Source organism: Candoia aspera, chromosome 11 (genome assembly GCF_035149785.1).
Source record: "Candoia aspera isolate rCanAsp1 chromosome 11, rCanAsp1.hap2, whole genome shotgun sequence".
In the NCBI taxonomy this organism is placed as follows: domain Eukaryota; kingdom Metazoa; phylum Chordata; class Lepidosauria; order Squamata; family Boidae; genus Candoia; species Candoia aspera.
In genome coordinates, this window is record NC_086163.1 from 1192296 (window position 1) to 1320036 (window position 127741).

Sequence of the window (127741 nt, forward strand, 5' to 3'; positions counted from 1 at the left end):
TGGAGACAGACTCATTCGTGGCAGCCAGATGCCCCTAGCAACCTCTTGGGACACCTTTGGGATGCCAAACCCTCCTTGCAGCAATTAGAATCATAGAATTAGAAAGGGTCTCAGAAGTCATCTGCTCCAGTTTCCTGCTCAGGGCAGGATCTGCTGAAACGTTTTAGAGAGATGGTTATCCAGCCTGTGTTTGCAAACTTCCAATGAAGAGCAATGTGAGGCATTCTGTTCTACAGGTAGTCCTCGCTTAAGGCCCACTTAAATAGTTCAGCAACTATTTGAAGTTATGATGGCACTGAACAAGGGGACTTACAACGGGTCCTTGTAGTTGTGGCTGTCACAGCATCCCTGCAGTCACATGATTATGATTTGGGCGCTCGGCAACTGGCTCACAGTTATGACACAGCGTCCTGTGGTCACGGGATCACCATTTGCGACCTTCACTGCTGCCTTCCAACAGGCAAAGTCAATGGGAAGCTGGCAGGAGATCGCAAACGGCAATCATGTGACTGTGGGATGCTGCAACGGTGCAGGATTCGCCTAACAAGGGCAACTGGGACCTCTGCAGCTGCCATCGTAAGTGGGTGTGGTCAGGAGACATCACGCCTTATGACCACGTTGCTTAGGAACAGAGTTCCTGGTCCCATCAGTAAGCGAGGACTACCCTGGCAGCCCTTGCCATCAGGAAATGTCTCCTAATTCCTCACATCTCTTTCACTGTGGCTTCAATTCATGGGGAGGGCCTTAGGAGGGCCGGTGGGGGCTGCAGGTGGGAGGGGAGGTGCTTCAGGTGGTCACACACTGCAAATTGTGGGTGGGTGGGGGGCGGGATCTCGTACTCCATAGTGGGCTCCTTGGGAGAAAAAGTGGCAGGAACTGGGGTGACTGGCGAGCTCACTGGGGTGACTGGCGAGCTTCCCTGCCGGCTTCCCCATTGATTTTGCTTGTGGGAAGCCGGCAGGGAAGGTCGCAAATGGAGATTGTGTGGCTCGGCTTACTGTGATGTGGTAGTTGTGAGCTGGGCACCTGAGTGCCTGGATTGCGATCATGTGACCACGGGGACAGCTGTAACATTGAGGACTGGCCATTTTTTCAGCACCACCATAACCTTGAACAGTCTCTGAATGAATGAATGTAAGTCGAGGACTACCCTGTATTGCGGTTTTTTGAAAAATACTGTCACATCCCTCCTCCGCTTTCTCTTCTAAAACCTATCAATGAGGAATAAAGTGGAACATTTGCTTCCTGTGATTTGGAAACTCCACTCCACTTGACACATCCTAAAACTGCATTTGCCTGCATGTGGAGGCCACTTTGCTTCACTAACTCATACACAGTTTGTTGGCAACTACTATTCCAATATATTTTTCAAAGTATGATTGACAAACGAATTGTGATCATGGGCCTGCAGGGATGCTGTGACAGCCACAATTACAAGGACCTGCAGTTGCTATTACTGCCCCTGTCCTATATCTATGCATTTAATTTTTGTTTCTTATTCCTAGATGAAGAACTCTGCCTTTATCTCTGTTAAATGTCAGTCTGTTACTTTCAGTCCATTTCCCTAATCTAGCAAACTCACCTTGTTTTTGTTTTAATTTCTGTCTTCAAGCTATTCCACCCAATTTTGTGGAATTGAAGAAGTGTTCCCTTCACTACTTCAGCAACAGCCTTAGGCCCAGGCTGAACTGGTGATGCCCCCTCCAGTAGCTTTCTCCTTCGATAAGCATGCTCTGAGTGCTGTTCTCAAGCCGACAACGTGTCCACTCAATTCTGATTCATCCAGCTTGGGGTATCCACATACCATGAGGAGCTTCGTCAGATGCTTTGCTGTGTTACAGCTGCAGCTTTTCCACAATCTGTTTAGGACGTGACCCAGCCAAACAATGAGATAAGGTTAATCTGGCCAGACTCTTTCTTGACAAACCCACACTGACTTCTGTTGAGGATGACATTGTGCCCACTGTTGGCATTTTTTTCTGCTCTTGGCTACCATGGTAATCAAGTACTTCCTTAAGCGTTGGCCGAGTGAAGAGGTCGAATTTAATTGTCCTCAGTTTAGGTGTTAATAGTTGCATTGCCTGAGGGGAAGGCAGCTTGCAGGACTTTTGTTTAGTTTTTAGCCTTTAGGGTTAGGGTTAGGTAAGCAGCCTCTCTTCCTGCTCTCTGAGCGTGTGTGAATGCACAAACCTGTAAATATGTTTTTGTGCTTTCTGTAAATAAATTTATTTTTATAGAAATGCCTGGTGTGTGATTTTTCTGATCTCTCTGGGCCAAAGGCTTTCCAGCACTCTGCAAGACCCACAGACTGATCTGGACTCTTCTTCAGCTGCTTTATAGTTCTTGGTATCCTCTTTCCCCACTTTTTAAATATTCAGATATATCTCTGCTTCAGTCAACTGCCACTTCTCCCATTTCCCAGAATTTTTCAAAGTTGAAATGTTTTGAACAGGACGGTCAGCTTGTTTTTTCAATATCCTGGTTTGCAGTTGATTTTGCTCCGGAGGTTTAAGCCAATTCATCGTAAACAGCTATTCCCTGCCCACATTTCCATCACATTCCAGCTTCAGTCCTGCCCCTCGCAGTTTCTTGGTGGAGCTTGCACATTTTTGATGAAGACTGAACCCAAATTGGAATGGGATGCTTCTGCCCTTACTTTGTTTCTGTTAACATTTAGCCGTCCCCACGGAGCAGCTGGCCCAGCAGGCGGATTCTCCGCCTTGGGTTTTCCCTATCCAAAGAAGCCCCTTTTCCCTCCTGAACTCAGCTCATTCTGAGCTTTCACTTTCCAGATACCAGCTCCCTCAGCTGCAGCTCCACCTTCTCGGGGACCCTGCTGGCCTCTGTCCGTGGCTCACATGTGTCCTTTCCTAGTTTTCTGATTTTCACTACAGGGAAAAATCTACATGGTGGGAGCCAGCCAGCCGAGGCCAGCCAGGACCTTGGCAACGCCTGGTGGAGCTGCCCCTGGCCCTACTGGGGGGGTGGGGGCAGGGCCTGCAGCCCAGTGCACAAGCCCTTCACCTGCCCTGCTCCTCTTGGTTGGGGACCGTTTCTTTCTACCCGAGAGCTTCTCTTTGGCCCGAGAAGGGCCCTGATGCCATAGACGCCTAAACAGAACGTATTCAACGGCTTTTAAAGCCACAGTCCTGTCCTGCAAACTCAGTTGGAGGTAAAGGTGAGGTGTCCCCCTTCTTGGCTGATAGATTGGGAACCTCCGTGTGTCTTACTGTATGAAAAATGGGTCTGGAAAGGCAAATGTCCTGCACTCCTCCCTGCGTGGAATTAACTTTCAGGAGGAGGAAGTATGGCCTTGCACTTCCAGACATTTGGATTGGTGGCACCTGGGGATGTACAGGCTGCCCTTCCTGATTCTGATACTCCAGGCAGTGGAGCACATCCCTTACCTGCTGAACCATTCAGTCCAGAAGGGTTTGGCAAGGGGCACCCATTTTGGGAGGGGAGGGTAGTTGGCATTAGTAGAAGGTGGTGGGGACTGTTTCCCTATCCTGCAGAGAATGGGCCACATTTGCTTTCTTCTCTGGTGACAACAAGAACGATGCAAATGCAGGCTGACTGCCCTCTTGGAAGAGGAGGCAGCGGTGGCGGCTAGAGGAAAAACTGTCCACTCCCCCAGCTTATCAGGGAAGATGGGGCATTCTTGGACTGGCACAGGAAGTGCTTGTAGAGACATGTCCGCAGCAAGAAGCTTTGCAGAAAAGAGCCAGATGGAGAGAGAGAGGGAGGACTGTGAACACAAAGGCCAGGACCTGTCAAGGTGATCTCGTACTCTGGAGTTTCAGAACAGATTCCAGGGATGCGCAGCTGATGACACTTTTGGCCTTCCAGACCGGGGGCACAAGTCTTGGGAACTGTGGAAGAGGACTGCGTGGCTCTGCAGATGGAAGGATTCCTGCCTCTTCCCTGAAGAGGAGGAAGCAGCGAATGGGGTGGTTGGAGAGTCCCTGTTGGGTGTTGCCGGAACAACTTAACAAGAGAAGATTGCCCCCTTCCAGGAGTACACAGTCCAGATGTGGCAGAAAGACTCCTAAGTTCCTTCAACTCTCTGAAAAATTCTTCTCTCCACTGATCCATTTGGGAAGATGCTACCAGGAACTATTTGTTTGTTTGTTTGTTTGTTTGTCAAATTTTATTACTGCCCATCTCCCCCCAGAGGAGGGACTCTGGGTGGTTTACAGAAACAAAGTTTAAAAGTCAATCTAAATATAAATACAATAATAAATAGACAATAAAAATATAAAATACAATAAAATACAATAAAATCCAGATGGCTAAAACTTGTGTTTCAGTCCGTGAGTATAAATATTGTCCTAGGGTGAGAGCCATCCCCACAAATGGCTGTTCCCCATCCTGCTCCAGGCATGATGGCAAAACCAGATTTTTAGTTTTTTTCGAAAGTCCAGGACCAAGGGGGCTTGACATGCTCCCAGATCAAACGTTCCCAGAACATTTGATTGGACTCACATGCATGGTTCAGTTAACACGTGTATCACTCTTGTGAGTCGAAGGCACGGGCGGGGGAACATGGTTGGAGTGTGAAATCATCTTGTTTGGACTATCTTACAATGCCAAGGTCATTTGCGAGGAGCCGTTGAAGACAGCTGCAGATTCTTACAGTAACTGGCATGAGAGGGAGGGGTGCATACCTGAGATGCGGAGTGGGGGGGATTTGAATTCACTGAAGATGTTTAATGGGGGGAAAGTGCAGGATTTTTCTTTCACAACTTTTTCTTTGTACTGAATGCTACACATTAGAGAATTCTAAGTAAATACTGTACTTATGAGTCAGATTTAATGGGAAGTTGAGTATTCCAGTCATCACACTGGGGGGAGAATGTTCCAGAGGGCGGGAGCTACTGCAGAGAAGGCCTGCTTCCTGGACCCCATCAGATGGAATTCCTTTATGGATGGGGTCCGTAACATGCCCTCTCTGCATGACCAGGTGGGATGTGATGTGGATGAGACGGTCCCTCAGGTAACATGGCCCCATGCCATGAAGGGCTTTAAAGGTAATAACCAACACCTTGAACTGGACCCAGAAGCAAACTGGGACCCAGTGCAGCTCGAGTAGCAAAGGTGTTACATGTGCCAGCCTTGGGGCACTTAAAATTGCCCACGCAGCTGCATTCTGGACCAGTTGTAGCTTCCAGATATTCTTCAAGGGTAGCCTCATGTAGAGAACATTACAGTAGTCTATATGGGAGATGACCAGGGCATGAGTGATCATTCGAAGGGCCTCTCGATCATAGAAAACTATGAAAAAACTATGAAACACTGGGCAGGAGGGTTGATTTGCTGGTGTACGAGGGGTATTTTCTTCACCCCTTCCTCTTAAAGGACACGTGTGATGACTGGAATGCTCAGCTTCCCATTTAATTACGATTCATAAGCTTTTGCTTAGAAATCTATTTTAATAGTGTGAAGCATTCAGTACAGAGAAAAAGTTGCGAATGAAAATTCCCGCATGTTTCTACAATTAAAAATATCAGTAAAGTCATATTCCCCACCACTGCCCCCTCCTTCTCGTGCCAGCAGATGGTTCTCCGTGGATGACCTTGGTGCTGAAAGATAGTCCAACCAAGATGACTCCCACTCCAGCCATTCTCCCCCTCCCTGCTGGTCGACTTGCAGGTTGACATGTGTTGCGCCAAAATGGATGCGAGTACAATAAGATGTCCTGGGAACATTTGATCAGAGAGTATGACAGGCTTGGCCCAGGAACAGGAAAAGGAAATTGGAATTGTACAACTGACTGTGCAGGTGGTGCCAGTGGGAACAGTCCGGATTCTCCGATAAAGGGATGCATTTCTCAGCCTCCTCAGTCGGAATTATTTCAAAACTGCTGGAGGTTATTCTTCATCACTTGTTACCATCGTTCTGCATGTTCCCTTGGAGCATTACCACTTCCCCCTCATTTTGTTTCTTGCTTGCTGAGTTTCCTATTTGATAGATTTTGCACTGGAGGAAATGGGCCAAGGAAGGTCACGCAACGACACACACACACACTTTCCCCTCGCTGTGTCACTACGCCTGTTTCCTTCGCATTTTGTCCATTGAAGTAATGACTACCTAGCAAAGGGAATTGGGAGGGAACTCAGAATATTGAAATAACTCTTGGAGTTGTATTTTAACTTGCTAGCTTTGATGTCTAAGTTTGGGTTTATCCAATCATTTCAGGGCACACTTTGAACGGAGGCCTGCCACTCTTCTGTGGGGACTACTGCCTCAACTACCACACCAGGCATGGGGTAGGGTTAGGAGACTCTAGGCAAGGCTGAGGACTCGCAGCAGGTGGCAGATCTTTGGGTGCCCTTCTGCCCTAAAAGCTGGTTGATCACCTAACCCTAAGCTCAGCCCTGCAGGTCTGCCACAGATTTCAAATTCCTCTCTGACCAAGGCACTCATTGTCAGCTTTCATGGAATGATGGACTCCCATGTAGAGTGCATGGCAGTAATTGTTAATGGTTTCCCTACCAACAGATTAAGGTGCTATTGTCTCTAATCATTTTGGCCGGGTGCAGAGGTTGAATTCAACTGCCCCTTTTCGAATGTTAATTATTGCACCTGCGGGGAGGAACCTGCCCGGACTTGTTTCAGTTCCTTTTTCTCTTCTGTACAGACATGTAGCAAGCCAGGTAGCTCTCAATGAGAGCTAAGTCCTTTAAATATGTTTTGCTTTTGTTTTGCTTTCTGTAAATAAATTATTTTTATAGAAATGCCTGGTGTGTGACTTTTCTGATCTCTCCTGGGCCAAAGGCTTTCCCAGCAATCTGCCAACAGTAATCCATTCAGAAGGTGACTAAGGAAGGATTGGCCATGAGCAGTACCATCACATCTAGGAAGGGGGCAACTGGCACACAAAACCAAGTTGTGCAAAAGCCCTCCTGGCCATAGTTGCCAGCTACTCTTTGAGCAGGAGTTGTGAGTCCAGAAGGATCCCCAAATTGCACACCAGATCAGCCTTGCCTAGAATTTCCAGTCCAGTCTAGTCCAGCCTCCAGAGTCAAGTCTAGCCCAGTGGTTCCAGTTTGATCTCGCCTAGCCTCCACGTGTCAGCCCAGTCCTGTCGGTGTGCCAGTTCGCAGACTCTTGCCTCCAGTTCCTGTCCTGCCACGCACCCTAGCTTCATCAAGTCCTGCTGCCTTGCCTGTTTCTCCATTATTGCCTGAGTGGTCTTGATTAATCAGTCTTGCCTTATTCATCACAGGATTTTATTGTTGTTAATAGTTACTTTTAATAAATGTTTGTTATAGTAAACCTGCCTGGCTGTCTCATAGTCTGAACAGGACATAAAGCTGGGTATCATCAGCATACTGATGATACCTCACCCAGTGGCTTTCTGTAGATCTTAAATAGGAATGAAGAAGAGAGTATCAAGCCCAGAGGGACTCCACAGAGAAGAGGCCATGGGGAAGACTGGAGAGGGGACAAAAGCGATCCAATGGTCCTATGATCCAAAACCCAGCAATTGCTTCTTGAGGAGGGGGTAAACCACTCCCTCATTCAAGGATGAATTTACCACCACCAGAATCCAGCCACATGTTGTCTCCCAGGAAGCCTTGGCTAACCAGAAGACAGATGGGTCCAAAACATAAGTGGTCGAGCCAACAGTTCTAAGACCCCTGTCCACTTCATCAGTTCCAACAGCATCAAACTTGTCTCAGGTAACTAGGCCAGACTGAGTTGGACTCCATGGACTCAGTTACCTCAAGGCTGGAGTAAAGCCTGGAGTGAACCTGAGCAACTTTGTCCAACAGATGCCTAGAATATTCCTCAAAGATATATTGCTGAAATAGATGGAAGTGTTCCAATTACAGAAAATATTTGGTCTAACGTAACTCCAGGTGTTATGTTCCTCCTCCAGGAAGAATGTGTGTCTTATTATTTCTTAAGGAATACCTGAACATAACAGAGTGCAACCTGAGCACTTACACTAGAAGTTAGTGATCAGGAAGAAGGATAACTAACTCAAAAGAGTATCAATCATTTTCTGAAGTATGTCACACTTTCTGTATGTAAATCATGAGCAGTTTTAACAGAGAAACAGAACAGGTTCTTGGCATCAGAGTTAGGAAACAGACGTCCAATTCTGACCAGTGCAGAAGGCCACCAGAGTCAAGGAATGTGAAGGGAGAGATTGGTCTCACAGAGAGGTGAGTCTGGCAGACACGAGGCTTCTCACACATACTCTAGGAAAGGTGGTGAAGAGGCAGCCAAACAGATGCACTCCGGTGGGGAATACCTGGAATATTTCAGGAGAAGGCGCACAGTGACAGGCGGCTGGAATGGAAAAATGGAAAGCTCAGGAGGAATAAAGGAAACAGGAGTGGGAAGGGCTCCAAATTAAGGTTCAGCAACCTGATAAAGTCCCTCCTAACTTTATCTCCCATGTTCATGGGGAAGACCTCTATACTTTCTAAATAATTAAACATATTTAGCCATAGGCCATTACATGTATTAACATTAAAAATACAATTTAAAAATAAAATACAAGAGGTCATAATTCAACATCAGCTCCATACGTTCTGCCATTTCTACATGAGCCAGACAAATCTTTTGTGCAATGAGTGCTAAGGAAGCTCTACTTTGTGACATGACCTCATTAAAATCAGATAAACGAAACTGTATTTTTTTCTTCATCTAAACTGAGCTGAGGATTGTTCATTTTTTATCGATGTGTTTCTCATGGATTGATAAATAGGAAGGGTAGAATAAAGATGATGTGGAAGATCCTCAATCTGACAATAACCACAAGGGCAGAGTTTTTATTCAACAAGGATTCACTGATATCTACCCTCAGTCACCGCTGTGGGCATCGTCTGCAATCTTCATTGTAAACTCTTGATGAGCTTTATAGGAGGTTATGAACAGCTAAAGATTTAGCACTTTGGAGGTCCAGTTTCAACCTGCCATGCCAAGACAAGGACTTTTTTGTCATTATAAGTTTCTTATCCTTCCAAATTATAAATCAAGTTCCAAAGAAATAGCTGGTCTTGAGAAGCTATACTTATCCAACCATTCATATAAGACAGATTTCCAGCACTCTGTTAGATTAACAAATCCAAGCATTGACTGACCAAGAATATGGGCTCTTTTAGAGATACATTTGTAAAAGCGGAGGAGGACCTTTGTCAACATGAGCCTTACTTGAAAATTAGCCCAGTTCTGCTTCCAGTGGGAGCGGCGGACTGAACGGCTATATCCGTTAGTTCAGCTGGTGGAGCTGACAACGCAGTAATTTTTTTCGGGCTCAGGCAGGTTTTCCTGAAGCCCAGAAACGTTCTCCGGATCAAGGAGACTACCTGGAATCACCCCATCTGTCCTCTGGATGGCTGCTTGCAGCCAGAAGATTGTAAACAGCATTTGTGCTCAACTGGTAAGAGCAGCCGGGAGGGCAGGACATCACCATTTCCAAGCCGCGCTGTAGCCTTAAAGGGACACGAAGACTGGCCACCCCATTTCTAAATCACCCAATTTATATTTCTTTTAAGTATGTGTACCCCAAGAGAGGCTTTCCACAGAGAGGAGAAGCTGGTTCTCTTGGTGCTTAACGTTATTTTTGGGATTACTTTTTATTTATTTTTTTTAATTTTTGGATTTTGTTTTCCTTCCAAAGGAAATTTCAAAGAATGAATAATTATCTTCCTGTTATTATTTTTGTATTAAATTTGAAGATATTAGCATTTTCCTACACGTTGAATCAGCTGAACCTTCACTTTTCTGGTTTCACTTTCCCTTGAGAACAGTCTGCTATCTCACTCTCACTTTACGTAAACACACTTTGGAGCTCTTCCATATTTTCGACTTTCGCTGGTTAAGCTCCTAGGGGGCGCCACAATCTACTGCATGAGACATGGAGGATTTCAAACAGATCCTTTCTGACCTTCACCAGGACCTCAGACAAGTATCTTCTGACTTTTATCAAAACTTTATGCAAGATATCCAGGATGCTGCGGAAAATATGAGAGCTAAAATATGCCATCGGGCTGGGGATGTGGTGGATGAAATTGAGGAATCTAAGAGCGATAGAAAGGTTTCTTTTAAGACTGAGATTGGGATTTCTGTCAAGATGTTGGATGAAGACTGGATAACGGAGCTGGAGAAATCTAGGGGAGAGAGTGATCTGCAAGCCGTAAGTAGGGCTGATCTCCTGGTGGAATGCCATGAAAAGAACCTGGAGTTTTGGAGGGGGGCAGCTGGTCTGTTTGATTTTCTTAAGAAGAAAGCTCTGTGCATATCTTGGGAACATGTAACTGCTCTGGTTTATTTTGAAGTGGGATAAGGGTTGAAGAATATTTTTTGGTTTGCTTTAAGGATTTGACTGATGTTATTTGCCTTTAAAGATTTGGATTTACTGTTTTGAATTGGCTTTGCTTTCTGTGTTTATTAAGATTTTGGGTTTAAGATTGGGATTATTAAAATTGTTATACCATTAAGTATAACAGCTGACAACTTATGTGCCTTTCAATTTTTTATTATAATAGACAAAAATGTATAGAATAGGTAGGAAGGGAATAATTAAATATGTTTTATCTTTTGGAGGGGAGAAAGATGTTTAGGAGGTTTATAAAATTTTTTCTTTATTTTAATATAAGGGGGAGGAGTAACTGTACTTAGTGATTTTTATTATGTATTAAAGGGGAATTATTGGCTTAATGTAGAGTAAGAGATTGATTATGGAAATTTTTGTATATCTTGGCTGTTAAAAGTCGGAAGCCACATCTTTTTGTAAATTTGAAAATTTTTTATCTTGTGTTTCCGCACGTTTTTAGTTTTTTTTTCTTTCTTTGTAGTTTTTTGTTTTTTGTAGTTTTTATTCTTCTCTTGAAACCTAATAAAATTTACTATAAAAAAAAAGATCAGCCCAATTCTGCTTGTACTGTAGATGACCAGAGAGACTGAAGGTGGTGGCGCAGCACAGAGGCTTGCCCTCTGCTATAGGGTTAGAAATCTTTTAACGGAGCAACAGAGCCAAGTTAGTGAACTGGGGGCCTACTGATTGATTTTAAAAGCGTTATATTAGTAATATAAGCACCCTGCACTCACTCTCTCAGTCACTTAAATCATACGTGCCAAAAGACCATTCTCTGCAATGAACCTTGATGGAGTGAAAGGTGATGGGCTTCAACTTATTTTCCCTCCAGTTCTCCTTTACAGGCAAGGCTGGGTTCCCTCAGCTTGATTGCTAGACCACTTCAGCATCATAGATCATGGCAGTCATCCATCTGATCAAAAAGTTCATTTCTGTGACCCTTCCATGACTTTAGAGATTACAAGAATCTTATCAGAGAAATGCCTAAAAAGTCCCTTCATATCTTACCTCAAAATATCTTGTGTCTTGATATAGCTTTACGCACGCATTCCTTTCAAGTTCCATCTCCAGTGCAACTTATTAACCCTTTATTGTCTGGCTATTAACTCATTCTATAAAAAACTGCTCTGTATCAAGGCCAGTAATTGTTTTATAAATACTGGATAATTTGCCCCTGATAGATAGAGGGTTTAAGAAGAGGAATTTGTAAGAGTTGCCTTCTACAAAGAGTATGCAGAAATTGTAACAATAACACCAGAGAAGCAGGTAAGTTTTTTAAACAGAGAGTCTATAAACGATTTAAAATAATCCCTGATTTTTTTCCCCTAAAGGCTTAAAACTCTGCCAGCCAACAGGGAAATTTTGTATTGAATTTGCCTCATAACTCAATCAGTTATTAAGGAGAAGACTAGTAGGGGCTTCTTCAGCGAAGGATCGTTACCTTGTCGTGGTGCTGGAGCTTGAGCACCTCAATGATGCCATGAGCTAAACCGTGAAGGGCCACCCAAGACGGGAAGGTCATGACAGAGAGGTCAGACTAAATGCGATCCCTGGGGAAGGTCATGGCAACCCACCCCAGTATTCTTGCCGTGAAAACTCAATGGATCAGTACAACCAGAGATATGTCGGTATACCATCGGAAGATGAGACCCCCAGGTCGGAAGATGGTCAAAATGCTACTGGGGAGGAACGGAGGATGAGTTCAGCTAGCCCCAGACGTGATGATGCAGCTAGCTCAAAGCCGAAAGGACGGCTAGTGGCCGACGGTGCTGGTGGTGAACGGCAAATCCGATGTTCTAAGGATCAACACATCAACATTGGAACCTGGAATGTAAGATCTATGAGCCAGGGCAAATTGGATGTGGTTATTGGTGAGATGTCAAGATTAAAGATAGACATTTTGGGTGTCAGTGAACTGAAATGGACTGGAATGGGCCACTTCACATCAGATGACCACCAGATCTACTACTGTGGACAAGAGGACCACAGAAGAAATGGAGTAGCCTTCATAATTAATAGTAAAGTGGCGAAAGCAGTGCTTGGATACAATCCAAAAAATGATAGAATGATCTCAATTCGAATTCAGGGCAAGCCATCTAACCTCACAGTGATCCAAATATACGCCCCAACCAAAGATGCTGAAGAAGCTGAAGTAGAGCAGTTCTATGAGGATCTGCAGCACCTACTGGAGAACACGCCTAAAAGAGATGTTATTTTCATCACAGGAGACTGGAATGCTAAGGTGGGCAGTCAAATGACACCTGGAATTACAGGTAAGCATGGCCTGGGAGAACAAAACGAAGCAGGACATAGGCTGATAGAATTTTGCCAAGACAACTCACTCTGCATAACAAACACTCTCTTCCAACAACCTAAGAGACGGCTTTATGCATGGACTTCACCAGGTGGACAACACCGAAATCAGATTGACTACATCCTTTGCAGCCAAAGGTGGCGGACATCTATACAGTCGGTAAAAACAAGACCTGGAGCTGACTGTAGTTCAGATCACAAACTTCTTATTGCACAATTTAGGATCAGACTCAAGAGATTAGGGAAGACCCACAGATCAGCTAGATATGAGCTCACTAATATTCCTAAGGAATATGCAGTGGAGGTGAAGAATAGATTTAAGGGACTGGACTTAGTAGATAGGGTCCCGGAAGAACAATGGACAGAAGTTTGCAACGTTGTTCAGGGGGCGGCAACAAAATACATCCCAGAGAAAGAGAAAACCAAGAAGGCAAAATGGCTGTCTGCTGAGACACTAGAAGTAGCCCAAGAAAGAAGGAAAGCAAAAGGCAACAGTGACAGGGGGAGATATGCCCAATTAAATGCAAAATTCCAGAGGCTAGCCAGAAGAGATAAGGAATTATTTTTAAACAAGCAATGCGCGGAAGTGGAAGAAGACAATAGAATAGGAAGGACAAGAGACCTCTTCCAGAAAATTAGAAACATCAGAGGTAAATTCCAGGCAAAAATGGGCATGATCAAAAACAAAGATGGCAAGGACCTAACAGAAGAAGAAGAGATCAAGAAAAGGTGGCAAGAATATACGGAAGACCTGTATAGGAAGGATAACAATATCGGGGATAGCTTTGATGGTGTGGTCAGTGAGCTAGAGCCAGACATCCTGAAGAGTGAGGTTGAATGGGCCTTGAGAAGCATTGCTAATAACAAGGCAGCAGGAGACGACGGCATCCCAGCTGAACTGTTCAAAATCTTGCAAGATGATGCTGTCAAGGTAATGCATGCTGTATGCCAGCAAATTTGGAAAACACAAGAATGGCCACCAGAGTGGAAAAACTCAACTTATATCCCCATAGCAAAAAAGGGAAACACTAAAGAATGTTCAAACTATCGAACAGTGGCACTCATTTCACATGCCAGTAAGGTAATGCTCAAGATCCTGCAAGGTAGACTTCAGCAATTCATGGAGCGAGAATTGCCAGATGTACAAGCTGGGTTTAGAAAAGGCAGAGGAACTAGGGACCAAATTGCCAATATCCGCTGGATAATGGAAAAAGCCAGGGAGTTTCAGAAAATCATCTATTTCTGTTTTATTGACTATTCTAAAGCCTTTGACTGTGTGGACCATAACAAATTGTGGCACGTTCTTAGTGGCATGGGGATACCAAGTCATCTTGTCTGCCTCCTGAGGAATCTGTATAACAACCAAGTAGCAATAGTAAGAACAGACCACGGAACAACGGACTGGTTTATGATTGGGAAAGGAGTACGGCAGGGCTGTATACTCTCACCCTACCTATTCAACTTGTACGTAGAACACATCATGCGACAAGCTGGCCTTGAGGAATCCAAGGCTGGAGTTAAAATCACTGGAAGAAACATTAACAATCTCAGATATGCAGATGATACAACTTTGATGGCTGAAAGTGAAGAGGAACTGAGGAGCCTTATGATGAAGGTGAAAGAAGAAAGTGCAAAAGCTGGCTTGCAGCTAAACCTCAAAAAAACCAAGATTATGGCAACCAGCTTGATCGATAACTGGCAAATAGAGGGAGAAAACGTAGAGGCAGTGAAAGACTTTGTATTCCTAGGTGCAAAGATTACTGCAGATGCTGACTGCAGTCAGGAAATCAGAAGACGCTTAATCCTTGAGAGAAGAGCAATGACAAATCTCGATAAAACAGTTAAGAGCAGAGACATCACACTGACAACAAAGGTCCGCATAGTTAAAGCAATGGTGTTCCCCGTAGTAACATATGGCTGTGAGAGCTGGACCATAAGGAAGGCTGAGAGAAGGAAGATCGATGCTTTTGAACTGTGGTGTTGGAGGAAAATTCTGAGAGTGCCTTGGACTGCAGGAAGATCAAACCAGTCCATCCTCCAGGAAATAAAGCCAGACTGCTAACTTGAGGGAACAATATTAAAGGCAAAACTGAAATACTTTGGCCGCATAATGAGAAGACAGGACACCCTGGACAAGATGCTGATGCTGGGGAGAGTGGAGGGCAAAAGGAAGAGGGGCCGACCAAGGGCAAGGTGGATGGATGATATTCTAGAGGTGACGGACTCGTCCCTGGGGGAGCTGGGGGTGTTGACGACCGACAGGAAGCTCTGGCGTGGGCTGGTCCATGAAGTCACAAAGAGTCAGAAGTGACTAAATGAATAAACAACAACATCTGACTTGGAGGAATGGGCAGATACTGTCAGGGAGAGGCGGTCCCACAAATAACCTGGCCCCATGCCATGTAGGGCTTTAAAGAGGATAACCAGCCCCTGGAATTGCATCTGGAAAGAAACTGGGAGCTGGTGCAACTCGTGCAACAGTAGTGCAATTTGGGCAAACCAGGGAGGGCACCCAACACAATGTGTGCCACTGCATTATTGAGCAGTTGTAACTTCTAGGCAGTCTTCAAGGGCAGCACCATGTGTTGCAGTAGTCCAACTGGGAGTGACCAAGGCATGAATGACCATAAGCAATGCCTCCCAGTCCAGGAATGGGTTCAGTTGGCACACAAGATTAATTTGTGAAAAGGCACCCCCTAGCTATGGCTGCCACTTGCTCGTTAAGCCAGAGCTGTGGGTCCAGGAGGACCCCCAGATTGTCCACCAGCTCTGCCTGGGAAATGCTACTCCAGTGACAGTAAGAGATAACACACCACCAGACCCTGGGGGGCCAAAACCCCAAATCCACTCTGTCTTGCTAGGATCAAATCAGGGCTGGTTCCTCCCCATCCAGACCCACACAGCCTATAGGCCCTGAGTCAGCACCAAAACAGCATCACCTGCCTGGCCAGGGGTGGAGATATATAACATCTGAGGGACTGCTAAAAAGGTTGAACTGCAGAGCGCTCAAGACAGAGTTCTATGGCACCTACAGCTTCCCTCCAAACTGAAGTAAAGCCATTAATGAGCCCTCTTTAAGTGCAGTCATTCAGCCAATTGAGTTCATCTAACAGTAGTATAATGGACCTCATATTTCACCATTTTATGAAGGAGAATACTTTGAGGTCATGGACTTTGCTGAGATTCAGGTGCACTTGGTCCATGGGTGCAGTTGTTCAACCAGTTGCAAATCAACCACATCATACTACTGTTCAGCCTAGGTTTATTGGCATGGATGTTTTGTGAGACTTGGTTTACAGAATTGAAGATATGCTACATCCACAGCCTTCCCTTGATCTACCAAACAAGTCACCCTGTCATGAAAAGAGAAAAGAACAACTTCAGGGTCCTGGTAATGGAAGCTTTCTTCTCTAAGTGCTCCCGGACAGGCTTCCTGGCAGTATCTTGCCCAGTATAGACATTAAGCCAATTGGCTTGTTGTTCCCTCTCCTTTCCGAATATTGGGGTTCAGTTCTCCTCCCCTCTGCAGACAACTCACCAGTACTCCTGGACTTTTCAAAGAGTACAATCAGCAGTTCTGAGAGTCTTCTGCCAGATCCTTCGGTGCCCCAAGATACGGCTTTTCTGGCTCGGAAGACATGAATTCATGTGAGGCAGCCAGATGGGCTCTTATTCTACTTTCACCAGTCTGGTGGTACCTCCTTTTCCTCAGTCATTTTGGGGAGGGCTCTGTTGCTCATCGCTGCTCCCCACACCTTCCTGCAAAGCAGGCCACCCACTCCCCTGACCTTTCCTTCACTCCCCATTCTTCTTAAATGGGGCATTCCTCACCACTGTCACCTGATGCTGAGCTGTGGTTTCCCTCTTCCTGACTCAGCCCCTCAGGAGGCTGGAGCTGCAATCTGGCCTCCTCTCCTTCGGCATGCCCATTCCCATTCCCATTTTCCTCACAAAGATGATTTGTGCTGGCACTTTTAGCATTTTGCTTTCAAGCCCCCCATCCTGGCTGGTTCCCCTTTAAGACTTCAAGCCATAGCCGGCTTCCCACATTTCCCCCACATTCATTCAGACCAAGGTCTGGGTCGCCCTCCTCTCGGCTGACCTCCAAGACGTCCCGCTGCTCTGGGGAAGGCTGTTCCCCTGCCTGGCAACCTTGACACCCTCTGGGGAGCCTGGGGCTGTTTCCCCTCAAAGATCTTTCTGCAGTCTTGACAGTCTTCCTATAAAGTTTATTTCCTTGTCTATACAACTGGCACTTGTACCATGTTACATTTTACTGTTTTCTTTTATTGCTAATAAAAAAATTAGTAATTTTGTTTCCTGTTGCTATTATATACAGAAAGATTGCCATCTGGCTCAGGGCGGCAGGGGAGGCGAAAGGTTAGCTCCTCCCAAGTGATAATTGCAGGCAAGGCGGTGTGCATTGTGGCGTAAGGAATGGCAGTGCCACTCTTCACACATGACACACCAGTCTGGGTCAAAGAGCAGGCGAGTGCCTTGTGGGAACACCAGGTGGGGCCCAGTTACCTTGTCCGCGAGTGCAAGGAGAGCGAATGTAGCCCCACGCAGGCCCCATCCCGTGTGGGGGTGAAATGGCCCCACCCCGCCAGCTCTGCTGCAGGAACTCCCCACCAGCCAGCGGACCCAACTCTGTGGGAGAGGGCTGGAGAGCGGCTGGAGGGAAGCGGGCCTTTCCTTTACCGAATGCACGGTGGCTGCCCATCCCTGAAGCACTGGTGGGCTGCAGCGGCCAAGCCACGCCTGGGGCTGCTGCCCCGCTCACGGCAGAGAGACGTTCTGTCCTCACACGCTCTGGAGGAGGAATCCACACCTTCTTCCTTGCAACGGCCCTTCAGCTCTTTGAAGCTGCCCTCTTCTTTGGGCCAGATTCCTCTAAGGGCCCTTCTTAGGCTTTGGCCTCCAAGTTGTCCACCTCCCTTGGCTGCTCTGCTCTGCACTTGTTCCAGTTCCTCAGCATTCTCCTCCTATTGTGGCCACCAAAACTGGACATGAGATACAGCACAACGACTGTTTCCTGTGATCTTGACACGATAACTCTCTTGATCCAGCCCAAAACTGCATTGGCTCTTTCAGCTGCTACAACATACTGCTGCTCATGCTCAACCTGGTCTGCCAGGACACCCTGATCTTTCTCACAAGTACTACTGCCAAGCCAGGTACCACCTGGCTTGTACCCATGCATCCAGGTTTTCCTACCAAAGTGCAGAATCTTAAAATTCTCACCACTGAACTGCATATTGTTGGGTAGGGCCTAATATTCAAGCCTATCAACCTTGTCTTCTGAGGCGTCACCAATTTCCTATTCCCACCCCCTCCCCAGCTTTGTGTTGTCTGCAAATTTGCTGAGCATCCTTTTTATCTCATCTTTTATAAAAATGTGTAAGAGCACTGGACCCAGAACAGAGCCCCAAAGTATGCCACTGCATACAGGTAGTCCTCACTTAACAACCATTCATTTAGTGATGGTTCAGACTTATGACGGTGCTGGAAAAATGACTTACCAGTCCTCACACTTACAACTGTCGCAGTGTCCCCACAGTCACATGATCAGGATTTGGGTGCTTGGCAATGGGTTCACATTTATGACCATTGCAGCATCTTGTGGTCATGTGATCATCATTTTCAACCTTCCTGGCTGGCTCCTGGCAAGCAAAATCAATGGGGAACCACATGATTTGCTTAACCATCACTTGGTTCGCTTAATGCCTGCAGTAATTCACTTAATGACTGCCGCAAGGCAGGTCATAAAATTGGGTCAGATTTGCTTAATGACCAATTCACTTAGCAACCAAAATGGTCGTTAACCAAGGACTACCTGTACTTCCTTCCATGCGACATAGACCCATAAGGACCGCCCATTGCCTATGGTTGTTCAGCCCAACCATGAATCCATCTGGTAGTGGGACCATCCATCCCACATTGTTCCAGTTGATCAAGAAAGAGGCTGTGGTCTGATTTATCAGATGCCCTTATTAAAACCTAAATACACTACACCCACAGCATTCCCTTGGACCACTAATCTAGTCACATTGTCAAAGAAAGCAATAAAAATTGTTTTGAACAAATCTGATAATGACATCTGATGTGATCAGATGACAGCTGCCAGTTCCTTTAACACCCTGGGGCATCATCTATCTGGTCCTGGTGACTTGATTCAGGGTGCTCTCTCATCGCTCCCTTGACTGTCTTGACTTGCATGTCTCTTCTGCACCCACCCTGCCCCCCAAGCTCATGCTAGTCCCACCTTTTCAGATTCAAACTATTTTCTGATAGTCTGCTTTCGCTATATGCCCCTCTTCCCATTTTTTAAAACTTGTTCTTTCTCTTTCTCAGTTTCTCAGTGAATTCTTTATGCAGTCGTGCCTATTTCATCTGCTGTCTCCCATTTTTTCTGTTTGGTTTTGTTTGGGTCTTAATTATCTTATTTTTTCAGAATTTCCAACCCTCCTGAACTGTTTGTCCCTTCAAAATTTCCATCCATGAAATCCTTCCTACTGTTTTTCCTTTATTTGTTGAAATTGTCTCTCTTGAAATCTGGAACACCAATCTGACTACCTCCAGTTCTCACTGCTTGCAATATGTTGAATTCCAAAATCGCCTGGTCACTCTTTTGTTCCTACAACCTCCACTTCCTCAGCCGTACTTCCCTGTTAGTGAACATTGAGTCCAAGGTAGCCAATCCCCTCGTTTGCTCCCCCACCGTTTGGGTGTTGAGCTTGTCCACCTGTTGGCTCTTTCGCTTGCTGCAGAGTCTGATTCCCGGTTGATGCCGGGGTGGGTTTTCTGGACACCTTGACCATCCAGTTGCCAAGGATCCATCTGTATCATGGTTGAGTGACCTGCAGTACACCCCTGCAGCTGTTTGCCCTAAAAACGTTGCCCACTTCTGAGCTGCCGTTTGATGGGCTGATCAGAACAGGAGACAAGGAGGCTGTGTTTCTGGATTACTGCTCTAGTGCGGAAGGGTGTACACAATCACAAAGTAACCAGAAGGGCTGGGCTAAATTACACGTAGCTAACCATGTTGCTTAAGTGCTGCTCCTGAGTCTCCCTGTGTGAATCCAGCCACAAAAAGCCCAACATCTGAATATCGGCATTTTTCTGCCCCATCCTGATTGACACCATCAAGCTTTTGCATGGATGAGGCTGTTGACCCAGACCTTCTCCCGCTCTAGAGCAGATTGTCTACATAGGACTGTGCTGTGAAACAGCTGTGCAAGAGCTACTTCACTTTGGCCACTTTGTTTTCTTCATCAACCCAAACACCAATATTTGGGATCATTACTGGATAATTGCTATGTTATTCTTCACGATCATATCCAGGATGGCATAAGTTGTTTTTCCTTTTCTTCTTTCTCCTTGCTGAGCAAAGAGACCTTTCTTTTCTTCAGTCTCCACCGTGATTCTTTCTCTTCTCTCTTTTGGCCTGGAAGAATCCTCCCCCCCCCCCTCCATTTTGCCTGAAGAGGTCTTGCTGGCTGCTCACTTGCTGCCTGTCCCACTCCTTGCCAGCAGACAGAACTCCCTAGTGGGGCAACCCGACTCTGTCCTCCTCCTTGGCTGCTGCTGCCTTCCCTCCCGCAGGCACCCCCAGCGCCCTGGCCCAGCTTCCCTGACAGAGCCTCGCTGCCCTGCTGCCCTGACTTGACAGAAGCAGCCCCTGCCATGGGGGGCAAGAGCAGGCAGGGCTCCTGCAGGGCAGTGCCACTTGGCAGGAGAGGCTCACAGTGCTGCCACCCAGCTCCTGCTGTGGCTTGGGGGGGGGGAGTCCCATGGGGTTGGGCCAAGGAGAGCCATGGGGCCACAGCTGTCACCAAGCATTTCCTGTCCTGATTACCAGGAAACACACTGAGGCGAGGACTTGGTCTCTAATATTTATTAGTAGTACTTAACAAGAATCCTAACAAACTGAGAAAGCGTGGGAAAACCCAGCCATATAAACCCCAAAGGTTAAGGCGGTCCCGATCTGTGTCTCTTTGAATGGCTGAACAGTTCCTCAGTGCTACGCATGCGCTTGACAGTCTGGGTGAGAGCCCCCTGCTCGCCATCCTTACTCATGACATCTCCTCTTTCCTGGAGCACATCCTGCGGCCTGGCTTGCGCCTCCGTGCAGAGCTCAGGGCCCGCAAAGAATTGTTGCAGGCTGCAGAAAGTGACGGGGAGGGCTGTGTGCAGCTGACGAGCCATGAGTCTCGTCTCCGAGGCTGACCTTCCTGGGAAGCGTGTGGCAATCAAGTGGGTGGGAAAACAGCCGTAGCAAGGGTGTGGAACGTAGACAGCCTGTTTTAGGTCCTAATTCCATGGCCACGAGTGCGGCAGAGCCATTTTTCTCTCCGACCCTATAACATCTCAGCAACCTGTCCAGAGCTTCCCTGGGCAAAGCAATAACTCACTCTAGGAGCAAAAACACACATGCTTGTGATTCAGAGACAGGGCTCTGATAAGTTGCTTTTATTGCAGATGTAAATCAGCTGCTGATAAAGATCAGCTACTGCAGAATATGCTAATCTCACCCTATTTGTGTGTCAGCTCCAGCGTTTCTGCCTGTGCATTTTTCCTGCTCTTATGGGGTAACCAGTTCTTTGGTGGTCCACATTTTGGGTGCTGAGGGCCCTGCACAGTCTTGACTGTGGTGCGGATGGCTTCAGCCTTCCCCATTAGTGGTGGACCTTCTTTGGGTAGTCAGGAGCTGACTTCACCTGGACCCACCAAATGGCCACGAGGCAGTTTGGGTGAACTCTGTGAGATAAAACCATTTGTTTGTTCTGACTTGAGTTCTAGACCGAGTCACACTGGTCCACATTTCAGCCTTGGTTTCACTTCCGTGGTTAGCAGCACCTGATAATCTTCGGAGAAGCACTGTGGCGGAGTCTTGCACTTCCTAAGCTGTCAACATGGTCAGGGTGAGGGAGGCTCGGGGTTTCTAGGGCTTTTCTGAGACGGTGTTGCTCCATGGGCCTCACGGTGAGGTCCTTGTGGAAGAGCCCCGTTATGTGGATTGGGCTGAGCTGGTCTCCAACGTCCCACTCTCAGGCAAAACGCTTGAGCACATCGACTCCACTTTCCCTCCAAGATGATACAGAGTTATCTGCCTAGATTTCAGTCTGCTCTAATGCTTAGTTCTGAGATGGAAATGGCTGTATTTGCCGGGGAGAATCATTTTGGTTGGCTACTGGACCGAAGGTTGTATCCTGCTTGTTTCTGCTAGGCCTCTGAGCCACCTCTTAGTGCATAACGAGCCAGGTGCAAGCAGCATGTGACCCCCATGTTACAAGTATCACAGTTACTGGCTTGTTTCAAGGTAAACTTCAAAGTACTGGTTAGGACCTACAAAGCTGAAAAACACTTGGGACCCATGATCAGAGGGACCCCCTTTTCCTGTAAGTGCTAGATTTTCGGGAGAAACCCTGCTCTCTGTCCTATTCAGACTGGATGTGCAACTGGGGAGACTCAAGAGTGGCCCCTTTTGGCTGAAATGCCTTCCAGGCTAACTCCCCATTCCCTTGCCATGTTCCCTTCAGCTGGGAGACTCTCCACACAGGTTGTTTGGTCCTTACAGTTGAGTGTAGGCCAACACGTTTATTTATTGAATGTTGATTCTAGGCATCACTGTGAATTACCTTAGCATACTTTAATGGAAAGAATGGATATAATAAATAACGCGGTGGCGCTGCAGGTTAAACCGCTGAGCTGTCGATCGGAAGGTCGGCGGTTCGAAACCGCGCGGCGGGGTGAGCTCCCGTTGTTCATCCCAGCTCCTGCTCACCTAGCAGTTCGAAAACATGCAAATGTGAGTAGATCAATAGGTACCGCTTCGGCGGGAAGGTAACGGCGTTCTGAGTCGTCATGCTGGCCACATGACCCGGAAGTGTCTATGACAACGCCGGCTCCAAGGCTTAGAAACGGAGATGAGCACCGCCCCCTAGAGTCGGATTCGACTGGACTTTACGTCAAGGGAAACCTTTACCTTTACTAATGTAAAATACAGTGATGACAAGGATCTCCCCTTCTGGCTGTTCTGCATGCCAGTTTGAGAGCTTGCCCCCTCAGTAATTGGAGTCAGTCTTGGCCTCACCTCAAACTATGGGTGAAATTGGGGCACATTTGTCATGGTTTCCTGGCAGAAAATTGTGTGCAGCGCTTGTGCACGATGTTGGTAGCAAGAGGCAGCACATCTTGTAAGCAGCACCGTCTGTCTTAAACTCTCTAGCATGGCCAAGTGGCATTTTAGACCAGAGGGATGACTATCCATCTTTTTTGTCTCTACATTGCTGAAATGCTCGGGAGGGACTGGGCAGCTGCCAAGTGTCCATCAATGACATTTGGGGGGTATTGGGCAGGAACCACAAGGAATGCTATCAAATGACTGTGCGGGGAGGAACACGGAGAAAGCATAGAAGGCGCAAGTGGTTCCCGTCCACTTGACTACCAGGTGGGAACCACATCCAACAATGCTGGAGTTTTGGAGAGGAAGGGGGAAGATGCAAGATCTGGTCGGTGAAGGGGGCGCAGGAGCCAATGGCAGTTTCAAATCTGGTGTCATGCTACTGTCATTGGCTCCTCCTGCAATATTTTAATATTCACCTGTTAATTACTGTCCAAGGATGTTCTCCTTGGGCAAAAAGATCTAAATGGAGAGAATGGAGAGCAGAGGATGGCCCACGGTGTCACCCTTGTGCATTTCCTGGCAGCCCCATTCACAGCAGTGGGGCCAGCTAGGACAGCTTCCCTGGGGGTTCAGCTGCCTGTCTTGTGGGATGCCCTGAGCCCTGGTCTCGGGAAGTGAGATGCTGCCCATTCCCCTTGTGCAGAATGGGCAAACGGCTGCAGCTGCTGGAGGAAACCGGTTTGGCAAAAGCCTCCTTAGGCCTCCTGCTGTTAGGGGCTGCAGGCCTTGGGCCACCCCATTTCTGCACTGGTAGCATCTTCTCTCCAGCAGAGGGGCAGGAAGAGAGCTGGGTCAGCTCTGCCCCTCAGAGGAGACCAGAAATGTTGGGGGCAGGGGGGGCAGGAGCATCCCAAGGCCTGGTCTCCTCTCACACTCCCGGCCAGCCTCTTGGCAGTGCAGCTCATGGGGTGACACCCGGCCTGATCTTTCCTATGGCGGCCCTCTGTTAAGGGCTGGCCCCTGAGCTGGGCCAGGGTGGTGAAGGGCCACGTGGCACACCCTTTGGCTCCTGAGAAAAAGAATCCCAAGACACCTGGTGGGAGCACAGGGCCGTCCTCAGATGGGGCTGGAGGGCTGGCTGGGGAGGTTGGAGTGCTGCAACTGGACAGGGGTTCATGTCAATGACTTGCCTCCAGTGCCGGCTGTGGCTCCCCCATGGGTTAATCCCTGCCCCCCCCCCCACAGAGCAGGAGTTGCTGAAGGGGCCTGCCTCCTTCATAGCCCGGCAAAAAATGCTCCTGCTGCCTATGAGCTCCCTCCTTCCTCCTCCTCAGCTCTATCTTAGAAGCCCAGGAAGCTGTTCTGCGATGTGGGTCCCCCTCTGCAGAAGTCCCCGAGCGCCTCCTTCACAGGCGAAGAGAAAAATGGGCCGAATTCCTGGCTCCCTTTCAAGGTGGCCTCCGGATCTCACTTGATGGCCGCTTTGCCTTTTGGGGCTGGTCTTAACGACTATACAAGGCCATACGAGAATCGGAAAGGCGAAATTGGGAGCCCGCCTGCCTGGCGGCGTCCCCTGGCCCAGCTCTCTTGGGACTCCCAGGCCCGCTCTCCGCCTCTCTGCCCCCCACCCCCCGCTGCTCCCTCGAAGAAGAGGCGGCGGCGGACAAACCGGCCCCGGCCCTGGCCCTCAGGCCCCTCCAGGCTGCGCCTGGGCTTCTTGCGGGTCCTGATGCCCGGGCCTTCCCAGGCGTGGCCGGGAGCGGCAGAGGGACCGCGGGCGCTGCCCGGCCACCCTGAGCCGGGCGGGGGGGGAACAGCGGGCGGAGAGGCCGGTCCGGAGGCCCCTCGGCCGCCCCCGCCCGGGGCAAGGGCCCGGGCCTCTGCCTGCGCCCCCCACCCCAAGGCACCTCGGGCCTCTCCCATTGGCAACAGGGCAGGGCCGGCTCCTCCCCTCTCCACTGCCTCCTTTTTATAACTCGCGTGCCGCTTCCCTCCTCGCAGTGCGGCAAGGGCACGGTGGGGCGCCCCCGGCCCGGCCCCCGCCCCCGCCCGCCGGCTTTGTTCCCCGCTCCTCGGCCCGGCTCCCGGCCTCCCAGGCCCTCCTTCGCCCGGCCCGGCCCGGCCGGCCGGCCTCCCCTCCCGCGCATGGAGCTGGGCTGGGCGTGCAGCCTCGCCGCGGGGCTGCTCTTCCTCGGCGGTCTCGCGGTGAGACTCCTGCGCGCGGACCTGTTGCCGGGCCGGCTCCTGCCGCTGCGGGTGGGGCTGGTGGCCCTCCTGCCGGCGCTCGGCCACGCCGCCCTGCCTCTGCCCCTCAGCGCCGCCCTCACGGGGGCTGCCTGCTGGCTCGTCGCGGCCAGCGCCACCCGACGGAAGAGGATCCCCGCGGCGGGGAAGGCGGTGGTGGTGACAGGTGAGTCCGGCTGGCCTCGAGGCGGCTCCTGGCCACCCTCGGGCGATTCGGCTGCGAGAGCCGACGGGCAGCGCTGCCTTCGCGGGGCCGGAGAGCCCGGCCCGGGCGCCCGCCGGGGCCTCGCCGACGCCAAGCGGCCCGGGAGCCGGCGGGGAGCGGGGCCCTCCTCCGTTGCTAGAGACTCCGTCTGCGGGCCCCAAGCCCCGGTCCCTTCTGCCCACCCTCCCGGCCCGAGGTCGGCCGCACCAGAGCCAGCAACGGGCTCTCCTGCTGCTGCGGAAGGGGCGGCCGGGGATGCTCCACTCGGGATCAGCCGCGCGCCCTGCCCCGAGCAGCTGCGTGCTGGAGCTCCGCGGGGCCAGAGCGTGGCTCCGCCCGCCACCGCTGGCGCGGCCGCTTTGAGAGGGAGCAGCGCGCTGGGAGGCGCCGCTGGTGGCGCGCAAGGCAAAATATGCCCCGGCTCTTGGACCGCTTTCCGAAGAATGGACCGCCCCCGCCGCCAAAACAGGGAGCTGGCCTGCTCGCGGGAGTCCTGCAGAGGGCTTTTCCCTGCCCGCGGGACCGAGTTCGCGGGGCGCCTCTGCTTGGGCAGAGATTCGGTCCGGGGCAACACCGCCTCCGCTCGGGAGGCCCGGCCGCCGCGAGCTCTGCACCGCCTGCCCAGGCGCCGGGGCCGCCCCCCCTCGGCTCCCTCCCCCCGTCCCCGCCGTCGCCGTCTGGCAGATCGGAAGGAGCGGGCGTTCCTGGGCCGCCTCCGGGGGCGCGCGGGGGCCAGGAGGGCAGGGGTCAGCGGCGGCCGCTCCTCCTCAGGGACAGAGCCGCCTCCGGCCGCGGGCTAAAGCTTTGGTGGGAGGCCGCCGGAGCAGAGGAGCAAAGTCCCTGGTCGTGGGGAATGACACCCCCCACCCCCATCCTCACCCTCACCCCCAGATCAGCTCAGGAGCCGGGAAGTTCCGCGGCCCAGCAGGAGCGCGGCCGGTGAAAGCCGGATTCCTCGCGGCTGCCTTTGGAGGAGGCCGACCGGGTGCGGGGAAGGCCAAGAGCGCCCTGGGGCTGGCTGGGAGGAATGCGTGTGCCGCGGGGCGGGGGGCGGGGGAGCAGGGCGGGCGGCCCCTGGCGCCGGCTCGACGAGGCCAGGCAAACGGCCGGCGGGCGAGCGGATAGCTCCGGCCGGAGCTGCCGGCCGAGGGAGGGCCGGAGGAGGCGCCGCCGCCTTGGGGCCCTGGGGCAGGTGCGCGCGGGGAGGGTCGGGGCGGGGAGGAAGACCTGGCAGGCTGATCCCAAGCTGCCTGCTCCGGGGTGAGTCCTACTGAGTTCAAAGGACTTCTTTCCAGGAAAGAGACCATAGCGGACGATTTTAGTGAAAAGGTTTTCACTCTAAGGAGAAGCCACATCCCGGGTCTGTACGGATCTAGTTACAAAATCAGGGAAGAGAAAGGCTGTCTTAATAGCCCCCTTGGCGGAACCACTTAAGGCAGATCTGTCCTCCTGCTGGTCCTGGAAACCCCACCGCGGAGGCTGGCTGTCTCCAAGGGCGAGGACCACACCCCTTGGATGGAAAGGGATCGCTGGGGCATGGTGGGTCTGCCTTGGCGCGGAGCAGCTTTTTCCTCCCTGCCCAGTGACCCAGAAGGGGTGAAACACAAGGGGACCCCAGGGCTACCTCTTCATTGTCCCCTCACAGGAGCCTCTCCTCTTGCAAGCAGGTCTGGAAGAGAAAAGGGTTGTCTTGCTTAATTTGAGAGTATTGCGTCAGCAGTAGGTTGAAGCCTCAAGGAGCATCCAAAGGACATTGCTCTGGTTCTGGGTCCAGTGATTGGTGCTGGGGCTCAGGAGAAGCTGTGCTCAAACCAGGCCATTTCCCAGCTGGGAGAGTTGCTTGAAGGGGGTGATTTGCTCTCTGCTGTTTTCAGCCCCCCAGCTCTCATTTTTCCAGGACAAAAGCGAGGTGAAGCCCTACTTCAACACATCTGTCCGTGCGGTACAGGGACGCGTTAGGGCTGCTACTTATACCCTCTGTTGCACAGCCTGTTCCCTCTGTATAACTACATACTTTCCAAAAATTCAGAAGTGCTGCTGCCAACCATTTTAGTGATTCTGGCGGGTTCTTTGTCTGCAGGAGGATAAGTTTGGAATTGCTTCAGGCCAGCTGGGTTAAAACAGTTTGCTTGGGGCTGTTCCTTCAGCTGTGCTGGGAGTCCACTTTTTGCCACAATACTGGCATACATTTGGTTTTAATTAAGACTAGAAATCTGTATGCCTCGAGTCTGCAGTCATTGGCTAGCCTTTACTTAGATCAAATCCAGATTCCAACTTGATTTGGGCAGGAAATAGACTTGAACCCCTTGGTGAATTAGGAACTGGGTATAACCTTTATTGTTTGCTTTGATCTCTCAGTTCTTTCACTATTAGCATTTCCTGGGCTATCTTGCTGGTTGGGTCAGTGGGACACCATACTGTGGTGGTTCCAGTCCTTCCTAGAAATTCAGTCCCAGAGCTTGGGAACCTGCGTGAACAAGAATAATTCAGATAAGGAAGTGAATCCTGGGGCGGCATGGGGTCCTAGAAGCCACAGAGCTCGACACCCGCTCAGGGCAGGGGCCCAGATGAGGGGGCTGCGGAGCCTCACCTGAACGCCTCAGCAGAGAGAAGCCGGTCACCCCGCTGGGCCGTTTAACTGTGCTTACTGCAAGGAGGGTTTTTCTAGTATTCATGCAGAATCAACCTTCCTGTAACTTAACTCCTCTTCTCTGCCTGGCATTCTGGAGTGAGAGTGAACATGCCCCAACTGTCTTCAAAACTCTCAGATATTTGAACAGGGTTATATCATACTTCCCGCTAGTCATATTTCTCAGGAATAAACACACCCAGCTTCTCTGCGTAAGGCTTTCCATGTCCCGTGATCGTTTTCACTGCCTTTCTCCGAGTCAGTTCCAGTTTCTCAGGATTCTTCTGACACTGCGCTCCACAGCTGGAGACAGGGCTCGCGGTGGGATGTGACCAAAGCCGAACAGGCTGCCAGGATTACTTCCCATGATGTGGAAATCGACTTCTGCTCACGCGGCCCATAATTGTATTTTCTTTCTTTAAAGCCACGTCCCTATGCCTGCTCATGCCCAGTTTGCAATCAGCTACAATTCCAAGCGGTCTTTCACAAATATGACCAAGCCAGGCATCCTGTGGTGGTACCCATGATTTTTCTTTCCTAAGTCAAGAATGTCATTTCTGTCTTCTAAGGTATTAGCTATCCCATCTAATTTTGTACAATCTGCAAATCTGGTAAGCATTCCCTGAACATCTTCACCCAAATCATTAATGAAAATATTGAAAAGTAGAGGACCCAGGACCAATTCTTGTGGCACCTCTCTCCAACTGGAACCAATGAACCACTCTTAATATAATTTTGAAAACCAGTATGTGTCCAAGTATCATTCCATCCAAACCACACTTCACCACAGCCAATGACAGGCTGAAGTCAAATTGTATGATTCCTAGAGGATTCCCAAAGTCTGTTAAGGAAGTCACCTTATCTAAAATGAGGTAAGATTAGTCTGGCAAGATCTGTTCTTGCCAAATCCATGGTTAATCCTGATAATTTCTGTCTTGTTTTCAGGGTACACAAAGATCAGTCTTTTCTTATGATCTGCTCCAGAATGTTTATTGCTATCAAACCACCTACTCTATAATTTGTTTGTTCCTTTTTTTGAGGAGAGGGGCATTTGCTCTCCAGTCTTCTGGCATCGCACCAATTCCCAGGATTGCTCAAAGGGAATAGCTGGGAATGCATGCCCTACATTGCCGTCCATCTGGCCTTGGAGATTTAACCTCATTCAATTGCTTTGTTGCTGGTTAACATTGTGCCTTCTTCACTGGGCAGCTGGTACCTGTTCTTTTTTATTTTGAATATATCAGAAGATGCTCTTTTTATTCTTCTTAGCATTTTTTGCTCTTGTCAAGTGTTTTGCATTGCCCCACTGGCTTCTTCTGCTGTCCTCCATTCCTTCTTCTTGGGGGAATTGTTTGCAACTGTGCTTTAAACTCCTCCTCCTTTCGGAATTCCCACCTGTCCCAGCTTCTTTTCCTGTTAGCTTCTCCTACCATGGGATCCTACTTGTCATTGCTCTATTTATTCACCTTTCTGTTTTGAAGTCCAAGAAACATGTCTGGGTTTTAGTTCCCCTTAAAATGAAAAAACAAAATGTTGTTGGACCTGAGGAAGTGGGCAAGATCCTCCGGACTGTAAATGCCACCACCTGTCAATTAGATCCATGCCCCTCCTGGCTGGTGAAGGCAGCTCGGGAGGTGACGTGTGGGTAGGTCCAGGCGATGGTGAATTCAACCTCAGGGGAGGTAGTGTTTCCGGCGGTCTTTAAGGAGGTGCTGGTGCGCCCCCTCCTCAAGAAACCATCACTGGACCCTACTATACTGGACAACTTTTGTCCAGTCTCCCACCTCCCCTTCATGGGGAAGGTGGTTGAGGAAGTGGTGGCATTGCAGCTCCAGAGGATCCTGGAGGAAGCGGATTATCTGGATCCCTTTCAGTCAGGTTTCAGACCTGGATATGGAACAGAAACAGCATTGGTTGCACTTATGGATGATCTCTGGCAGGAGCAGGATGGAGGGAGTGCATCCATCCTGGCTCTCCTTGACCTCTCAGTGGCCTTTGATACCATCAACCATGGTATCCTGTTGGGTCAGCTCAGGAAGTTGGGGGTGGGTGGCGTAGTTTTACACTGGTTCACCTCCTTCCTCCAGGGCCGGTCCCAGTCGGTTGTGATAGGAGAGATCCAGCCCACGGCCCCTCCTCTATGGGGTGCTGCAGGGTTTGGTTCTCTCTCCTCTCCTATTCAACATCTACATGAAACCGCTGGGTGAGATCATCTGTCACCACGGGATGAGGTATCATCAGTATGCTGATGATACCCAATTATACATCTCCATCCCGGATGAGGTAAGTGATGTGGTGACTGCCCTCTCCAGGTGCCTGGGGGCTGTGGGGGCCTGGATGGGGTACAACAGGCTTCAACTGAACCCTGGAAAGACAGAGTGGCTGTGGGTTAGTGGCCCCTCAGCTCCTAGGAATTTGCCATCTTTGGTCCTGGATGGGGTTGCACTGCCCCAGACAGACTTGGTGTGTAACTTGGAGGTCCTCTTGGACTCACGACTCCTGCTCAAAGAGCACATGTCAGTCGTGGCCAGGAGGGCCTTTGCGCAACTTCATGTTGTGCACCACTTGTGCCCCTTCCTGGAGCAAGAGGCCCTTCGAACGGTCACTCATGCCCTGGTCATCTCCCATATAGACTACTGTAATGTGCTCTATATGGGGCTACCCTTGAAGAGTAACTGGAAGCTTCAACTGGTCCAAAACGCAGCCATGCAGGGGATTTTAGGTGCTTCAAGATCAGCACATACAACTCCTTTGCTCTGTGAGCTGCATTGGTTGCCAGTTTGCTTCTGGGTCCAATTCAAGGTGTTGGTTTAAACCTTTAAAGCCCTACATGGCATGGATCCAGGTTACCTGAGGGACCATCTCACCCCCATTACATCAGCCCATCCCACCTGATTGTGCAGAGAGGGCATGCTGAGGACCCGTCGGTAAGAGAATTCCATCTGGTGGGGTCCAGGAGGCGGGCCTTCTCTGCAACAATCCTTGCCCTTTGGAACACCCTTCCCCCAGAAGTGAGGTTCGCCCCCTCCCTCCTGGACTTCAGAAAACAGCTGAAGACCTGGTTTTGCTGCCTTGCCTGGAATAGGGAGGGGAAGAGCCATTCTTGGGGCTGGTTGGTTCCCTAGTTCTGCGGGGACCGGTTTTATTCCATTATGGTTTAAATTAGATCCGCCGTGGCTTGGATTTTATTGCATTTTATACTGACTGATTATTGGTAGTATTTATGATTTTATTGAAATTTTAAATTGTTTTTATTGTGAACTGCCCAGGGTCCCCCATGTGGGGGAGATGGGCGGTGATAAAAATCTGATAAATAAAAGATTAAAAAAAAACCCTGCACATCAGGTGAACCTGTGCAAAGGACAGCTTGGCCACAGCTGCCATCTGCTCTTTGAGCAGTAGTTGCGGGTCCAGAAGAACCACCAAGTTGTGTGCCAATCTTGACTGGGGAGTGCAGCCCCATCCAAGACCAATGATAGTAACGTTCCTGTCTCCGGGGGTCCAAACAGCCACTCAGTCTTGTCAGGATTGAGGCAAAGTCTGCTCCGCCCCATCCAGACCCGAACAGACTCAAGACATCCATCCACAGCTTCACCTGTGCAGCTCAGGACTGAGATGCAGAGCTGGGTACCAGCATACTGGTGATGCTGAATGCTGAACTGGTGGATGACCTTGCTGGTGGTTTCATGTAGAACAGGAGAGGGGAGCGCGTTGAGCCCTGAGGCACTCCACATGTGAGGGGCTGAGGTCATAATGTCTTCCCCCTGTCATCCCCGACCAACCACTGAGGAAGGAGGTGAACCATGGCCTACCACTCCCAACCCCTGCAGTCCGTCCAGGATAGGGCTATTCTGGTTGCTCCAAGGGCCCCGTTTCCCCCTGGCCTGTGCTGGATGAGTAATGTCTGGAGGGCCTGGCCGGCTGATCTCCACAAAGCCTCGCTGCTCCACAGAGCTTGAGGGATCAGCCTCTGCCCTGGTGTGGATTTAAGTTAGTTTGGGCCAAAGAAGGCAAAAAACTGAATAGATGCTCCTGGCAAGTGGGTTTCTATACTAAAAAGAGAAGCCTTGAACAATTATTATTTTTTTTTGGTGAGTGAGGAATTGGACAGAATGGAACCCTTTTTGACCTAGGTCAAAACGAACAATTCAATATTACAAATAAAACTAGATTGCTCACTGGAAGCACTAATGAAGAAGCTAAAGCTTGGATATTCTGAACACATAATGCACAGATAAGAGTCTTTGGGGAAGAACTTGAAGGCAATCAGAACAGAGAGTGACAGAAGACAGGCTGGCTAGGTACCAATGGCACAAGCAGGACTTACAAGGACTCAGAGAAACAGCTACAGACATTCAATCCTGGCAAAATGTTGACCATCCAGCCACAGGGAGTTTGCAGGTGAAGAATAAAGAGCAATGAGCAAAGAGGTGCTTCCATGAAAACTCTTTTCCCTCCCCTCCAAGACTATCAAGGGCACTTTGGCACTGAGAAGGTTCGTATCACATTACTAGCTGAGATTTAGTACTGACTAGAAATTCAGAGTGGTGGTGACTCCACCTCCCTGGGTGGCTCAAGGCCACCTCCCCGTGGGTCAGAGTTATGTGTTCCGACCGAGACCCTTTGCTTTCAGCATTACAGATGAGGATCCCACAATTATTATTTCATTTGGCCTTCTGGGTCTCTGTATGGGGAGAAGGGAATCAGGAATGATTTCGCTCATCCTTAGATGAAGTTATACTAGCACTGAGATCATTCTACTTTAATTTTACCTTTAATGTTCCTTCTGATGTGGAATTCACACTCTTAAATTTAAGTGAAGGCATTAGAGTTATCACGGTCTGGGCCAGGAGTTCCGGAGCCCGGGCTCTGCAGGGGATTTTATGGGGGAGCAGCAGCAGCAGCAGCCACCACAGGCAGCACACCAGGTCCCTCTCATTCAAGGCCATCACAGACAGCAAGCTTGAAATGAGGGCAGAGAAGTCTCGGGGCTTTTTAGGACTTTAGCCATGTAATCAAAAGTAGCACCCTCCAAACTGGTTTTTAAAAAGGTTTACTAAATTTCCAATAGTTGCCTGACTGCTGATTCTCTCTGCAAACGTGATATGTTAGGGTCACATAGAGTAAACTAATGGCAAGTTCTCCTGTCTTGTCTTGTTTCAAAAGGAGATGTATTCTAAATAGTGAATGAGCACATGCAATATGCAACTGCAAAGAGCTATATATCCTAGAGGGAAAAACAGGGATGCCCTATTCTATGGGCTGGAAATAGTTACACATTCAGCCTGCTCCCCAGGGAAGCCTCATGCTGCTTGAGGTTCTGGTGGGGTAGAAGGGAATTCTCAGCACTCAGCAGGAAGGACCTCGGGAGGAAGCAGTGGATTGTTTCAGCACCAAGGAGAGCTGCAGCGTGAGAACTTGTTCCAGCAAAGGTGGATGGCTGATGCAGAGCCTTTTGAGGTCCCTCCCTGGAAGGCTGTTCCAAAGGACCAGTGTAGCTGCTGAAAGGTGGTGCCCACCAAGCCTTACCCCACTTCCAAGATTTGGGTACCTCTAGCAGTTTCTCCCGGCTAGACTGAACTGGTCAGGCTGCTTCCAATGGCATAATGTGGTCCTGCAAATAACTGCAAACCAAGCCATCCGAGGCTTTGTAGTTTAGCACCTGCACTTTAAATTGGACCCTGGAGCTTACGGGTGACCAGCGTGGGCCCACAGGATTCGTGTGAGGTACTCCCACTAGCAAATGCTACACTCTGACCCAACTACAGTTCTCTGAGGGATCTTCAAAGGCAGCCCCAGGAGGAGCACACTGCAGTGGTCTAAGTGGATGGTGATGAGGCCACGATAGCAAGATCTTCCTGCCTCAGAGAGGGCTGCAGCTGGTGCACCAGCCAAAGCTGAGAAAAGGCCCCTTTCTAGCATGAGCTGCGAGTCCAAAAGGACCTCCAAGTTGTGAACTTGCTCCTTCAAGGGTAAGGCCACCCTATCAGGAGATACCACTAAATCCCAGTGGACAAACAGTAGCCCTGTCTTGCTAGGATTCACTTTTACTCTTCTCTCTCCCTCGCAACCTCCAGGTATTGAGACAGGATTTCAGTGGCAGTCTGGCCTGGATTGGTGATGTAGAGCTGGTAGCATCAACGTATTGATGATACTGAACTCCAGACCTTTGGATGAGTGCTCCTTGTGGCTTCATGTAAATGCTAAACAGGAGAGAGGAAAGAACTGGCCCCTGTGCACCCCACAGGAGACTAGCCATTAAGCCAATTTCTCCTGCCCCCTCACTGGAACCTCAACGACCAGTGCTAGACCCATGAAATTGGACATCTTTTGTCCAGTCTCCCAACTTCCCTTTTCAGGGAAGGTTGTTGAAGGGGTGGCCAGCCTGCAGCTCCAGAGGGTCTTGGAGGAAGTCTTTTCAGTCAGGATTCAGGCCTGGTTGCAGCACTGAGATGACACTGATCACACTTGCAGATGACTTCTGGTGAGCCCAGGACAGGAGCAGTGTGTCCATTCTTGTGCTCCTCAATCACAGCAGCTTTTGGTACCATCAACCATGGTATCTTTCTGGATGGGCTCAGAGGCTCAGGAGGGGGAGGCAGTGAGGAGCTCAGTGTGACTATTCAAAACACATTGTGCAGCTGATTCATCTTTCCCTCCACAACAGTTTGGAAAAAAGATGGACAAAGCAGTAAGGAAAACATGGGAAGTTGCAGTTGGGAAACAATGTTTCCCATGCAGAGCCATTGTGCAATGAATGCCTCACTCAAAAACCCTATAGCACACTGGGTTTTTCTGGAAACATGGGCTGGATTCACAGAACACGCTAAATTAAACCCAAGTGAACAAAACACAACTGCTGACTTCACATTCCATGCCATGTCCAAACAAAGAAACCACCTTGTGACATAAGGTATTGGCCAAGACAAAGGCTGTGTTTCCACAATACTGAATCACAAATTACTCAACCCATTTTAGTTGGGTCTAGCACACAAGTGTTAGAAGGATTCATAAATGACAGAATGGCTGCAGAGAGCATTCATAAGTGGCTTCCCATCAAGCTGGAGAGAAGGCTGAGGAATGCCACGAGGCTCAGTTCCAGGCCCTGCTGTTCAACATTTTTACTAATGATCTGGAGGAAGGGGATGATGGTCAAATCTGCAAGTGATACCTACCCAAGAGAAGTGGCCAAGTCTTTAGGAGAGAACGAGAAGGTTCAGACAGATCTGGACAGGTTTGAACAGTGGGCCAAAATGAGCAAGATGAAATTTAGCTGGGAGGAATGCATCTGGGAAAATAATTAAAAGGCACAAAAATAGGAGCGGGGAGATTTGGCTTGGCAATAGGACATGTAAAAAAGATCTGGGTGTCCTAGGAGGTCACAAGTGGGCCATGAATTAATAGTGTGATGCAGCTGCTAGAAAGGCAAAAGCTATTTTTGGATGTATTAACAGGATCACGGAGTTCAGAGCCTGGGAAGCCCCTGTCCATCCCCCCACCCCCCCTGAATCCTGAGTCCAATTCTGGGCACCACGGTGTGACAAGGGTGGGGACAAACCGGTGTGAGAGCCAAAGAGGCCATCAGGGCGGTGAGGGGCCTGGAGACTAAGTCCTGTGAGGAGGAATGAAAGGAATGGATATGTCTGGCTGGTGGAAGAGAAGACTGAGGGGAGGATGATGCAGGCTTCAGGTATCTAAAGATTGCCCTAGAGGGGGAATGGGTTGGATCTCAGTTCTGGAGGGCAAGCCCAAAACCCTCTGGTGTAACGGTTGCCTATTCTAAAACACCATCAGACTCATGAGCAGGAATTCAAAGATATCTGATTGATTAAAGAATAGTATGCAGGATCACAGAGAAAGCTGAGAAAGATAAAAGTGCGCCAAATGCAAACTAAAAACCCTCTGTGCAAACGAGATCCCTCCCTCTCCCTCCGTAGAATCTTCCCAAGCTCACAATCCCAGGTGCTCCTAATGGCTCCTGATGGTCTGTGGGAAAAGTCCTTGAGCCGAGCACATAACCCAGACACATTCCATTGTACTGATTTCACATGCAGAGCTTGGTACAAGGTCTCACAGCAGCTCCCTCCCAAACAGAAACTCATGTCAGCGCCATGGCATGTGAAACGTTACGATGTATAAACTACACTGAATCAGTGAACATGACATCCGGTGGGACTGCAGGCTTGTGCTTTCCAGAGGGTGACTGCTGCCCACCAGCGAATAGTCTGCCTCATGAAAAGGCCTGTCCCCATCACTGGAGGTCTTAAAACAAAGGCTGAGTAGCCATCTGTCCAAAATGCTTTTGCAGATCTGCACCAAGCAGAAGGTTGAGGTCAGGTGACCTCGTGAGGTGAAACCTGAATCTGCAGTATAAGCATTATTTTAAAGCCTATTTTGTTCCAACAAACTAATGAATAGAACAATTAGTGTATACATATACATGTATTAGAAATGTGATGCAATGCTAAAGTTAAAAGAACAAAGGCCTAGAAAATTCTATCCTAAACCAACTCCAGAAAGAAAAATGGCCAAATTACTTTAAAATCTTTTTTTTGTCAGAGAAAGGAAGACAGATCCAACTCAGATGTTGACAAATATGCAGGGTTCTAAAGGATATGCATTTCTAGCAACCTTGAGCAGCCTCTCTAGAGATGCTGACATCTCAGGAGAAGTGCTCTGGAGGTCTAAGGCACACTCAGGGCTGCACACTGGCTGCCCAGTCTTCGAGAAGGATTTGGTGCCACCACTGGGGCCTGGCTAAAGTTCACCCAGCAGCTGAGTGGACGGCCAGAGACGACTCGAGCAGTTTGTTCCCTACAGCCTCTTGCCCTGACCTTCTGAAGGGAGATCAGATTGGTGCAGCAGTTAAAATGCAGAGATCCCACCAGTGAGTTCAGCGATGAGATGCACCCTTGTTCCTCCGAGAAATTTTCCCTCTCCAGGGTCTGTGAAGAGAGCTGGGCACTGACAAAACCTGAAATGGCCTTCTTGATAAGGAGAGAACTAAGAATCCAGGAGAGCCCAAATGTTTCAGGCACGTCTCCCTCTCATTCACCGTAATAAGGGATCATGGAGGCCAGTAGCTCTGTTGCTCCTACCTTTGGAAGACTGGGTTTAGGAAAATCTAGAAGGTAGGCCAGGTCATCTACACAGAGCAGCCTGGAAATGGTCTCCAGCCAGAGTAGGAGCAGGTCCCTTGCTAAAAAGCAAAGACACGCCCACACACTCACACACTCTCCGTTAAGGATTTCCACACAGTTAAGCATGCACATTTATTTACAATATTCATTTGCTTCCCCGTCACTGGCTGTTTGGGGGGCAGATGTAGTAAATATAAATGCCCTGTTATAAATGTAGAATTGCCTTTTCTGCAGTTCCAAGCTTAAGGACTGCCCTTTGTTCGGCCACAGGAGAGAAAACGTTCATTGGGGGCTGGGCCGGGCTGATTTCGTGCCATCAAGGTGGAAATGTGGGACCGAGAGGGAGTGGCAGCCGGTGTGCACACAAGCCTGCAGCACACACCACTTTGTGCAGCTGGCAGTTGGCCTGCCGTTGTTAATGGTTAATGTGGCTGTAAATCTGCTGGGAAGGCAGCTCTACTGCCATACCTATCAGACGGCAAAAGAACATCCCGTTCCTTGCGTTGCCCGAGACTGTTCATTCCCCCTCTTCCTCTCTCACTTGGCTCGAAAAAGAGCAGTCGTCCTCCTTGGGGCCTGGTGGGGGTTGAGGGGGAGGCTTTTTCCTCAGCCAGAGTTCCTTCACTTGTCTGAGGCAGCCTTAGGAGCAACGTCTCTCCTGCCCTGAGTTGTAAGCCAAGAGCAGCTGCTTGGAGGACACGCGAAAGGACAGGCCTCCTTCCGCTCTGCCGATCCCAGGCACGGAGCGCCCTCCCTCTTGGCAGGGGCAGGCTGCAACCTTAGGCTTCCCCCTCCCGCCGACACACCAGGGTTTCCAAAGTGCACCATCGCTCCATTCAGGGTATCCTGAGACACAACCCAGCCATATCTTCTTTTTCCTCTCCCCTGCTCTCTGTTTAAAATGATGCTGGTTGTACTTCAAGCAAGAAAGTGGCATGGATGCAGTTGGGGGTCTGCCTTTCTCTCCATCGTGGCTGGATCCGGAAAGAGGCAACCCTGGAGCTGTGGGCCCCTGGACCGGGTTCTGCCTGGTACCACTAAGACTCCGATGGGCACACCCCACCCTCTTGCTTCACGAATTAACGATTTTCTAGGCCTGCTCAGTACATGGAATCCTAAGACTAATTAATGCCTGTACCTTCCAAGCAAATTAATAGTAGAATAAATATAAGGGCACAAAGTTTTGACAGGGGTTTAATAAATTGAGGGAGATCTCCCCATCCCTGAACTCAGGCTTTGGGCTGGCCTGCCTTTGGGAATGCTTCCTGCACAAGCCCTTCCTATGTTCAATGCCTTTGTGAGGAACCCACAACCTTCTAGTGTTGGGTCTGGATTCATGCAGCCATGCTGGGAAGGCCTGAGATCTGCCGCTGCGCTTCATAAAAGCCACCTTGGCTTTGAACAATTTGAAGCAGGCATGGAAGGCAAAGTCATGAAGGCCCACCAGGTCAGACCAGGTGGTCAATGGCGACTTAAGACAACTCTGGGCTCCAGATGCCAGCCCAGAGCTGGGAGCAGCTGATCCAGGCAAGATGGCAAAGGGCCTCTAAGTCCAGGGGAGGGGGTGGCTTGTTCTGGGTGGGCTACAGGATCATGTTTGCAGCTTGGGGTGTTTCTGGCTCCCTCCTTGCCAGAGGCACAAGGGCTTTGGTACCAGGACACATTTTTGCCAGGTTAGGCCGAGCCGGCAATGGCCCTGCTCGGGCAGAGGTTCCCTCCTTACAGTAGCCAAGGCCTGGCACTTTCTCTTAGGGCTGCTCTTGAAGATCCATCATCTGGAACCTTCAGGGAATGCAAAATCCTGTGATAAGAGTCCAGATGGGCCTTGGGTGATGAGCAGCACACCAGCCGAGCCCTTCGCTGGCTCTCAGTTCGGTTCCGGTCCCGACTGAAGTGGCCCTTTGTGGCTTGGGGCTTCGAGGGATGCCTCTTCCCATCTCTCCCTGCCGCCCCCCCGCTCCAGGCCCCTCCAATCCTGAGGGATGGAAGGGGGTTTTCTCAGAGGGAGCTTCCAACTTTGGATACTCTCCCCACTGAGGTCATCTTTATTATTTCTCCAGCTGCAGGAAAAAATGGTTTTATTCTCTTGAGCTTTCTTGTAATGTGGTAAACTCTGCTGTGATTTTTAACTTTTTAAAACTCTGGTGCTGATTTTACTTCCTGTTATTATTTTAATGCTTGTTTTGCTTATTTTATATTTTTGTCTTTATTTTTATATGTTTTTATTAACCTATTGTTTTTAACTTTAAATGTAAATGTTAGTTGTAGGCCACTTCAAGTCTTCTTTCAATGGGATAATGTTTTAGATGAATGAATAACAAAACAGTTGGTGAGGTCAAGCTGCCGGGCTCACTAGGATGCAACTAACTTGTGAATCCTGAGTGGGTGATTTGGGGGAAGGAGGATCCTGGCTCAGGCGGTCACCAGCTGGCAGAGTTCAATACCCAGAGCAGGTTCACAGAAGCTACTTCTGTGCAATCAACTGCAGGATCAACAGGCACTCTGGGGAGGGTTGTAAGTGGTGGAGCCCAGACGCCTGTTTCTGGCTGGGGGTTGGAGCTGGTGGAGAAAGGGGGGGGGGGAGCAGAACCCAGCAATTGCTGGGGGTGGGGGTGGGTGGGGGTGGCTTATGGCCCCTTCTGCTCTGTGACGTTCTGGTGCACTCAGACTAATGGGGTGCTTAGGCCTTCTGGGGAACCATCCCTGTTGTGTGGCTCGGGGGTGGTTCCCTGCAGTGTGGGCTAGTTCCTGGCCCTGGCTCAGGGTCTCCCTTGTCCTGAGCAGAGAGATGAAAGTTTCCGGTGAGAAGATACCTCCTCACGAGGCATGTTGAGTCAAGGAAAGTTGAGTACAGCAGTGAATGTTGGTGATGAAGGTGCTTGCGTGGACCCTCCCGCCCCCCCTTTCCAGGCAGCTGATTAGTATAGTTAGTTTAACTCTGCAAAGTGGCATCTATTTTGTGCTATGACTGACCCCACTTTGCATTAGCTGACTGGCCAATTGAGCCCTGCCTTTGCTGGCATTCCCACAATGTGGGGACAGGGCCACCAAGGCCCATGGAGCAGCGCCTCATGGAAAGAGCTTCTGCTGTTGGGGCTGCTGTCCAATCAGCACCACCTTGGCAGAGTCCACAGCTCCAGGCTCCCATCCCAGCAGGACTGTGAGGTGGGGCAGCTTTACTGGGTTGGGCGGGAGCGGGGAGCAGTATCTCTCCCACTGCTCTGGTCCAGCTCCTCCATAATGGGTTTGGAATGACCATGGAGGCTCCTGCCACTCTGGTCAACCCCTGACTGAAAGTTGGGTGTTGTCTCCATTTGCAGACACACAACCCAAAGCCATCTCCCTTGCGATGCCAACCTTTCTTTCATGTATTATTGTTTGAAGATAAAATCAAAGCAACCTGGCTCAGCCTTTAGTGGCAACTGATTGGTCTCCCTATGAGTTCCACCATCTTCTTGGTACCTGTTTCTTGGTGTTACATTTTTTTGATGGTGTGATCATTTTGTATTTTTTCTTATTAAACTATTTGGCTTGATCAAAGAAGTAATCTCCCTGAGATGGCAAATGCTTGTGGAAGTTTATGTCACTCCTGGTACTGTGGCCGTTTCGCTCATCTGCGTGACAAAGTGACAGCCTCCTGGCTTTAGAATCAGGCAACCTGGAGCTGGAATTCCAAAATTCCAAAAATTGCAGTACAAAATGTGTCTGCTTAAGGTATTCATTCCTATAATAAGGCAATAAAAAAATAACTGCAAAAAATCCCCTAAAACTGGAAAATCAGGAAGTTATCAAAATAGAGAACCTGGTTACTAATGTAGGAAGTCTCGAGTCATATTCTCACTTCCAAGGTCTGGGTGCTCATTTTAATTTTTCTCCTCCCCCACTTCTTTTGTACTGTCATTTACAGCAAAGTTGTTACTGAGGAAAACTCAACTGCAGACTCCAGAATGTTTTGAAAATTTGGGTGACTTTTGAATACTGCATGTTCTCTCCACTTCATGTTTTTCCTTTGCCACAGTGTCCAATAAGCAGATTTATGGCATTTACAAATACTTTACAAATACGTTCCATTTTAGGGGCATTATATCTCACCCATTATATCTCACCCAATCCCCATCAATCTCAGTGGGGAAGTTAAGCATGTGCTTAATTTTTTCAATTGAAATTAATTCCTAACAAGATTTTGTATGTGACTTTATGTATTCAGTGCATTTAAATTTTGTCTTTATTGGACCTGTGACTATTCTGTATTACGTTTATGATAAAAAAAATTGTGAAAGAACCACAATCAAGCATATAACAAATTCTTGGATGCCTTAAGGGGTAAAGCATAAAAATTCCATGATTAATTAATTCATCCCTCCCTCCCTTCCATGCATTTTGATACAGCCCACCTTTTCCTTTCATTGTTTCTATCTTCATAACAACTATGTGAGGACATTACTATTTCCACATGGCACCCAGAAATGTAAGGTGGGGCACGAATTCTGTTGCCCAGCTCTGCCCACCCCTTTCTTTTGTGACCCCCCAGGATGTGATTCAGGCTTTGGCAAGGCAGCTGCCCAGCGTTTGGATGGGCTGGGGTTCACTGTCTACGCCAGTGTGCTGGACCTGAAGAGCTCTGGGGCAGAAGAGCTTCGGCAGACGTGCTCACCACGGTTGACCCTTGTGGAAATGGACCTTACTAAAGCTGAGGACATTCAGCGAGCCCTGCAGTTCATCAAGGCCCAGACCGTAAGGACAGGTAATCTGAGATCAGAAGCCACCAAGGGGTAGAATTCCCAACAGAGGTACTGTATGAAGAGACTATTCTGTTGCTTTAGGGGCATTTTAGAAAAAGACAGATCCATGCAGATCCAGGCCAGGTCGAGCTGGAAGTAGCCTCATCCAAATCCTTGGCCAGATCCAAAGTAAGACTTGGCAAAACCAAAGCTTTCCAGTCCAGTTGGCTGGCATAGTAAAGACACAGATGCAGACACAGTGCCTTGGCTTGTCAGCAAAATGAGAAGCAGGGCTACGCCTCTGGGTAGTGAGCACAAGGTTTCTTTTCTGGAACAGGACTCCATCAAGTTGCCCTGAGATGCCTTCTGCTGTATCCCAGGATGAAGCTGGCCTTGCTGGTGACGCTGGTCCTTAGCAGGGCAAATGCTGCTGGGACTCTGTGGCCAAGCCCTGCCCCCCCTCCTGCCCAAAACCCTTGCAGCACTCAAGGGGCTGCAAGTCCCACTGGTCTAAATATCAGCCTGACTGGGGTGTGCGTGTACTTATTGCTCTGGCCCATAGGCCCAGCCCTCCCTTGCCTGCTTCTGCCCCAGTGGGAGCTCTGGAGAAAGGAGGGGCCCCGTCCTTCTGCTGTCCCAGCCCCTGCCTTTGGGCCCCTCCCTCCCTTTCTCCACCAATGTGCGCTAAGCTTGCAAAGTCTGCCTTGAGCCCAGGGTTGCACGTGTCTGCCCAACAAGTATCGGCTGTTCCTAGCAGAACAGCTCAAGGCATGTTGTTACCTCACCTCAGTCACATAGATGTTGCCATGTCCACCTATTCAGAAGTAGTTACTCCCAGTACCTAGGAACGCTTCCCTGTTTCCCAAGAGGCTTATCCCTAGGGATCAGCTGCCTGAGGGGATGAAGGTTTTAGTGGCTTCCAAGAGCAGGAAGACCACCATCAGCCCTGAAATGGAGTCCCACTGGTGTCTGGTCACTGGCCCTTGGACTCCAAAGGGAATGCCCACAATGTGCTCTCAGAAGTTCAAGTGTGTCCACTGACCCCAAAACACCTCCCCCAGCTCGACGACCCCATGCTCTTTGTCAGCTCTTTGATCTTGGGATCCTTTCCTGAGCCAAGTCTATTGCTTTCTCCTCCCAGGGCCCCACCAGCGTGTGCTCCTCTGGGGGCCTGTACAGTGCTGGGAATTGAGTCTGAGGTCTTTTGCATGCAGTTTTGTACTGAGTGAGGACAGCTCTTCTGTGCATCAGCCCAGCCCAGCCTGGCCCAGCCCGATCAGGAAATAGTAACCCGGACCCCTGTCAGGGATTAACATTCGTCAAGGGCCAGATTTCATTTTTGGTTTAGTTTTTTCCTTGTCCTCGTGACTAACTTCTTTTGTGCCCTGTCTCAGGAGGAGGGGGACCTTTCTGTGTTTCCCTGTTTTCTGCTTCAACATGTAGGTCTCTGGGGCCTTGTGAACAACGCCGGGTTCAACAGCACCATTGCCGACGCAGAGCTGACTCCGCTGCCCCATTTCCGCACCTGCATGGAGGTGAACTTCTTCGGCACCTTGGGGCTGACCCAAGGGCTGCTGCCCTTGCTCCGCTCGTCTCGGGGTAGGATTGTCACAGTCAGCAGCCCGGCTGGTAAGAGTGCCGAGGGCTTCCTGGTGCTGCCTCGTAAAACTGGGCTTGGTCAGGCAGAGCTCCCGTGGGAGCGGCGGGCCCGGTCCTCGCTTGGGGCTTTCTTTTTCTGGGATGGAGAAAAGGAAGGGCAGTCGGCATGTGGTAGTGGGCACTCAGCCACCTGAAAAACAGTGTCATTCTCTGGTTCTCGTTCTTTAGCAGATCCTCCTGAGGCTTCTATTTGCAACTTTATTTGCTAGGAATGTGTGTCCCCCTCCCACCCCCAGAATACAAGACGTTGCCACGGCAACTAGTTTGTCCAGTGACTCATCAGTAACAGGCGATCTTTGGCCCATTAACTTAACAAATTAACCAACTTCACTTTACCTAGCACATTCTTGAACCCAGCCTCTGTTGTTAGTGAATGGTTTGGTGCATTGTGTGGACCGAGGCAATTGTGTTGAGCAGAGTTAAATTAGCCAAGAATATACACTCCGCACAAATGCAGCTGCAGTTAAAGTTGCTGGCAGCCTTGCCAGATCCATTAAGAGGGTGCCAAGGGTCTGCTCTCAGATAAATGTGACCCATGGAGATCTCTGGGGAGGAGGCATTGCGGCTGCAACGGACATGGGAAGGGGGCTGTGAAGCCTTCTGAGATGGACAACGGAGTGCACAGTGAGGCCTGTTTGTGTTCCCCCAGGCAACATGCCCTACCCCTGCCTAGCTGGCTATGGTGCCTCCAAAGCGGCTCTCAGCCTTTTGATGGACACGTTCCGGTGTGAGCTTGCACCCTGGGGGATCAGAGTGAGCGTTATTTTTCCAGGGTACTTCAGAACAGGTAAGGCTGAAAATACTGTGGGGGATGCTGTGCTACATGTATTTCTCTAACTCACGGGAACACAACATGCCTCCGCTAAGATCTCTGCTACTTTCCTATGAGATTTTTCAAGCTCAGCTACTTCCCAGGAAACTACAATGCATCTCAGGAAATGGACTGAGCCAGCCCAAGGTCTGGCCAAGAGGTCCTCATCAGCAGATGCTGGTCTGCAAGACCCGCCAGATGGTGTGACTCAGCTCTCATTCCAGAAGATGATCAACCAGTCTCTCGCAGGGAAACCTGCCTGTCCTTGCTTTCCTTCTCAAGTGGTGTTCCAGAATGCCTTACAGCAGACTAGTGACTTTAAGTTGTGTGGAACCTGCAGCAGGCTCTGAATATGTCCAAATGACTGTGAGAATGTTGCATACTGCCTACACCACAGCAAAAGTGAGCAGGCAAGCCTTCCTCTGCTTTCACGACTTAAAAATACAAACCAAAATACAAAAATACAAACCTTCTTGGAAGACCAAACTTTACATCAGCAATTGCCCCAGTTTATGGACCACACCAGCCTTCTCCAATTCCTAATGAAAGATTAAGCTCTCCTCCTCTCTCCCTTTCCCTGGTTTACTTTTTTCAGGTGGCACTTGTAACCCTGAGTGTTGGAAGGAAAGGAAGGACCAGCTCCTCGCAGCGTTACCTGCGGACCTTCTTGAAGCCTACGGAGAGGAGTATCTTGAGGAGATCAACAAGCAGTTTGTGGAGTTCATGAAGACGGCTGTGGAGGATCTCAGCTCTGTGGTGGACAGTATCACTGATGCCCTCCTTGCCACCAAGCCACTGCTAAACTACTACCCAGGGAGGGGCCTGTGGCTCATGTACCTCATCCACCACTACCTCCCCCACACAGTCCGGGACCTTTTCCTGAAAGTCTTTTTTATCAATCCAAAGCTACCCAAGGGGTTGTGTCCCAAGGTTGACCACACACCTGAGCAACCGTGAGAGCTGTCTGGGTTCTTTTGCACTCTCACTAGGAAAGCTCTGGAAAATATTTCCATGGGAAGGGTACCCTTTTTATTCTACCAGTATCCCACAACCTAGAAGAGGAATTTGTTTCTAAAGAAACATGCCCGCTCAGTTTTGTCAGTCCCAAGGGACAAATCCTGGGTTGCCTCCCAGAATGACTTTTCTTGGGGGGACACAGGAAGCACATCTGCCCGGTTCCTACTCCGCAAGGCCTTGAACACCTGGGTGTGGATAGAAGCACCGTCCTTTTGAACAAGTAACTTCACCTTGGCTCTCTCCACCTCGCCCAGGTGTGCCACAGGAGGGGGCGGAAGCTGCTGCCGGCTGAAACAAAGGGCTTCCGTGCATCTCCAGTCTACGATATACCTCCAGAAACATTGCCTAAGCCAAACAGCTACCTTTTCTTGCCACTTGCGGGGCAGGGGCTGACCTCCAATACAGTGGCCTTTTGCTTGCTGATGAGCCAAATGTGCCTCTGAGGCTCGGGGCATGGCCAGTTTTCTTCCCTAAAGAGACTTCTTCCCTGCATCTCTCATGACTGTGCAGGGGCAGCATCAGGGCAGCCTCACTGATGTGCCACCAAGAGCCTTAAGGCCGATGGCCTGCCATTTATTTTCAGAAGGAACACAATTGTATTGTTACTTAGAAAGTTAAATAAAAATTATTTCATTATTGGATCACATAGTGTGTTTTAGTGGGAACCATGGAGATTTTGACCAGACTAGAGGAGGAGTCAGCCCTCATCCCAGCCACAGGCAGGACCTATTCCACCTGTAGGCCTCTGCTGCTGGGTTCAGGCCAGCTCATGGCTGCAACCCCACTTAAAAGGTCCTGCAGCCAAGAAGCCGTGGTTGCCGACCCCGCTAGCCTGGCTCTCCAGGACAGGACCAGCCAGCTCCCTTTCAGATGACCCTACATGGACAAGAGGAGGACACCCTGAGGAGGAGGGCGCAATAACTGTATTATTATTATTATTATTATTAAATTTATATCACCGCCCATCTCCCCCGATGTATAATGAACCAAGGAGCTTTCTAGGTGTTTCTCATTGAAAAGCTCATTGGGGCATGCCCTTGCTTGCTCTGGTGATGGACATCTACAGGGATAAGGCAAAGCTGCAACATAGGATGTGACTGTCACTTGCAGCACACTTGTTCAGTTTTTCTTATCTGGTATACTGCTGCTTAGAGCTATATTCCATGACACAGCAGAGCGGTTGGGAAGTTTTCACTTCATCTTTTCTCCAAGTCTAGCAGTTTCAGATGAACTTGCAGGGAAAGGGCTCAGTTTGAGTCAGCTGTGTATTCAATGAATGGTCAAGCCATCTGGCCTCCCTGCTACAAACAGTGGCCCTACACCCATTTGCTGGAGTTCCTCAAAGACGGTTTGCCCAGACCATTAGCAAGTTCCTTCCACAACACACAGTCCAATTCAGCTGGCCCTCATCCTGCCCTTCTCAACTGCCCAGCGGAAGTCATGTCCTCTTGTTGGAGAAGAGAACCAAGATGGGGGCTCAGTGGGACACAAAGAAACACGTGCAGAGGGATAAATGCAGTTCTGATGAAGAAAAATAGTGCAGGACCCATTTTGCCTGAGAAACAAGACAATTACGAGTTGACATTATAATCATCCCCACGTTCAAATATCTGAAGGGTTGGAATGTAAACAAAACAAAGGTATTACCTGCTTCTCCAGAACAGGAATGAAGACCCAGAGGCTGAACTGCAACTGTGAACCTCTTTGCCACTTGGCCCTGTTGGCTGGGATGGATGGGACCTGGAGCCCAAAACCCTCTGGGAGGCCAGAGCTACCCTGGTCCTGCCCCAGAGAATAGGACCAGGGCAAGAGTAAGCATGAGAACAACCTGTTTGCAAGCATCTGCCCTTTCCTTCACGACAGGCGTTCAAGTGGAAGCCACGGGATGATCTTTGTGATCCTCACATTCATCTTTTAGGGGAAAAGCTGTTTGCTATCAATCCAAAACTCCCCAAGAGGTGGTGCCCAATCTCTGTGGTGTGCCAGAAGTATGAGAGAAACCAGAAAATAGGAACAGTAATTCAGTCGTTTATTACCATGGCTTAAGGGAAGATACACAGCACGTCACACACGGGGAGTATCACAATCACTGAGCAAACACAGAGACTTGGGCTGGCCTCTCTTCACCCACGAAAACCATGAAGAGGGTTCCCCCTGCAGTGGGCAGCATTGCACAAGCCCCAGAAGAACTGGCGACGGCACCCAAAGAGGCGGCGGCCACCGTCTTGGGGAGCCAGGCAGAGCAGGCCAAACCCCTCTTCTGGTGAGCGGTGCCCCAGGGATGGATGGGTCATTTTTGCTGCTCGAGAGTAGGAGACCTGCTGGTCACAAACAGCCCTCCCACCCCATGGGGACCAAGAGGCATGACTCCTAGTGCTGCGCCCTGTGAAACACGGGACTCCTGTAGAGGAGCAGCAGCTCTGTGGGCCAATTCAAAGGGAAACTTTTTCAGTTCCTCTGGTGGGAGGACAGGCGCTGGTGAGGCCAAAGGCGGGCGGGGTGAAGACCACCTGCCCAGCTGGGCCCTAAGAGCCATCCCAGACAGACCGTTGGACCATTCTCTGCCTCAGCCCCAAAGCCAGGAGAGGCCGTGGCTCCCATGCCTGAATTCCAGGTGAAGACCCTTCTGGTGGCCTTGGGCCCCTTGGAAAAAGCTGCCACTGACCGTCCTGGCAGGAGGGACGAAAAGAGCAGAGCTGGTGTGCTGGTCAAGGTGAGGACCACCGTCTGGAGGAGGCAGGGTGGAACCCAGCAAGCAAACACAGCACTGAATGTTCTGCTGGGGAACTGAGAGACCATGCAGGAAGGGAGGCAGAGAAGAGAAGAGAAGAGGAGAGGAGAGGAGAGGAGAGGAGAGGAGAGGAGAGGAGAGGAGAGGAGAGGAGAGGAGAGTGGGGGGGGGTGCCATTCTAGTAGCATTTCAGGCAGAAGACTCCTCCTAAGCCCAGACACTCAGCAGCTGTTTCCAGGGTGCCCCGGAAGAGTTACACTGCCCTAGGTTTGAACAGCATCTGTCTTCTAACAAGATGGTGGCGATGGGCAGCAGATGGTAAGAGTGGTCACGGAACTAACGGGTCTCTCAGTGTGCCCATACATGATCCTTGAGGCTGACCAACAGGTGTCCCATGCAGAGGCACCATGATGGCAGAGGATGAGAAGCCTTCTGAAACAGACAGCTAGCTTGTACAGATACAGAACGATTTAGCCCGTTCTACTCAGGCTGACACAACGAGTCCTGTAAGTGCAGTAACAAAGGGGGTGTGTGTGTGGAGACCCTCCGGCCCCAGCTTCCCCCAGGCATGGGATGAAGAAGGTTGGCTGCATCGCCATCCAGAACATCTACAGGCTTTGCCAGACAAAGGGAAATACTTAGAAGATGGGAATGTAGTTGTCGATCTTTGCTCGGTGGCGCTGGGCAATGCACTCTGCGATCCACACAATGTTGCGACATTCTTGCTCCTTCAGTTTCACAAAAGCGTAAAACACACCAAAATGGAACTGGTTCAGGAAAGCCAGCTTGTTCAGCTTCACCTACCGGGAAGAGAGACACCTAAGCAGGCATTCTGCTGTCCTGGGGACAGTCCCTCGTGTCCACAGCAGGAACCTCCTCAAGTGGGCTTGGCAGGGGAGATTCCTGCGGCCTTGGCATGCAGCGCTACCATTCCACAAGACACACGGGAGACGCCACCACGACCCACGAGCTCTGCTGCGGAGCAACGGCCACATCCCCCGAGGAGCCGCAGGGTTTGGTGGGCCCCTCTGGGCTGAGTGGTAGCCTCTGAAGCGTGGCTGTCCATCCGCTGAAGTGAAGCAGGTGGAGGGAGGTGGCGGGTGCTCACGAGGGCACGGCTCACCACTGCACCACTCTGGACCAGGAGAGCGCCCTCCTTCTAGCAGTCTCATATGCTGTGCCCTGTTTTATAGCTACTAACTTAGGATTCTCTTCTTTTTAATTGCAACTTTGTTTACTGTCTAGCAATGGCATAAATATACCGGGGGAGACAAGGCACTGCCTCAACCCACAGGCCTTCCCCCTGTCACCCTTTCCTTACCCAACGCCTTCAACAAGCCTGATCCCATGGATCGCAAAACTCCAGATGACCCTTAAATGACAGCAAAGAGAGGTTTTGGTATCTCTCTGCTGCCATCTTGCACGCGCCTCCGGAGTTTTGCGACCCAGAAAGGCCGGTTCAGTGAAGGGTCCCAAGAGGAGCGGCAGCAGGGAGGGAGGGAGGAGCCCCAGGGGCTGCCCCCCCCCAGTGGCGCTCCTGGCCCGGCCCCTCCGGCTTCCCCAGCGGCTGCCGCCGGCCACTCTCCTCCCGCTCCTCCTGGAGGCAAAGAGTCGGAAGGGTCCCACCCGCCCCCAAAGGGCTGCTCACCTCGTGCTCGAAGAATCGGTCCTCAAGGGTCTTGTCACCAGGGTTGCTACCTGCGCCTTCAAAGAGCAGCTTATACTCCTGCCGGAGAGGAAGAGGAGGGAACGGGCGGAGTCAGAACGCCACACGCCCAGAAGGACCATTCCCCGAGTGGTCCGTGGAAAAGACTGGAATACCACTTGGTTTGTTTAGGCAGCCTGAGAGGCTGGAAAAATATCGGAATAGCAGGAAAAGGCACTGCTTGCTGTGTTAGCGCCATGGAGCTGCCACATTTGTGGACGGGCAGCAGAGCCCCTTCTCCGGGGCACCATGGGAATCCAGTCTGGTGCAGGTGCTCAGGGGCTGGGCTCAAAACCGGGGGACCCTAAGTTCTGATTCTGCCTTAGCCGGCTGGGTGGGTTGGGCCAGCCCCTTCTCTGCCCAACCCACCCCACAGGGCAGCTGAGGGGAAAACAGGAGCTTTACCCACTGCCTTGCGTTAACCAAAACTAAAGGCAGGATAAACATTCACTCATCAGCCCATCAATCCGGTCTCCTTTCCACTGAACCGGTAAGAAATGGCAGCAACGAGAGGTGTATTGGGAGCAGTGCAACTTCCAGAACTCCAGCCCAAACGTCTGGGGGATGCCAGGTTGGGGGACACCTGCGTTGAGAAGCAGAGCCACAGGAAAGGCCCCGTGCGTTAGAGGGAGAGCTCGGAGCTCCAGCTGCAACGGGAGATCGGCGCAGGCAGCACCAGCCACCGGTCGCATTGAGCTGCCTCTGCAAACGGCGAACGGCTGGGCTCTGCGGCCACCCTCACACCGAACAACCACACAACCTGGATGCGGGTTCTCCTCCTCTCTGCCCGCCTCGAAGCCCTTACCGGGTAATAGTTGGCCACGGTTCTGACTTGCTCGTAGTCGTCTGCCCTGGCAAGCTGAGCCAGGCCCTCCGGATGGAGCTTGCCGCAGTGGGGGAAGAGCTTGGCGCGGTCCTCCTTGGACAGCTCGGTGCCAAAGGAGTTGATGGTGATGATGAAGGCTCTCCGGTCGGCTTCAAACTGGAGGAGGAGATGGGCAAGTCAGCAAAGGGAAAGCAGCTCTGCCGACCAGCAGAAGGAGGGTGGGGTGCAGTCAATTAAAAAGCACAGAAGACACTTCAGAGTCTAAAAATAAAAGTCTTGAAAAGCTAGAGGATATAAAAGTATATTTTAAAAAGGAAGTACATATAAAAAACAAGGGTCTGAAAGAATCTTAAAGGAGGGGTAAGAGCACTGGATGGGCGGAGGGGAGCATAAAGGTTAGTACGTGGAAGACCCTGTCTCTCAAACCACAGGGCTCTCTAGTTCAGCCTAGTCCACGGCACGGGTGTGCAGAACCTGGCAACACTGTCAGTTGTAGCAGGGCTGGTATCTGAATGCAGCAGGGAGGCGCAGAACTGCCCTGAGCGCCCTGGGTGCCTATGCCGCAATGGCGAGATGGGGCTGGTATGAATGTCTCGGTGGTGCAGGCACTGGAGAAGCACATGCCCGGCCGTCTCGGTGCGTCTGCTGTCTCTCTGGGGAAGGAATCGTCCTGCATCGGCCTTCGAGTACAGCTGAGGGGGGACCGATGCAGGAGCGCCACTGCAGCAGGACGCCCCCCTGCAAAAGCCCGTCTCAGAAGCAGTAGAGGCTGTCAGCTCTCTTCTATCAGCCTGCACAGATCAGCAATTCTTGCCAGCTTATCAGAAACAGGAAAACTAACTGTGGTGTTGAATTTCACAGACAGACAGAATGCAGTATGAGTTGAAAACTACCTGAAATAACAAGATATTCCACAGCAAAATTGTGTGACTTCTAACTTGGGAAAATCAGATGGAATTTTTAAAAACGTTTCTAGCACACTTTATTTTTTAGCCTGAGGGTAACTGTTCTTATGTGCACCAAGGGAAGGTGGGTGGGAAAAGAAAGAACACACTGATGTCCAGTGCCTCATGCCAAATTAAAAACCTGGAGCATTTCCAGAAACTGCTTGGACTTGAACAGAGGCAGACACCAAAAGGAGCGCAGCTGCCTTTGTACAGGCTTCAAGCAGCTGTGACAACGCGCAGGAAGAGCCACCCGGTCCCAGGCAGAGACGTCCGCAGCACATTCCCCTGGAGGCCACCCCGGCTCCTCCTCTTCTACCAGGTGAGCAGGAAGCTTGGCCCCCGGAAGCGGTCGCTAAGCAGGCTCCTACCTCCAAAATAGGGCACATGGCATCTGCTGTTGTACCGCCCAGGGTCTTGCAGAACTTGTAGAAGGACTCCAGGTAAGCCTGGGGAGAAATCAGCCAATCATGAAGGCCTGGGCACAGCCACGCTAGGCCAGCAAGGGGAACTCATGCAGGACGACCAATACAGCCACGAAGGTTTTGGAGCTGACAGTCTGGGAGTGGCGTTACCCAACAAGAAGGGGAGGTGCACCCGACTTCGCAGAACACTGAGAAGCTTTGGGGCTGGCAAGAACCTTGTAACAAAGTCACCAGGAGGCATTACCTCTATGTACTTGTGAGAACGGACAAAATAAATCAAAACAAATGGTATAATTGGTGGGCAATTTGCAGGCTTTGGACATTCAAATTTAACATTTTGCCTTTTGTCCTCTCCTGAAATTTCTGAAGACAGATACACCTGATTTTTTCTTTCTGGAAGATTAAGCCAGTTCAGGCTGAACCACAAAGCTGCACAAGAATTTTTTCAACTGGCTCCTCTGCCAGACTTGTCCAGCAGCCTCTACATTCAACTCTCTGCCAAGAGAGCCTGGCAAACACCTGTGCGCTACCCACACTCCTTTGTCTGCTTTCAGGTCCAGCAGGAGCCTCAGCTGCCTATGTCCAAAGGCTGAAGTCATGCCCTCTAGCTGGTGGGAATCAGCTGGATTGAGGGAAGGAGGTGCAAGCAACATCCTGTGTTTTGCCAGGAGTGACATGGACCGGGATCACAGAGCTACCGAGCCAGGCCTTGATCTCTGTGCTCGGAGGCCGAGGGATCTGCCTCAAACCAGAACAGCCCAGGCAGAGGGAGCGACGGCAGGCCTCTCCTGGCTGAGCAGCTGCACCCCTGACGTTCCAACCTCCTCCTCTCCCAACCTGCCAGGCTCTCCTCTTCTGTGTACACACAAACACTCTTTCAGCAGCACTGTCAGTTGTTGTATCACGGCAAGGGAAGTTACAATGAAAATCCACGTGTATGTCCGTTCCTAACATTTAGTTCTCACATACAGTAGATACACCAAATTAACCCTGAGCATCCTCATTAACAAGCAAGCCGTTTTCCCTCTGGCTGCTGTACAGAGACAAGATTCTAGAACGTCCCTACAAAAGCAGGACCCCTGTAGAGTCGGTATCTACTGCTTTTTACTCTGCATTTCCTGCGGGGTGAATCACATAGTTTTCTTTTTCTTTTTTAAACTGTAAAAGAGAAAGGAACTGTCAGGAGCAGGGAGGCCGAACCCTGGCCAGCATGGCTCTCTGTCCTCCTTTGAGAAGGACGGCCCTGCTGTGGCCTTTCAGCTCAGCAAACTGGACTTCCGTTGGTCCTGCAGACCCAGCTACGTTTCACAGACGGGAGAAGGGCACAAGAACAGACTGAGGCATTGAACTTACTCCTCTCTAAGCACTAACCTTGTACAAAGTATTTCGTATAATTTCAATGTTCATTTCATCCAGGTCCTGCTCAGATATGCAATCCTGGAAAAAGGCAGCTGAAAGAGAAGAAAAGGGGTGGGCAGTGGAAGGGATACCCATCAGCTGCAGTTTCCCTTCTCAGGCCTGCAAGCACTCTTGACGCAGGAGGAGATCCTTCGGGATTCTTCCCACAAAGACCTGGGCAAATGTACAAGCTTCCGCCTGCAGTGACCAGGCAACAGGATGCCTGCAACTTCTGGTCTGCCTATCTACATGGCAAGGACACCAAGTTTCACACTTCCCTCCCCCCAGCACAAGGCCCCAGTTGATACCTACGCCCCACTGAAGCGCCAACCCCGTGTCTTACCAAGGGGCGTGTCCACCAGGATGGCATTGTATAGCTCAGCTGGTGTCTGGGCAATATTCACGGCCTCCATCTGCTCAAAGCTTCCCAAGGGATGGCATTTGGGTACCAGTTCTGCAATGGAGCGTTGATGGAGTGTCCCAGTAATCAGCAGAATGACGTTATCGATCATGTAGCTGTAGCTGAAAGGAGGCAGTGACAGCAGGGCTGTGACAACAAGCACCCCCCCCCTCTCTTTGCCTGGGTCCACACCAGGCTCAGCGGTGGGTGAAGAAAACAGTGGAGGTCCCCTCTCCATCCCAGGTCCTCATAAACTCACAGAAATGTCTCTGAACAAGGTTCAAGGGATTTCTGAACCACAATATGGCACAAGTGCAGAGTAGACCAGAGACTGGTGCTTTCGCTATTTGGGAAAGTAACTACTTTTAACTTGCCACCTTGCAAGAAATGAACTTAAACTCATGCTCAAAAGCTCATCTTGCAGGGAAGAGCTTGGAGAACTAAGAGTCAGTGTTGCATCGTGGTGAAGGTGTTGGATTGGAACTAGAAGGACCCAGATTCGAGTCCAGCCTCGGCCACTGACATTCAACAGGTGGCGTTGGGTCAGCCGCTCCAGGCCGAGCCACAGCAACCACAGGAGAGAGCGGAGGAGAGAGCACTAGCCGTTGAGTTCTGGGAGGAGAAGCAGGAAATAAATCCAGCAAGCAAAGAACTTCTCTTCACAAGCAAATTAAATCACAGACTTACTATCTTGCAACACACAATATGCAAGAAATTCTATGGAGGTAATTATTCATCTTAACGATAAGGGAATAATTGGATTAGCCTGGACTGGCACAAACATTCTAAATAACCTAACCGTAGAAAACTAACTAAAGGGGGACAGGTTTTGCCCAATGTGGCAGGAAAGAACAAAAGAAATAGATTAAATGCCAGTTGAATTCCCTGATCTAGTAAAGAAGGAACATAAGAGGTTGTTCACAAAATGTCAGAAGGGATTTCGTGTCCTAGCCAAATCTTATGTGAGGCCAATGTTTTGATAATTATAGATTTGTACATGGCCAATAATTTAAAAAGGTAAAGGTTTCCCCTGCACAGTCGCGTCCGACTCTAGGGGGCGGTGCTCATCTCTGTTTCATGGCCGAAGAGCCAGCCATTGTCCGAAGACACTTCCGCGGTCACATGGCCGGCATGACAGGCATGGAACGCTGCTACCTTCCTGCCGAAGCGGTGCCTATTTATCTACTCGCATTTGCGTGCTTTCGAATTGCGAGGCTGGCAAGAGCGGCGACGAGTGCGGGAGCTCACTCCGTCATGCGGCACTCGGGTCTCGAACCGCCGAACTTGCAACCTTCCAATTGACAAACCTGGCATCTTAGTTAAAAACTTTAAAGTCTAATTTCATTTATTTGTTATTTGTATTTGATGACTAAGATTGTAATCTTAAAATCAATTGTTCAAACAGTGAACAAGTTCTGCTTTAGAGCCAACCCCACTGCAATGTTACAGTGTAAGTGTGGTGTTTTTTTTAAGAGAGCCACTAGAGTAAAAAGCCAGATTAGAATCGTGAGGGGCAACATAAAACCCTCAGTCAATCTCTCAAATCCAGAAGACACAAATTGTAGGCAGCGAGCCTGACCAACCAGCAAAAATCAGCACAGAGGCTCAGGGCAGAGACGTCAAAAGATTTACAACTCCAGGATACGCTATGGATGGCTCAGAAGCAAAAGATCAGTTTGCCTGGTGACCTGCGCAGAAGGGAACCAGCCAGCCAGGGCTGGAACAGGTTGGTTTTTGTCAAATGCTCTGTGGAAATAAAGATACTGTATGTCTTAGCACTCTTACAATCCACCAAGGATGTAGCCAATTTTTAAAAAGATGATGGAAGATTAATTCTAGTCAGACTATCGAGTAGTCAGAAAGTCCCGCTGACCTCTAGTCATAGCAGTGCTTTTAAAGCCCTTAAGGATCAACTACTTCATGAACTGTTCTCGAGTATTTCCAGAACGCCAGTGTTAGAATGACTGTCATTCTGCAGGTCCCTTTTCTATCTTTCTGAAAGGAAAGACACGTTGTTTTATTTCTAGTCACGTGGTTCTCCTCCTCTTGATCGGGGTTTCTCAAAGATAAGGAACGGAGTCAATACAATTGGCTTGATCCTTCCTGCCCTGGGATCAATCCACCTCTTCCTGGAGTTCTGAACTCCTTCAAGAACTAAGGCACATTCCTCTCCAGCTAGTGCCTGATGGGATGCAGATCACCTGCTGGGTCAGAAGCACAGCCAAGTAGTTCTGCTATCCCCTCCTTCTCTCTCAGCCTTTGCCATGTTCTCCACGAGCAGCTGCACGCAGTTTGATTCTGAACAGATATCAAGCAGCTGGTTGGTTGTTCTTAGCCCCCTTCACTTAGTTCATATTCTTAGCTTTTGTAACATCTTCTCTATAACCCAGGCAACTCTAGATGGCCTGTCTGTCTGGCCTGTACACGTTCTGGCTGATTTTCAGATCTTCACTGTTCTCTGTGCAGTCACATTGACTTTTGCAGTCTTGCATTTTCCCCCCTTCATTGTAACCATCTGCAACTGTATTATTAATATCACTTTTTTTGGCGCTCCCACTTTTAGCTGGATTTCCAATTAGTCTCTCCTGCCATGGAATCCTACTTATGGCTCTACATAAAATGCACACGAAGCTCAAGATACCAGCAGAGCGGGGTGTGTGTGTGTGTGGTGGAGAGACTGGGTATTGTGTACCTTGGCCTGGGAGGGGGAAGCTGAGAAGGGCAGGCAGAACCATCACAACAGTGACAAGCAAAGGGAAGTGTGGCAGGAATCCGGGAGGCAGGCTGTACTCAGGGACACGGGACCCACTGCTTGAAAGCAGCCTCGCTACCTGGGCCCTAGCTGCTACCCTCAGCCCCTGGCTATCAGGCCCCTGGGAGCTGGCTGTTGTTGACAAAGCTGCCCTCACTGATTACCTCATCATGGATGAGGATGCTGACCTGGCAGGTCTAACCGAAATCCGGTTGGGCCCCGATGGGGGTGTACCTCTCTCAGAATTGTGCCCACCCAGGTTCTGGGTTTTCCATCAGTCCAGACACCTGAGGGGAGTGGGAGTGAGGTAGCTGTTGTCATCCGTGAGTCCTTGAGGCTGTCAGAGACTCCACTCCATAGATAACCAAATGTAAGGTGCTCTGGTTGAAGTTGGGTTCTAAGGAACTACTGAGTTCTGATCCACCATTACTGGAGGACAGCACACCCAGCTGTAAAAGCTGACAGCCAAAGTGCACTGAAAATAAATCAAAGTATGAATTCTGCTATGCTGTAAAGACTTCCATGTGGTAGACCAGCCCCCATCCTGCACTCTTGGCAATAGGAAACGACCAGAGTGCTCCCAAGGAGATTTGCATGCTGCCGGCAGTTGGTGGTAAGGAACCCAAGTCTGTACGGTGCCATTTCAGAGTTGGCAGAGGTATTCCAATGATGGAATTGAAGAGAAATTCTGAGAAATCTATCCTCCAAGTAGATGTTCCCTTTTCCCCCCATTGCCTATATGCTGCATTCAAGGCCCAGGAAATTTCAGAGACTTTAAGCAGTGAACCCATCCCCTACCAGCAATATGACAGACCTGGCCCAGTTTTACCATCTGGCCTGGCATCTGAAAAATTGGCTGCAAGAGAAAAGTCATCTTATTTCCAAGACGCCGAGAGGAAGAGCTTTTTTTCTTCAGGGCTAGAAGCACCATGACAGCAGTGGCTGTGGAGGTCCCAAGAGGAAACCCTCCAGCAGTTGCCAATGGAAACAAGGAGCCGTAAAGCAGACCTTTGCTGTGCCTCTGTGTGCTCTACCGGAGTCACAAAAGTCCTAGCCAGCATGCTCCTAGGGGCAGATGAGGCACCTCCTCCCTGAACAACGAATGGCGGGTAGCCACACTGCAGCGAGCCCTGAAAGACAGTCTCCCGGGAAGGCACCCCCAGGGGACTGTGTCACACCCCTAAGCAAACTGAAGCAGAGAGCAGAGCGCCCATGATGGCGTGAGTCAAAAAGCACCTGCCAGAAATGTTTCTCTTGGGTTTCATGGAGAAGGAATTAGAGAAGCAACATGGAAATTTCTTTCACATATGATTAGAGCTGCAAGACTTGCACAACGATGGAAAGATCCACATATACCTACAGTGGAAGATTGGATTATTAAATTAACGGACTTGACCCAAATGGCAAAGCTGACAGCTTTAACGAGAGAGAATACGGGCTCTGGATTCATCGCTACTTGGCAACCACTTTTAGACTACTTGCATGTGATGGAAAAAAATGAAGCTTTAATTGTGGGTTTTAGTGACTAAATGGTTTGCTTTGAAAGAAATAATACTAATATGGTTTAATTACGGGTAAGAGATTATATCTCAGATTGTATTTAGATCTGTATTGGAGAAGATGGAAACCATCTCTCGTTTCTTTACTTTTATAGTTTTTTCTTTCTTCTTAAGCTCTATCTTCCTACTTTCCTATACAGTATATTTTATATATTGCATTTTAACTATATATGTTGAAATTGAATAAAGTTCATTAAAAAAAATAGCATCTGCCAGAGTGGGTGAGAGTGGACCAATGCTACTTTACTCTGAGAAGCTTTCCAGAAAGCTATAAAACAAACCAGCTGCTTTGAGCGATGTTCATTTTACTACAGATCTTTCAGGGAAAAGCCACCATAAAAATGTTCCACCTTCCATAAAAATGTTCCACCTTCCAAAACATGCAGGACAACCCTTGTTGACAGTGAAAAGCTGGACTGATCAAGCCTGCCCCAGATGCACTCAGTCCCGCCTCCACAGCACAGTGCTGTGGCACACCGTGTATCTGCACGCTCTCGAAGTCCTCATCTGGACAGAACAGCCGAGCTGCCAGGGCAGACTGTTCTGAAGCAAGAGGGCACCGGCCCAAAAGATGCAGGGGCCCAGGAAAGGATCTTGAGTTCTCTGCTGTATTCCAGTCAGTCACGGAAGCAACCAGACCCAGCTTCTGGCCAGGACAGTCAATGTTTCCACGGTCTGCCGGTGCTCAACTCAAGATTTCGTCACATACCTGTATGCTAAGTCCATTCACTAGCTTACATTTTTGGTCTTTAAGTCTCATTGTAAAATCAAGATTCAGTGATCAAAAGCACTGGCTGTCACGTTCGTTTTTCTTCCCTCTCTCACTTGTCTATATAGTTCCATCATCATACCCTTTCTGTTCAGTTCCTCAGTAAATGACTTTTGAATCATCCACTGAGCACGCCAGGAATCCTTAAAATAGACTTTACCATCCTATGCACCTGCCTGCGCCTTCCATGCTTTACAATTCCATCCATCCTTCTGCATTTCAGATCCAAAGTAGCAGACCCACCAGCTGTCTCCTCAGTTTCAGAAGGATGAGGGAAGGACTCTCCTATTCCATCAACAAGGTCAAAAGGGGCCAGCTGATTTTGCCACATGCCTCACCACTGGGGAAACAGCTACCGTACCAGGGCTGTACCTCTTTCCAGGCAAAGCTCCAATGGTACCCAGTAGTAGCAAAGGACTTCATGGATCTCACCACTTCAAGTTACACCATGAAGGGAATTTCCTTGAGCCATGACAGTTCTGAAAAACCTTCAGGAAAGACTTTGTCTATTCCAAGCCCAAATCCCATTTTTAAGGAGCATTTCCATTGTCTGTCAATAGCCTCAAATCATTTCTCCTTAGATATCAGATTTTCAAAGAACTGCTGTACCAGAGGTAGGAAACCAGCATATAGCTCCCTTCTCACACTTTTTTGCCATCCTGGTGCCATGCAGAATCACACTGCTGAATCACAGTAATGTAATATTCCGTTTTTTTAATGTAAACAATAAAATGGGAATGTTCAACTTCTGTTCAGTTAAAACCTATTTTAGAAAAATAAAGTAACCCCTGCCAAAAAGGGGAAAAAGGCTGAAAATTCTTGCTGCATCTCATCTAGCAACTTCACCCTCAGCAGCTGGAAAAAATGTAAAAAACCACCCACCCACCCCTTGGTGGGTGTAGTGTATCTAAGAGATTTGCAGGCTAACTGATGAGCTTTAAGTGAGCGGCGGATAGGCTGGCAGAGGGCTCCTGCATGTCCTGTACACGGGCAGCTCCTCAGTCAGCGGCAAGGTGGGGTTTAGGGGGGGAGAGCATTGGGGGTTTCTCTGATCCTGGCCTGTTGGGGCTGAGAGTCCTCCGAGGCGCAGGGAGGCGAAGAAACCATGCCTACAAGCCAGGCCCTCTGCCTGACCCCACCCCCCAATGCCTGGAACTATTTGATGTAGTTGGCAGTTAAAGCAGAAGGCCCATTAGAGGGTCCCCTTCCTTTTTCGTGCTGCTCTTGCTCAAGACCGACAGGCTTGTTTCTGTTCCTGTTCTGGGCTGCTCTGTTTCTTTGTTTGTCCAGGTTAATGATTGCTCACTTTGGTCCACAAATCTAAGTCTTAGGTAACCTGACACAGCTAACCCCTTTTCTGTTTTTCTTGTACACCTTTCTTCTAATCATTTCTTATTCTTTGTTATTCAAACGTAGGGTCTTGTCCTAGCACTTCATGCCACAAAGCTACTTAGGTCAGGAAGCATTTATTAAAAGCTTGTTCCTGAGGATATCACTGCAAAAAAGGTTACAGCCTCCTTCTATCCCCTTTGCTCCTTGAGACCTGCTTAGGAAGGCAGAGTGGCTGGCTAGAGATTAATACAGGTCGGCTTGCTAAGATTCTTGTGGACTAGTAGCAAGTGACTTATATTTATAATGGCATTAAGATAAACATCTCAATGTCCTGCTTCTCCTCCAAGGCAACTTGTGCTTCGTTACTAAAACTAGACAAAACTAGAGCACATCCAGAGAAGGGTGACCAAGATATGGGGGAATCTATGGGAATGGCTGAAACTCTGAAGGTTTTTAATGGTAAAGATGGAATAGACATATTGGCTAAATATTAAAGGTAACAACCTAAATAGCAGCTCCAGCTTTGTTAACACAAAAACAAGTTCATTTCTCTACACTTCTGCTTTTCACATCCAAGAAGGGAGATGGGTCCTGGTTAAACAACTATGTATGGAGGTAGGTCAGTAACTGCTTGATGCTTCATTCCAACAGTCCTGGGGAAAACAGTTGCCCCCACCTGCCATTTTGGAGTCCAGTATTAACTCAGTTTCCCTCTTCCTCATCAGTTCCCTTTTATTTTTTCTAACATCACACCACATTTGGGGAACTACTGAATTGTCTAATAAAGATGCTGCTGTGGTGTGAATTCCATCACATTAAGGTTGTCTTTGCATAACACACTTCATGTGGTTACTGAGTGTTAAAACTAATGAAGTTCAATGCAGTGCACAAAGGGAGGACTCAAAGAGGTCTTTAAACAGGCATGGCTTAGTGTGCTGTGAGGATATGATGAATGATCTCCTTGACAGTCCCCCGGAGGCTTTCTACCCACCTGCCAGGAATTTGGAAACCCCAATATGAGCACAGCAGTGCCCACCAAGCCCACAAAACACCCACAGATGCTTTTGCGTGAGGTGGCTCTGCCCATGCCGTCCTTCTGCCACACATCCTTTGAGAGGAAAAGGAAGGAGGGCAGACACGTTCCCTTCCAGTTAGCCTCAGGAAAGAAACTGATGTGTGTGTGGGGGGGGGGGGAGGCAGGGAGAACTACGGGTACCTACGAACACAGGTGCCCACACTTTGGGGAGGGGTTAGAGAACCAATCCAGAGGGATGGGTGATTCTGGAGAGGTTGCAGCTCACCATTCAGGGGCATATGGATGTGTTCATATACCCGAGGAGAAACGATCTGCAGATAATGTCCATTTCAGGGATAAATACTTGGGAAAATTATTTTCAAAGCATTTAGTTAGAGACGTGAACATGGGACTTCTCACTGTTGTCATGACAAGGTTGCTAAGAATTCTTCTGGTTTATGATTTTGCACAATACAGAAATGACTCCAAAAGAAAATCTGTCATTTATGAAGATGACTTAGCATATGGTAGTAACTAGATGACCCCACCTGACCTCAGGAACCAAGCAGGGAGAGCCCTGGTCAGTACCTGGGGGACTACATGAAAATTCCAGGCTCTTGGCCAGACAGGCAAGTAAAAAAGTCATCCCGGAAGAAAGCATCTGCCAAGAAAATTGCATGGACGCAGTCATCAGGAGCTGAGCTTCACTTGAAGGAGGTTTTAATTTTTTAACTTATACACCAATGCCCTTCTGTTCATATAATGTTTCTTCCTTCACATCAAGGAAGGATTAGCCGCTGCTCATATGGCAGTTCACCAACAGGCTTAAGCTGGACTGCCACCACCAGGAAATCTTCAGGTTTTACAAGCTAAAATGTGGAAAGTATATTCCTGATTTTTGCAGTGTGTGGAAACAGATGGTAGGAAAGAGAAGGCATCTGTAGTGAGATAAAGATACATTACTGGCGCAGGTCCTTCATTGACTAATATGAAGATAGGCCAATATTCTCTGGTTGCCACAGAAAAGCTAGCCAAACGTGCAGAGTTGTTTCTCTGCACCTGGAGCCAGTGGCCACTGCTCACTCACCAGCTTCAATGAGGGACCCTGAAGTCCAGTGCCCACAGGTCTTCTTAATGTATGCACAGGAACAAAAGAAGCTACCTCCTCAGATCTGGACCATTAGTTCCCCTAGCACAGCAGATTGCCTTGACAGGGCCTCCCCAAGGCCCTTCAGGTGAAGACACCAAAAATGGAACAAGCTCTTCCCTCTGCACAGGAGCGTGTGGACCTGGGGACAGGCTAGACAACGCTTCTCTGGGACTAAGTTCTCTGTGGCTGCTTCAGCCTTCCACACCCAAGCATGGGCAGGACCTTCTGGAGCACGGAGGGGTCACAGAGGCTATCAGGTTGAACCCCTGGCTCAATGCAGGAATCGTATTAAAGTTTTCCCAAGAGATGGTTCTCCAGTCTCTTTGTGCCAATGTTTCTATCACTCTATTGCTCTTACAGTTAGAAGGTTGGAGCTTTTTCCCTACCATGCAACATTACTCTTTGTGGAACAACAGAAAGAGATCATGGCCACTTTTTGTGTGTGTTACACCCTTTGAGTATCTGCAGATTGTCACTGTAGGTGCAAGACAAAGGAGACCTGGCATGGCAGCCGTGCACGTCCTAAGGATCTAGGAGTACCGGTGGAACAGGAGCAAGCCCTGTGGTTCAGCAGCAGCTGGAAGGGCCAGCGCAATCTTGGGCTGCATTAACGGAAGCACTGCACCCAGGAGGTAACAGTGCTCCTGTCCTCGGTGCCAGTTAAGCTGCACCTGGAGTTCTGTGTCCAGCTGTGGGCACGGAGAAGCTGGAGTGGATTGAGGACCACAAGAGGCCTGGAAAGCAAGCCAGTGAGGAAGGACTGAAGGCTCTGGGCACGTTCAGCTTTCAAAGAGGGGAGGCAGAATAAAAGTACACACACTTCTAAAAATCTAAATCATCTAAAAAACATTTTAAAATGTCCATGAGGAAGGGCCAGTGGACTGAAATTAGTTAGTGAATGTTGTTATTACATTGTTTTAGATGTCCAGGTAGTCCTCACTTAGTCACCCTAATTGGGACTGGCAACTCCGCCACTAAGCGAAGTGGTTGCTAACGGAAATCACGTGACCACGACTGTGCTTTCTGGCTGGAAAGAGACAAGACTAGCCAGTTTCTCTTTCGGCTTTTGTTTGCCTCCAAACTGCTCCCGCACCCTTTGGAAGGCTCGAGTGCCTGCTCGCTGCCTTGTACACATCGAAAGCAATGCCATCACGCTCCCGGGCCTGGGAGCCACGGGTGCGCTATGCAAACAGCTTACAATACTCTCTTGAAATCTCTTTCCAATCTCTCCGCTCAGCAAGGGGGCACAGGCAATCTCTCCTTTGCCCGACCCTTCCCCCACCAGCAGAGGAGAGAGACTGGAGAGGGATTTCAAAAGAGTAAGCTGCTTGCTCTTCTACACATAGAAAGCAACGTGACCATGCTGGCAGCAGGAAAGGGTCAGGCAAAGGAGAGACTGCCTACAGAAATCACTTGCCTTTTTTCTCCCCCGCCCCATCACAGACAGGGATTGGAGTGAAAGAGATTTCAAGAGAGTAAGCTGCTTGCTCTTCTACACATCAAGAGCAATGCGATCATGCCAGCAGTGGGAAAAGGTTTACTCTCTTGCAGTCCCTTTCTCACCAATCAAACTGCTCTGCAAGGGGGAAAAAAGAAAAATGCACAGGCCAGACACAGGACAATGCGTATGGACTGTAATGGTACATGTGACTGAGGGACACTGCAAAGGTCATAAATGTGGGCACTGCTTGTAAAGTTATTTTTTCAGCACTACTGTTAACTTCAAGCGGTCACTGAACGAATGGTCAGTAAGCGAGGACTACCTGGAACAGTCTGCCTAGAACAGTGGTGGACTCCTTTTGCAGGATGATCATCTGTCAGGAATAGCTCAGTGGATTCCTGAAGTGACCAGAGAATTAAACCTATAACGTGCCTTCCAACTCATATATTGTTACTTCCCATGAGTCTCCTTTCCTCAAGACTAAACAAGACCAGCATTTTCAATCCACAAGATTTCTAGTCTCATTATCCCAACATCCTTTGGTTCACTTCCCGCTTTGCAGAACATTTACAGTAAGTACCAAGTGCTCTGTCTTGCACAGCTTAAGCCACCTCAGTCTGGAATTGTCACAAAATGGGCTGTGATCTTAGGACACAGGTCATAAACATTGTGTAAGCCATAGTGACTTTGCAAATGTCAGGTGAGAAAGACCCTAGAAGTCTTTTGAATGAGCACCCAAAACTTTCCCTGTAGAGATGAACAGCAAAATGTGCAGTGTTTCAACCAAATCCATCTTGTGGACTTGTGCCAGCCAGATTGCCAGGGTTCTGTTGCCCTGCAGCATCTAGCACTTACGTGATGAAATCCAGGAAGCTGGCCAAAGGCTCGTAAGCATGATTCCGCATGTGACGGAACTCTACAACCATCTTCTCCTTGAGCTTATCATCAATGACAGAGACAGTGAGAGGTGAGGCTTCGTTTGCCAGGAAGTTCCCATAGTCTGTACTTTGGAGATGGAGCTTCAAATCTGAAAAATTAAAAACAAATTTCAGGGAGAAAAACTTTGATGGAGGACAGACCTGGCAATCACTGACAATGAACTATAATGGAGTTTCCCCTGTAGGCTGGAGCTTGGCATTTTCACTTGCCTAATTTATCAAGCATGCCAAGTATCTGCCCAGGGATCTAGAAACACCAGTCCCTTGGGACAAAACAATCTTCCCCTTCTATGACAATACAGGCACATCCTTCAGGCGTCTTTTCCTGAACAGTACAGCAGCAACAGCCACTAAAGAGCTTCTTGAAGGCGTAGCAGCTAGTGAGACTTGAGTGCCCCTGCACACTTCAAATCACCTTTTCCCCTTTGAATCCAGATCATTGCTAAGGCCCACTTGAGAACACAGAAGGAAATATAACCCCCCCACCAAATCAAAGTCTTCCATTTCTAGCCAAAGAAATAAAGTGCAAACCTCTAGAAATATAGAACTGGAAGGGGCCACTGATGCCTTCAACTCACCCCTGCTCCACACAAGATCCAAATTAAGCATCCCCAAGAGATGGCTGACTTGGCTTCTGCTCGAACACACTCAGTAAAGGAGAGCCCATCTCCTTTCTGAGTCATTAGTTGTTCTTGAGCTGCTCTCGCTCTTGGGAAATTCTAGGAATTGTACTCATGACTTCAATTGCCCTTTCCAACTCTACAATTCTATTGGGTCACAATTTGGGGAGAGGGCGTCTCGTGAACAACAAGCAAATCAGGGGTGGGGAAATGACGCTAAGAACTTGGAATCCGCCAAGGTCTTTTTTGTCCAGCTATGTGGCTGTTAAGAAGAAAAGTAGGTAGCATTCCTAGTACACATCTTACTAATTCTCTGTAACAGATGATTTATTTATTTGTCCAATTTATATAGCCACCCACCTCACATACATGACTCTGGGTGGCTCACACAGTTAAAACAAAAAACAATAAACAAATAACAAACAAAACCAAAAACAATTAAAACCATAAAACATAATCCAAGGGGATGCGCAGTCTATACAGTCCACGCATTAATGCAGTCCATACATTACAAACAATGCAACCATGTTGCAGGCTCCATAGCTCCACCAGATCCCCAGGCGTGATTTATTTTAATTTATTTATTTCAAGATTTATAAGGCTGCCTTGTCTTCAGGGCCTTTTGGAAGGCCAGTAGGGTCGGGGCCAATCTAACCTCCAGAGAGTGGGTGCCGTGGCAGAAAAGTCTCCCCTCCTGGGCCCTGTCATACTGTGTCCACAGATGACGCTCCTCTGTAGACGGGCCTGCAACGTGCCCCTCCTGCCAGACCTGATGGGATGGGCAGATGTAACTGGGGAGAGGCAATCCCTTCCCTAACTGTTTATCCATCAATCCTGAAAGGAAAAGTTCTGGCTTCAATTAAATATTAATCTTTAAAAATCCTCTGTATCAAAGTATTTATTTGAATCCAATATTTTTTAGCTTTTTTACACGTCCAGCAAGCATGATAAAAACGTCCCTTCATGTTGCTCATATTCCCAACATCCATTTGAAACGCCTTTATACATTCTAGATAATCTTTTTTGAGGGAGCTGTGGGTGCTTTTCCTCCGGTAATGTAGGGGATGATGCAGTCAAGGAGAGGTCTCTCTTGGCATTCTATGGCATACCCTTGAGAACACGTATGATGGTGGAGCCCCCTACTGGTGGAGCTTGGTACTGACTGCTGCAGAAGGAGGGCAGCCTCCTCCATCTGCAACAACTCCAGCTAGTTGCTGGCCCCTGCGAAAGAGCTCTAGAATCCCCTGCGCTGATTCTAGATGGGGGAATCAAAGTAATTAAAAGGGTGAGTTGGGGTCTAGATTGGCCCCTGCCCTGTCTTCTGACTGAAGCAGCCGTTTGTCCATGGTTTCAACTAAAGCCCTCAGCAAAAAGACTGCCTCCCTTGAAGGTGCTGGGATGCTAACTTGGATTTAGCACCCTCTTCCCAATCTCTGCATGTCCTGAGTTTGCAACCATGGCTTTGGTGTCTGGGCCAGAGTGGGCTGTGGTGGCTGCTCTCTGGGCCAGCTTGTTAACATCTTAGCAGGCTGTTCGTTGGGAATCAATTCCAAAAGTGGCTTGAACCACAGAACTGCAGTTGGAGTAACCAAGGATATGGCCCCCGCTACCTTGATTGCTAAGGCACTGGGTCATGAGCCCTCTTTAAAAGAAAATTGATGTATTTTGATATTATCTCAATCCTTGAAATGATGGTCCCCCAAACCAAGGAGATTCCTGGGGACCTGATCCTTCCAACAGGATATTTAAAGCTTTAGGAATGATCTGCTATGGGGTGTTGAAAGTCTAACTGCAGTGAACTGGCTCTTCTTCGCACTTGGGAGACCCCTTCTGCCATTATGACTTTTCCACAGACACTTTTAATGCTATGATTGAGGCTACAGGCTGCCCCCTTTGATTTCCAAAATAAGGGAAACAGCTGAGAGGGAGGTCCCCTCAGCCCAAGAGACTTGTGGCACCTCTTGGCCAGGGTCAAGCAATGCCTCTGAGACACAGCCTCAAAGCTGAAGCACCTCTTCCTCTTCCCCATCTGAGAGCTTGCAGGAGAGTTTTTCCATGTGACAGTGCCCAGAAAATCCATGCCCAACATCCTACATAGCATCCTACTCTTCCCAGCTGACCATGTGAGCTGGCAGTTTGAGGATGGTTTGAGGATGAAAGCAAAGAGAAGTACCAGCCCTTTGTTTAAGTGCTTATGAGGACCCCGCTGGTAAGCTCTGCAGGGAATGGGCAAAGAGACCTTCCCTTTCTTGGACTTCTTCATGATGTCATCCTCACTGAGGACTACTGGTCTTATCAGGAATAGAAGTGAATGGAGGGTAGCCCCATCAATTGATGGGAAAAGAGAAAAAATGCTGCCGTCCATCTTGCTGCTTCAATCACTCCAACTTGTGGATGCCCCAGTTTCCCAAAGACTGAGGACAACCCCACTGTCCAAAAGGAAGTGACCTCTGCTGCTTCCTGCACAGTGTAGAGGAAAGAGGGAATGGCATTGAGGGACAGGAAGAAGAGCCGCTGCCAAGGCAACAGTCAGATAAGAGAAACCAGAGTCTGGGGCAGGAATGTAACGTATGTAAACATCTGAGACAGGCCCCTCCCTAGTTCACCTGAAGATAAAGCAAGCAGGGAGGAGGTGCATTCAGGCTTGCAAGATCCTGATACCATCACTTTGCAATAAAAGCCGTCTGGTCTATCATACATATACATATACATGTTTTAAGAACAATTAGAACTGCTACAAATAAAATTAGAACAGAGAAAATGAAAAAAAGAGAAAAATAGCAGAAAAAGCTAAAAGTGCAATAAGAAAACAGAAAAAGTAAAAAAAGAACAAAACATAAAGATAAGAAGGTATAAAGAGTACCTTCTGATATTCTCCACAGCAGTTGTAAGTGCAATTATATGTTAACCTCTCTAAAGTTACATGATGACTCTCTTCTTTCTATAATCTATTCTGTCTAATCATCAAAACCATAAATCACAAGTTCATTTTTTTCATTTTTATGCATAAGGGGTTTCCAGTCACCAATAAATGTAGATATTCTCTAAGATAATAACATAATGTAAATTTCAACCCTTTTAACCACATATTTTCCCACTGATCCATCTGCATATTATAACCAAAATTCTTAGCCTACTTTATCATACATCCTTTAATCCGTTCTTCCAGTGTCAAATTTCAACAAAAGTTTTTACATTTTAGCAATTACATGTTCATCACTGCTGCATAACTGTATTTCAAATTCTGTCTTACTTTGCTCCATACCATAAGTCTTTTTATCCATTTTGAATCTTTATAACTGTAAATGGGAAAATCACTGACAGCTACAGTATATCCTTCCTCTATCAGTTGCTCTCTTGATTTAATCTTATATTCCCCTTGATAATTTTCCAGTAATTCCCAGTATGTTAACCATTTGTCTTTGCCTGCTGTTTCTCTTCTATGGAATGCTTCTTGTGCTGAGATCCACAGAGGTGTTTTCTGGCACAACCTGGGTTTATATCATATTCTCAATATGGCACGTCTAATAAAATGATTTTTAAAATCCACATTAATCTTAATGTTATCGTATCCATGCCTCCAAACCTCAAGTTGTGACCGTCTAACTCTCTTGTTTCTCAGCAACATCGATTCTTTCATCCAGAACAAACAACAAGCTGCAAAATACAATTTCAAATCTGGTAAACCCAGTCCTCCTCTTTCCTTTGCATCTTGTAACACTGTATGTATGTATGTATGTATGTATGTATGTATGTATGTATCTATCTATCTATCTATCTATCTATCTATCTATCTATCTATCTATCTATCTATCTCTATTCAGTCATGTCCAATTCTTGGAGACTGCCTGGACAAGTCTCTGCGGGGTTCTTGGAGCAGTTTTTCAGAAGTGGTTTGCCACTGCCTCCTTCCTAGGGCTGTGAGAAAGTGACTGGCCCAGGGTCACCCCGCTGGCTTCGTGCCTAAGGCAGGAGTAGAATTAACGGTCTGCCAGTTCTAGTCTGATGACCTAACCACTACACCAAACTGGATCACTTTATATCTAACTCATGGTATTTTTTCCTTGCCATACAAATTTAGATGTATCTTTCTGTCATTGTTTGAATGATACATCAGTTATCAGAACAGTTTGTCTGAAGCAAAAACATCATTCTAGGCAAACATTCATTTTTATCACAGAAATTTTCCCTAACACTGACAATTTTAATTTCTCCCATCTTAACATGTCCTTCTTAATGCATGTGTCTTCCATGTCTTAACACAGTTATTTTGAAATAACAGACAATTCATATCTGTCATAGTAATACCCAAGTATTTTACTTTCTTCTCAATCTTAAAAACAGTTTCCTCCATCAGTTCTTTTTGGTCTTCTAATTTCATATTTTTTGTTAACATCTTCATCTTCTGATTGTTAATCTTAAAACCTGCTAACATACCAAAGTCCTAGATGTTGTACCAAATGGACCTTGCAGCTCGACCAAAAGATGAAGAAGCTACTGGCAGAGGGCAGCCTACAGAACTGTCAATTGACCAACTTTATTCATGACCTTTTGGATCTCTACAAGATTCCAGTGCAGAAGCTAGAGCCCTTTTTTGCCTTGCGATCTCAATTTCCTGGTCAAGCGGCCTACAATCTAATCAAAGTCATGGTTTGATAAGGATTGTGTTGAAGCTAAGAAAGTTCTTACCTCAGCATATCATCTCTATAAATTTGTGACAGGGGACAATAACACAACGACCCTTGAACTTATTGTCCTTAAAAAACAATATAAGCAATTGGTGGCCTTCAAGAAGGAAGATACAAGAACCCCTTCGGAACGATTTATTCAAGCAGCGAAGGAAAAGAACTCCACTTTTTTCTGGCACCGAATATCCCACCAGGTCTCCAGAGATCCTGTCCCACTGGATTCCTATATGGCCCCTAAAGCCTGGGAATTACAGTTTCAGAGGATGTACGAAGACCCCTCCAATGAGACCTGGATACAAAAGATGGAGGACTTAGACCCAGGTATCTGTGACTGAAATTAAGTCCCTTATTGGTCAGCTGGGGGGGCAGGGGAAGGTCCCTGGAGCTGGTCTTATTCCCCAGAAATAATGAAGAACGATGTAGAGTGGTGGTGTCATGAGTACTGATGGCGAGCAGGAGGGGGCCCCTATCCAGGGGGGAAAACGCATGCGTAGTACTGAGGAATTAAGCAGCCATTCAAAGAGACACAGATCAGACCCGCCTTAACTTTTGGGGTTTATCTGTCTCAGTTTTTCCCACGCTTCTTCAGTTTGTTAGGATTTTCTGTCTTATGTAGCAGTAATAAACACTAGAGACCTACTCCTCGTCTCAGTGTGATTCCTGACTGTTAGGACAGGTGGGCTCCAATCTTGGCATCGTTCTTTACCTACATTGACACAACCAGATGTGTCCCTGAGGATTGGGGGCTGGCAATTATCGTTCCAGTCTTCAAGAAGGGAAAGAGAGATGATCCTGCTAACTACAGGCCAATTAGCCTGCCCAACAATCAGCAAACTTTATGCCAGTCACCTCCATGATAAACTTAAGGACTAGTTGGATCAGGAAAATCTGACAGGCCAGTTTCAGAGAAGGTAGAGGCACCATTGACCAATGCTTGGTCCTACAACCCTTGACTGAAAAACATTTAAACAATAATGCAGCATCACTATATGCTGCCTTCACAGATCTCAGGGCACCCTTTGACTCTATATCCAGGAGCAAACTATGGGAGAAGCTGGAAGTCTCACCAATCGGCTGTAAGCTTCTCTGCTTAATTTGAGCCGTGTATGCTAAGACAATTCTTAAGGTGAGGTACAATACGCAAGGGTTTCTCACAAGGCCAGTTGAAACTCAAAAGGAGGTAAAACAGGGATACATGTTGCCCCCTCGCTTTTAAATTTTTACATCAATGGTACGGTGAGACCCCTAAATGATCTGAATTTCCATCCTCCCAAACGAAGGGATCGCAGCATTGCTCTGATGCTTTATGCAGACAATGCTGTAGTTCTTTTCAGAACACCAACAAGACTTAAAAGAGCTCTGAGCGCACTGGCCCGACACCGCAGCAATGGTCATCTGTCAATAAACTTTTAAAAAAAGGGTTTATGGCATTTGCCAAGAGGCTGATGACTCATGGAGCATTAATGGTCACAAGACAGAACAGGCGACCTGCTTCAAGTATTTAGCAGTAGTTATGCAGGGACTGGTTCAAGGAGAGCTCCCTGCGAATACGCTACTGTTGCTGGACGAAGATCTGCCAATGCCACTCTTAACTTGTTTCACCCCACGGGAGAACATTGTATCCCAGCTGCACTTCAGCTTTTCAGGCAAGGACACTAGCCCAGCTCCTCTGTGGGACTGGCTGGCCCTCCAGCTTGTTTTACCTCTCTGGAGTGGGTACATTCCAAATTCATCAGAGCAGCTCTCCAGATACTCCAGTGTCTCAAATGCTTATCTGTGACCGGAGGCAGGTGTGATAAAAGTCGAGGCTCCCATAAACCTTTGGCTAAACCTTAACTTTCATCCTCAAGGCCTAGTCCATTATTTCTCCAGGACAACTTTCAATCTATATGAATTAGGGCTGTTGAATCTAAACTCCTGAGTCTGGGCTTCTCTCTCTCCTCAGTTCTCAAGACAGAGTAAGATCAGGCGAAGCAAACCCTGAAGCGGAGGATAAAGGATACAGAGCACCAGGCAGAACTAGAGAAGGCCCAAGCCTTCCTGCCATTAGCCAGCAGTAGATCTATTGTCACAGCTGCTGGCTACCTCACACAGCTCTCTCTCTCGCCTGATGTCCTGCTCTCCCCTCTGCAGGACTGGATGGCAAATATAAAAAAGTAGTATTGGCTAAAAGGCTCTGCCCCTGTGATTCTGGAGAGGGAGAAACCACAGAGCATGTCGTTCTTCGTTGCTCCTTTTATGCAGACATTTGAACCATGTAAAGCATGTTGCAGTAGTCAAGCTGTGAGGTGATTAGGGCATGAGTGACTGTCTGAAGCCTCCCCCACACCCAATCCAGGAAAGGGCACAACTGGATGAAGTTGCACAAAGGCCTTCAGTACAAAATAATATTCTTTAAATTGGAGGAGGTTTTTCAGAGCTTTGGAGCTGGGCACCAGCAGAATGCAAATGACATATTGCTCCTCATCACTCAGTTCTAAGGAAATAATCTTGAATATTGCCTATGTATAGTAAGGGCTGGTTGAGGGAGAACAAGCTGAAATTAAATCCAACAAAATGGAGGTGCCTCTTGGTAAGAAGGAGGCTGCTCTGGGACCGAGGGAAGCCTTGGTCTAGATGAGGTTGTATCCCCCCAAAAGAGCAGGTTTACAATTTGGAAATGCTTCCTGATCTCCAGCTGTTACTTAAATAAAGGATTTAAGATTCCAACCAAACACAGGCAATCTTTGGTTAATTATGGTAACTGGGACCAGGAATTCTGTCACTAAGCAATGTGACACAAAGTGAGATGTCACGTGACCACACCGATGGCAGTTCTAGCAGTTCCAGTTGCTAGGCACAGTGTCATGTGATCGCCATTTGTGACCTTCTGCTGGCTTCCCCATTGACTTTGCTTGCCAGAAGCCTGCAGAAAAAGGTTGCAAATGGTGATCACGTGACCGCAAGACGCTGCGACCATCATACTTGTGACCCAGTTGCCAAGCGCCCGAATTATGATGATGTGACCGTGGGAATGCTGCATTGGCTGTAACTTTGAGGATCGGCTGTAAGGCTGTAAGTTTGAATGGTTGCTGAATGAATGGTCATTAACTATCCATATTAGATAAACATCTTTTAACAGAGAACAGCTGTTGGACAGCAGGAATTATCCCCTAGAACAGTGGCAGGCAATCTTTCGCTGGATGTGTTCAAGCAGAATCTGGACAGCTGCTTGTCAGAAATAATGTAATTTGCCCTGAGTTGGGAGTCTGTATTTGATTGTTTAAATGGCTTGTACCAACACTATATCATCCTTAATCATCAAAATATCTTCAAAGCCACCACCCTCCGCACATCTGAATACCTCCTCTACTCCTGTGTGCCTATGATCAGAACTGCCAGATAAATTTTATATCAAATATTCTGCTATTTCAGGCAAGTGCATACACAAGAAGTTGACAGATAAAATGTGTCTTATGTATGATCTTATCAGCATCCTGACCAGTATGGAGCCAATGTTGTCTCTGGCTCAACTGTCTGGGACACTGAACCCCAGTACCTGGGATAACATCAGTGATGAGGAAAGAATATAAACATATTGGCTTCTGTCTTGCACTGACACGGAAGGGAGGGAGGTGCCAGGACACAATGAGCACACAAGTGTGCATCATTCCTGATGCAGCAACTAAAACAGCTCTCAGGACTGAAAGGGCAGTCTGCTCAAGGCTCTGTTCGTGGCTAAGGAGGCCAAAGAAGATGCTCTTGACTTGGTCTGAATGTGGTTATTCTGTTCCCCAGAAAGACTGTTTGCAGTTTGAGATCTTGGAACTCAGCTGTCACTGCATTTGAAAGATCTGATACAGCTACAGCTAATATGCTAACAGCAACCCTTTCAGTCAACTTAGCAATGGTTCCCCATGCCTTGGTTACAAGTCCCGCAACACACTTCACCCTTGAAAAGCGTCCAGAAATTACAATGGGTGCAAAATGAAGCAGCCAGGCCGCTGACACAAGGTAGAAGGATCATCTTCCTGCACAATTTAAGTGTTGAACACATTGATTAGCTGACAGTCGGTGGGTCCATCTCCCACAATGAGCCTGCCTGATCGTTTAAGTCAAGAGGAGAGGCTGAGGAAGCCCGGCTGCCAAAGTGTTTCGCTCCCTTGATTTCAGAAAATGGTAAAAACACTTCTCTTTTGCTAACTTTTAAAAACTTTCATTTTGTTCTTTATTTTAGTTGTATTTTGTTCTGTGTTTTTAATGCTCGCGAGCTGCTTAAAAAGCCACAGTTGTCGCCCCAAAAGAAAATCAGGTATTTTCCCCCGTTTTACCAAAACGCACATTTTTTCAAGGGCAAGCAAACAATAAGGACCGCGGAAGGCCATTTCTTTCTTTTCTCGTCCCCGGCACCGGGCCGCTGCCTCGCCGCCCGCTGCTGCTGCTGACCCGCCATCGGACCTCGATCCCGCGAGGCCAAGGACTGCTGCGCAGGACGGAGAAGAGCAGCCAAGCGGCCCGAGGGCTTCTCCGCCTCCGCGTCTCCGAAGCGACCCCCGGGAGCAACGAAGGCAGCCGAGGCCGTCCGGGCGGGGGCGGCGGCCGAGGCAAGGGGCCCGAGCGCAGCAGCCGCAGGCGCCCCGGGTCTTCCCCAACGCAGCTCGAGCGCGCTACGGCAAGGCCCTGGCTCTTCGCACCCCGTGACCCGACTTCCCAAAGCAAGCGAGAACAGCGCCCCGCCAAGCGCCCCGCCAGGGCCGGGCCGGATTCGGATCCCCCCCGCCGGCGACTCATAACCTCTCCCAGGATCGCTCCAAGGATGGAGAGGCGGCATCTCCGAAGCAGAAAGGGACCTTCCGCCGGGGCTACCAGACGAGAGGGTCCGCCCTCGCCCGCCCCGCCAGGGAGGCCCGCCCCGCCACCGACCTTCCAGGCTCTCGCACTGGACCAGGTTGACGTAGTCGGCCTGGCTGAGCACCCCGGCCTTGAAGCCGCGCACCAGGCCCTCCAGGTAGCCGCTGTCCACGTTGAAGTACAGCTCCGGGAAACAGGACAGCAGCATGGCGGCGGCGGCGGCACCGGCACCCTGCCTGCCCCGTCACGCTCGACACTTCCGCCCCGCAGGGACCATAGGCACGCGCGGCAGGAGCGGCTTCCGGCGGCACCAGAGAGCCCCTCTCCCGGGGAGGTGCGCGGCCGCGAGCGAGCCGATGACGCGAGGCGGGGCGGGGCGATCGGACTCCCTCCCCGCTGCGGCTCGCCTCCGCCCCGCCCCGCCCCGCCCTGAGGGGGGACCCGGGCGGGGCGCTGCTGCCGCCGCGATCGTGGCTGAAGGCCGAGCTCGCCGCCCGCCCACCCGCTTGCGGCGGACTCCCGGTCCGTGGCAAGGCCTCGGCTTCCGTTCGCCTCGCGGGCAGACCAGGCGAGAAGCGCCCGCGGGGAGAGCTGCCCTGACTGCCCCCTTTCCTTTTCCTCCCGGAGAACTCGGGGGGGGGGGCCCTTCCGAGGCGCTTCCCGAGGCCGTCCCCGGACCGTGACGGCCTGGGAAGCCCAGCGAGCGCCCGGCGTGTGGCTCCTCCAGGGACGCCGCGCACCAGGCCTCGGATTGGGCCTCCCGCGCCCGGTTGCCGCGGGCCCTTGAAGGAGGCTCGCCGAGATGCCCGGCGCCGCCCCCGCCGCTTGCTATCCGGGCAAGCGCCTGTGCGGATCAGAGCTGGGTCCTTTCTGCCAGTGGGCCCGCACCGTCGGGGTTTTCTCGGCCCTCCATGGCTGGTGGCGGCATGGCTCTTCTTGCCAGGCTATGGGAGTGAGGCTGAGGAGGGTTTCCCTGTTGGGGAGCTGGAGGCAGAAGCGCCCAATTTAGTTAGTTATTCGTGTCAGAAGCATCACAATTAAAATAAGGCATACTGTAAAACATTTACATATAAAATATAAAAGTTAAAATACATAAAAGTTAAACAGATCTTGCCCAAAACCTGGCAACATTGTGTTCTGTCGCGCTGTCAAGAGGTCCTCAAATGTGCATTGATCAGGGCACAGAGGAGACGTGTACAGATGTGTTGTCTGCATGTCTCCACAGTCACAAAGGGCAGAGGCCACCGGATAGCCCCATTTGTTCGGAGTATCTCTGGATGGTGTTCGGCCCGTGTGCAGTCTGTTCAGCGGTTTCCATATTTCCCAACTTTTGCCAACCCAGGGGCCAGCTCCTCTGCTGGTTCCATCCGGTGTTGGTTCTTTGTAGCTTTCCATAGGTCCACTCTACTTTTAAACTCATCAAAATCTTCCGTCGACCTAAGGAAACTTTTCCTGGATTTTAATCTCTGAGGAGCTGGTTGTAGGCCATAAAAAGGGTGTCGCTTGGATATTGACGATTTAAGCGGCTCTCTATATGCTGCTTCTCTATGGACAGCAGGCGGGGCAATGCTGGCTAGGTGGTAGATCTTATCTGGAGGGGTGGGGTTCAGATATCCGGTAATACTTCTGCTAGTTTTATTCAAAACTATGTCTACTTTCCCAGCATGTGCTGATTTATACCAAACTGGGCAGGTGTATTTGCCTGCCTAGTAGCAAAGGGCTAATGCTGTTGTTTTAAGGACTTTTGGTTTGGCATCCCAAGTAAAGGTAAAGGTTTCCCTTGACATTAAGTCCAGTCGTGTCCGACTCTAGGGGGCGGTGCTCATCTCCGTTTCAACGCCGAAGAGCCGGCGTTTGTCCATAGACACTTCCGTGGTCATGTGGCCGGCGTGACTGAACGGACTGCCGTTACCTGCCCGCCAAAGCGGTACCTATTAATATATTCACATTTGTATGTTTTCGAACTGCTAGGTTGGCAGGAGCTGGGACGAGCAACGGGCGCTCACCCCGTCACGCGGATTCAAACCGCCGACCTTCCGATCGGCAAGCTCAGCAGCTCAGCGGTTCAACCCGCAGCGCCACCACATCCCAAGTAGAACTCGTTAATTTCCTGAGAATGTTATTTCTTCCACTGACCTTCAATTTAGTATTGATATAGTGCTGTTTATATGTTAGGGCCCTATCTAAAGTAATCCCTAAGTATTTAGGGTCGTAGCAATGCTCCAAGAACACTCAATGTAATTTGCAGCTTCCTATTCCTGCTTATTGCGAAGATGGAAGGCACATACCTGAGTTTTTGCTGAGTTTGGCCTTGGCTGGCTATTGTGGTAGTATCGATCCAGCTCTTCCAGGGCTTAAGTCAGGCGTTGTTCTACCTCCTCAGATGTTTTTCCCTGTAGAGCCATTGCTCAATCAGATCATCAGCGTATCTATAGTTGTTAGTGCCTGCAGGAAGCGGCTGATCATTGGTGTAAATATTGAAAAGGGTTGGGGCCAATACACTACCTTGTGGTTAGCCATTCCTCTGAGTCCTCTACCTACTTCATCTTCCCAGTGATTTGGCTCCATAGAGCAGCGCGGGGAGGGAAGGACCAACACATCAGATTTGGGGTCTATATCAGTGTTTCTCAACCTCAGCAACCTTAAGCTGGGTGGGCTTCAATCCCCAGAATTCCCCAGCCAGCTTCTGGGGGTTGAAGTCCACTCAGCTTAAGGTTGCTGAGGTTGAGAAACACTGGCCTATATGATAATGTTCAGCTACTGCCAGAAGCACCAGAGGAGTGAGCCGAAAGCTGTGGTGATGGTGCAAACTCGGTGTTTCACTCCAGCTGTCAGCCAACCTCCTTTTTCTGTACCATGGAGCCCAGAGATTGGAATGCTTGCACTTCTTCTAATTGCACTCTATTTAGGTATAGGACAACGGGGGTTTCTTTATAGCAGGCGAGGGCACAGAACCAAAAGCTTTGGTTGGTTGTAGCTGCGAAATATCACAAGAGTCCTGCTTCTATAGCCTGCCCCTTTGCTGACTCAGCTTTTTATGATTATGAGATTACAGGAGGATGTCTAACTCTGCAGGGCCTCGGTTCAGAGCAGGCACCTTCAAGCACTATTCCTCTTCAGGAGCTCAGGACAGCTGCAGAATTGTTCTCATCTACCTCATTTTTTTCTATGACAGTGTTGTTCACTTTCAGGTGATATGAAGCTGCAGGGCCTGGCCTTTGCCTGCTATTCCTCTTCTTCAGAAGAGGACCTCTCCAGGGAGGGCAAATGTTGCTCCAGAACATTTCCTTGGTGGGAAAGTTACAACAATATCCAAGTGGCCTTTAAAAATTTGGGGAAGCAATGTTTCAAGGGAGCAAAGGCAGTACCTGCCTTAGGTTCTTGGAGTTGAGTATCTTGGAGGAGATATATTGGACATCGCTCACTAGGTATTACAAGACAGAAATATTCTGCTGAGCTTTTCATAGAATGTGCTATAAAGCATTTTTTTGCAGTAGTATACTATTTCTGACTTCTTTCCCACAAATCCTGTTTTTCTGCAACCTGAAAGATAATAAAATACAATGGCTCTGGGGGAATCCTGGGCTGGCAGATAGAATACCTAGGACAAGTTCTACTGAGGTACTCTGAGTGATTTTCACCTTTTTCTGTTCTCTGCTTTGTACTGTTTGCCATACATCATGGGTGTTACCACATTATGACCGCTGCCTTAGTTATAAACTTAGCAGTTCTGCGTACAATATGCGCATTAGAACCCAGGAGGAAGGAAGATAGTCTGTGGCTTGGATCCCTTTTAAGAAGGGGCTATTCTAGAGCTAGATTTTGTTGGCAGGGTGCTAGAAAGCCTTTGGCCCAGGAGAGATCAGAAAAGTCACACACCAGGCATTTCTATAAAAATAATGTTATTTACAGAAAGCAAACATATTTAAAGGCTGTTTGCTGAGAGGAGAGATTTCTGTCAGCTGCATATTCTCTGCAAGCCTACACAGAAGGGAAACTGAAACTAAAACAAGTCCAGGCAAGTTCCTCCCCTTAGGCAATGCAACCATTAACACGTGAAAAGGGGACAATTAAATTCAACCTTTTCACCCAGCCAAAATGATTAGTTACCATAGTAACCTTAATCTGTAGTAGAAAACATATTAACAGATTTGAGTTGTTGGACTCCATGGACAAATATGGGTGCTTCCACCACTTGCTATATCATGAGAGAACCTGCGTATGTGGTTCACCAGTCACTGAAAATATTTTTCTTATTTCATTCAATTGCCAATTACATGTACCCATTAGGCTTAAATATTTATCATCCCTATTAGAAAGAACAGTACACTGGGATCCAAACCACAGGCTGTCTTCCTTCCTTCTGGGTTCTAATGCACATATTGTACACAGAACTGCTAAGCTGATAACTAGGGCAGTGATCGTAAGAACCCGATACACTGAACAAATTGGGGTATCCTGCAAGGGAGATTCATACATGTGTTTACTGACTCCTTGTATTATTGCATATGTATTGTATTCCTGTATTTTCTTTTATCTATCTTCTTTTTAGAATTAGACAATGTATTGTATTGTATTTTAATTCAATTTTATTTTATTGATAAGGTCACAGGACGAATCAATTAATAAACTCCCACTGGAGGAGACAAGAGGCAGCTTGGCTCTTGGCTGCTGAGTTAAGTAAAGGGATAATTCTGTAAATAAAAGAATCTGAGCACAATATTGGAATCTGGAAAACAAGTTTATGGAGGGTAAGGATAGGTTTGGGCAATAAAGTGAAAGTCAGATTATGGAAATGGTGGAAATAAGACGAGACTGCTGGAGAGCCTGTCATGCTACTACTTTGGCTGAGGCTGGGGGCAAACAGAGAGAAGCAATTGTTCAAAATGCTTTTAGCTTTCTGGCTTTACTTAAGACAAAAATCACATTTCAGCGATTCCTTCTCATAAGCTATTTATTGGAATGGTACAAGGAATACACATATATACACCCCACTTCTATTCAAGATTAGTAAATGACAGCCTGCAGGATGGAGGCTAGTTCCTGCCACAGGGGAAAGTGCTGCTGAATTTCTTGCAAAAACAGTTGGCGTTGAAGAAGCGGCAGTAGCAAGTGGCACATGGGTCACAGCATGGCAGTTTGTGCCCAAGACAGGATTCCTGGATACGGACACATCTCCGTGGAGAACGCGCTTCCCGCTGTTGGGCTTGCAGTGCTGCTGACATCATCTGCAAGGAGAACGCAAAGAGCATATCAGAGGCGATATTTTGCTTGTCTGAGGGGTTCTAATGTGAACCCACTCCGAAAAAACATTTGGGGGGAAAAAAGTGCTGTTTTGCTAGGGAAAGAAAACCATGCCTGCATGTATAGCGGTTTAATACATATGTTTTAAAACAAGTGGAGGCACAAACTAGAAAAACAGTCTGGGAGGCTTAAGCAATGATTTATTAACTAATCTCCAGGCCTTATTTACTGATATTTTATGGAAAAGGCGCACGATACTGTTAGCCACCTGCAAGCCTGTTTTCTCAGAGCTGCCGCCAGTAATGCAGCTTCCACAGGGTGGATCTATGGAGGGAGACCAGTATTTTTACCAACTTTTTTTGTTCAATTGTGTCCGATTCTCAGAGACTGCCTGCACAAGTCCCTGCAGTTTTCTTGGCAAGATTTTTCAGAAGTGGCTTGCCATTGCCTCCTTCGTGGGGCTGAGAGAGTGTGACTGGCCCAAGGACACCCAGCTGGCTTTGTGCCCAAGGCGGGACTAGAACTCAGGGTCTCCCGGTTTCTAGCCTGATGCCTTAACCACGACACCAAACGGGCTCTCACCAACCTTTTAATATTTTGAGTAACAGACACAGTGGTGAAATAACAGCTAAAAGTGAGTACTGCACTTCTCTGCTGATACTGATTGAAGAGGATCCAGGGCTGTTTCTACTGCAGAAATGGTTTAAGAAGGACAGACATGAATCTTAGATGGGGGCAGCAGCTGCAGAAACAGCTAAGTCTAAAGACTGCCCCTGAAAGCCCAGTTCCATATGTTAGTCATTAAGGTGCCAGGAGATCCGTTGTTGTCGCTCCACCATAGCAATAGAACATGACGGCACTCCTTCCCTTGACTTCACTTTTAACGTTTAGCCAGAAAAACGCTTCACTGATATGGAGAACTTGAATAAAAATAAACCAGCAGGGAAAACATGGCACCAATTGCAAAGGATACAGTGTGCTGATCTCTGAGGATCCAGTTGCTTAAACACCTGCTGCCATGCGCTCCCACATGCCTTAAAGCACAGGGAACAAGGAGAACGGCTGTGGCCAAGTTCAGCTGTGACGGACTTGAGAATGACACTTCATTTGGAAGCTGTCGAGACACTTCCTTAAAGGCCATTTCCAGATTGTTTGACACAATCCTTAAGGAGCTTCCTCAGCTAAAGCTGCACAAGAGTTCTTTTGGATGGACTGTGCCCTGAAGCAGCAGGGTCAGCAAGCTAGCCCAGGGCCGCAACTGGGGTCTGTGTCACCCGGGGCAAACATGGATTCCATGCCCATTTTTGTGCCCCTCTGGCGCTCATTTTGCCCCCCCCCCATGCAGTGCCTGGGGCACATGCCCCGCTTGCCCCCCACTAGTTGCGGCCCTGAGCTCACCAGGTATCAGGAGGTGTTTGTTCTGCTGTAAGGCTACGTTGTGGGGACCTCTCCAAGCAGCTCTCTCTGGTCTGCACTGCAGGGGCTGCTCTGTGCAAGGGTTGATAGTCCAACTTTACAGAAATGAATTAAATTAAAATGATTGTTCTGTGACACTGCTGCATTGGCCAAAGGCACGCCTTGATTCAAGAAATCCCAATTTAAGAGCGTAAGAAGTGGGCATGGGTAAATCAGCCCATGGGCCCATCTACGCCCAGGCACATCAGACTTTAAGGCAAAATCTTTCTCGGCTATATCTGAAAAAATGGGGCCTTCTGCATGCAGACCAAGGACTCCTGAATAGCAATCATGTTAAAGGATTTCAGGGCTGAGAAGGACCCTCCTCCTGCATCTGTATAGGATCCTGGAGACCCACCGTCCGTCAGAGGAGAAAACAGTCAACATTCTTGGTGATTTGCTTTTTGCAGGAACAGAAAGAATGGGTCAAAAATGATTTAGGTTACCATCATGCCAGCTTCTGGCACAAGGTCGTCTTGGGCTATTGGCATCTCCAGAGCCACTTGCTTAAAATCTGTGAAAGAAAGTAAGGATGTGTGAATTAGATTTAAAAAGCTGAAGGAGTCTGAGAAACGAAACTGGACTGATGCCTGTTTCAGAACCCCCATTGTGTCAATTAATCTAACAAATAATTCCACATCAGATCAACACGCTACCAAAACATCTAGCCCAGGATGCTGAAAAAGCCATCCGTACCCTTCCCATAAGACGTTGATCAGAAAGGCAACTCCGGCAGAGCAGGCAAAAACATTCAGGGAGAGAAGAACGTTGGCCAGAGATGCCCTAATAAAGAGGTGGTGAAGCGTTTGACAAGCACAGCAGCCACCCAAGGAGAGGCAATATGTGCCCCCCTGTTCTAGCTGCTGAGCTTCAGCCCTCATCAGAGTAATGGGGGTCCACGGGTATTGAGTGTAAAGAATTGGGGAGAGAGATAATACTCCTTGGCAAACCCCCAGCAACAGTCCTAAGCAGGAGAAGGCATTTCTCATGAGAATTAGTTCTGGCTAAATTTATTTATTTATTCGTTCATTTATTTGTCAAATTTTGCCACCACCCATCTCCCCCCAGAGGAGGGACTGTGGGTGGTTTACAATGAAATACTGAGTGTATACATCAGAGATACATTTTAGCTGGTTAAAAAATTCATGGATCAGCTCTTGTGTTCATTCTTTGCCATGTCTATTATACATAATTTTAAGGTTTTCCACAGACACCTAGAAATTAGCATGATAGGATCCAGGGAGAGCTCCCTGAAGCATGAAAAGAATGTCTATCATTTAAATTTCAAAGAAATTTCCCCTTAATGAAGTTACCTCCTTTGTGTTCCCATCTCAGTTCTCAAGATTCTGTACTCCACCCCTAATTCTCAACATTAAAACTCATTAATTAAAGTGAATTTTGCTTCCTTCATTGCAGTTAAAGAGCCTAACCTTAAGGAATGAATACACTTATCCATTTAAGAAACATAAGATCATAAAAATATAAGAGCGTGGTTTTTATTATGATGAAGCTTGTCACAATCAGTGAAAATTACTGGGGTAATGAGAGTTCCTGAACCCGGGACAGGTCACTTTTTGGTAGTGTCAAGAGTCCCCTCCCTTTGCAAACAATCCTTTCTTCCATCAGTTCACATACTGATTTGTCATTTTGTCCTTGAAGCTTTTCACTTCCCCCCAGTCTTATTGAGGATCTTGTCAGCTTCATCCAATCACCACATTTTTGTTCTTCTCTTTCCTACTGAGCTGTTCACTCTTCCAGGGAAACAAGAATTATTTGCAAAGGAGAAAGCTATAAAGAGGTATAATGAATTGTGTGGCATAAGGGACATTTCCCTTATCTCTTACCTCATGTCTTTAATTTCTTGGGTTGCTATTTTATTCCTTCTTTGGAATTTCATGTGTGGCTTCATCTTACTGTATTTGCATGACTGTACTTTAAGTTCTTATTTTTAATCCTCTGGGTCTTTCCGCTACTGGAAGCAATGAGGTTGCTTATAAATAATATAATTAAAATTGCTCTCCTCTGTTGCACACTTGGGCACTATTCCCTCATTCACTGTTGCAGCTGGAGCACAAATGTGCAGCTACACCAGAGAAATTGGATTGGTAAAGTTGCCCACCAAATAATTCAGGCAACCATCAATGGTTTAGGCAACTAATTCAGGCAACCATCAATGGTTTAGGCAACAAATTGAGGTGACAAATTACATGTAACCCATCAAATTGCCCTAGACTTTGTAACCGATGTCCCTTTCATAGGTTGAGCCTGTACTCATAAACTTACTTTTGTTGTTTGTTGGATGTATATCCCATATTTCCTCCAGTTCATACACAGCCTTCTCCATTTTTCCCCACAACAACAACCCACTAAAGAAGGTTGGGTTGAAAGAGAAGGACTCAGTCCCAGGTCATCCAGTAAGTTTCCCTGGCAGGGTGAGGAGTAGAACCTGGGTCTCTCCAGTCCTTTCATGACCCCATCAGAGAAGACTTTTCTTCTCCAGTGATCAACCAGACTCCGCTCTGTTAGCCAGGAGACCAAGGACAGTTGGGTGGTGTTCATTTGGGTGGGGTGTGTGTGCAGATGTATGTTACAATCTGTTGTAAGCTACTTGAGGATCATTCAGTCACACAAACATGACAATTTTTGGCTAACAAAATCAAAACAACCATCAAGAGAAAACCACATAGTATGGGAAAGTGTGGGAATAGACAGGAGATACACTTCTTTCTGTGATAGAACTACTTCTATAATTTCTATCAATTTTTTTCTATTCAGCAGCAACCAAACACAGGAACATCTGGAAGCTACATGAAGAAGACTGAAAAAACTTACCTGGGACATGTACCTCCTTGAACATCTCTGTGAGGCTTGGGGAATTGGGCCTGCCTGCATCTTCCATGATAGGCCCCCTCTCATCCAGACGGCTGTGGCTGGAAGCCAGGAGGGCAAGGGCCACCTGCAGGAGTCCTAAGGACAGCAGCAGTCGCCTCAACATAATCCCAAGTCACCTGCATGCCAGACGGACGGGGAAGAGTACAGGGATCATGAGAGACCCACCCAGAGCTACCAAACAGCAGTAGCACAGGAATCTGGGCTTGCCACAGCATTGTCTCCAACACTGCACAAACGGACCTTAAAGACCCTACGCAACGTCCTCCTGACAGCCTTCCACCCATCACCCTATTCATTACTCTGCTGCAGTTGGCGATTGTACTGATTTAAAAGCCAGAAATTGATGTTATATATTATTTTCACTAAAAAAAAAACATTTCCCCATCTTGTATCATACAAGAGTCCAAACTAAGCCTGGCCAACTGGAGCACTGGAAGTGGCAGGTCATACCTATTCAGACTTGCCAGAAGACGGCAAATATTCATCTGAGATGGTCTGAGGATTCCTGCTCTGTGCAGGGGATTGGACTAGAAAATCTTCAAGGTGCCTTCCAATCCTATGATTTTGTGATTCTGTGATTACTTTCTCTGTAATTTCTCAGAGACATTCAGTTCCTTATTATGACCCACAGCCATGACACTGTTCAACCCCAATGACAAAGTGCAGTGACTGCTTCTCGTATTAGTACATACTTCTCTGTGCTGTTCAAACAGCTGGGTCTAAGATCTCCCCCCCCCCTCCCAAGTATATGCAGAAAACCATGGAGGCACCATGCTTGTTTTCCTTCGTGAGGGCCAACTGTATGCTTCATACCTGGGACTACTGCAGGCTGACTGACCTATTAGAAGAGCAGCTGTTCCTCCCAAAGGGTGTTCACATTAGTGTGTGTGTGTGTGTCCCATAAAAGATAATAAAAAACTAAATAATATAGGATGTTTCTATCAAAGCAGTATCTTCAGTGACATTCTGGTCCTGGAGTTATTTTATCCAGCAAATAACAACATCTTAAGATATCGCTTGAAGCTGGACTGCATGGGGATTAGCTGTAATTCTCCAGGGTCCTCCATTAAATGGGTGAGAGGGCCTAAGGCTGCAAAGGCGATGGGGGAGAAATGTACTTTCAGACTTGCAAGATTTATCTCACCTTTGTGAGGTAGTCCAGACAAGAAGCACACCCAGATGAACTAATTCTACTTTATTGTAAGGTTACATTAACAGAGTCTTGCAAGTCTGAAAGTCATCTCCTTCCTGTTGCCTTTACAGCCCAAGAAACAAGGGAAGGACACTTCAGAGATGTTTACCATGCCCACATTCCTTCTGCAGGCTAAGCTGCTTCTTATCCGACTGTTGACTTGCCTGCAACTCTTCCCCTGTCTCCCAGGGTCATTCCGACATACCATTACATCAGGCCCACAGATGGAACCCGAAGCAGGCCTTGGCTAGCAGATCATGATTGACAGGCTGGGTCAGAAGGGAGGCCATTTTAAGTGTTGTATCGTAAGCCATTTAGGGCTTAACAGATTGATGGGAATACTTTCAATTGAACTGATGGGTCAGGCAATCAGGAAATTGCCTTAAAGACTGGTGTGATGTACTCCCACTTCGTGTTTCCAGTTTGGCTGTTGAAGGATTGCACAACAGTAGCGCCATGGGGTCCAACTGATAGAAGTGGCACCCCTGCAGTACACTGCCCCCATATAGCAAGCCACTGGATCATCTTGCCAGTGTTTCATGATCAATGGAGTGAAATGCAACTGAGAGATCCAGAAGAATCAGCATTTTTATGCTGTCCTGGTAGAGGTCATGCATCAGGACCTACAGTTTGCTTCAGTGCTTTGACTGGCCCTGAATCACAGAAGTAAAGACTGGAGACAATTTCATTCAGTCCTTGCTCACTACTGCCACAGCACCCCCAACAGCTGGCCATCCAGCCTCTGCGTAAACACCTCCAGCGAAAGAGAGAGTCTGTCCCACTGTTGATCAGCTTTTACTGTTCCGTTTGTCAGACTGTCGTTCTTAACTGCCAATAGTCCAAGTAATAAACTGACCACCCTACAAAGCTACACAAAGCAGCCAAGGAGCTTTGCCCTCTCCCTGTCTCCTGCTACTCTCCTGCTATCTTCTCCTAGCAGTGGACCTTCCCCTTCCTCTTATGACTGATGTAGTCAGAGAAAGCCATTATTGTTTGTTTGTTTTAGGGTCCCTTGCGAGTCTAAGGTCCTTTCGTGTTTCAGTTTTTCTAACATTCATCCTGCAGGTATTAACTCCTTGCTGGGTGTGGAGGGCAGAGGGAATGGCCTCAAAGGACAGAGGAAGAGCCACTGCCAAGGCAGCGGTGGAACGAGCGGGGCTCGAGCCCACTCCGAGAAGCTGGTTTGAGTGAATGTCTCAGACAAGCCCCTCCCTTGAAGATAGCGCGAGGGAGGGGGGAAGCACATTCAGACTTGCAAGATTCTGCTCCTGTAGCTTTACAATAAAAGAAGTCCTGACCTGCATGGCCTTGGTTTCCTTAGTCTGGTCTATCTTGAAGGGCTGGCCTCAGTCTTGCAAGTCGCTATTGATCTTCACTAAGAACAGCAAATGCCCAGAACACAGTTCAACAGATAAGGACAGCTAACGGTTTCTTTAAAATCAACAGGGCACATCTCCCATTGGGGGAGATGGGCGGTGATATAAATTCAATAAACAAATAAATAAATAAAATAAAACAGAACGGAACAGGTTGCCATCAGGACACTAATTAGAATAAGACCCAGATGGTTACATGGGGTCTATCTGAAGAGGTTAAAAAAGCATCTGAAACAAAGGTGTAATATTAATGTTAAATGTTCAAGTATTGGGGAATTTACTTAAGTAGAAACAGTAAGTTTTATTCAGAAATTTGTATTTACAAATCTGGAAAAAATCCAGAAGAATGTTGGCAGCTAAAAATGAGCATTTTATCTAGGATTAATTTTTTATTCCAAATGATCCCAATAGGAAATGAAAAAAAGATGGTTTAGGAGTGGTGAAGACAAATAAGTAACTTCATTTGGTTAAATAAAAGACCAAGGATCAAATTCAGGATTCTACCAGGTCAAAGGAATGAGGTGGACTATAAATTTAGTGTACCAAATTTGAAGTAATATTGTCAAGCTAGTTGTTTGACCTGGATCATATGGTGGATTATATCACTATATGGTTGGATCACTTCAATGGAAGGATCAGGACTTTCAAAAAGTCTGCACAAATATCTCTATGTTAAGTGCATAAGTAATAAATAGTCTATTAGAAGTATGGGACACACATAAAAAAAGAATAAGAGGTTTATTCCCTCTTGCTTCATTATTAAATATTGATCTTCACGAAGGGGAATATGCTAAAAAATGAGATAATTCATATAGACTGCAAGATTTAACTTTTAATAAAACAAAGATGAAATCTCCTTCGAACAGTGAGAAATGCCTCTTTGGTTTCAATATTTTCAATTTTCAAATAAGCAGTATAGTTCAAAAGGAACTACAAATACAAGGTGGCATACTTAAAAATTTGACTGAATTTGAAATGCTTAAAACCCAGGTGTCATACTCCCTGATCACAATGTCCTCAGAACATCCTGATCTGAGTCGCATCCATTTTTCATCGACCCTGTGTCAACAGATGGAGAGGCACCAGAAGGGAGGGGGTGTTACTTTGGAGTGTGAATTCAGTTGTTTAGACTAGGCATTTATTGCCAAGGCCATCCAGCTGAGCACCATATGAGCCACCTGGTGGCAAAGGGGGGAGTACATGCTTTGATGGCTAGAAGGAGGGGAAAGTAGAGAATGCGAATTTTAAATTGTAGACTGCGCGGGAAAGAAGCCATTCACAACTTTGCTTTGCTTTGTACCAGATGCTTCGCTTCATTAAACAGTTACTAGAATCCAAGTCTCAGAACTGTCTTTGAGTGAATGCTCAAGCGTGTGGATCGTTACACCAGGACTCAGAATACCGCTTAGGGCTTATATATAAGCTGTTACTGAATCTGAACAGGTCAAAGTTTGCATGATTAAATGATGCAGAGCTTACCCAAGCAATTGATATGCAATAATGGGAATATCAATGGCAGATAATTATTACAATTTCTGTAATAGTTGTATGTAATAAAATTTTGTACAGTAATATTTCATAAGAAGTTTTTTCATTGATACATTACTCCTGTATTGACTGCCAAAGTGGAGAATGCATATCCAAACAAGTGCTGGACATGTAATCAACAGGCTGGATCATTCTTCAGGGTCAGTGGCAGCGTCCCAAAGCTCAGCAGTTTTGAAAGACAGGATGAAACAAATTTGAAATATTGACTTTCCTCTCCTGCCAGTTGTTTTTCTGTTAATTATCACAGGTCTTCTATTCCTACAAGGAATATGGAGTTGGCTTAGCATATGATAACCACTGCTAAAATATTCTACACCTAGCATCAAAAAGGATGGGTGGATTAAATCTGGGAAGTATGCATCAATGTCCAAAGTAACTTCATATCTAAAAAATAAGTCTGATATTAACTTTAACTTAATTTGGAAAGTGTTTGCAGACTATAATTCTGCACACAGTCTTTGGGTTTCTTTTATTCTAAGATTTTAAAACACTAGATTTTGTCTGATTCCCCATGAGTTAGGAACAAACTGCTTCAAATTAATTAGAAATTCTGTTAATTCTTAATATTTTGGCTGCTAATTCTCACTTTTTTTACTGTTTTTGTCAGTCTTCAATTTGACAAAATATTAGTTCTTAAAGTGCTAAACCGTTTTGTGATTATCTGTTCAAATTTAATATTATTTGTAAGAATAATATTGAAATGTTATTTTTTCTTTTAATATTTTGTATATTCTTAAGTAAGTGTTGTATTTTGTAATTCTTTAATGTATTCCTTTTCCCCCTCTTTCCTTCTTTACAGTTCTTTTTTCTGTTTTACTACTTCAGATGCCTTTAAACATTAAAGAAATGAGAGAATAAAAAAGTACATCAGGTAGAACAGTGCTTTCTCTTAGACAAACACAGCATAAAAGTTCTGTAGTCAAACCGACTGTTAATACAATCCCAACACCCAGAAATCTCCAATTTACAGGCACCGGGGATGAACAAAAGGCAGCATTTTATTTGCACCTCCAGAGCTATAACTTGGTGTTACAACTTGCCTTTCTCCATATCATTTCCTGGTTTATAGTGAGTTGGGATATCAAAGAACAGTGCTAAATGTTGCCATTTTATCAAGTCCCATTACATTTTTCTACTTCAAAAAATATGGGCTAAGGAAAGAATTGAATTAAAAAGGTTTGAGGCTGGTACAATGGAAACTGTCTTGCTCAGGAAATGAACTATTTTGTGGCCTCATTTGTCACATCAGTTATCTGGTTGCTTCCAAGTCCTCCTCTCACAAATACCTTTTAAAAATTGAAATTTTCATGACACATTTTCTCCTTCACATCCTAGATAGTGTTAAATTAAATTGTGCCAGGACGCAGTGGCTGATTTAATAACAGCAGAGCTGGAAATAACAGCAGAGTAGATGAAATACTCATCTACATTTTGGTTACTGACAGAGCTGGATTCCTTGCATCTCCGTTATACAGCGGATCCTCCAAGGTTCAGAGATCCTGGGTCATGCTTAGTTCACTTCCTAAGATGTGCTTTGTGCTTCATTCATGCAAATTCTCAGATCAATGAAAGTGGGGAATATATTTACAGACCTAACAAAGGTGCAATTTCATGGGATTTGTGATGGCCTGAACTTCAGCATTTCACCTACGTATGTAAACTTGGTGGGTAAATACAGCTGGAGCTGGCCAAAGGCGGAACTTCCTTGCCATTCTCCTTCTCTCTCCAGGAGCCTTCCATCCGAGCAGGCCTCGGTGGGGACACGGTTCCTTCCCACCCCTTGCGGGGTATCAGCCATTTTCACAGCCCCCCCCCTTTCTGGGGCAATTTCTTTACTGAAGGCGTGCAAACTCAGGTCCACCCAGCTCTGTGATGCCCCTCCCAGACCTGATACAATGGGAAACAATTGAGTCTTGCTTGTCTGCTCTTGATCACAAGCCAATTGGTGTTTGTGTGTGTGTGTGGGGACTTACAGGGCTGGGTGCCCAGGACTCCCACTGATCATCAGGACTACGTTGTGCCAGCGAACAGCCTCCCTGCCTGCCAAAATTCGGCCCTTCCTGCCCCTGAGGCCACCTTGCTCCTAGGAGGTGCCCCAGCACCATGGTGGTGGTGGTGGTGGGGTGGCTGGGTATTCTTGCAGGAAAGGGATCAGATGGTCAGCTGTTGCTTCCCTCTTTTTTCAGCCAAGGAAAACCCATTATGGAGGGGAAAGTAAAAAGAGACCTTCTCAGGAAGCCTCTTAAGACCAGAGTAAAAGCTGTGTTTTAAATGAAACGGGGGTCTTTCCCTGCACTTTTGCTCAGGAATTACACCTCAGACTGAACTTGTCCAAGAAAACAAACAGAGCATCTTGTTCTCACCGGCTTTGCCCTAGAGTTGTTTTCCATGCAGAACCAGAGGTTAGTTTTACCTTCTTTCCAAAATTGGGATTTGTTTCTGGCTGAGGTGTAATACAGTCATTCTTTGTTGGACTAGGACCAGGGGGATCTTTCCACTCTTTCTTCTCTACAAGATTCAACTGCTAAATTGTACAATAGGGCTGGCCCCCGGGGAGTGCAGCCTCCTTCTCTGTCCCAGATTGGGGTTCCCATCCCAAAGCCATGGGCAGCCTCACCCTCTTGCGCCAGCCCCAGGGAATGCCTGTGCCGGGAGAGACTGGGCCCACAGAGGTGCTCTGCACTGCTGTCTCTCCTATGGCACCTCGGAGAAGACCCAGTCAGCCGCTGTGTCTTCTGCTGGGAATGGAGGGGCTGTGCGTATTTCCTGCCCCTCCCAGCCCCCCGCATTTAAGAAGAATGCCCAGTTCCCTCCTTGTCCCAAGGACGTACCTTTACCCTGTCATCAGCTCAGGAGCGAGAAAGGCTTCTGGTTCTCAGCTGCACAGGGGTGAGTGCACCACATCCACAAAGAGCCCAAAGGTAAAGGAATCTGTTCCGCCATCACCCGGAATCATGGTTGGTGTGTCGAGGCCTGGGCGTGCCCCCCCCCCCGATCCCTGGCTGGCCTCTGCTGCAGCAGCTGCCCCTCCCTCCCCACTGTGTTTCAGAGCCATCACCTCCCCCTCTGCTTCTGACCCCAACACCCCTCCAGGTTTTCCACGATTAGAAGGGCAGCCCCATCTGGGGGAGAAGACGGGGCACCCTCCTGCTGCCCGGCCTGCTTCCTTGAATGTGTCCATTTCAAACACTGCTGCCTTCCTGCCCACCAGAGACCCAGCAGCTGGTCAGCCTCAGCTCTGCCCTGCAAGATCCAGCAAGTTGCACAATCCTGGCCGGATCGACTTCCATCCTGTAGAAAACTATTCCTGTCCTGACGCCCTCCCACTTGTCCCTTTATTTCACATCATTTTGAACTTGGGGATACCCAAATGAGCAGCTCAACCAACCTACAGAAGCCAGTCCCCATTCCTGCTGCCATGCCCGGACTCATGGATGTTTTCCTAGCTGGCTTGTGACATGGGAAATGGCACTGTGGAAAATCGTGCACCATCATCATCATCATCTTCCCTGCTGTTTATATAAGCACCCAGGACTGCACCATCTGACAATGACTCAGAAAAGATGCAAGAGAGGCAGGGCAGGGACTGGCAAGGAGGGCAGCAAATGTTATACCCGTATTATATAGAAGGGTTAGGGTTAGGGTTAGAGCACTCTAACTCAGTAGTGGGGAAAGACCTTGGAGTCCTTCCAGTCAGGTACGGGTCTTCTGACCCAGAGCAGTTTGGGACCCCCTTCAGCTGCCTAAGCATCCCTCTGGACTTGCTCCATTTCTATCCTCCCCTTGCAAAAGTTCAGGGAGCCCTCCAGACAGTCTTCACCCCCGCCCCCACGGTCTAAGATAGGTGATGGTGGGGAACCTGGATGAGCAGGGGCTCTGCCTTCTTCTCCCCCATCATCATCATCGTTCTGCCCATTCCTGTTCTGGACTGCCTCCCTCTGGAGCTCCTCTTTCAGATGTTCTTCCCATAGAGAAAGGAGGGAAAGGAACTGTCCCGGCCCTGGAAGACTCTGTCCCCAGGCTGTGGCTCCCATCCAGTGGAATAGGATGCAGCCGCAGTCCAGGCTCCTCACCACGAGGGATGGAAGTTCACTGTACCTGGAGGTGGTTGCCAGCCTCTCTGCCAAAAGGTCGTAGCTCTGCAGAGGAGCTGGTTGACCACAGCTTTATATTAATCACTCAGAATCAATTGACCAGGGCACATGATGGCTATCTAATGGGTGGGAGGGCTTCTACACAAACATAATTTTGATGCTCCTCCTGCGGTCTCCTCATAGCTACCTGGGGGAGTATCATACTCCCTCTCTTTGCAGCTTGTCTCCTCCTGGGAGCTGATTGAGCATCCTACAGAACTCATGGACCTGAGCCATTTAGGAAAAAGAAGTTCCTTTAGCATAGAGGCCATTTGAGGAGCATTTTTTGTAAAGCATAGAGAGAAAAAATTGGATGCCACTGAACAAAGAGACAATAGCATAAACCTAAAGCATCAGATAGTCATATTTTCAAACTGTTTGAACACCAAGACAGTTTATTTGATTTTTGCAAACAATTATACTATGTACGATCCCTCAGGCTGGTCTCAACTTTCCCTCTGATTGCTTAACGGTAGGACTTTGTGAGAGAGACTCCAATCCTTCGCCCATTTGTACCTCAAATGAACTGGAGGTCCATACCTGATCTCTCTGCCTGTTTGACCCCCTCCTTTACCCACCTCTCCCAGACAAGAAGACCGTTGTGGACCAAGGCAGGGCTAGAATTATCTATCCTTTTCCAGCAGTTTGAGAGGAAATTAGTAGGAGGAATGGAATATCAGAAAAAGCAAGATTGTGTGGATCCAGCCATTTTTGACTCTGCCCAACAGTAAGTGTGCCCCTCCAAGGCACTATCTCTTGGGAACTGAAGAAAAAAGCCTGCCCCAAATTGCCAAAGAAGACTGAAGAATGGAGGCTGAGCATCAAGGTGGACCATCATGCTTCTACTAACCCAGGAAATGAGCAACCAGCTCCAGGAAGGCTTCCATAAATGGTGAGGAGATGAGTCCATTCTTTTGATGGGGCAAATGGGGCTTAAGAGAAGACTGAATTATGACCACAGCTAACCCCCATTTGGCCTCAGTTGGTGGAAGTGTGGGATGACTAGTCCTGCAAGCTAGTGGCGTTCCTTTTCTGGCTTTAATTTAAAAAATGATTTTTAAAAATGTAAATATATAAAATATTAATCAATTCACTATTTTCATACAGAATGGAAAATGTTGTTTAACTGTGTGTTTCTTTATTTCTTAAGAGTTGTATACTACTTAATCTCCAACATCTCCCAGCAGTAACCATAAAATAAAGCCATACAAGACAATATTAATAAAAATATCCATGGTAGATAAGAATATAAAATAGAAAGACATAAAAATAAAATGGCAACATCCATTAATCAACAGCATCTTCCAGAAAAGCTCCATTTTAACGCACTGCCCAAAGGTTACTCCACGGAAGACAGTCTGCAGGGGGCCAGCACTAACCTGGAAGACCACCCACCTTCCAGGAGTCAGCAGTCAAAACCTGCAATGCTTGTGGTGTATTTCTTTTCCTGCTCGAGAACATCCTGGAATATATTTTTAGCAAATGCTGTTCATCAAGAAGCTGTTAGAGCAGGATTAGAGCAGTGAATGAGCACAGTTCAGCTGGTGAGGAAGGATGAGGATTTAGCTTTTCAGAGAAGGGAAGATCTACAATAGAAACCAACGATGCAGCCAACTCTTCATAAAGAAGACAATCAAACGAAGGAGGAAGCCCAGTGGATGAGAGAGAAATATAGAAGTTATCCTGGCCCAGAATTCAGAAGTAGGTGTCTGGTCCTTTGCCAATGGGTTGCCTGCCCCTCTTGCTTCCTGCAACACGAGGGTGCCTCACTGGGACTCAGGAGAGTGCCTCCACTGGGGCCCGCTGCAGGGCTGCAGCTGGGCAGGGATTGGCACAGCAGGCTTTGGCCATTTAGGGCTGTTGCAGCAGGCCTCTCCCTCTCCAGCCACTGGGCCCTGCCCCCTCTGGCCATTGTGGCTGAGGCTGTGCCAGGGAGCAGACCCCTAGCCTGCACAGAGCCTGGCCTTTGGCTTTTCCCTTGGGGCCCAGGGAGGCCGTGGTCCTGTGTTTCAAAAAGGTATCCAAGCAGTCCTTTAACGTGCCTGGTCTGGGGTTCAGACACACGACCCTGGAAGGAGGCTGCTCCGTGTGGAACTGAGGGTGGGCTGAGAAGGGGAGGAGACGGGGGAAGGCAGTCATTAGAGGTGTTCCCCCCCCCCCCCGCAGCAAATACCTCCACTCGGGCAGCCTGGCTGCAAATGGAGGTGCGGTGCTTGCGGGGCTGGGGGGTGGGGACCTCCCTCGGCTCAGGGAGCGCGGCCTTCTGCCAAGCCAAAGCGGGGGTCCGGCCTCCTGACGTATCCCCCAGGGCCAGGGACAACGTGGCTCTGGGCATGGGAAGCGCCGGGAGCCTCTGGCCCTCCGGGGGCTCGTGCGGCCGCGGGAGCAAGCAGCACAGGCTCTTCCTGCCTGGGGAGGGAGTTGAACCAAGCGGAGGGTCATCCCAGCCCTGGAGAGGAGTTGTTTTACAGTGAAACGGCATCCGATAAACGTCACAAATGAACAGGAATTCAGCGGGACGTCGGTGCCGATTTAGATCGTGCTGGCAACCAGCGGCGCTCCGGCCTGATGAGACTGCAGTCGGAAAGACCGCCCGCCCGGGGAGATCAGCGCAACTTCCTGCCGGGTAAGGGGGGCCGCTTCCATCTGGGCCCGGCTGCCTCGCGCTGAGACGGGCCTGCGGGTGCCTCCTTCCACGCTGCCGCGTGTGCCTGACTGCTCCCAGGGGCCACGACGCCCCCGTCCGCGCACGGAGCCGGCGGTGTTCAGCTGGCCAGCGGGGTCGCGCGCCCCCACGGGTGATGGGCACGTAACGGGACTAGACGGATCTCCGGTTTTCTCCGTTCTGCCTCACCCAGCCCAGCCTCTCTCGGGGCCGGGCTGGCTTGGCGGGGCTCTGCCCTCCGAACCGCGACGGCCAGAGGGCGCAGGGGCGTCCGGCCGATCGAGGCCGCGGAAAGGGGAGGCGACCTGGCGGTCCAGGCCGAGCCCGGGATTAGCCCCGCCGCTCCCAGGTCCCCCCACGCGGCTCTTCTGCTCAGTCGCGCCCCGAAAAAAGGCATCCAGCGTGGAGCCGAAGGGGGATGCCGAAGCGGGGAAGGGTCCGCATTCCGGACGGGCCAGTTTTGCCCAGAGAGGACCGGGGGGCCTTTGGCTCCGCAGGCCCCGCGCAAACTCAGGAAGGCCCCCTCCCCTCCGCCGCCCCCCCTCGCGCCGGCAGCTCGGGGCTGGCAGGGGAGGATTCTGGGAAGCGACGCCTCCCCCCGCCTCGCCCGGGGAGGGGGCAGAGCCCGGCGCCCCCCGCGGAGGGCGTTCGCATCCGCCGCGGACTCTGCGCCTTTCCTCAGCCAATCACGGCGCTAATGGGGTCTGCGGAGCCTTTCCGGGAAAAACTCGGGGGCCCGAAATAGCAACGGCTGGGGGGCGGGGATGCCCCCCCAGAGGAGGGGGAGGGGACCCGCTTGGTGCGCCGGGAACGCGCTGGAGCCTGCGGGGGGGAGGCGCTTTCGGGCGCCTGCTTCGGAACAGCCCCCCCCCCGGTTCTCCCCGCTCCGGAGGGAGAATCCCGCCCGCTGCTCCAGTGGCGCGGGGCCCTTGCCCGTCGGATGCGTCCCCGGAGAGGGAGCGTGGCCCCGCCCGGGATGCCGGCCTTGAGCTTCCTGCCCCGAGCAGGCTGGACGTCGGAGCGCGACGCCCTCGCCCCTTGGCTGCCTCCCGACGCCCTGCCCTGCCCTGCCCTGCCCTGCCCGGCGTGAGAGGCGCTCCCCGCGGGACCCTTTCCCCACTTGTGCCGGGCCTCCCCGAGGTGGCGCGCCGGGCTGGGCTGGGGGTGGGGGCGCCGTCCGCTTTGGGCCGCAGGAGAGCCCCTCCTCCCAGCCCGCGCCCCCCCCCCCGTGAGAGACCGGAAACCGGGCATTGGCAGCTGACCAGATGGCGGGCCGCCCCCGCGGCCCGAAGAGCGGCCGGGCGGGAGGGGGGGTTGTGCGGCGACGCCTCAGAGAAAGGCCGCTCGTGCGTATCGCCGCCCCCCACCCCATGGCTGACCCAGGTCTCTGGGCTGGCGCCGAGCTGCAGGGCCCGGCAGGGAAGGAACCTCCTCCGGCTTTGCCCGCCATCCCCAGCGGTGGCCTCCAGGTTGAGAGAGGCGGCTGGTGAAGTGAAGGCGGGCGGGGGGCTCTGCCAGGCGGCGGGACCCGTCCCTGGCCATCCGCCGGACCAGACGAGGGCTGCTGGCGTCTTCCCCCAGGAGGCGGAGGGGCGGCCTTCCTGCCCGGGAGCGCTTCCCCCCGCAGGCCAGGCAGAGGCGGTGGGAACTGGCCATGGGGGGAGCAGAAGCAGGGCCCAGGCAGAGGGAAAGAGTCCCGGTCGCCCCTTCGAGCTCTGTGGCTCTGCACTTCTTCAGGGATCGTGGGAAGAGGGGCAGCGCAGGGCCCTGCTGAGGGGGGGCGGGCGAGGGCAGGTCTCCAGCTCAGGCCGCACTGAAATCAGCGGCGAAAGACCCACCCGCAACTTCGCCCTGAGCTGTCCACGCGATTTGTTCACTTTCTGTGCAGTGAGAGGCCAACTGACCAGGCAACCGTATTTGTGGCCAATAAACCATGGTTGAAAAAAACGTGTTTCCTATGATGGGGAACTCAGCCAGGTCAGCGGAAGCTTGATGCTGGCTAGGATTGTTTGCCTCCGAAGCGCGAGCGTCCCGAGCCAGCCAGTAAACAGGGCTGCTGCGCTGAAGGAAGGGAACCCATTAGCACGCGGCCGGAGAACGCCGCTCCCGCCCACACGCCGCAATTGCCCTGAAAGCTTTTTAATCTGCAAGAGAAACGTCGCTTGGATGTTCTGGCCCTGACATTCAATAAAGGGCGAAATGAAAACTCGCTTCCAGGAAAACAGAAACTTCCAAACAGCCATTAAGTTTGCACGGTCAACATGCTGTGTTTTTTTCTAAAACCAAGGCAGGGATGGGAAACTGATGCCCCGAGAAAAACTGACGTTGTTGACCCTAGTCAACAGTCTCCTCTGGGGTTCCATCCTATTAGATTGGTTCTGCAAGCAGCCAGTAATTCTTGGTTTTTTCATCCATTTCTTTGGTTTAGTCATCCCAAGATTGTTTGTCTTTCCAGCAGCAGCTGTCTTGGCTTTCTGGTGGGATGTCAGAAGAGGAGGAGAGACTTCAGGCTAGCTTTATCACGATTTTGCTGTGTTCACCCAACAGCTAGAGTGGCATTTGCACAATCCTTGGGGCCTTGTCAATTTCTTGGGGGGAATGGAATGCATTTTATTTAACTTACCATCTCTGTCCCTGGAATCATAAAACCCCACTTGGGGCACTGAGCCCAACCCCCTCCTCAGACCAGGAATCCGAATTAAAATATTCCCAACAGACTTTACTTGAACACACCACCTCTCTGGGCTTTGGTCATTCTGATCAAGGCAATGGGGTCCTGCAGAGCTGCCTCTGGGCCATTAGCTCCACTGCTGAACTGCTCTGATGGTTTGGAACCATTTTCTAACATTCACTTGGAATCTGTCTTCCTGTGATTTAAATCTACTCTATCGTGCCCTGCACCCTGGAATGATTTGGGGTATTTGAAAAAAGCTATCGTACCCCACCCAGTCTATTCTTTTCAAGGAGAAAATTTTCGCTCTTTTATAAACGTGTTCCAGTTTCCTGAATGCTTCTGTAATGCCCCCCAGATGGGGGGTGAGTCCTTAGAGTGAAACACTATGAGGTGAGTCCTTAGAGTGAAACACTTATTTCTGGTGATTTTGGAAGTTATATTTCTGTTGATGCAGTCTAAAATTGCATCTGTCTTTTTTTTATAACCACATCAACTAGTAAATTTTTTCCCAAATACCATTAGGGAGCCAGGCATTCCCCACCTGTGCATTTGGCATTTGTTAAGAAATTTGCACTGTATTAAATTTCATTCTGTGGGATTTTCAGCCCATTTCTCCATCCAATCATGATCATTCTGAATGGCATTTCTTCTAGAGTATTAGCCCTTCCCATCTTTTATAATCTGGAGTTGTGGTATGTATCTCCCCTGCATCTTTGACACAATTAACTCCAGACTTTGCAGGAGGAGAGCTGTGTTGGTCTGTGGTGACAAAAAAATCAGGAGTCCAGTAGCATCTTTGCTGACTAATAGATTTTGTGAAAAGGCAGAAGCTTTTGTGAGCTTCATCTGATGAAGGGAGCTGCAGCTCGTTAAGGTTATGTTGTTTTTTTTAATAAAACGTGTTAGGGAAGGTGCTCCTGAACTACTATGGATTTATACCAAGCTGGTTTGTAAGAATGTTGGGAATGTCTGTCACTTGGTTTGCAGAACTGAAGACTGTACAAACATGGAATGATAGAATATAAGGATTGGAAGGGACCTTGGAGATCACCTAGTCCAACCTCCTGCCTAGTGCAGGAACCCACTGATGCAGCATCTGGCCCCTCAGCCTTTCTTTAAACATCACCAGCAAAGGAGAATCGACCTCCTGCCCAGCCACTGTTCCACTGGCGTTTCATTTCCCCCAAATGCTCCCGTCGCTCTCCCCTCTCTTCTGGCAGGGCACGGTGGCGTCGTCTCTGCCCTTTAAGGACCTCCCTTCCTTTGGCAGGTCTGCAGCAGGTCCCTTTCTAGCCCCAGCCCTGCAGAGCCTCCCCGGGGCCCCTGGTTTCAATTGGTCTCCAATCCACCGGGCTCCCCGCCTGCCTTCGGAGGGTGGCTTCTACTGCACCCCTCTGTATGGCGGCTGGGGTCCCACTTGGGCATTTTGTTAAAATAGCCTGTAAAAAATTAAAACGCACTGACAGATACCGCAAGGATGTGAGAGATACAGGCCAAGATGCCTCCTCCGCATAAACTGAAAAGCCCTCAGTTTCGCGATTAATGAAAAAATAGAGGGATGAAGAATAAGTCTAGATGCACTGGATTAGAACGGTGCGGATTTCCAATCCAGGTAACATTCATAGCTCGATTAAAGTCTTCAAAATGCGCAGCTTCTCGGGACCAATCCGTTTTTCACGTTAATGAGTCCTTCGTCCAAAACGAACGATACAGACTCACATACAGCGGAGTGTAAGAGAGAGACATTGGAAATGTTTCTTTAAATGCCCGGGAGCGCTTTAGGTCACGAGAAGCAGCTCCGCGCTCGCCGGGGAGATTTTCCGGCAGAGCCGACTCCGCGCCTGCCTTCCGGGCTGTCCCGGACCCGCCTCGCCCCTGTCCCGCCGGGGGAGAAGGCGCCGCCCGCTCCGGCCTCGCCGCCGCCGCCCTCCCCCCCCGCCGCCCCGAGTCGCCGTGCCGCGGAGCAGCGCTGCCCAGCCGGTAGGCCCGGGAGGAGGCCTGGAGCCCCGCTCCGGGCCGGGCCGGCGGCGATGGAGGGGCAGATGGCGGGGCTGTACGACCTGGGGCGCCGACTGGGCAGGGGCCACTTCGCGGAGGTGCGGCTGGCGCGGCACGTCTTCACGGGCGAGCGCGTGGCCGTCAAGGTGATCGAGAAGGGCCGGCTGGGCGGCGGCGCGGCGGCGCGGCTGCGGCGGGAGGTGGGCTGCATGAAGCTGGTGCAGCACCCCAACGTGGTGCGCCTCTACCAGGTGCTGGAGACGCCGGCCCGGCTCTACCTGGTGCTGGAGCTGGGCGACGGCGGGGACATGTTCGACCTGCTCGTGCGGCACCCGGGCGGCCTGGGCGAGCCGCGGGCCAAGCGCTACTTCGCCCAGCTCGTCCACGCCATCTCCTACTGCCACCGGCTGCACGTCGTCCACCGGGACCTCAAGCCCGAGAACGTGCTCTTCTTCCAGCAGCGGGGGGTGGTCAAGCTCACCGACTTCGGCTTCAGCAGCTGCTTCCAGCCGGGCACCCCGCTGGCCACCAGCTGCGGCTCCCTCGCCTACTCGGCCCCCGAGATCCTACTGGGGGAGGAGTACGACGCCCCGGCCGTGGGTAAGGGCTGGCGGGACTCCGCGGCCCCCGGCTGCCAGAGAGGAGGAGAGGCGGGGGGTTGGCTGCAGCGGGGGGGTTGGCCCGAGCGGAGGAGGCGGGCACCCAGCAGGTTGCCTGGCTGTCCCGGGCAGGGCGGGGACCCGCTGAGACCTTGGGCAGGTGAAGGCTCCAAGGGAGCAGCAAGGCATCTCCTGGGGGCGAGGAAGCCCAGAGGAGGCTAGGAGTCACCGGCTGGGCTGGCTTGTCCCCAGCTTTTCATAATTCCCCTCTTTCAGCTAAAAACTCTGGAAACTGGCTTTTATAAAACCCAAAGCAACATGCAGACTAAAGAAAATCAGAGAGATGCAGAAGGCATAAGGCTTTTTGACTTTTGTGCTGGCAGATGGAAAGGCCTGGTGCCCTTACTCAGCAGTGGCTGTTAGGGAAGAAACATTCCATGGTGGAATCTGGTAGAATTTGGGAATTTCTTTGCAGCAGATCCCAAACTGGGCTGGAGGTCAGTGGGAAAAATTCAGGGGAAGCAGGGCAGAGCTACACTTACTTTCTAAACATTTTGAGATGACTAGAATTTTCTTCTCCTTTTTTAAATGGTTATATTAAAAAATCAATTGAACTCTGCATCTTCCCCAGACCCTTCCAAGGTTGGCCATTGCAGCTTGCCACTCCCTTCCTCTACAATGCCCTTCCCTTCCCTTCCCTTCCCACAAGGGTGCTCTTTTTCCTTTCAATCAGTTATCTGACAATGAACAAGGGAGCTGCTTCATAGCCTTTCTGTCAGAGTGATCCCTTCTATCAGCCTCCAACTTGCAGACCTGTTGGCAGATTCCAGCAGATCCTCTTCTCTAGAGAGTCAGAGAAAGATGGGAGAATAGAGAATTCACACAAAGAGGTTTTTAATAACTCTGTGGTGAGAGAGGTCTACATAACACCTGCACAATCCCTGTTTTGGCCAGAGGGGAGACTGGCCTCTTCGCTAAGGGCCTTCTGGAAAATGGTGAAAAGGGAGCTCCTCAGGAGGGCCTGTGTGTGTATGGGGGGGGGGGTTGCCATTAACCATTCTGGTGTATTACTTAGTTTAGTTTAGTGTTGTTTTGGAGAGGGGTGGTTGCTTTGGAATTTACCATGGAAGTTTTCTATCCTTGTGAGCTGCTGGGAGCCTTGAAGGATTTGGTATCATGTACATTTGATCATTTGATACATTTGCACACCAAGCAGTTCGAAAACATGCAAATGTGAGTAGATTAATTGGTACCGCTTCGGCGGGAAGGTAACGGCGTTCCGTGAGTCATGCCGGCCACATGACCACGGACGGGTCCTTAGAGACAACGCCGGCTCCAAGGCTTAGAAACGGAGATGAGCACCGCCCCCTAGAGTCGGACACGACTGGACTTTACGTCAAGGGAAACCTTTACCTTTACCTTTACATTTGATCAATCAATCAATCAGGTTAGTTGAAGGATTAGCTAGAGAAGAAATATTATTCCAGATTACTTTTTTCCCAAGCTGAAACCCACATAATTCCTCAGGAGATAAACACATTCCCCATGCTATTGTAAACCCACTTTCAACTCAGTCTCAATCTTGTTCTTCTTCCATAACATTTTTTAGACACAGTCTCTCCGTAGAGGCAGACACACTTAAAATTAACTTCTGGGTCCATTGTTCAAAAATATCCTTCAATATGACATGGAAAAAGATGTTCCACTGGACATTCAAAACAAACTGGCTGATATCTTAATAATTAAAAGGGATATACAAACAATAAACCAAGAGAGTGAGCTGGATTTATTTATTTATTCATTCATTCATTCGATTTCTATAGCCACTCATTTCAGCAAGTGACTCTGAGCAGCTTATGTTGGATTTACCAAAGAGGCTTGGTAAAGTTTTGAAGAATCTCATGAGAAGGGACAAAGAAAAAATGAAAAGAAATCAAGTTCTAGGACATTATCTGAAGGGATCAAAGATTAAGAGTGTTAAAAGTAAAAGGAAGGAATATAAAGTTGGTTTATTTGACCAAGGTTAAAATAGATATCTTGTTATTTCTGGTAACCCTTAATGGACTTTTGCGGACACCAGGACTGAAATGATGATGCTTTGGAGATGAGATATGGGAAGAAGAGATCATTTCTTGTACTTTAAGAGGAGGTGATAAGCTTACTGAAATTGTTTATATTTGTGATGCTGGGAAGTCACTTCTTTATATATTTCTTTTCTTTTTATTTACTATATTCTTATTTTTCTTTCTTTTCTATTTTTATTTCTATTGCTCTTTCTCTTCCATTTTTTCTGCACCTTCTACTCTTTCTTTTTATTCTATCTTTTTAAATTTGTATTAGTTTTTACTGTTGTAATTATAATCTTTAATAAAACTACTATTTAAAGAAAGGGAGATAAACACCTTTCTCCACCTCTTGAAATCCTTTAATTAAGCTTTCTTCACTTGCTTGCTAAGTGCCACAATATCATAATCTCGTCCTGCCTAGAAGTTCACTTTAAATGAGTATCTGAAAATAATGGCTCACCCCAGGGTGCTAAATCTCTCCTCTGCAATCCAGTTTTCTAGGTGTGTAGTTCTGAAATACTTAGGTTGATTTCAGCACAAGGCATGTTTTGTCCTAGTTAACTAAGTTTAACCTCGTTTGCCTGAATTCACTCCATTCTGCTGGAAAACAAACAAAAAACTATGGCCATGTAGGAATTTCCCATGTTAATCCCATTTTTTAAAATATATATTCTAGAAAATCTTATAAAGTGAGTGAAATCTCTAGCTACCCCTGTATTTGCTTCTGGTAATTTTTCTTATGGATGTTTGGTTTAAAATTGGAACAATTTAATGCAATTGAAATCCTCACCCTAATCAGACAGTCAAATGGGATGGATCCATTTGATTCACTATTGAAATAGAAAAGATACTAGAAATGATTCCAGTGTGCACGTTTGAGGGTCTCATCAGCTTCCTTTCAGTATCATAACCTTCCTGTGTCATTTGTTTTCAAGCCTAAGCACAGCCAACTCCTTCAAACTTTTTTCCTAGGACCTAGTTTGATGATAAAACTAAGGTCAGGTCCTTCTCTGAATCCGTTCCAGTTTCTATGAATACTTCTTAAAGTGTGGAGCTTGAAACTGAGCACACCACTCCAGATGAGTCTGACTAAAACAGAATAAAGTGGAGCAAAACTCTGATTTGGAAATTATATTACTGCAGCCTAAACTATGTAGCATTTTTTACATCCATATCACACTGCTGATCTATATTCGGTTTGCAGTCAACTACTATTTCAAGATTTTTTTCATGTACTCCCCATCTTATACCTTTGAATTTGATTTTTGTTTCCCTAGTGAAGGAATTTCCACTTTATTAAATTTCATTTTTTGACTTTTGGCCCATTTCTCTAATCTCTCATTTTGAATTTTATTTCTGTTCTGTAGGATATTAGCTATCCTCTCATTTTGTCATTTGCAAATTTGATAAGCATCCTTTCATCTCTATTTAATCATTAAGAAAATATTGAAGAATAGTGGGGCAAAGAGTGAACCATGGATAATCCTTCTCTCCAATGTTATGATACCCATTTATTCTTTGAGCATGATTTTTGAACCAGCTGTATATCCATTAGATCATTATACCATCCAGGCTTGCTGATCATTGGGGACTTTGTCAAATGCTTTGCTGAAATCAAGTTATATTATGTCTAGCATTCCCAACATCTATTACAGAAGCTGTCTGATCAAACAATGAGATAGGTTTGTTTGTGTATTTATATTTCAAATTTTCTTACCGCCCATCTCCCTCAAAAGAGGGACTTTTTAAAAAATACCTGGCAGAACTTGCTCTTGAGAAATACATGCTATTTCTAATAATGACTGCCTTGTTTTCAAGATATTTACAGTTTACCCTCCTCCAGCCACATAGCACTTCAGTTCTATGCATGAAGTTTGGTTGACCTTCAGTTCCTTCAATATGCAATTAATCTGCCTTTGGACATTTAAATTCATTCAAAGTAAAGAAATATTCCCTGACCATGTTTTTGTCAGTCTCACACTTCAGTCCTACCCCTTCCAGCTTCCTCTTTACAATTTCCTGAAGACTGAACCAAAATAGGATTAACTCTTGAGTAGCTCTGCCTTTTCCTCATTACTTGCTAGCATTTTGTCTTTTTCACTGAGCAGCTGATATATGAATTCTTTTCGTTTTTCTTTTGAAGGTATCTGAAGAAGCTTTTTTGTTAGTATCATTTGCCAACCTCAACCCATTCTACATCTTTGTTTTCCTCGTACCATTTCTACAGTTCCAAGCTACCTGCATGTTCCTTTCCTTGGTGATTTAGCCTTCTTTCTGTCTCCTGTATGTTTTGACTTCCCCTTCTTCCATTTTCCCTCATTGGAGTTTTTTAGGAATTCTCACCCTGTTTGACCTCTTTTTCCCATTAGCTTTCTCTACCATGAGGAAGGGTTTACAGTATTAAAAACTGCTTCTCTTGATATTCCAAAAATATGCCCAGCTACCGAGTTATTGGTTTTCCTAATCTCAAGGCTTTCATCAGTCCCTCGGTAGTTCATATTCTGTTTCTGTTCCACATGGTACTATTCAGCCCTTCATGATACTGGAGGATTTAAGTGACGTACAAACAGGGTGTCAGCTTTAGGGTCCCCCGCAGAATAGCGTTTCCATTCTTAGCGGAATAAGCAGATCTGATCCGATTTGAGAAACAATTGGGAGAATGAGGCAGGGAGCCTGGGGGGGAGGCGAGAGGCCTGTGGGCGAGTGGAGGTGGGAGCAGGGCAGGCGTTCTGTTCAACCCGCTTCCTTCTTCTTCTTCTCTCTCAGATGTCTGGAGCTTGGGCGTCATCCTGTACATGCTGGTGTGCGGACACCCCCCTTTCCAGGAGGCCAACGACAGTGAGACCCTGACCATGATCCTAGACTGCCGCTATGTGATCCCATCGGGCATCTCCCTCCCGTGTGCAGAGTAGGCAACATCTCCCCGTTTACTCCGTCCCGGTCACAGCCTCACTCCTGTGGTGCTTGTAGCTTAGAGAGGTGTGGGCAGGAGTCAGCAGGGACCCCCCAGACTGCTCTGATTTTATTTGCTTTATTCAACTCCTAAGCCGCCCAACTCCCTGCAACTTTGGGTGGTTCACAACAATCATTGAAATTGCAACAAACAATTAAGAGGCAGAAAAAAAGATAAAAGACGACAAGAAGGACAAGCCAAATGGAGCGAAACAAGGGGCTCCCTCTCCCTCACCAAAGGCCCGGGTCCAGAGTTGGGTCATCGCGGCTCTTCTGAACCGCAGCAGTGGGGGGACATCCAGATCTTGGGGGGGACCTCGTTCCAGGGGGCAGGCACTGCTACGGGGCCCTGGCGGATGACACTGTGGTCCCTCAAGGAACTAGGCCCTGTGCCACGTAGGGCTTTGTAGGTAACAATTAGCATCTGGAATTGCACCTGGAGGCAAACTGGCAAACAGTGCAGCTTGCAGAGGAAAGGTGTTATGTGGGCATACCGAGGCATGCCCATCACCACCCATGCTGCTGCATTCTGGACCAGCTGAAGCTTCCAGGTGGACTTCAAGGGCAGCCTTATGTACAGTGCATGCGGTAGTCAAGCTGTGAGACGACCAGGGCAGAAGTCACTGTCTGAAGGGCCGCCCAGTGTAGGAAAGGACGCAACTGGCACCACTGTGTTTTCATCCTTGAGCGCTAGGAGGGAAGGATGCTATGCGGAGATAAAAGAGCCGCAGCACCTTCCTGTCTTCCTCTCCCCTCCCCTTTGCCCTGTCCTTTGCATCTCTCCCCCTCTGTGGGAGATGGTCCTCTTGAGTCGGACCCAGAAAACATGATGTGAAAGTTCAGCCGTGCAGCCTGGAGTCTGGGCAGGCTACACATACGCGAGGCCCATCAGCTGTTACAGTTCTAGTCCAATTGCTTAGTGGTTAAGGGGCCGGATCCCCCCTTACATTGCCGGCTGAGTGCCCTCAGGAAGGGGCTCTGCAAGCTGCTCTTCCCTCTTGCCTGGAGGCATTCTAGTCCTGCTCTCTGCTGAGCAGGGGAACTCGGCCCAGGAGTAAGATGCAGGCGTCCCGTGCTGGGTACCAAGAGCCTTCCCCCAGCTCTGCTCCGCCTTCTGCCATTGCTGATGCCATGTGAGTTTCCCAGAGAGAAGTGGACCACGGGGGAGGAGTACAGGGCCTTGGGGAAGCAGCTGCTGAGTCTCTCTCGCCCTTTCTTTGCACAGCCTTATTGCCCAGATGCTGCAGCGGGACCCCAAGCAAAGGGCCTCCTTGGAGCAGATTGAGGGCCACCCGTGGCTCCAGGGGGTGGACCCCTCTCCAGCCAGCCGCTGTCTTTTGCCTCTGACGTCACACAGGAGGGTTTCGGAGGAGGAGCACGAGGTCATCATCCAGACCATGATCTGTGGCCACATCGCAGACCGAGAAGTCATACAGGAGTGAGTGGGACTCCAGGGTTGGATTGGCACAGATATCTCCAGTTGCTTAAGGGAAAGTTGTGGAAGGGGAGTGTGATTTGGGCAGAGAGATCGTTGCCACCGGGCAGGAATTCTACCTGAATTCCAGTTGGTGGGGACAGAGCATTGCCGGCTGAAATGATTGGGTGGGCGTTTGGGTCTGTCTTACTGCTCGAAGGTCGAAAGTGGCTTCTGAAAATGCCCCTGACCTTGTGGCTGTGGAAGTTTAATCATAGTTCAAAAATGGATATAAACAAAGATACAGGGAGTCCTCGATTAACGACCACTTATTCAGTGACCGTTCAGAGTTGCAATGATGTTGAACAAGTGGTACTAACAACTAGTCCTCGAAGTTCCAGCTGTCCCAGTGCCCCTGGGGTCATGTGATTGCGATCTGGGCACTTGGCAACCGGCTCACACGTACGAGGGTTGCAGTGTCCTGCAGTCACGTGATCGCCACTTGTGACCTTCCCTGCCGGCTTCCCACAAGCAAAGTCAATGGGGAAGCCAGCAGAGAAGGTTGCGAGCTGCTCCTGCCACATTTCCCCCCGAGGAGCCCTGCAGCAGAGTACGAGATCCCAGGGATTTCAGACTCTGGAGCATGCTGCAGCACCTCCTCCCCGGCCCTCGTGCACTCATGCGGTGCAGCAGCAATCCCTCCCCAACCTGACACACTCACTGCAGTACCCCCCCCTGCCTCACTCCGTAGTACTCACCCGCCCTCCAGCCAGCTTGCAAGCCGCTTGGGGCTTCCAACTTCCTGCCAGCTTCCCCATTGACTTTGCTTGTGGAAAGCTGGCAGGAAGTCTCAAGTCCTGAGTGGTCACATGAGGTCCTCACATAACGACCCATGATCCTCGCTTAATGACAGAATCAGAAACTGCCAGGATTGCCATTGCTAAACGATGTGGCTGCGTGATGTTGCACTTTATGACCACATTGCTTGGCGACAGAAATTCCAGTCCCAGTTACTGTTGTTAAGTGAGGACTAAGCTTATATTCCCATTTGCCTGCAGAAGAGAAAGAGAATCGGTGGCCATGCAAGATGTTGGTGAACTACAATTTCCAGGAGTCCAGCCTCCATGGCTAATGGTGTGGCATGCTGTGGATTTCAGTTCAGCAACTTCTGGAAGGCCACAGGTTCCCCATCCCTGACTTAAAACATGGTATACAGCTGGCCCAAACCTGTGATCCAATACTCTGGCCTGCAACAGGAGACCTACTTCCAAAGCCCCAGGTTCCTGAAGGTTGGACGTGTGTCCTCAGGGTGAAATAGCCACAGAATAGGCTGCATTAAGATGCTCAGTGTCCCCCGTGTCCCCCAGTTACCTGCCACCAAGTCATGCACCTGTACCTGAGGTGAGGCTGGTGTTCCAGATGTGTTTCAAGCACGAGAGAAGACTTGGAAGTCCATACTTAAGACAGCTGGGGTTTACGTGCCAAGCTGCGTGTGGAAACAGACTTCTGCTTGTTCACCGATTAGATTGTTATCTTGCCTTCCCACACGGTATTGTTAAGGAATCAAGCACAAGGGCATTCTGGTAGGCAGCTTGTTGAGTTTACCGTCAGCCCAAGGCCTGCAGTCTGTGGGCTGAAGGACACCCAGTCAATTACAGGGTTGCCCCTCAGAAGTGAGAGAAACCCCTGCAGCTTCTTTGGCAGCGCAGGCCTGTGCCCGCACCTGACTCTTTCTGCCCATTGTACCCCTGCAGAGCCCTGGAGGCCAAGCGCTACAATCATGTCACCGCCACCTACTTCCTGCTGGCTGAAAGGATCCTGCGGGAGAAGCAGAGCCTGGCTGAGCACATCCAGAGCAGGCAAGCCGCCCCCCGGCCCTTTGGAGACGCCTTCCTTCGGGCGTTGGCCTTGGCCTGGGGGATTTGTAGCACCTCACCTCCTCTCTGTGTTCCTCTTTTCCCAGAAGCCCATTGGGGGAGTCCTGTCCCCCTCTGCCCACAGAGTTACCACCTGCCCCCACGAACACTTTGGAGAAGGTTGCTGCAGAGTATGCTGGGAAGCCTTGCCTGTCCCTCTCAGCCTTGGGCGAGGGCAAATCCTCCTCCGGCTTCCGTGGATGCGGGCAGCCGCTCCGAGCCCTCATCCAGCCCTCTCTCATGGAGACGGCCATCGCCAAGAGCACCCTTGCCTTGCAGCAGATTTCGGAGGAAGAGGAGGAGGAGGAGGAGGAGGCGGAAGGGAGGCCGGGTCTCTTCCGACGGCGGACCTCCTCCTTGGACCAAGAGCAGATGAGCCGCTTCCAGCACTCCAAGGCGTCCCTGCTCTTCTGCCGGGCCCTTGCAGCCCACTACAAAGTGGGCAGGAGCCTCGTCCCTGCAAGCGCCAAGCCCTCCTCCCTGGAGCAAGGGCCTGGGACTCCGCTGGCGGGTCCCCAGGAGCACACGTTCCTGAGGAGCGAGCCAGGGCTGCACCGAGCCTCACGGATGAAAGAAATGTGCGGCCACCTCAGCTTGCTGGGGGGGGAAATGTCTACCAAATTGTCTACTCCAGAGGAAGTCACCCTGCCAAGCAGCCAGGGAGGGGGTGCTGGCAGAACGGTGGTGGAGACTTGCAGGAAGGAGCACCCCTTGCCAGAGGAAGAGGGCAGGAGCAATGTTCCGCCCATGGAAGGAGGCCCTGCTGAGGAGGAGCTCTTGGTGGCTGAGGAGGGGAGCCACCTGCCTCAGAGCAGCACAGCTCTTCTCCAGAGCAGCTGTGCCCCAAGGGCTGCTGGGGCCATCATGGTGCCGGGCGCAGAAGACAAGGGCCTTGAGCTGGGGCCGCCCCACTGGGCCACGGCCTGTTGCGATGGCCAGAGCAATGGCAGCGGCCACGACAGCCTAGCCGACAGCATTATCAAGCCTGACCCAGCCAAAGGCAAGAATGCCAACCTGAAAGATCGGCTCCTGCAGTTTCCGCTCTGTGAAAAGGCCCTGGCCTTCCGGATGCAGCCCACCTCCCGGGAGGATCTCCTGTCCCTGGGACAGTTCAACTGCTGCCACGTCATCTAGCTCTTGCAAGAGAGAACGGCCAGGAGGACAAAGATGGCAGTCGAGGGGTGCAAGGCAACAGCCGGTCTCAGACTTCCAAGGGCCTTTCCTCGTCCTCGCAAACGGCCGGCCGCATCCTCCCAGGCAGGACGGGTGCTTGCCTGCGTGAGAGCCCCAAGCCAGACGGGCCCCAGTTTCTGCACAGCCCCTTCGGCTGGGGTGTCTCCCCTTCTCTTCCACTGGACAGAGCACTCACAGCTTCTCACACAAACCTGTCTGGGATGGAGGAACAGTCTTCAGCTGCTCTGGTGCAACCGGAAGCCTTGGCCAACCTTCCGAGGCCAAGGCCGCACTCTTCAGAGTCAGAAGTGGCCTGAGCGTGGCGCATCCACTGACCCTTGAGGTCTTGGAGAGGAGTTTCCAGAAAGTACAGGTGCTTCCTTTTTTCTCCATGCCTGTCCCTGTCCAGGCTTCCTATCTTACCTTAAGGTAACCGGCATGCATGTACCTGTGGGTCTATTTGTCCCAGGCAGGCAGTGGGCTTGACTTTCCCTGGCAGGGCCACCTACAACAATAAGCAGGCTCTGCTCGGAGGTGCCGCTGGCTGTTTCCCCCTTGCGGTGCCTCCAGACCTGGACAGCCACTGCCTGGCCGGCCAGGGGAGGCCATTCGGCCAGCCAGGGGAGGCCATTCGCCCGCCCGACCTCTTGGTGACTCAACCAGCAGCTGTGGAAGACCCATGGCCTTGCCACCTTTTCTCTCTGCCCAGGACTCGAGGTTGTCCCCCCTCTTCCCTGGCAACTTCTGGAGGGGAGCTTGCTTCCTCCCTTTCTGGACCTGTCCACTTTTACTCCCCCACTCACCCCCAATTTTAACTTCCAAGAGGGAGCTTACTATGCTGTGAGTCGCCACCTCCAAGCCCGGCTCACCTCTGGATCTGGGGCCAGGCCAGGGAAGAAGCGCAAGTGTGACACTGTTAGGCCGGGGAGGGCTCAGACTCCTGCCCACCCGTTTATACAGTACAGATGTGAGCAGGGCAGGCAAATGTTCATTGCTAAGCCCCCACATCTGGATTTAAGCCCCTCAGCAAGTGAGTGAGAGGGGGTACTGTACGCTGCAGTTCTGGCCTGCCCCCCTTCCTGCCCCCTGGGAGCCAGGCCGCCTCCTCCTCCCCCCCTCCCACTCCTCCCCTGCTGCTTTTCGTCCACGCCTCACTCTGCCCTGGCTGCCTGAAAAGTGCGTCTGTCCTTCCAAAGCATCGCGGCAGAGGGGGAGCTTTTCATAACAATTGAGGTATTTTTTAGCATAATGTATTTTAAGGTAATAGGAGATAATATCAAACCTTCTCGGCCAGCCTGGGTTGTCCCTGGGCAGGCCACGTACTTTCCAGCGTGAACAAAGCTGCTGTCCCGTTTGCCAGCAGCGCTGCCCGCAAGAGGTGCCTGGCGCTTGCTTGGAAGGGCTCCGCCGGGCAGAGGAAGGCAGACTGGGGCACTGATCCCCCGCACCTCTTGGCCCCTTAGGCTTGTCCCCCAGCTGCCTTTCTTCCCTCTCCTGCCAGGCCCCCACCCTGTGACCTCTGCCCAAATCCTCATCCTCTCCGAAACTCTCCTAGGAAAAGACACGCTCTGTATATACTGTAGATCTTCTTTTCTTGCTGGCAAGAATTGGGTGGGGAATTGGCTGAGCTCTCAGAGTTCTGTGTAAAGTGCACTGACTGGATCAAAGGCAAAGCAAGGCTAAACCAATAAAGTAACCATTCTGGGTTTTATTGAATCAATGTGTGGTTCCTTTTCAAGGAAAGCCGACGATTCCACCCTGTGTTGGTGCAGCTGACTTTCTCAGGCAGGGGTTTGCGGGCACACGGCCCTTTGCTCAGCAGGCCAGCCAAAATGCCCCTGGTGGTGGGACCCGAGACTGTCTCTCACCTCCCTGGGCCTTCATTTGATCAGCAAGAGCTGGGGTGGCCGTGGGGGGATCTGTCTTTCCCACTTGCAACCCCAGACGAGCCTTTTTGGGGAGGAAGTTCTGCGATACCTTCTGAATGCCAAGCTTCCAGTTGGTGATCTGTCCTACACCGTGGCTGTTATGTGTTGTAGATGACTCACCTACAACATACAGCATAAGAGTCTCAGAGACACAGAGTCATACGGTGTAAGGACGGCAACAGCCACCATGCAGGACAGGCAGGCAGGAGACTGGCAGAGCCCGTCCACGAACACCCACGAGCGGTCAGAAGGCACGATGAGAACTCCTTCATCTCACCACCCACGGACAGACTCAGCCACAGTTTCAGCTGGGAAACTGTGAGCATCCTGGACCAAGCCAGATCCAAAAACTCCAGGGAATTCCTGGAAGCCTGGCACTCAGACAAAGCAGCCGTCAACAGACACACAGAGGTAAACAACATTTACACAGCATTCAAAAGAGACAATAAAAAAAAGCTAAGAAGGAAACAAAAACACCAGAACACATCCTCCCCAGGAGGCTTCACCCAGCGAAGCAGGGATTAACACCAGACAAACAATCAAGCAGAAAACTACTCTGATTAAGGAACTGCCAAGGAGAAAACCATACCCCCACCAAAATTGGCAGGGCAAGCTGCTGTATATAAACAGGGAGCAAACCCCGCCCTCCCTCACACTGATGATGTTACCTAGATGGGTAATGAAACGTCTGCAAGCCAACCACCAAGCTCAGAGACCACCAAGGACCCCAGAGATAAAGGTGCTGGTTTTACAGGGACATTGCGGTTCATCCACCCATCTGGCATTCTTCAAGTGAGTGTAGAATTGCTAATGAATATATATACCATGATCTAAGATCAGTTTACTCACCAGTGCGCAATAACATTTACTTTTAAAAAGTGAGCCATGGGGATCCATAAGATTGCAGCCAATTAACTTAAGCTATGTTCAAGGTAACCCAATGAGAAATACTAAAGATAAAATATTGGTCATATCAAGTCTTGCTGGCAAAGAATCAGCATGGCATCTCGCTTTTTTCCCTGCTAGACAATGCCAAAAATACAGTTCTGTCATTGTCTTAGTGCAAAGTTTGGGCAACTGTTATGTAAAAGGCAAGTGAGAATTAAGATCACTAAGAAAGAACTGAAAAATAAACTCTGAATGTCATAGAGGTTTTATATAAATTTAGAGCATAACTGCACTTGCATAGCTGCATGTTTCTACTTAGTAAAAATTAATTTAAAAAGAACAATATTACAGAACTGGATTAGTTTTTAAAAAGAGCAAACAAAGTTATCTAAGGACTTGATTTGTGAAAAAATGCTGCAATACTGCTGTTTAACTGAAAGTCTCAGGCCATGCCATTTTATAAAGGACAAACATGGTCATAGAAGTCTAAACCACTTTGCGTGTGTGTGCCTTCAAGCAGTGTTGACTCCTGGCAACTGCCTGGTGTAATCCCTGCAGTTTTCTTGGCCAGGTTTTTCAGAAGTGGCTGAGAGAGAGTGTCTGGCCGAAGGCCACCTAGGGCCCAAGGTGGGACTAGAACTCAGGGTCTCCCGGTTTGTAGCCTGATGCCTTAACCACTACACCAAACTGGCTCTTGTAGGTCTGGAAAATTCTGGAAACCTCCATATGAAATTTGAAGTTGCAAAGGTTTGATTAGTAAAAGTTTAAAATATCTACCCGAAGTCTTTAGCAGGACTACTGGATGCTGAGATGAGGAGCAGAAGTCCTCCTGCTGAAGTTGCCACCAATGGAAGCATAAAAAGGAGGCCAGGTGGGTGCCTTCATGAAAATCATGGAATAAGGCATCAGCTCTGGGCTGCAAAACTCCAGATAATCATTAGATAGTATTGAAGAGATTCAGAAAACTCTTTGCTTTTTGAAATAAAAATTACTGAGTTTTTGAAAAGCAGATAACACTACTGTTGTACTATTTCAACAAATCTTGGTAAAGATCTGGGATAATAATAAAAGGCTCAACATACCTTCTGCATGTAGCAGCAAATTACATCCTATTCCTGCTCCACAATTACCTTGGGTATCCCCAGATCATCTCATTAAACACGCCAAAGGTTCTAACACTAAGTTAAATATTAAAGGAGAGAGGGAACATTATTGGCTTGTTTCATGTCTCCTGTTTTTTACAGAGGAGACAATCTTATTAGCCATCCAGAGCAGAGGGATTACAGTAATATTTTTTATCCGAGAAATTATTTATATTAGAAATCCATTTTGTAACTAATTCCAAATAAAAAAGCTTGCACCATATCAAAACCAAAACCAAAACAGCAGTTATATTACAGTATTATCAGTATTCAAATTATCTAATATTAACAGAGGCTTGATGTCATTTCATGAAACCAGACTCTGCTGATAATTTATTGAAGGTAATACTTTCTATAATTTTGTGCCAAATTAACTGTTAAAATCTTAGCTTCAACATTTTATAAGGATATTAGATGACAACTTGAATAATTCAGAGGGTGCTTCCCATTTTCAAAATAGCTGTGTTGGACTCATAGAATGAAGTGAGTAAGACCTATTTTAGGAATGCAACTCTGGAATAACACTGCCAAGATTTCTGGAATGCTCAGTCAAGTTAACTGATCCCATAGTTAATAGATAGGCTTTAAACTGGTCAGTCAACATCTCATTCCAGCCCATATCCTGAGAGAAAGTTGAAAGTCAGAGACATATGTCTATTCTTTACGCTGATCTTGCCTCCATCTTTGGATCTGATGGTCCAATCAAATCATCAAAGGCAGCTTCTAGTCTGACAATCAGCATAATGGTCTACAACAGGGTTGTTTTTTTTCCAGACAAGAGATTGCCCATTTTGTGGCCCACCTAGTCAAGAGTATAATTATAAATTGTACAATTCACACTGAGTGATAGGAGTGTTAAATATCTGTGGCATTCCATCATACTTACTTGGTAAGGAACCTGCAGCCCAAAATGACATTGCTGTAGGAGACTGTGCTGCAGGTGGCAGTTGCTGGATCTGTCCCATCTGGTGTGTCAGTTGATGTGCCAGTTCAAATGGTTAATTTAGGCAGCCTCCAGGGTCTAATACTAGGCTACTTGTACTGGAGCAAGGCATTAATGCCTGTTCAGCAATCATCAACATGGCAAGGGTGTTGGCCACCATGGTCTGTGTCTAGAAACTCCAAGTAAATGTTGTCTCCTGTTTGTTTGTTTGTAGGATTGGCCTCCTCTCTCATCCAGTGACTCTAGGCAGCTCATAACAATCCATAACACATAGTAAAAACAAAGGTACGCTTCCCCCCAGGCACCAAACCAAACATCCTCACAGCTCAACTCCCACCCTAGCCCAGTGTTTGGGGGTCTTCACAGGCCTTCACAGCCTTCCAGAAGGCTAAAAGGGTCTCCTATAGCTGGAGTAAGAGTTACTGGAATTACCGTCAGATCACCAGCGTTCAAGGATACAAGAGCTTCTGATAAGTATATTTATTTTAGCAAAGTTAATGAAGCTCTTAGGAAAGAATTCCAGTGACCACTGTGCATCAAATGGGGGGTAACTTGGGGGTCCTCTTGGACTCACGGCTCCTGCTCAAAGAGCAGGTGGCAGCCGTGGCCAGGAGGGCCTTTGCGCAGCTTTGTGTTGTGCGCCAGTTATGCCCCTTCCTGGATCGGGAAGCCCTTCGAACAGTCACTCATGCCCTTGTTATCTCCCATATTGACTACTGCAACATGCTCTACATGAGGCTACCCTTGAAGAGTATATGGAAGCTTCAGCTGGTCCAGAATGCAGCTGCGCGGGCTATTTGTGGCACCCCTAGAAGGGCGCATATAACACCTTTGCTATGCGAGCTGCACTGGGTACCAGTTTGCTTCTGGGTCCAATTCAAGGTATTGGTTATCACCTCTAAAGCCCTACATGGCATGGGGCCAGGTTACCTTAGGTACCACCTCTTCCCCATTACATCTACCTGCCCCACCCAATCTTGCAGAGAGGGCATGCTGAGGACCCCGTCGGTAAGAGAATTCCATCTGGGGGGGTCCAGGAGGCGGGCCTTCTCTGCAGTAGCGCCCACCCTTTGGAACATCTTGCCCCCGGAGGTGAGGCTAGCCCCATCACTCCTGGCCTTTCGGAGAAACTTGAAGACCTGGCTCTGCCAGCTGGCTTGGGTTGGGGAGGAGAGGAGTCATGCCTGGGGTTGACTAGTGCCTTGAAGCACCCCTTCCACGTGAAGCCTGAATGAGATACAGCCATCTGGACTTCATTTTTATTTATATTATTAATAATATGTAATTTTATAATATATTTTATATATTGATTGTTTTACTGAGTGTTTTGTTGTAAACCGCTCAGAGTCCCTCCAGTTGGAAGAGATGGGCGGTGACAAATTTGATAAATAAATAAATGCGAACCCTCTGCACAGGGAAGTCAAAGTTCAGATTCTTGCACCAACAGTTTTTCTGCAAAGACAAAGACTTTCATGTGGCCATGCTTCTTTTCTTCTTTTGTATTTGTATTAGACATTGAAGAAGATATATCAGTAAATGTTAAAAAGAGACAAGAAGAAGGGATAAAAAGGTAAAATACAGATGACTAAATAAGGGGTTTTAAAATGTCATGGAGGTTATAGCTTTCTAGTAGTTAGTTGTAAATAACTGTGTTATATCACTTTAAAAGTCTAAAGATCACCACTAACTATAAGCTAAGAATGAATATCAAGACCCATCATCAACACAGTATAAATTGGGTATAGTAGTAAGCTATAATAACTTCATTCCATATCGCTATGATTCTGTTCTGATTTACATATCCTGTAAAATTGAAATATAGGCTCTCTAGATAGAGAAATCCAGATGTTGAATGTAGCACAAATCTACGTTGTGATGACTGGAACACTCAAACATTCACTCAGTTATGACTCATAAGTTTTTGCTTATAAATCTATTTAATGAAGCGTAGCATTCAGTACAGAGTAAAGGTTGCGAATGGAATTTCCCGCATGTTTCTACATTTTAAAATCACAGTAACTTCAGATTCCCCCCCACTGCCCTCCTAGGTATGTGCCCCTCCTTCTTGTGCCAGCATCTGGCTGTAATGGTTCTTCCTAGATGACCTTGGTGCAAGGAGCAGCTAGCCCAAACAAGATGATTCCCCCTCCAACCATGCTCCTCCTCCCTGCTGGTCAACTTGCAAGTTGACACAGGTTGCTGGAAGATGGATGCAAGTCCAGTAAGATGTTCTGTGAACATTTGATCGGGGAGTCTGACACGTATTAAGTTGTAATCAAGGAATGGTTTCCTGTTTGTGTTGAATCCTACATCAGATTTACTTTCAAGATTTCAAGTTATTCTAGATATTAAAGCATAAACCCACAACTTGGTTAGCCATTCTTCCACTGTGTGAGGTTCTTGATCTTTATGCCCCAAATCCAGCAACTCACAGCACAAGCCACTAGAGATATGCGTAGTTCCTTATTGGGACAATATCAAATTCTATTAAAGCCATGAATGGGGCCTACTTCCTCCCACCTTCTGTCAGTAATGACCCATATGGTAATTTTTTTCTTACTTTCTGGAAGCTCCACAATGAAGTCCATGGCAATCTGCTTCCAGGGGCAGGTAGGGCTCGCTACATTCTGTAACAGACCCCTGGGTTTGCCTTCGATGCGCTTTGCCGTGGCACAAATGGGGCAACTCGCAACATACTCCTCCACATCCTTTCATAGGGATGGCCACCAAAATTGCCATCACACTAGGTGTAGAGTTTTCACAAAGCCAAAGCACCCTGCCACCTTAGCATCAAGGCACCGTTCCAGGACTTTCCGTCTCAAAGTTTCCAGTATGTATATCTTCTCTCCCTTCCACCATAATCTCAACTCTTCCACCAAAAAGGTTTTATTGTTCTGTAGCCAGCCATCTTGCAGCATTGCGGACTGAAGTTCTGTGTGTAAGTCCTTTTCCACACATGCTGTCATGCCGGCTGTCCGGCTCCACATGGTAGCCACCATCCTGAATTGGGCAGGAGAAAGAAAGTCCACCACCTCTTCTCTCACACTGTTATGTTGGGGTAGGTGAGATAACACATCAGCCAGGAAATTCCTACCACCAGGCAAGTACTTTAGAGTGAAGTTAAATCTACTAAAGAACTGGGCCAATCTGATCTGTTTGGGATTCAGCTTTCTTGGGGATTTCAAGGCCTCCAGATTCTTATGGTCTGTCCAGACCTCAAATGGGTGTGGAGCTCCCCTGAGCAGGTGCCACCAGGTGACAAGTGCCCATTGTACCACAAAAGCCTCCTTTTCCCAGATGTGCCAATGCCTCTCTGTCTCAGAAAATTTGCGTGAGAGGTAGGTGCATGGTCTCAGCTCTCCATCTTCAACTTTCTGTAATAGGATGGCCCCAGTGGCTACATCCAAGGCATCTGCCTGGATGATCAGGGGCCGTGTGGAGTCAGGGTGTCTCAGAACCGGCTCAGATGTGAAGAGAACTTTGAGGCGGTTGAACGCATCCTGGCATTCAGCTGTCCATTTGATCGGGGCTCCAGGTTTCTTCATTGTTTTCAGGTCTCCTTTTCCTTTCATCTTCAGCAAGTCAGTGAGGGGCAGTGCTACTTGTGCAAAGTGGGGGATCCTAAAAAAACTCTGTAGTTGCCTCCTGGTGCAGTGTGGTTCCCAGGAGACTATATCTCTAACCTTAGCTGGGTCCATCCCCATGCCCTTGCTAGAGATCCTGTACCCCAGGTAATCCAGTTGCATCTTGTGGAACTCGCACTTCGAGAGTTTTGCATATGCTTGATTTTTTAACAGCTGCTTCAGAACTTCTTTCACCAGCATCATGTGTTCCTCCATCGTTTCAGAGTAGATTAGGATGTTGTCCAAATAGACACCTCGACAGAGAAAGTTGTGCAGGATTTCATTTATGAGGTGCATAAAGACCCCTGGCACCCCCTGCAGTCTGAACGGCATCACTAGGTACTCAAATGACCCCAGTTGGCAGTTAAACATGGTTTTCTACTCGTCCCCTTCCCAAATTCGCACCCTGAAATAGGTCTCTCTTAGGTCAAGTTTAGTGAAAATCCCTGGTGAGAGATGGGCCAGCATATCACTCATCAGAGGAAGTGGGTATTTATTAGAGGTTCAGACCACATTTAAACCTCTATAGTCAGTGCAAAGACATAGAGACCCATCTTTCTTTGTCTGAAATAGGATGGGTGCAGCCATAGACAACATAGCAGGGCAAATGAATTCCCGCTGCAAGTTCTTGTCGATGAACTCCCAGAGTACTTCACATTCTTTGGTGGTCATGGGGTACAGTTTCGTCTTGGGCAGCTCGGCTCCCGGAATTAGTTCTATGGCACAGTCAGACTTCTGGTGGGGGGGCAGTTGGTCAGATTCGGCCTCGCCAAACACTTCCTTTAAGTGTCTGTACTGTCTGGGAATGCAAGGACTCTCATCCACGGTTGCCTCCTTCTCCATCTCCTCCAGAGATCCCATAAGCTCAGACCATGTGCCTCTCTGTGTCAGGGTCAGTCGTTCATAGGTCCCATCAGAGAAGTAAATCTGCCCCGACTTCCAATCTGCTCTTGGGTTATGGTCCTGGAGCCAAGCAAGCCCTAAGACCACGGGATGGTTGGTGACTGGGGTCACTAGAAATCTCAAAACCTCCTCATTGTCATGTTCACTGTTTCAATGTATAGTATACATCGTAACGTTTCACATGCCATGGCGCTGATGCGCGTTTCTGCTTGAGAGGGAGCTGCTGTGAAACCTTGTGCCAAGCTCTGTATCTATGTTCATTTCAATGGAATGTGTTTGGGTTATGTGCTCTGTTCAAGGACTTTTCCCGCAGACCATCAGAAGTCATTAGGAGCACCTGGGATTGTGAGCTTGGGAAGATTCTACGGGGGGGAGGGATCTCATTTGTACCGAGGGTTTTTAGTTTGCATTTGGTGCGCTTTTATCATTCTCAGCTTTCTTTGTGATCCTGCATACTATTCTTTAATAAATCAGATATCTTTGCATTCCTGCTCATGAGTCTGAGAGTGTTTTAGAATAGGCATTCATTACATAAAGCTGAAAATGACCAAAGTTGTACCATTAGCTCCTACCAAGATCAGTTTCTTGTGAGGGAAAATAGTTAACGATGGCCAAGTCCAAGCTCACGACCGGGGGACTTGAGGAGCCGGCTAGCTTGATGCCCAAGTCGACGGTCAAGAGCGGAGAACTGAGCCTCACCCCAGAACTCAGATTTCCAGCAGGATTTGAGCTCCAGCCCTGAGGTGGAGGAATCTAATGATGGGGAAGAAGCAGAGCAACCAGCACCCAGCGAATTGCCTGCAGAGTTGATCACCTGGGATGCAATGCGAGAACCCCAACCAGGGACATCCCAGGCGTCCTGGAAGCATCGGTTCCCGCTGACCCCAGACGTAGAATCTACCATGGTATCAACAGAGCCTAACACGCGAGGGAGGGAGGAATCTCAAACCCCTGAAAGGCTAAGAGTGGGGGGGCAGGGGAGGCACGATGGAGGTCCCAGCTTCATGCAACCATCCCCCATCCTCCTACCCAGACCACCGGTGGAGCGGGGCCGGAGACAGCTCCAGGATGAATCTCCACCCCGCAGAGCAACAACTACCATAACCTGGGGCCCAAACACTCAAGCAGCCGCCGGTTCTGCTCCAACAGGAGTGGGGGTGAAAGACTTTTCTGTTAAGTTTGATGGGGATCCAACCAAGTTATCTTTCTTTCTAACCAATGCTAAAAGTTACATGAGGCAGTTTGGAGCATACTTCCCTTCTGAAGAGGCTAAGATAACTGCCATTGCCACCAAGTTGAAGGGTCAAGTGGCTGACTGGTATGTTCAATTAAGTGAGGCTGACTCCCCTGAACTTGAGTATTTCGAGGACTTTATGGGGGCGTTAAAGCTGCATTTTGAGGATCCTCTGGCCAGGGCAAGAGCTAAGAAGGCGCTGAAGGATCTTACCCAGGGCCAGCTGTCTGTAGCTGATTACGCCCTGGAGTTTAAGGCTTTAGCGGGGAAAATCCCCGACTGGTCTCAGTCAACCTTAATAGAATGGTTTAAAGAGGGACTCAACCGGGACGTCCTACGATGGGCATTGTGTAGAGACGGCCCAGAGTCATTGTATGAATGGATCTGTCTGGCCGGGCAAGGCTGAGCACGCCCAGCATACCTTCATGCAAACCAGACGACCTGAAAAACCACCAGCCACCATGAGGGGCCCCCGAAGTGCCGCAACTGCTGCCCGGCCAGGCTATAGAGCCTGGGAAGAGGAGAGAGATCGGCACTATGTGAGGGGTCAGTGTCTCCGATGCAGAAAGGAAGGGCATCGAGCAGCTGATTGCCCAAAAGCCAAGGCTGGAGATGGAGCAGGCAAGCTGCCGGCCAAATCGCCCCCACCCCACCCCATGGTGGATGACAGCAGCCAAGGGGGCAGCCGACGCTGAGGAAGTATTCTACTTCTCAGGAGAGGCTGAAGATGACTCTAAGGAGCCGGCAGGAAATGCCAGCCACCTGCCATGAAGAGTGCCTGCAGGCAGGTGGAGGAGGATGGGCGCGAGGATGCTATGGTGAGTGCTGACTGTCCCACTTTAGCAGTAAAAGTGAAATTGGGCTCCCGCACAAAGACTACAGAGGTCTGGGCTTTAGTTGACTCTGGGTGTTCCAGGTGTCTAATTCACCCTGATCTGGTTGCTGCTTTGGACCTGCCGAGCTTCCCCCTCCAGCAGCCTTTGATCTTTACACAGTTGGATGGTTCAACGGTGAGGGGGGGGGCAGCAACCCTTTTCACTGGAACTGTCGCAATGCAAATGGGCAGCCACCGTGAGACTTTAAAATTTGTAGTGGCACCTGTTGGCAATCCCTTGGTAATTCTGGGGATCCCCTGGTTGACCTATCGAAGCCCATATATAAACTGGGAACACAGAACTCTGACTTTTAAGGATGGGTTTTACCAAGCTCCTACAGCGGAGAGAGCTTCACGTGCGGGGGTTGGAAGGGCTGCAATTGCCATACCGCGCCCTAGTTTGGCACATTTAGAAGGCTTGCCCAATCAATACCAAGACTTTGCAGACGTCTTTGGGGAAATGGAAGCAGATCAGCTACCCCCCCATCGGAAAACTGTGCAATAGAGTTGGTCCCCAACGCTCAATTGCCCAAGCCAAATATTTATCCAATGACTCAGAAGGAGCTTGAGGCATTATGGGATTTTATTGACAAAAATCTGTCAAGGGGGTTTATTGAACCTGCAAATCCCCCAGTTGGGGCCCCTGTGCTATTCCGGGAAAAGAAAGATGGCACGCTTTGACTCTGTACGGACTATCGGGGGTTAAATTCCGTCTCAATTTCCAGCAAGTACCCTCATGAAGGACATGTTAGCTCACTTGTCTAAGGGCAAGATTTTCTCCAAGCTCGATCTTCGTGAAGCCTATTTCCGCATCCGCGTACGAGCTGGAGATGAGTGGAAAACTGCTTTTAATTGTCCACTGGGTTCATTTCAGTACAAAGTCCTCCCTTTTGGGTTGGCGGGGGCACCTGGAATCTTCATGCAATTGATTAATGAAGTATTACACGATCATTTGTTTAAAGGGGTCCTGGTTTATTTAGACGATGTTCTCATTTACACTGAAACCGAGGAGGAACACGAACACCTCAAAGAGGTGTTAAGCAAGCTTAGAGATGCCAAGCTTTATGCCAAGCTTTCCAAATGTGACTTTCACAAGACCCAACTTGACTATCTGGGCTATAGGGTGTCTGACAAGGGCATTGAAATGGACCCTGCAAAAATTCAGGCGATTTTAAGTTGGGAACGTCCCTGCACCTGGAGTCAATTGCAAAGTTTCCTCGGGTTCAGTAATTACTATTGCCAATTTATCCAGGGGTTCGCTGAGATTGCTTTGCCCCTCACTGATTTACTCCATACCAAGGGCTTGGGGGAGACACGCAAAGTAAAAAACCCTGGGGCAGTGCTGAATTGGATGCCTGAATGCCAGGCAGCATTTGAGAAGTTAAAAACCCTCTTCACTGCTGAGCCTATTCTACAGCACCCCGATCCTGAACGCCCCTTTGTGGTCCAAGTTGATGTTTCTGACTCCTCAGTTGGGACTATATTGTTACAGAGAGATTCTGAAAATCACTTAAAACCCTGCGCTTATTTGTCTAAAAAATTTTCTGAAACCGAACGCCGGTGGCATGTTTGGGAAAAGGAGGCTTTTGCTGTAAAAGCCGCTTTGGAAGCCTGGCATCACCTCCTGGAAAGTGCTAAATGCCCTTTTGAAGTTTGGACCAATCACAGGAATTTGGAAGCCCTCTGCACCTCCTGGCGTCTCAGTCCTAAACAAATTCGCTGGGCTCAATTTTTCAGTCGCTTTAACTTCCAGTTAAAATTTATTCTGGGAAAGAAAAACTTTCTGGCTGATGCTTTGTCATGTTTACCTCAGGACCTTGACCATGTGGCAGATGTGGTTGGGACTGTTCTCACTGAACCACAACTGGGCTTAGTTGCTGTCACCCGGAGCCAGACTTGTGCGCAGGCATCCCCGCCCCCAGCCCAGTCTGGGAAGTGGAAAGTGCAACTTCCTTGCCAATTACAGAAAGACTTTCTCCAGGTGCTGAAATCTGACACTTGGTTGCTAGCTAATAAAGACACTGTTTCTTTTGAAAACAGTCTGGCATGGGTGCAACACTGCCTTTATGTACCCGAAACTTTATGACCTGACATTTTACAGCGTTCCCATGATGATAAACTTGCTGGGCATTTTGGTTTTGTCAAAACCTTGCATTTGGTTCATCTTCAATTCTGGTGGCCCACCTTGAGACGCGATGTAAAAGACTATGTGGCTTCCTGTCCTGTTTGTGCAATGTCAAAGCAAAAAGGGGGGAAACCGCAGGGGCTTCTGCAGCCTGTGGCCAGCCCGTCCCGTCCCTGGGATGAGATTTCTATGGATTTTATTGTGGATCTTCCTCCCAGTCAGAAGAAAACTGTCATTTGGGTTGTAAAAGATTTTTTTTCCAAACAAGCCCATTTCATTCCATGTGCGTCCATCCCGTCGGCCCCGCAATTGGCGCGCCTATTTCTCATCTGCACCTACCATCTCCACGGTAGCCCCTCCCATTTGGTCAGTGACCGCGGGACACAGTTTATTTCCCAGTTTTGGAAATCATTTTTAAAATTGATTGGCACCAAACAGGCGCTGTCCACCTCGTCCCATCCTGAGATTGACGGATCTACTGAGATTTTGAACTCCGCCCTTGAACAATTTCTTAGAGCATACATTAACTACCATCAGGACAATTGGGTGGACTTGCTGCCTTTTGCTGAAGTGGCTTACAACAATGCTGTCCATCAGAGTACCGGGCAAACCCCTTTTCGTGTGGTTTCTGGTCACAACTTTGTTCCCATCCCTGAACTGCCACAACCCCCTCCCCAAACATGTTCTGCCTCTGACTGGGCTGTTAAGCTTGCTGATTCCTGGCCGGTGATTCAACAGGCTTTGGCTGAAGCCCAGGCTGCTTACAAGTTTCAAGCCGATAAGCATCGTTCTTTGCAATACAATTTCAAGATTGGGGATCAAGTGTATCTATCTACCAAATTTATCAAGTCCCCACAACCCTCTAAAAAACTTGCTCCCAAGTTCATTGGTCCTTTCCCTATTGTTGGTCTTATCAATCCAGTTACTGTTAAGTTGGATCTGCCTCACAATTTGAAACGCTTGCACCCTGTTTTCCATTGCAGCTTGCTCAAGCCTGTCCACCACTCTTCCCGCTGGCATCCCCAACCTCCTCCTCCTGCTCCGATCATGATTGCCAACAGCACTTTGAGGTCAAGGAGGTCATTGATTCTCACAAGCTTCGCAGCACCCTGCAGTATCTGGTCCGATGGAAACACTTTCCTCATCCTGAATGGGTGTCTGCTCGCCACATTAATGCCCCTGATTTAATTCGCCGTTTCCACTTGGTGTACCCTTTAAACCTGCTGCTTAGTGTTTTCTTTCTTTTGGGGGGGCAGTATGTCATGTTCACTGTTTCAATGTGCACTGTACATCATAACGTTTCACATGCCATGGTGCTGATGCGCGTTTCTGTTTGGGAGGGAGCTGCTGTGAAACCTTGTGCCAAGCTCTGTACCTATGTTCATTTCAATGGAATGTGTTTGGGTTATGTGCTCTGCTCAAGGACTTTTCCTGCAAACCATCAGAAGCCGTTAGGAGCACCTGGGATTGTGAGCTTGGGAAGATTCTACAGGGGGAAGGATCTCATTTGTACCGAGGGCATTTGGTGCGCTTTTATCATTCTCAGCTTTCTTTGTGATCCTGAATACTATTCTTTAATAAATCAGATATCTTTGCATTCCTGCTCATGAGTCTGAGAGTGTTTTAGAATAGGCATTCATTACACTCATGCATTCCCACCTGCATGATTACTGGCTCAGTGTAATATTTGATGGGGCCCCTTGCATGTTCCCTCCACTAGTTGGGTGAAGATGATGGGGTCCTTCAGCCTTTCTACCCTCAGCTTCAGTTTAGCTACCATTGAGGGGTGCAGCAGGTTGTGGGTGCACCCAGAGTCCAATAGGCTTGCTAGTTCAGCGTGGTCCCTTCCTCTCAGTGGCCTCAGCCATGTGCTCACCGTCAATACAGGATAGTTCCCACTCACCATGGGATCTTTGCACCCATTCTCACACACCTGCCCTCCAGCGCTTTTTAGAACAGGCTCTCGTCATTTCCTGACCTCAGGGATCCCTCCTCAGCTGAATCTTCTGAGTCCTCATAGGCCTCATGGCGTTTCTTTTCAGTAGCCACTGCTGCTGGTGCCCTGGTCTTCTGGGCTGGGGTGTTCAGGCTTGTCCCACTGCCTTTTGGCTTTCCTTGACTAGTGGGGGGTATGCAGTCAGCTGCTCAATGCCCTTCTTTCCTGCAAGTGAAGCACAAGCCCTTTCGTGCTCTTCGCTCCCTCTCCTCGTCTCTTGGTCGGTCAGCTGTCTCCCACTCAAAAGGGTCTTTTGCAAATGTTGAGTGCTTCCCGGTGGCATACGACCATTGCTGGCATCTTACTTGGGCTTGCACTTCCTCAACTTCCCCCGCTAGGCAAATCCAGTCCCTTAATGATTTAGGGTTTCCTCAGGCCAGGGATCACTCTAAAATTTCGGGGCATAGGCCCCCTTTGAAATGTTCAATTTTTAGGGACTCTGGCCAGTTGGTAAGTCTCCCTGCCAGGGTTTTGAACTCTATGGCATACTCTGATACTGACTTGCCTCCCTATCTTATGGTCTGCATACTAGTTTGGGCCCTCACCACTGCTAGTGGGTCTTCAAATTGCTCTTTTGGTGCTCACATAAAGCCTTGGAAGTCTCAAAGTTCTGGGGCTGCTGCCTTGTGCAGCCCCTGTAACCATTCCGCAGCCACTTCTCTGAGGCGCCCCGATACGTATCGCACCTTGGTGTCCTCTGAATGGGAGGCCCCCTCAAATTCTTCCATGAACCCCCTCACATGTGTAAGAAAGCACGCTAACTGCTTGGGGTCTCCACTGAACTTGATGCTCAGGCCTCTGTCTCCAAAGGATTCCTCCCTCTTCCATGGGCTACTCAGTCCCATGGGGGTTGGGGTCCCTGCATACCAGGCTCCCTGTGCGACATCCCCGCAGTCGGTAGGTCTCGTTGCCTCAGTTAGGTTCGCTGCGTTCCCGCCTGTAGAGGGCGCCCACCCTCCTAATGTCATCGCTCCTTGCACTGCGGCTCCGGCCTGGTTTTTAGGCCTCTCGGTTTCAAACACCCCCCCCCCTTCTTCCACACTTCACTCTCTTCTATGGCGGTTGGGGTCTGCTTTTCCCAGGGGATCAGCATGACCGCCTTCCAGGTAGGAAATCCTCCTCCTCCGGGTGCAGCTGCTGCTCTTTCATGGCTAGGCCGCATCCCTCTCCCTGTCACCACTGGGGTTAAGGTTGCTGCCTGGGCCTGGTTTTCGAGTTTCCCGCCTTTGGGGCGCCCCGTCTTTCTCTGTGCTCTGCTTGCTTGTTCGCCTATTTGCCTGGGGCTTGGGGTCCTCGCTTCCCAGGGGTCCAGCGCCACCCCCCAGGCTGTAGGCCCTTTCCTTTCACCTTCAGGGATTGCTAGCATTGCGGCTCTCTCCCTTGTCGCGGGGGCTTGGGCTCTGCAGTCGAGCCTCCAGAGCAGGCCTTCAGTCGCCCCTCGTAGGGCTGACACATCTCCCTCTAGCCGCGCCATCCTGCTCCCCGACTCCACCGGTGAGTACCTTATGCTGGGGTTGGAGCTTGCTGCTGTCTCCCCACTTGTGCTTGGGTTCCAGGGGGTCTCCGGGGTCCTTAAATCGCTTTGGATCCATGCCTCGCCCTGTGGGGCCCCTCGCGCTCCTGGGTTCTGCTCTGGGTGGGTTGTTTCAGGCCTGTGGCCCAGCGCCCTCCATTCTCCCCACGGTTTGGGTGCTCGGCCATCCGGGTTGCCTGCATCGCTCCCCCATACAGTTGCCCCGTGTGGGCTGCTTTCGGGGTGCTCTGCGTCCTCCGGCTGGGCCGCCATTGTGAGGAAAAAGGATTTGTGGCTTTCTGTGAGGTCCTTGATCTTTATGCCCCAAAGCCAGCAACTCACAGCACAAGCCACTGGAGATGTGCGTAGTTCTTTATTGGGACAGTATCACACTCTGTTAAAGCCACGAATGGGGCCTACTTCCTCCCGCCTCCCCTTTAAGCCTCCCGCCTTCTGCTTCTGTCCCGCCCCTTCCTCTCTTCTCCTTTGGTGGCTCTCCTCTGTGGTGACAGCTCGTTCTGTTCGTTCTGACAGTTGATGGCTGCTGGTGC

At 49.0% G+C, this 127741-nt stretch overlaps 4 protein-coding genes across 4 annotated transcripts; 2 read left to right on the forward strand and 2 right to left on the reverse strand.

The window, feature by feature from the left end:
- The first annotated feature begins 24886 nt into the window (after window positions 1-24886).
- HSD11B2 (hydroxysteroid 11-beta dehydrogenase 2) lies at window positions 24887-45837 on the forward strand. Its single transcript, XM_063313002.1, has 5 exons — window positions 24887-25185; window positions 41525-41737; window positions 43158-43343; window positions 44023-44160; window positions 44780-45837. Exons 1-5 carry the CDS (start codon window positions 24921-24923, stop codon window positions 45139-45141), a joined length of 1164 nt encoding a protein of 387 aa, XP_063169072.1. The 5' UTR covers window positions 24887-24920; the 3' UTR covers window positions 45142-45837.
- Window positions 45838-47209: 1372 nt separating this feature from the next.
- On the reverse strand, window positions 47210-74978 carry ATP6V0D1 (ATPase H+ transporting V0 subunit d1). The gene is made up of 8 exons (XM_063312706.1): window positions 74797-74978; window positions 64504-64675; window positions 53574-53752; window positions 53204-53283; window positions 51779-51856; window positions 50443-50619; window positions 49581-49658; window positions 47210-48732 (listed from the first exon to the last, which is right to left on the reverse strand). The coding sequence occupies exons 1-8, from the start codon at window positions 74930-74932 to the stop codon at window positions 48571-48573; spliced, it is 1062 nt and encodes a 353-aa protein (XP_063168776.1). The 5' UTR covers window positions 74933-74978; the 3' UTR covers window positions 47210-48570.
- Window positions 74979-79676: 4698 nt separating this feature from the next.
- AGRP (agouti related neuropeptide) lies at window positions 79677-84439 on the reverse strand. Its single transcript, XM_063312794.1, has 3 exons — window positions 84256-84439; window positions 81870-81937; window positions 79677-79952 (listed from the first exon to the last, which is right to left on the reverse strand). The coding sequence occupies exons 1-3, from the start codon at window positions 84416-84418 to the stop codon at window positions 79761-79763; spliced, it is 423 nt and encodes a 140-aa protein (XP_063168864.1). The 5' UTR covers window positions 84419-84439; the 3' UTR covers window positions 79677-79760.
- A 15413-nt stretch (window positions 84440-99852) lies between these two features.
- LOC134504060 (SNF-related serine/threonine-protein kinase-like) lies at window positions 99853-110023 on the forward strand. The gene is made up of 5 exons (XM_063313073.1): window positions 99853-100501; window positions 105333-105474; window positions 106744-106956; window positions 108687-108833; window positions 108896-110023. Exons 1-5 carry the CDS (start codon window positions 99934-99936, stop codon window positions 109980-109982), a joined length of 2157 nt encoding a protein of 718 aa, XP_063169143.1. The 5' UTR covers window positions 99853-99933; the 3' UTR covers window positions 109983-110023.
- The last annotated feature ends 17718 nt before the right edge of the window (window positions 110024-127741 follow it).

Bases quoted from the DNA above. Each gene is read 5' to 3' on its own strand.
- HSD11B2 (XM_063313002.1), top strand. From the start codon at position 24,921: ATGGAGCTGGGCTGGGCGTGCAGCCTCGCCGCGGGGCTGCTCTTCCTC. The intron at 43,344-44,022 runs GTAAGAGTGCCG...GTGTTCCCCCAG, and splicing joins CACAGTCAGCAGCCCGGCTG to GCAACATGCCCTACCCCTGC. The intron at 44,161-44,779 runs GTAAGGCTGAAA...TACTTTTTTCAG, and splicing joins TCCAGGGTACTTCAGAACAG to GTGGCACTTGTAACCCTGAG.
- ATP6V0D1 (XM_063312706.1), bottom strand. From the start codon at position 74,932: ATGCTGCTGTCCTGTTTCCCGGAGCTGTACTTCAACGTGGACAGCGGC. The intron at 53,753-64,503 runs GTAAGTGCTAGA...GCCTCCTTTCAG, and splicing joins AGCTTCCTGGATTTCATCAC to CTACAGCTACATGATCGATA. The intron at 49,659-50,442 runs GTAAGGGCTTCG...CCTCTCCGGCAG, and splicing joins CCGTGGCCAACTATTACCCG to GAGTATAAGCTGCTCTTTGA.
- AGRP (XM_063312794.1), bottom strand. From the start codon at position 84,418: ATGTTGAGGCGACTGCTGCTGTCCTTAGGACTCCTGCAGGTGGCCCTT. The intron at 81,938-84,255 runs GTAAGTTTTTTC...TTTCTTTCACAG, and splicing joins CAAGGAGGTACATGTCCCAG to ATTTTAAGCAAGTGGCTCTG. The intron at 79,953-81,869 runs GTAACCTAAATC...TTCTCCTTGCAG, and splicing joins TGCCAGAAGCTGGCATGATG to ATGATGTCAGCAGCACTGCA.
- LOC134504060 (XM_063313073.1), top strand. From the start codon at position 99,934: ATGGAGGGGCAGATGGCGGGGCTGTACGACCTGGGGCGCCGACTGGGC. The intron at 105,475-106,743 runs GTAGGCAACATC...TTCTTTGCACAG, and splicing joins ATCTCCCTCCCGTGTGCAGA to CCTTATTGCCCAGATGCTGC. The intron at 106,957-108,686 runs GTGAGTGGGACT...GTACCCCTGCAG, and splicing joins GACCGAGAAGTCATACAGGA to AGCCCTGGAGGCCAAGCGCT.